A 142,478-nucleotide genomic window follows, 5' to 3' on the forward strand; every position below is an offset into this window, starting at 1 on the left:
GACCTTTGTAAGTCTAAAGTTAGTTTCAGGGCGGGGGTGGGGGGGGAACTGGTACCTGAATAAAAAAGAAAAAACAGTGGGTCGATGTAGGGCGGGCAGAGGTCTTGCAGGACCCTGCTCTGAACATCTGAGCAGCCGGACACCTAGAGCCCGATGGCGTGACAACCCAGACACTGTGAGCTTCTCACGGTTCTCAACGTTCTCCCGCCCACCTCCAATCAGAATATTCCAGAGTTCTAAAGATAGTAACTGCCCAACATACCTACTGTAAAAATTTGAGACTGCTGAAGCTCCGGTACCGCTGCTAGAAGGCAGGGATGCCCAGACTTCAGGCTACAAGTGGGTCCCAGGGTCACGTCTATCAGGAAGTTAAAAGTGACGGTTGTTAAAGATGCCGATTCCCGCACTCCGTGCCTGGGGTTTGCATTGGCTAGGGCTGGCTTAGGGCCTGGGAATCTGCTTTTTGAATGCCCCATCCCATGATTCTGTCAGGGGATGATTCTGAGACCCCTCAGAAATCTCTGCCTTAGGAGTCCCAAGCTGTCCTCCTGCTCAGCCCGGCAGCAGGGACCAGACTGGCAGGAAGGTGGGGAGCAGAGGATGAGGTACTTCCTGTGGGTGTATGCATCAGCCCACTGTGTCAGCTCCTGCCCTGTTGCTCCTGTGGCTTGGGGAGGCAGGACAATGAGGTCTCTGGGGACTCAATGGGGTCTTTTGATACCCCCTTACCCCTGAGCCCTGCCTGTCTGCCATCCAGGGAGCCAGGACATGCGAGGGGGCCGGAGTGCGTGGGGAAGCAGTCTGGCTGGGTAGCCCAGTGCCGCTGTCCCTTGGGGTGAAGGAGGGATGTGCCGTGGGGTGGGAAGGAATGGGGTGAGCACAGACTGTGAGCTGCGAGGGACCGGGCGTGCAGCAACAGGCTGTGGTAGAGACACAAAGCGCCCATTCACTGTCTCCAGGGGCAGTGGCGACTCACAGGGGAATCCCTTAGCAGCTTGTGGGTGCAGGGAAGCCAGTTCCCAGGAAACAGTTTCATGCCTATGTGGCATGACATCTTGGAGTGGGGTTAACATCATCGAACCTCTCCCTCCAGGACTTACAGGGCAGCTACAGCCCAGAACCCCTCCAAATAACAGTGCCAGGCCTTGCTGTCAGCATCCTGCCTGCACTTAGTCACTGAGCCCTCGCAACAAACCTGCATGGCGGGTACTATTAGAGATGAATGGGGAAACTGAGGCTCAGAGAAGCCAGTACTCAAACGAATGATGTCAGGCTCTGAAATTCATACCTCGACCAACATCTGATGCTGCCGCCACATGCTTGACCTCAACAAGGAATGAGTGAATGCTCATGGATCAAGGCCCCAAATCCAGCCCTGGACTGGAATCTGCTCCCTGGACACCCCATGCAGGCTGCCCTCTGCTCCTTCTTGCACAATCCCCTTCCACCATGCTCCCCATACCTTAGGCAGTCCATTCTTCTGTACTTAGCTCCGCCAGTAAAGATTCTCTTTCTTGCAGGGATCTAGAAATTGCCCCTCAGTGATATCACTTATGGGTTCTGGCTCCTCCCAGGGAGGAGTGTGCAGTCTACCTCTTCTTCCTTTCTGAACATACTCTAGGATGCCCCAGCATCATAATATGTTCCTGCCGGGGGTGAAACTGCGTAGTACAGAACAGAGTTGAACAATCACCTCCTTTGTGCTAGGTATAGATCTTGGTTAACCTGACTTGAACTAAGTACTTCCTTTTTTAGAGGATTTAAATTTTTCTAGGTTTAATTTAATAAGTTATAATTAATTTTTAGAGGAAGTTAATGATTATAATCATTATTAATTACAATTAATTCTCAAGTAATTGAGAAGAACCTAAAAGTACTTTCACTTGACACGACTTTAACTTCCAAGCCTTGAGACTTTTACTTATTCTACTTTTCAGCCCCATCATGCTCCAAGAAACCAGGAGGGTGACCAGGAGGATATCTTTTTGTGCATGAATCTAATGCTTTTACCGAAGGGATAACCTATACCTTCCCTGGGGATAACTTACCTGCTTGCCACAAATTATGAACACCTTGTAACAGTCACATTGTAAAACCAAGGCTGAGAGACGTGGAGGGACCTGCCCAAGGTCAGCTGGCAGAGAGGAGCAGAGCTAGCGATAAGGCTTACTCCCATTTTTAATTGCTTACAATGTGCCAGGCATTGGCAGGTTGTCTCTTACAATAACCTTCTGAGCTAGGTGCTGTCTTTCCCCCTTTATACAGGTGAAGAAACCGAGGCACCAGATGAACACCTCGGTGCCTCAGTGGACCACCTGTGTGCGGCTAAGTTGGGATTTGAACCCAGGCAGGAAGGTTTGAGTCTGCTCGCTTTACCTGGAAGCTGTTCTGCTTCCTATGGCCCAGAAGCACACGTTTTAACTTCAACAATGAGGCTGCATCAGGCAGGTCCTCCCTCAGAGACTTTCTTTCTTTGTGGTAATTTGGGGACAATAGAATCGTCCCCATGGGGGTGTGGGGCTATGTCCACATAACGTTTGGCTGACCTCCCAGCACAGAGCTGGCACTCAGAGGATAAGAGTTTATAATGAAAGAAAAAAGAAAAAAAAAAGGGAAATTTTAAAAAAAACAACCCTTCTGGATACCCAAATGGAATCAAACTACCTCCCATATCTCCGCAGTTCATTCATCCATTTCTTCAACAAATATTTTTCAAGCCAAAAGCTTGATAATCTTTTAAAGCACCTGCTAGTCTTCCCCAGCCTATAAATCCCCGTGACCTGCATCCCGTGGCCACTCACCTCCTCTCCTTCACTCACCTGAAGTCACAGCCCTCAGCCACAATGTCTACCTGCTGTTCCTGAGCTTTGCCCAGCATTTCCCTACCCCAGGGCCTTTGCACTGACTGTTTCCTCTGCAGGGAAGCTCACTGCCTTGTCTCCAAAGACCTTAAGCTGTTCAGAGGGACCTTTTCTGGACACCTTATCTAATATTTACATCTCCCTTCCCTGCTTCATGTTTCTCTCTAATCTTCATCTTGTTCTCACGCCATTACTCGTGGTTGTGGTTATGGTTATGTGACTGTCAGCTCCATCAGGACAAGAATTTTTGTCTCATTCCTTCTGTACTCTAACCTTGGTACCTACTGAGTAAGCACCTTGCACAGAGAACATTTTCAACAAGCATTTATGAGATGTACACTGGCTCTGTGCTTGGCATAGATATGTTGGAAGCTGTCTCTGTCCTCAAGGACCTGACCTTCTTGTGGGTGATAGCAGATGCTGGCCCTGGTGCCACCATCCGGAAAGTGATGAAGTCTCTGGCTGAAGCCAGCCCAGGGCCCCAGAAGAACCTTGATGCGCCCAGGGCCCCTGTTTGGCAGAGGAAGGGCATTGGAGTCAGGGGAGGGGCAGAATTTAGAAATTTGACATTAATACCTCAGGACCTAATTCATAAAAACATCTAATTACAGGGTGCCAGTGTTTAATTGTAATTTCGGTAATGACCTGCAACTGCATACAAATTATAGGGTAATCAACTCAAACGTGCTTACAGCTGCCGTAAATGCTATTTAATCTAACGTGGAGCTCCCCAGGCAGTGTCTTTGGGGCTCAGACAAGGGCAGGGTGCAGGGACGTCCTCCCTGTGGCTTGTAATGCCAAGATGAGGTGAAAGCATGAAGTGAGGCCACAACACCTGCTGCGAATTTTAGCCCCCCTCCCCAACCCATGACGTGTGGCGTCTTCAGAAGCCGTCATTTAAAGTAGGGACTTAGGTCAAACCCAGACTGAATCTGGATGGGTTTGGGGGTAGAAAAGGACGGTCAGCCTCCTGGTTGGCTTGGGGCAGGATGGGAGAGCCCAGTGAAAGGGGCACAACTGATTTAGTTACCTCTGCACCTATAGGGGCTGGGCCAAATGACAGGCCAGAAATCGATAGCCCCTATTCTATTAGGCCTGCACAGTGCTGAGAAAATGATTCTGAGAGCCTTAGACAAGGCGTGTGCTCTCTTGTAACCACATGCCCCACCACTCCCTATTGTCTCCCCATAGCCCACTTCCTCGCACCTTTACCATCTGGGCCCTGTTGTCAGTGAGTTGCCCACAGCTTCCCAGAAGCAGTGCCTGTGGCAAGAGGAACATGGACACTGGAACCAGCATCCAGTGGTTGAAGTCTATACTCTCTCTCCTGTCAGCTGAGTGGCCTTGGGCAAGGAAAGACATCTCTCTGAGCCTTTCCATGTTCCAGAGAGCGGTTACATGCATATATAAAATGGCCGGCTATCAGGGTTCAGCCACACAATCTCCAGCTGTAAGAGGCAGCATAGCACAGTGGTGAAGCTGGGTTCTGGTGCCAACTGCCCTGGTGCCTGGGCTGGAGCTACTTTACCCCTTTTCTCTACCTATAAAAAGGGCATAATCATAAAGAAAGCTTTTGGAATGAGTGCATGTATACGAAGCGCTTAGAATAATTCCCGCCACACAGTAAGCACTCAAGAACGGTTTCCTGTGCTGGGGGACTGCTGATGGGATGGAAGACAGGATGGCCTGGGTCCCCTCATCTACACACATGCACACATACACACGCACTCATGCACACACATAGATAGAAAGCGTGCCACACTCTACTCTCCCTTTCCTTGAAAACTCTCTTTTGCTGACCTGTCTGGAGAAGTCTTGTTTTTTTCTGAAATACATATACTGTCACTGTTACTGCATCCCATCGGCAGCACCACCATGCACTCAGTTGTTCTATTTCCAGGTGGACAGTTGCACTAGACCCCACAACCTCACTGTCTACACCTCATCAATGACCATGTTGTATTATTTCTGTGGCATTTCTGTGGCATTCTGTTGTATTATTTCTGTGTTGTATTATTTCTGGAGAACTCTTACTCGTCCTTCAAAACCCAGAAGTTTCTTCCCTTCCTCTGCTCAGTCTTTGCTGCTCTCAGTCTTTGCTGCCCTCTCTGAGACCATATCTGTTGAAAGTTGGCTGCTCCTGTGGCATCCAGTTCAGGAGACCATCAACTTGCATTTGTCTCCAAGTGAGAGTGTTTGGGGAAGTTTTGGTGATTGGCATCATAACCACTATGCATTGCACACAGAAGAACTTGCTAAACATTGGTTGAATTGATCTTATTGAATTTGTAAGCAAGGAAGGCCCTTAGAGGACTTTTACGCCAGGGTAGATGCTTTTTAATTAACTTTTGGAAAAAAGGGAATATATGTTCACAAGGAAAAAAGATGTAACAATAAAGATGTGTGTTGGATAAAGTACATTTTTCTTCTCAAATACTGGAATTTTCTGACATTCTACCAATGTCAAGTTCCTTGTACTTCATTGCAGACGTTTTTCACGCACCTACCTGCAGTATATAACTCCCTACAAATGGACCCCTGTAAACACACTTGCTTAATCTTCCCCCTCCCCCCTGCAGTGTTACAGACCTCCCCCATTCGTTTTAGCGGGTTAGGATGCCTCAGGATTATTTTAGCTGCCCCCCAATTTATAGATATCTGATTTGGTTCTAATTTTTGCTACTCAAGCCAGGAGCATGATCATCTATGAACACACTCCTTGGCTTAGGTGTCCCCTCAGGTGCTGACCAGGCCTGGCCTTCACTGCTGGGCCTTTGGTTGCTCTCAGTCCCCGGGCAGTCTACATCTTTCAGCTGCTGAGCACTGATACTCTAAACTGCTTTAGCAATAGCCTTAGCCCTGTGACTTCTTCGCATGGTTTGGGATCTGCAAGTTTCCTTCAAGGGATACGCCCTTCAGGGAGGGAAGAGGACAGACAGGTGTATCTCTGTGACCCCCTGTCCCTTCCCTGCCCACCCAACTAGGGCAGCTCTGCTTTGTCGTCTTTTATATTGTTTCTTTATTATAAAAAAAACAGCTACAGAAAGTCCAAGGCATTTGCTTAGCCAGGAAAATCTCCCCCATCACAGTTTACATCCAGGGAAACTGAAATCCAGGGAGGGGTGACATGTGCCCTCTGGTCACGTGAACCCCTCAGCTGGGTGTGTGAAGCCCTGTCCAGGCCGGGGCAGCCTGGGGCAGACAGAGGCCGACACCTGCTTTGCTGGGGTGGCCCCCATCAGGGGCCTTCAGCCCTGTCCCTTGGCCTAATCCCGTTTTCTGCCCAGCTGAACAGCAGAGAAGGCTTATTTCTCATCCCATTTTCATGCAAAGGAGGCTGCCAGGCCTGGCTTGTTCTGAGTGCGGTGACAGTGGCCGTGAATGGGGACCCCAGTAACGGGGACAAAAATGTGACAGGGCCCTCCATCATGGCATTGTCTGACAATCGAGACATTATGGTTGCTCCTGGAACCCTCTCCGGGAAGGGGTGGGAGCCTCCGCCTGCTATGCTAAGCAGACAGAGGCCGGGCCCGCCTTGCACCACCCGGCCTTGGCCTGGTCAGTGACTCCATTGTGTGAGGCGCTTGGACCTGAGAGATTCAAAGGGTGCCCCAGCTGCCCCCCTTCCTCCCACCCCTGACCACTGGGGCCTGGGGCTGGGGTGCGGGTGGAGGAGCTCCCAGACTCTGAGCTCAGGGAGGATGCTGGTTCCACTGCCCTGCTGCGTGACCTCAGCATAGGGGCTTACCTCTATGGGTGTCAGCAGGTGCTAACAGCAGTGACAACACTAACAACTGCTGCACAACTGTGGACTTTCTGAGTGCTTCTATGCACCCACTGTGCTCATGCAGTCTCGTGCTTTCCATGACCTGGGGCAGAGCTCCCACCACCCCAGCTTGCAGACGTGGCTATGGATGCAGGGGCGCCACATGGTGCGGGGGTGGGCCACCAGGCTGCAGGGGTGAGAGCAGTGGTGTCAGGGAACAGAGTAAGCCACAGGAGGGACCCCCAAGCTCCTGGTACTCACATTAAAAAATGTGAAAAGGAACGGGTGGAAGAAATTGTAATCATATTATTTTATAACATACAATATTATCATTTCAACAAGTCTATTGAAAATACCATTATTATGACATTTGACATTGCTTTTTCCTTATGAAGCCTTTACAATCTGATCAGTACTTGGTGGTCACAGCATCTCTCGATTCTGACCCAACACATCTCAAGGGCCTGGAGGCCACAGGTGGCTGGTGGCTGTCATGCTGACAGCACAGCTGTAAAGGGGCTGCGGAGGCACTCATTTGCTCTGTGACCCCAGGCAGGCTGCTCTGCCTCAGCTTCCCCTTTGTTCATGAAGTGGAAGAAAGTGAGCCTCAGAGGCTCTGGTTGATGACTATGCTGGTGCAGGCAGGACCTCCCAGGGGACCCCAGATCAGTCTCCAGCCTGCCCACTCAGGGGCCTTTCTCCCAGACTCTGGCTGGGGTGCCCTTCACCCCTCAGGCATGAGCAGAGCCCAGGCAGCTTCTGCATACACCCGTCTTGGAGAGCTGGGGGGACAGGGTTAACTAGATAGTTATGTCTTAAGCCAGGGAGGGGTCCCGAAGATGGTTTCCCTTCACTAAACCTCCCCATGCAGAATCCATTTTGCAGAGGTAGAAATGAAGGCCCGCCCACCTGAAGACACAGGGAGGCCGAGCTGGACCTTTTACACCTGCCTTTTACAGACATTTAGCCAGGAGAGCCCCCGCCTCCGTGCACAGCCCCTCCAGCAGGAGGGGGGAGACGGCTGGGATGGGCCTGGGGTCTCACAGCCCAAGCCCAGAGCCAGTCCCGTCTCCATCTGCTGAGCAATAAGCAAGCACGCGCCCTTTCCACCCTGTTTCCTCAGGGGCAAGTCCAAGGTCTCCGTGTCCAGGACTGGGAGGTTGGGGTTGAAGGGCATTCCCAGGCCAGGGCTGGAAGGCGAGGGAGTGGGTGTGGACAGGGCCCTTCCTCTCCCCAACACTGCCCGCCCAGACCCCATTGATCCGTGGAGGCTCCCGTCCCCAGAACCACCGGCTCGCCCGCTCTGCCAACCCCGCTCCTTTCCATTTGCAACTGGACACCTTCCAGGGCCGGAGTTGGGACAGGCGATAATGGACCACAGGGTGAGTTATGGAGCCGTGGAAGACGAACACAGCGGTGATGGGGGCTGGGGTAGGGGCGGGCAAAGGACACACTGCCTGCTGGGCTCCGAGGCTGAGGTGTGGTGTGCCCGTGTCCTCTCCCCTCTGGCTCCTCCCCGCACCCCATCTCGCCTTGACTGAGCCTCCCTCCAGCCCACCCAGCTTGGCCTGGCAGTTCCATTTTCCAGAGTTGGAGACTGAGGCCTGGAGGAGGGTCCAAGATCACACAATAAGAGAACTCTGAAGTCTAAGGCCCTTCTCCTGGTTCAGAGGCACCTGGCCTGAGCCACGAGGTGGCCTGCACTCCACCTGCTGCTGTGCTATGGGGTCCAGCCCTCAGGCCCCCAAGTCTGCTCTCTCCCTGTCTTGGATTGGGCCTTTCGTGCCAGTCCACGACCTATCACTTCCACCTTAGTGCATAGGACTCAGCTGAGTCACAGCTCAGTGATGAGTTTCCTCATCTGTGAGATGAGTGTGGTGGTGTTTGCTCCCGGGCACAAGCAGCAGCAATGACATGAGAATGGCTGTTAGGGCTGTGGCCCTTCAGATATACTCACATGGCCTGCTCCTGCGGCACCCTGTATCCTGGAGCCCAGATGCAGGCTGGGGTCTTAACCAGTCCCGGGCTGATCCGGAGAAGGATGGGCCTGAGAGCCCACATCCCGGAGTGTCTGGGGCACAGACCCTGGGGATGCTGCTGAGCACAGAGCTGCCTGAGCACTGCTGGTGCCTGAAAGAGGAGGGGCCACCACAGCGGGTCTGGAGAAGCATCCAGAGGCCCAGGGAGGCCCCACCGAGGTGTCTAGACATGTGTGCACAGCACAGTTCCAAGCCAGGCCTCCACGGCTCACTTAGTTCCTCTCGTCACCAGGTGTGAAGGGAACTTCAGAGGGGACCTGACCCCCGGACAGGCAGTGCCCACCAGGAGCACACAGTGGTGGGCAGCCAGGGTGTGTGAGCACATCCACTGGCCTAAGGCCTGTGCTCGGTGAGACCGTTGGGACCACACTCATTCTCAGAGCATCTCCTGAGCGCCCCGCCCAGTGTTGAGGTGGGCCAAGCAAAGCGCCCAGTCCCTGCTCCCCCGCCCCACCCCGAGAGCTCCCTGCCCAGAGGGTACCTCATCAATAGGCAGGGACAAAGGTATAAATACCAGTAGCAAATGGTGGCAGTGGCTTAAAATCACTGAACTGGGAAGGGACACAGGCCGGGGGACCAACTTGGATTTGGACACCCCCTTGAGAGGAGACTCCAGTGGAGACTGGGCAGTAGAGTGGGAGAGGGGACAGCAAGTGCCAGGGTTCTGGAGTGGAAAGAAGGGGGCAGGGTCCCCAAAACCGAAAGGACCTATATAGTGGGTGTGCAAGGGGAAGGGGCAGGGACAGGAGTTGACTCTGGAGACTCATCAAGGTCAAGGTGAGGGTGGAGGATCAGACTTTTCCTATTCCTTATTCCTATTCCTATTCCCTATTCCTTCCCAGTAGGGTGGGAGCAGCAGGCTCTTTCAAGTGGGTTTACAAAGTGGAGAATATTTGTAGGGGCAGAAGAGAAGCCAGGAGGCTACCTAGGAGGATCCTGCAGCCACATGGATGAGAATGTACTGTGGGGGGTCCAGAGTGGTGGGGGAGAAGTTGGGTAGATACAGATGAACTCAAGATCTGTTTAAGAGGGAGAAATGGCAGACTCAAGGGTCAGATGAGGGAGGTGAAGGAAAGGACGAATGAGGGATGACGCTGAAGTTTGCATTTCTGGGATTATAACCCAGAGTTCCAAACTGGCCTTGTCAAGTGATCTATGAGATCTTCAAATGGCCAAGACATACAGGCAGTAGAATTTCTGATCTCACTGGAGTAGATGGCTTACAGCAATGAATGGAGTCACTAGGAGACAGATATGGAGCGAGCAGAGAAGTGGGTCCATGATTGGGCTAACTTAAACTCAGGTCCTATTTATTAAGGTCTATACCTAGAATGAAGGAGGGGACATTTCTGCTTTATGGTGGTCAGACTATTCCTGAGCCAACCCTTGCCTAGGGTTGGTTGAGAGGAGTCAAGCAGGATTGAGAGGAGTCTGAGACCCCATTGAGTAAGGAGGCCAGAGAGGTAGTGAGCTCTGTCTGGAGTTCTGCAAGTTGCTCAGAGGGGAGGAGGAAGTAAGGCTGTGGGCCAGAGGGCAGAGCTAGGCTCCAGTGGCTTGAGTAGAAAGAAGCAGTCTCCAACTTGGTGAGAAGGAACACTTACTCCCAGGCTCGGCAGGAGTGGAGCAGGCTGACCAGTAAGGAAGGTGCTCCCAGCCAGGGAGCCATGTGAGAGGCAGCTGGATAGCCTCACATGGAGGGTGAAGCAGAAAGTCCAAAGTGTTGAGTGGGGGGTCGACTCCAGGATCCACAGGCCCCTCCTATTCAGAGATGTGGCCTCCGACTGGGAACAATGTTCCCAGGAAGCAGCAAGAACCACCACTGATTACAAATTGCTCTGTGATTTTTCTCCCGTTACCATGGTGACAGCAGGCCGAGCATCTTAAGCAGCAGCAGGATGCAGCCAGATCTTTTAAAGCCATAGACAATTTCCCTTTAGAAAACTCCTTCCTCCACTTCTTCCTCCTCCCTGTTCCTTTGCCCTCCCTGCCTCCTTGACACCATCCCCTCTTGCCCACCCAACGCTTGGCATTACGAATGATACCTGATCCCTACTCACCTGGATATTATAGTTTCTCCTGGTCACACATGCCAAGACTTCTTGCTTGTACCTTCTCTTCTCTTAGTTTCCCCATCTGTAAAGTGGGAAGGACAAGGGCCTGGGCATCCTCACCCATGTCCAAATCCAACATGCCCCTGGGCAGGCCATGCCAGTACACCCTCCTGCGGGAAGTCACTGATTTCCCCAGGCTGCAGCATGCCAGGGGTGCCCAGGTCCTTCTGGTTCACTTCTTCATCCACTCGTGTTTGCATTCCTGCATGAACCTGCGCTGGCCAACGTGGTGGGTCCAGCCACAAGTGTCCACTGAGCCCTGAAATAGTGCTTGCGATCTGTTAGGTCAAACAACATATCATTAGTGTTCATCGCACTGGTTTCTTTTTCCTTTTTAGGAAACTCTAGATGACTTACGTGGCTTTATTATATTTCCACGGGGAAGGGCAGGAGCCAGCAGTTGTGACATGGAGTAACAATGGCAATAGCGGCTGCTGAGGACCAAGCGGAGACGCCTGAAAAATCCCAGTGTTCCTATTGACAGGTGAGGAAAAGGTAGCTGGAAAGGGAGTGACTTGCCCAAGGGCACACGAGATCGATTCCCAGTGTCTCCCAGAGACTCCAGAGAAGAAATTAGCTATTTAAGGCAGAGACCCAAGGGGGAGTCAGAGCTGGGTGTGGTTGGTAGCAATGGCCAGTTCCCATGCAGGGACAATGGAACTTCTGAGACTGGGGCCTCAGGTGGGGAACAGCTTTCCTCTGCTGCCAGCCCCTGGGTGACTCACTATTCTTTGCTGAACCTCTTTGCTCCCCTGCCCATACCCACCACTGTTCATTTCCTGCCAGCCCTTGCACACCACTTTGCAGTGCTGTTTTAGTTTCTGTAAAATGGGAGTGACCACCACCTTATAGGGTGTTTGAACAGGTCACATGAGAGAACTCACCTAGCAGCATGGCCAGCTCATTGTCAAAGCTCAGCAAATAACTGTTGCTTAACCAGGCCTTGCAGGGGTATGAGAGGGGCAGGTAAGGCAGGGTTGTGGTTAATAGTGTGGAGCCAGGTGGTCAGGGTTCAAATCCTAGCACTGCCCTATTGCAACTATGTGACTTTGGACATATTGCTCAGCCTCTCTGTGCCTTACCCCTAACATGGGGGTGGTAGTTTTTAATACTACCTTGCACATATGCCACAAGGACTAAGCACATTTGCAGTTTAACATCTAGGCCCGTGCCATGACCCTGCCACAAAACCCCACATGGGCTGCTTAGGAATAAAATGTCAGTGCTGCTGCAGCAGGCACCTGCCAGCATTTACACCATGGAAATTGGCAAACACTGCAATGGGTGTCTCCTCCATTCCTCATAAGCAGTTTAACTTTCTCACTTTCTCCTTGACTCCCTTGCCTATGTTGACAGCTGGATGGACATGGTCAAGTGGTCCTGGAGAGTGAGTGTGTGTTTTCTCCTGTATAAGCAAGTGATGTCCCATGGGGGGCTTTGCGGTCACCCTGGGAAGGTTGGGGAGAGCCCAAGAGTACCAGGTCTTCTTTGCCCTGGCACTACCACCCCTCTGGCCTCAGGCTCCTCACCCTTTCACTCGGGCTGAGCCACTCCATCCTGCCTTCATGACCACGCAGGGCCTTCTGCTTGGCCAGCAATTCCCTGGGCCCTTCCCAGGGCCGCACGCCCCCCTCACCATTCGCCATGTAACCGGAGCTGCAGCCAGGAGAGCTGGTCCGGGCCGCCAGATCGCACAGGTATCAGCTGACCGCCTGTGTCCCGTTTTCCTTCACACGAGGCGCAGTTAACAATGGCCGACAGTCCTCACAGGGGGCCCGGGCCCCCCCAGGGAGAGGCCCCTGCAAGCTATCGGGCCACACGATCTCACCCCTTAAAAGGTCTGCCCTCCCTGCTGACATATTGCACAAACGGGGCCTTCACTCGCTGCCAGCGACCGTCTGCCGCCCTGGGAGCGCGGGCCGGAACCCCGGCCCCCGTGCCAGCCCGGCCCGCGCGGCTCCCTCTTTCCCTCCATGTGAACCTGCCTCTCGATACACCTGACCATTCTTCTCCCCGCGGCTGGATTACACGCCGTGAAAGCCCTTTGTTCCTTGGCCCTGGAAGAAACTGGGCCTGGCATAGTGAGGGGCTGCCCAGCCTCTGCCAACACAGCCACCTGCCTGTACCAGGTGGTGGACGTCACAGGTATCGGCACCAGGCTGGCATAGGTTGGAATCCCAGCCATTCCCTTTTCTAAGAATAATCTGGGACAAGTGGCTCCATTTCTTTTTGCCTCGTTCTACTTTAGCTGAAAATGGGGCCATAACGACACCATCTAATAGGGCTGGTAAGGGACAGGGGAGGAAACAGACAAGCACGTTCTTCAGAAAATCTACCATCACAGTCTCTGGAAAGGCGATAGGCGGTTTACAGAGAGTGTAGTGCCCAGACCAGGCCCTTTGAACTGCAAATTTGCACAACCCTGCCTCTGTGTCTTTACCTGTAAGATGGAGGTAAGAATGGTGGGTATTAGGAAGATTAAATGAAATACTCTGTATTCAGCTCTGAGGACAGTGTCTGGTCCCTGCAAGCATTCAGTAAACAGTAATCATGATTATCAATGTACTTGTAATTCCCAGCCCAGCACCGCCTCCTGGGATGCCCCCACCCCATCCTGGGATGCCCCTGCCCCCACCCCCATAAGCCTGACAGTCGGATCGGTGGCTGCAGCTGAGCACGGAGCCTGGAAGGCTACAGGGCAATGCCCTGCTGAGGGGATGGGCGGGATGGGGCCACGGCTGCCTAGCCAGGCCTGGCTCTTGGAATCTCTGCTTTCTCTGCCCCCGCGCCCTACAAGCTGTCCAAACACGGGCCAGGCGCCCGAGGAGGACTCCCAAGGAACGGCCCTGGGAAAGGTTGGCGCCTGCAGTGTGCGGCTGGAGGAAGTGGCCCTTGTTTGCTTTCCCGCAGCCCTGGGAGCTTCCTTCCCTCTGCGTGTTTGCTTTGCTTTCCAGCAGCTGCCTGCTGTGGAGGGCTGGCCGCCCGGTAGACCCAGGCCCTGGAGCCCCGGACACTTCCAGACCCAAAGAAGCAGCTTGGAACAACAACCCAGGCCCTGGCCTCAGCTCCCACAGTCAACTCTGAACCCCTAGTCATTGAAACTCATTGAAGAGCAACCAGATTCAGCTTTCACTGCACACCTACCGCATGCAGGCTTCCTTCTCAGCGGTCCATGTCCTAAACCCTCTGGGGACGCCAGGAGCCAATACCATCCCTGCCCCATTTACCTGCCAGGAAACCAAGGCCTAGAGCTGGCAGGCAGTGCCCCCAAGTTCTCAACATTCAAATGACTTGGATTTGATCCCAGTAGTCTTGCTCCAAAGTCATCTTCCCTGTGTGGTCCCCAGGAGTTTTAACACAGAATCGGAGGCTTAGAATCACGAGATCAGAGCATTTTAAAACAGAGTCGGTGAATCCAGGAACCTGCTGACAGAAATTCTCAGCAGTGTTACAGGATCCTTTAATGAAGATCCTTATTCCCAGGTTCACTGTATCTCATGGCCAGGAGACCCCAAGTGTTCTGCGGTCCCCCTTCTGCTCAGTCCCTCCTAGCAGTATTTCCTTGCCTGTTCCCAGCATGGGGCTCTCATGCCTCCCCCAGACTGCCTTCCTTCTAGAACTCCCCTTCCCCCCACCCCCCTCAGCTGCTCTCTCCCCCTTCCCAACTCGCCTGCATAAATTAGCACTCTTGCCTCTGAACATCTGGCGACAAACAGTGGCACTGATTCTACAAGGCTGTGCGTCTCTTGTGTGGATTTCACGGGATTGTCCTTAGGGAGGGGGGGGGGTTCATCCTCAAGCTGGGGGTTCAGATTGAGGCTGTTCTAATTCCCTCAGAAAGGAGAGAGCTCCTCAGGTCGCAGCTACAAGGAACCTCATGCAGCTCTCAGGTTTGTACAAAATAAGTTCATACAAAAATAAAATCTGCTAACAGGAACACATGAAGAGTCATCCAGGGCAACCCAAAGCTTGCTGAAAGAACCCCCTCTGCAGCATCCAGTGAGTGGTTGAGTAAAACCCTCTGAGTTCTTCCAGCCAATGAAATCTCACGACACCCAGGGTCCTCCATGGGACCATTGACCCCATGACCTAGGGAATCTAGTGCAATGTCAGAGCCACCACGTTTGATCCAGAAACCCCACTTCTAGGAGAGCCCACAGTGGTGCAGAAAGAGAAATGTCCAAGGTTCTTTGTCATGATGTCGACTGTGATGGTGAAAGAAAAGCAAAATCCTCATCCATGTCCGTCAATAAGAGGCTGCTGGAGGAATCTGGGCACCTTTGTGTCGGGAAATGCCTTCTGGCTGCTACATAGAGAGAGGCAGGTCTGGGAGAATGTATGTTTGCTTGTCTTTGCCTGACAAAGTCCAGCGTGAGCAGCTTCCTCTGTGGAGTAAGGTTTTGGAAGAGAAACTTAACTGAGAGCTGCATGTATAATCCTTTGCTAACAAAAATATAAGCAAGATGGTGCCCTTTCTTACCAGGCTCTTGAGGCAGTAATGGACTGAGCACAAGAGGAGTCTAGAGACTCCATCCCCTCCAGGGGTTCCCTCGCTAGACTCTGGGCCAGGCACTGCCTCCTGTGATGGAGAAGGCCCCCAGCCCATCCTCTGGGGCTAGTGAGTGGTTCAGGTGCTCACGGAGCAAACCCAGGCATTTTGGTGGTTTAATGCCTTCAAGGCGGGTTTCTGGCATTTCACAAGTGGCAAAGAGCCCATGGCAGGCCGTCCCCACAGGGCAGGCGAGTCCTGATGCCGCCTTCTTGAGGCCCCTCTGTCAAGGTGGCTGTGGGGGGAGGCAGGTGAGGCGGCATATCCATCCCTTCTCCTGGCTCACCAGAGAGAAGCAGCCTGGGCTCCGGCTGCTCTGCTCTGGGCAGGGACCTCGAGCTCTGGCCCCTTCGCCTCCTCTGCTGCCATCTCTTCTGCAGCAGCTGCAAGACTCAGGAAAGAATCAGCAGACTTGCCCCAAGAGCCAGGTGCTCCACCATTAAAACTGCCCTGGGAGTACTTTAGGTGGTGCTCCCCACCCCAGGGCTGCCCCATGCTTGCCTCGAACCTGGTATTCCTGCTGTCTAGATGCCACTGAAAGAAAGCACACAGGCCTCATGAGCAGCGCTGGGAAGTGCTGGGAAGAAAAACAAGGCCAGGTCCAGGGTCGGGGGGTGGGCAGCAGGCATGCTGGTGGGATAGCAGGGAGGTGCCCAGAGGCCCCTCTAGAAGCTGACTTCTGACTCATGAGGCACCTGCCTGTGGGGAGGGAGCTGTGTGGACGGCCCCAGGCTTGGGACACTCATGGTGGGTCAACATCAGTCAGGAAGTCTGAGCAACTTGGGCCATTGAGGGCTTTGGAGAGGGTGAGGCCAACAGGAGCCGGATTGTGTGGTCACTGAGCTGCACTCAAGTCCAGAGGCAATGAGAAGCCGGTGGGTGATGGATGCAGCAGGAAAGTAAGTCAGACTGAGGATGCACGTGATCTGTCCCTGGCAGGGGAGGCCAAGCGCAGAGGATGCAGGAAGCTGGGAGGACCTGTGGCCGGTGCAGGCTTCCCGAGGACCCGGAGGAGCAGGGAGGCTGGCCGGGTAGGAGGCTCAGAAAAGCTTTCTCAGGTAGCAGCCTCAAGGGAAACTGGGTAGATGTAAACAAACCATTTATAGAAGAGGAGACAAAAAGGCCTGGAAGCACATGAAGAGATGGGCAAACTCATTAGTAACCTGAGGAGCACCAGCTTTCACTACACCTTGGTGGGACTGGCGAGACCTGGAGGCTGGCTCCTGCCCAGGGCTAGCGTGGGGATGGGCACAGAGGACCCGGGCGTGCCATGTGCATTGCAGAAGCAGTCCCTCAACCCATCGCACTGCTGAGCACACAGAGGCTCTGTGGAGTGAGAGGTCCTAAGGTCAGTGTGTCTCGCCCAAAGTCAGTCATCCTAGGTGGTGCCTCCCAGGTCCGTACCACAGGGGCAGTTTTGCAGACCTGGTGGCCCAGAAGCACCTGGTCCTGCAGAACGTACTCTAATGTTCCTGTGGCCAGGAACCCGCGCTAAGTCCTGGCTTGGCTACTCTGCAACCACTTTGCTCAGTGCCCCCAGGCTTCCCACCTGTAATGTGGGCACAGTGAGACACACATCGGGAGGCATTAATGAGATTTCTGTTATCAAACTCCTGGAGCAACAAGTATTTCTTTCCCTGTTCCCCTGCTCCCCACTTCCCAATACCATCACCACTCCAAAGTTAAGTAAGGAAGGCTTCTTGGAGGAGGTGTGCCTTATCATGGAAAGTGAGTTAGCAGAAGTTAAATCCAAACAAACTGGGCTCTCATCCCAGCCACGAGGGCTTCACTAAGTGCTCATCCTGCTTGGGGCTTCTGATTCCCCGATGGTTAAACAAGGGGCCAGACCAGCTGGTGCAGGTAAACAGAAATTGTGTGACCTCAGCAATACTACCTGGTTGGGGCCAGGAGCTCTGGTGCTTTTTTTTTTTTTTCTGGGACCCTCGCCGGTGGTAGGAGATTGAACTGGTGCTGCAGAGGCTGTGGGCAGCCTCGCAACCCAGCGCTCAACCGCTACGCCACCAGGGGAGGCCCTCTGGGTGCTTTTTATAGCAGCCCATGTGTGGGGCAGGGAGAGCCAAGGAGCAGGAATTCATCTACACACTGACATACAGGATGTGTTGGGTACACAGGGCCCACCTAGACCCCACCCTTCTCTGACCAGCAGACTCTCTCTCAACTACCCATCTTAGCAAAGATACTTAGGGGCCTAGCATCCCCTGCTCTCAGCCTGGGCCCCAATATAACAGACAGGCCAGACATTGAGGCACAAGTCTTCCTGGTGCAGCCAGCTGGCAGCCAGGATGAAGGGGGGGGGGGGGCTCCTGAATCAGGAACCAGAACTATCTCCTGTGGGGCTCACTTGTGCAGAGTCCAGGAGCTGGACTCTTTGAGGCCTTCCCCTCTCCCCACCTCAGCTGTCTGGGCAAGTGTTTCATAGCAGGGTCTGGTTCTTGGTTGGGGCCATAAAATGGGCCATCGAGGGGTGGGGAAGCAAACCACACTGGTAAGCCACTGCCATTTTATTCTTGCAGGCCCAGCCTCTCCAGAGCAAAGGGGATGAACCCTCAAGGTAACCCACTGCCACAGCCTCCGATTTGCCAGTACCAACAGTCAGGAGAGGCTACATTATGCTGCAGTAACTAAAGGCCCAAATCCCAGTGACTTAATACAACAAAGGTTGATCTGTCACTCCAGGGTCACGTCCGCCACGGTCAGCTGTGTCTTTGCTCTCTCACGAGTCAGGCAGATGCACAGCTGCTGTCAGAAATGTTGCCACTCACTGCAGGTGCAGGTAGAAGGGAGAGGGGCTCTTAGTGTCAGCCGGGAGGTGAGATACGTCACTTCCCTTCCACTTCAACTGGCCAATGCAAGTGACTTGGCTAACCCTAAAGGGAAGAGAAGCTGGACCCTGCGATGCCCCTGGGGGCTGGAGAGACTGAACATGGCAAGCAGTATCAGCGACAGCCACGCCACCCGCCCCTCTTCATTGCTATCATTGTTGCTGTTATTATTTTGACTATGCATCTGCTATTAAGGTGGCTGTTATTTATTTTAAATATGGAACTCAGAGGAACCAAAGGGTGGGCCCAAGACCACAGAGCAGTCGTAGAACAAGAGTTGCTCACTCAGTCAAGTGTTTCTTGAAGAGTTGTGCACCAGGCAGTGTCTTGGGCTCTGAGGAAATTACCTGAAGCAAAGGAGTCAAAAAGCTCTGTACTTGAAGACACTTTTTTTTTTCCTGGTGGTGGTGGGAACACAGACACTAAACCATCAACACCAAATAACTGGATGATACTGAAAGTAAAAGGTGAAACGATGGGTGTGTGTGTGTGTGTGCGCGCGCGCACTCGCACGCGTGCACAGCTCCAAATATAACTATTATGTTCTTTCCACCAAAAATAAAACCAAACCCTTACACTTCAGGCAGACCTGGATTCACACCTGCCTTCGCCCCCATGCAGGAGATGACTTAACCTTATCTAAATTACATCTCTTCCCCCAATAGGCAGCTCATTGCTTTTATTTAAACAATGGGTTATTGAGGCCTCCCCTGGTGGCACAGGAGGCACAGGAGGCTGAGCGCAGAGCCGTGGAGCTGTCCTCAGGCAGCCTCTGCAATGCGGGTTCGATCCCGGCCAGCCAGCAAGAATGCCACATGGTGCGACAGACCTCTCCTGACTCGCCTGCTGCTCCCCTCAGCAGTGTATTGCAGTCAGTCTGCCTGTTCTGTTCCCCACTCTGTCTCTGGTGAATCCTCTCATTCTCCTGCGCATCTGGCCTGTACCCCGGTTCTTGTATGCATGAATAAATAAATCTTTAAAAAAATAAACAGTGGGTTATTTTGAAAGTTCTCTAAATACTACAAAAAATCATTTTTTCCATTACCCCATGGAGTCGCCACTTCTGGTGCCCTCTGAGTCCGTCCAAATTCTGGTGCCCTTTGCCTTCTGAAGAACACCTATTAGCATTGCTTGTAATGTTTGTTAGCTGATGATGAATTCTTTCAGCTTTTATGTGCCTAAAAAGTAACATGTTTTTCACCTTCTGGTTTAAGATTTTTCTCTTTATCGCTGCTTTTGAGCAATTTGACCATGTTGTACCTGGAATTGTGATTTTGTGTTTCTTGTGCTTGAGGCTTGTTGAGTTCTTTGACTCTGTGGGCTTAGAGTTTTCATTACATTTGGAAAGTTCTCAACCATTATTTCATCAAATATTTTTCTGCCCCTCTCCCTGCTTTTCCTTTCCAATTACCTGTATGTTATGCAGCTCAAAGTTGCCCCACAGTTCATTACATTTTTTTCCTCTGTGTTCCTCTATGTGATTCATATTGGAAAATTTCTGTAACTGAGTCTCCACGTTACTAATCTTTTCTTATGTAGCGTCTAATCTGCTGTTACATTTCTGCAGTGTATCTCTTCATCTCAGATCTTTCTGTTTTCATCACTAGAATGTCTTTGGTATTTTCAACATCTCGACTTAACTTTCTGAACACATGGCACATAGCATCTAGTCACAGTAATTACTTTCATGTCCTCCTCTGTTAATTCTGTGTCTGTGTCAGTGGCGCGTTTGTGTCAGTTTTGGGTTGGTTGGTTTTCCTCTTCACTGTGGGTGGCGTTTTCCTGCCTCTTTGTCTGCCTGGTGATCACCCTAATCCCACCCCCTGCCATCCCCAGAGGCAGCCTGACTTCCTCTGCCTCTGGACACACCCCTTCCCCTGTCTCCCGGATGCACAGAGGACTGTTCTCTGCAGCCTCACTCTTATTCTCTCTGGCCTCTAGCTGGGCACAGCTGGGGAGCTGCCACTTGGCAACAGGAACTTGAGCTTCCACAGCTCCTAGGGCTCCCCTACCACAGCGACAACTGTTTTACAGATGAGGAAACTGAGGCTCTGCTCGCAGGGCAGGTCATTTAGCATTTAACTAGGGGCCAGGACACTGTATCCTGAAACACAGGGGCCACGCGCCACTGGAACATTTGCCCAAAGCAGCCTTCAGCCCACCCGTGACCCCCACCTGCAGGCCAGCGCACCTGGATGGTGGCAGAGAATGGCTTATGGCAGACACTCTAACATGGCTCCTGTCCCTGGAAGGCAGCCAGAGCCACACATCCATGAGGGATGTGATGGTGCTGAGTCAGTGAGCATGCAGTGGACTTTTTTCACTTAATATATAATTGCTTCCTTGAATAAGATCCTTTCTCCGACAGCCTGGCCCCCTTCTCTGCCGTTACATTTTTTTTTTTTTCCTTTGACCTCTGAAAGGATGATCGATTAATGTGGTTAAGCACCAACTACAGGCAGAGAAGGCACAGGGTGACAGGAGCGCTGGCTAAGTGCACTCAGAACTCAGGTTGCAGTGACCTCCTGGGGGTCTCCTTCCACCAACACCTGACACACACACACTGGGGTCCTGTCAATGAGCAGGTGACAAGTGCCACTGGTGATAGTGAAAGTCTCATTCTGGCCTCCCATGGGAGGTAGGTTGCTTGTCTGGGCCCCAGGGCGCGAGTACATTTTGAGAGTGTGACCCCAGACCTCTTGGGGTAGTCTGTGTGTCTCTCAGGGCCTCTATGGGAGTCTGTTTGGGGCTCTGGAACTTGTGCATTTGTATTTGCCTGTGTCTGGTCTTTCTCTTGACTATGAGAGGCCCTTGGAGGCCCCTGCTCAGGGCCCACGTGTGACTGAGGGTCTGTGTGTGCACAGCAGCATCTGGAGGGACACTGTCTAGGGCAGAGGCAGCTCATCATCTTGGGGGCTGAGCCAGGGCTGGTGGCTGCAGAGCTCTCCCATTGTTTCCAGCACATTCTTCAGAAGCCAGGAATGTTGTTGTGGCAACCAGCAGCCACCTTGTCAATGGACCAGATGTGACCATATCAAAATGCGCTTGATCTGTGTCCACATCCCCATCCAGACCCTGAGCAGGCAGCAGCCCACTAGACAGGCCTGCACCCCCTCTTTTTTAATAAAAACATGCACGAGCACCAAGAACACACTAAGTAATTAGAGGATAGACCTACTTAATTTTCTGTGTTTGTTTCCTTTAAAAAATCATTTTTTGAACTAGGTGTAAGGATGGGAGGAGGGGAAGGGAATAAGACGATGTTTTTTAACTAATATAAAGAGTTGAAACCTAGTTCTCTGTGGAGCTGAGGAGTTTTAAAGGTCGAATCAAATCCCTAATACATAACCTCAAAATAGCATGCCCTCCTCTCGCCCCCCACCCTCTTGGCTCAAGATGCCCACCTGAACTACCTGTCCCCCCACCCTGGGTCCAGCGGGGGCCTGGCCATCTGGAAATGGGCTCCAGATTTGCATTCATTCTTATTTCACGAGTGTTTATGAACCCCAACTGTGTGCTGGGCCCTGGGGAGCCAGCGGCAACCAAGACCAAATCCTGCTCTCATGAAATTTCATAAACACCCAAGCCTCACATGTCCACAGCCGTAGAGCTTGTCAGGCGCTTTGCTCTGCAGTTTATGTGTCAACACATTTAACCCCTGTGGTGTTTCTATTATTGCCCCCCTTTTACAAATGAGGAAATGCAGTCGCAGAGAGTTTAAGTTACATGTCCTAAACCACATAACCAGTAAATAGCAGAGGCAGATTTGAATACAGGGCATCTGGTTAATCAAGTCCAAGATCTTAACCACTGTGCTATGCGGCTGCTAATAAGTGAGAAATATCATTTCAGATAGTAGTAAGTACCACACGTGAACTAAAATAGTAGGTAAGGGAGACTGGAAGGGACAGATAGGGGACACCTGGGGTGTTGGCATTTGAGTCAAGTCTTATTAACCAGAAAGAACAGATGGAAAAATCAGAGGGAATAGCTTGTGCAAAGGCCCATTGGTCCAGAACCTGGCATGTTGGAAGAACAGAAGCAAGACCCTGGGGGCTGTGCTGTGACCAATGAGTTCCCAAATCTCAATGGCTTCCCCATGGACATGCATTTCTCCCATGGCAAACTGATCAGCAGGTGGCTCTCCTCCACGTGGTCTCTCAGGAGCCCAGGGCCCTTCCTTCTATGGCTCTGTTGTCCACAACCCATGGCTCCAGGCCACTGGAAGGAGGAGCATGGAAAGTGTTGGTAGGCATGGAAGAGGAACAGATCATCCCTACTGCGTGGTCCAGAGCCCAATCACATGGCCTCTGGCAAGGAAGGCATGATGTGGTCTAGCAGTTCATCTGGAAGAAAAGGACCTGGGTGTGGCAAGATTGTGGCCAGAGTCAATCACTTAAGTAGCTGGAGGGTGTGCAGACCAAAGGTGGTCAGGTCTGGGTACATGTTGAGAAGGACTCTCAGCAGGCTCTGCTGGTGGTACTTGGTACTAGGTACTTGGGGGAGGAGGAAACCTGGGATTGACTCTACCACATCTGTCATGGGGTGGATAGAGGTGACAATATGAGGTTCTGGGGTTCCTCAAACAGAGTGGCTGTGTCCCTGACACATGGTCTAGCTCTAGACTCTCTCCCGCTTGGATGGCAGGATGGCGGGTGAATGTGGTCAGGTCCTGGCCGTGTGCACATCGCCGTGTGACTGAAGCTCCCTCACTGGCAGAGTCTCCATTCTGACGCCCTGAGTATGGGCTGGACCGGTCACTTGCTTCAGCCTGTAGAACACAGCAGAACTGACAGCACCAATGTGAGCCTGGGCCTCAAAATCTTTGCAGCCTCTGCTCCTACTTCTGGAATCCTCCTTTGGTGTGGCTGCTGGCTGGAGGATGAGCTCACATGGGGAGAGCCCAGTTGTCCGAGCAGGAGCTGTCCCAGGCCAGCCTACAGTGCACTGACCCCAAAACATGGGAGGCAGTTCTTCCAAGACCAGTGGGACTACCTCCTGGCCCAATAACTGACTGAGCTGGTGCAAGGGCTTCCCGAGGCACTCATGTCAGATTCTGCTCTTCCCTCTGCTGAACTTGCTTTTTGGCCTGTGCCAAGCCCAGGCCCTTTCTGGACCTCCATTTCTCCGTCTCTTAGTGAAGAGATATGGTCTGTGTCAGGGCTGCACACTAGGGGCACCAAGGCCAAGTTCAGCTACAGTTAAATTTTGCATCATTCTCATGGTGGGTGTCGGTGTCACGAGAGTGAGAAACTTTACTTAAAAGCCCAGTCGTTCAGACCTTCTTGAAAAGGGCAGAGGACCTGGCCTCTGGGAGGGCCCACTGCCACCGGGTGACGCTGGGCCTACAAGGAGGGGCTCACCTCCTGCGCTCGTGTTACCTCCTGGCCCTGGTGGCTGAGTTTTCAATTTGATCGTCCTGGACCTTTTCTCATTTTTGGGGTCAACTTCTTAAGAACTTTTTAATGCCAGTTTTGTGAAAAGCCACTTTTGGAAACAAGCCAAAGGCTTATCTCTGCCTGCCACAGCCATTTATTACCATGAGCCATGTTTGAAGACTCTTGTCATGGAAAGAATAGTGATGGTAGCAATGGCAGGAACAACAGTATTTAGTCCTCGCCCATTGTTCTGAAGCTCAGAGTTCCCCATGAATATTACCAGGAGGACCCTCACAATAGCCCTGTTAGTGGGTATGATAACCTTACTTTTGCAGATGGAGAAACTGAGGCTCAGCACAGCTAAGCAGGGCACCTCAGAGGGCGGGCAGGTCCAAGGTTGGGAGGCAACAGTGAGTTCAGGATGGGGCACAGGTGGGCAGCCTACCTGCCCATCTCCTCATGGTGTCCTCACACTGGGCCCCATCTAGTAAGGCGGGACACCTAAGGGACAGTAAGGGAGGCTGTGGGGTGACTTTTCTCATTTCATGTCTATGTGATTAACATGAAACGGTCATCTGGGGAGACTGGTCAGACCTCCCCAATTCCCAGGTGACATAAGGCTTATGCAGAGGGACTGCAGGCTTGGGAGTTTCTCTGTTCACGGTGGGCACTGTAGGTTTCCAGGGCATTCTTCTGTGCAGTGGGGGAGGCTTTAAGAAACTCCTCTATGTTTTCTCCTCACCTACCCATCGGCCATCCACACACCCTCCAACCAAACACCCATCTACCCGTCCATTCGTCTACCCACCCATCCACCCACCTTCCATCCACCCACTTTCCATCCATCCATCCATCCATCCATCCATCCATCCATCCATCCATCCATTCATCCACCTACCAATACATACAGACATAACCCACCCACACAGAAACCCAAGTAAAGAAAAAGAAAAGATCTAAGAGAAGAAATCAACCAACTGTCCAACCATTTTATTTGTTGATGCTATGATCCAGGTCCATTGCCAATACTGAGGAGTCTGATACAGCAGTAAGGGTCTGGGGCTGAGTTTCACCAGTGCCTGTGGCACAGAGTTCAGAGGTGCCACCTCTTGGTTGTGCAACACAATCACCAAAGGTCCCTGCAGTTTGCCTCCTACTACAAGCCCTTGCTCACAGCAGAAACTTAGGCACCAGCAGATAGACACACAGCCACACCACTCCAATCTCTCCAGCACGTGGGGCAAGACAACCAGACACCACATTATACACAAGAGCACATGGAAACACGCGTGAGCACCCCAGAGGTCTTAAAGGTGCAAAATTACATGACAACCCAGGGAACCCTAAAGTCTCTGTCTTCCTCTCACACACTCACACACACTCGAACACATGCATGCATACATACATGAATGCAAACAGACACAAATTAGCATACCACAGTCCCCCAGAGGAGCGCTTTCCAGGTAGAGAGGCAGTGGACGGAGCTGGGCCCAGAGCACAGCGGCCTGCCCACCTCTCTCTGCCGGTCTGCCTGGGGCCATGACATCTAGGAAGCCCCACTGGGCCCTGCTACTCATGGGGCCCGAGCCCCACTGCTTTCCTGCCCCACCCCTGAGGCCTAGGCCTCACCTCCTGGGACATGTGGCAGCGGCAGGGTTTCGCTGGTGAGGAGCGGGCCTCCCTGAGCTAGCCTGTGCCAGGTGGAGATGACTGCTGCTGGTCGCAGAACGCAGGGGTATGGCCCGCCCATGGCACAGTTCGGCATGCGGTCACCCCTCAGTGACTCAAAAGACCTGAGCTCAATAGGCCTAGGCTGGGACCTGATTTCTTCCCCAATTAATGCCGATGACATCACAGGCCGCATCCAGAGGCTGCTTTTGCCTGCTTGGCAAACAGAACTTGAGAACCAAGCAGTGTGAGCATCCCCGCGAGGCCTGACTCCGTGGCCAGGTCTCACCTCACAGAGACTCCCAGAATTAAAAAGCATGGCCATGGAATGATATAGGCAGACTCGATATAAATAAAATATTCATATAAAAATAGTCTCTTACAAAATATTCTCTCTTATCCAGTGGCTCACTTTCCAAAAGATGGAAACTGCTGGGAGTTTTATTATTATCTTTCCTCTCTCTACTCCAAACTGGATTTTTCTACAGGTGACGTTTGAGGTGGGGAGGGTCAAAGGATGGGAAATGTATTCTGGAAAACATCTTCAAATCTGGACCAGCTTCAATTTCTGGATAAGTAGCAGCAAACAGCAAAAAAATATAAATGTATGTGTGTGCATATATATATATATCTATATATGTATAGAGGACGTCTGTTCTTGTACTTAAACAGCTAGTGCTGCAAGGGGGTGCCTGCGAAATCAACTAGTAGAAATAGCTGCATCAAGAATAATTATGTACAGTTCTACTTGGCTCCTTGTCCTAGCGACAAAATCATCCTGCAAGGAAAGCAAGTGGTCCACTTTGATTGCAGAAAACGGATCCCGACGAGGTGAAAGGATTCTTTTTAATTAAATAAATTAATATTATTTTTTATCAGAATAAATTGTTAAATATTGCTATGATGAGGCCCAAGGGTCCAGAGTTCCTGCTGAGAATGGCTCTGCTCCCCAGGAGGAGAGAGCCAGCTGGGCAGTGCCTGGGAGTGGAGCAGCATCGGGTGTGGGAGAGAAGAGGGAGGGCTCTGGCGCGCTCTTTCCCACAGGTGCCTGCAGGAAACCCAGCAGAGGAGCCCACAGCAGAAAAGACAGGCTCAGCGTTCCTTCCTGTGGTCCCCGTGCAGATCTGTGAGGAGACCTGCCCAGGACACGGCAGCCGGATGCCGTTGGGGCCTTGCCGCCGTCGAGCTTGCAGCAGGCAGCACGGGCTCACTTGCAGGTGTACACCTCGGTGCGCTCACTGCAGGTGTTGCACTTGACGTAGCAGCACCAGTGGAACTTGCAGTTGCACTGCCACACACGGGCATACTGGTGAGTGTTGTAGCCGCGGCCACAGCACATGAGGTCACAGCCGCTGGCCTGGGGGGCTGTTTTGTTGCAGGCACGGCCCTGCGTGCCCACGCTGCCCGTCACCGGGTCCTCCTCGCAGTAGTTGGGTGACTTCTCGATGTACACCAGTTCCGTGTCCATGGGCTTGCGGTAGGACAGCGGCTTCTTGATCTTCAGGAAGGTGGGCCGCTTGTTGCGGCTGGCGCGCACAGGCTCCACGTGAACAGCCTCGTTGTACTTGTCCTTGAGCACATAGCCGAGCTCCCGAAACTGGGGCAGCGTGGTCCAGCAGGTCTTGGTGGTGCATGAGCCCGACACGCCATGGCACTTGCACTCCAGCTTCATGTTCTCCTCCAGGATCTGCAGGGGTGGGCGGGGAAGAGCACACACATGTCACTGCATGCGGAGGCCAAGTGCTGTCCCCAGCCTGGCCTGCCCCCTGCCCCACCTAGCCCAGCTTGCTTTTGTTTTTCTTTTCTTTCTTTCTTTTTTTTTTTTTTTTTTTTGCAGGAAACACAGTCCTGGAGTGAAATCCCTCTCACCTCCAGCCTGCAGGCTGTGTCTTCCACTTGGAAACTGCTTGCCCTCCCATGTGGTTCTTCAATTGGCACTTAGATTAGTTCACACCACATATAGGTTCTCTTTGGCCTGAGTAAGTTTAAAATCATTTTTGAACCAACATTAAAAACCAGGAGACTTTAAAAGGCAGACTTCTGGGGATTTATTTATTTAGAAACAGAAAGACCATCCAGGTAACTCTAGAATGATATTCAAATCATTTACTAACTGGTACAGCTGGGTGTTGACCTACTGGTATATAGCCACAGATGCCAGCATAGCAGACCTGCTGTGTTGAGGCTCCCCACAATTCTACCAGCATTATCACATGGAAAAAATACCTGGAACTATACCAGCAACCAATCAATTTGCCACAGTCCTCACCATTCCCTATTGCCTCCCTGAATTCAAGGTATGACTTCTCAGAGGTCTCCTGCTTTTATAACACCTGCCAGGGCTTGTGGGGCAGCTGAGTCCAAGAAACCTGGCTCTGATTTAACCTTCCCGGGAAGTTAGCCTGGATACCTAGGCTAGATGGTGTAACCCTTCTTTTGAGCTTCCCTTACCACTTGAGTTTCCATTATCAGAGCATGAGAGGCAGCATTTAATGATAAAAAGCACAGACTCTGGACCCTGGATTTAAATCCCAGATCTATCATGAACATGTGGCATGCCTGGAGACACTTTTTTAGCCCTCTGTGCTGCAGAGTATAGTGAAGATAGAAAGCAAAGAGCTTCCTACTTTTTGAGGACCACCCAGGGGTACTTCTGGTATGCTGGTAATGTTCTATTTCTTGCTATGGGTGCTTACCAATTATTTTTTTAAATCAACATAGCTAGTCTGTGTGCTTGTTTTGCACATTAGCTATATCTCACAATTTATAAAAATATGGATACCATGGCCAATAAGCACATGAAAAGATGCTGAACATCATTATGTGTCAGGCAAATTCAAGTTCAAAATCACAATGAGACAGCCCTTCACACCATCTTGGATGGCTAATAGAAGAGAAACAGAGATTAATAAGAGTTGGCGAGGATATGGAGAAACAGGGACCATGTCCACCTGGTGGGAATGTAAAATGGTGGGGCCCAGTGGAAAGCAGTCTGGCAGTTCCTCAAAATGTGAAAAACAAATGATTCAGCACCACAGCCTGAATGTGTGTATGTATCCCCTGCTCCCCAATTCACTTGTTGAAATCCTAACCCTCAAATGTGATAGTGTTAGCAGGTAGGGCCTTCAGGGGGGTTGAAAATCATGAGGGTAGAGCCCTCATGAATGGGATTTGGGCTTCATAAAGAGACTCCAGAGAGATCCCTTTGAAGACCAGTGAGAAGGCACAGGCTATGAGCCAGGAAGCTGGTCTTCACCAGAACATGTCCAAGCTGGCATCCTGATCTTGGACTTCAGTCTCCAGAACTGTGAGAAATGTCTGTTGTGTATAAGTCACACAAAATACCCTGCTTTACTTTATTCCAGCAGGCTTTATATGCCCCGAAGAAATAAAACATCATGTATATAAAGATTAATAAGTCAGTGTTCATAGCAGCAAGCTTTACAACAACCCTGAAGTGGAGATCACCCAAATGTCCATCAATGGATGAACAAAGTGTGGTCCCTCCACACAAGGGAATACCACTCGGGCAGGACAAGTGCTGACACCTGCTACAGCCTGAACAGACCCCAAGAGCAATGCTGAGTGAAAGAAGCCAGTCACAGAGTCCATGTATTGTACGATGGCATTTAAATGCAATGTCCACAAAAGGCAAATCTACGGAGACAGGTAGATCAGGGGCTGGGAGGAGACAGGGAAAGGGGAAGAGACCACTAAAGGGTGTAGTCTTCTTTGCGAAGCACTACAAATGTTCTAAAATTGATTGCAGTGATGGCTGCACATATCTGCAAATACATTTAAGAGGTTTGAACTGTACATTTTAAGTGAGTGCATTTTATGGTATGTGACATATACCTTAGTAAATCTGGCTTTAAAAAAAAAAAAGTGCTTGGAAGGTTTTGGTGGACACAATGGGAAGTATTTGCGAGACCAAATGTTTCCGTGGGGACTGTGGGAGCTGGGTGCTGAAAGCCAGGCTGCTGGGCTGGGCTGGGTCCAGTATGTGTCCTCCTACACATTAACTTCCTCTTCCCCTGTGGCCACTGATGGCCTGAGGCCCTATGGGTATTTATTGGGCCCTGATCAGGTGACACCCAGCCCATTAGCCCTGCTAATGATGCATTTTGAGAAACTTGGGAGCACATTATGCTTTAACTCAGCTGGGTGTAATCACAGCCCCCCCGGCCAGGACAGGGTCTCAGTTTCCCCACTTGGAACTCAAGGACTTAAACTAAATGATGTCCAAGGTGACTTCTGACTCCGTCTGTGATGTTTGGTCTTGGATGGATACTCATATTGTAACAGGGCGTTCCCCAGGAAAAGGGGAGGTTCCAGATTCCCTGCCCCACCCAAGGGAGGGTGGAGCTGAGCAGGGAGGAAAAGTTGAAGAAGACACTAGGGAAGGAAGGAAGCAGGATGGAGAGCAAGAAGAAGGCCTGGAGGAGGCACATGGAACAGAGAAACACGTGGCGAAACTGCGCTTGCTTCTTGGTCCTGGACTAGGTGAAATAGACGTGGGTGAGAGACCCGTGGGGAGGTTAACAATGGCAGCTTTTATATTAATTTTGATTTTACTCTTTTCCTCCCAGACTCATCTGGCTATTTCATCTGACCCTTTTCTATGGGTCCCTACCGAAAGGTGCTTTAGAGTTGGCGGCAGGCTTTGGGCCAATCCTCTTTGGGTGGACTTTTACCCACGAGGGGATGGGTAACTTTGGGTGCTTGATTTGGAAACTATATTCTTTGTCTTTTGTGTATTGCACACTAATAGTATTAAATAAAGTTCCTTTCCATTAAAGGTCTTACATTGTTTTTCTTGATGTGGCAGATGGCAGAACCTATTTTGAGCAGGTAGGCTTGGGGGTTCAGGGGTGCCCCTCTCCCTGTCCTATAACAATATTGCCTTTTCACATATACAGGTGCCTGGTGGCATCCTCAGAGAGATGGGCATTTTCATTCCATTTCAGAGGTGAGAAAACTGAGGCTCAGAGAAAGGAAAGGGCTTAGACAAGATCACAGAGCATGCTGGGTCTCCTCCACATGTCTCTCCTGACCACCCCACACACTCCCTCTCCTGCTGCACACCCGATGCTGGCCAGACCACAACAGGGTCTGGCACACACCAACCATGGGCTAGCTTCTGCCCCCCGCAGAAGGCACTGGGGAGCTCCAGGGGCAGAGGGAAGTCCTGGTAGTTATTCCTCCTGCTTGTTCCTGCCGGGTACCGTGGGTGGCTGTGTCTCCTATCAGAGATCACAGTTTCTGCTCCATGTCCTGTGAGTACACTCCCTGAGCCCAGCCCAGCCCCTGGCCCTCAGCCCTGAGGAGCAACAGTCCCACTGTGGCCAGCCCCAGAGGGCTGCACCAGCCCTTGGGTTCCTGCAACTTTGTACTTGTTATTAACAACCTCTTTTTTCTCAATTGCAATAGAACTTATACACCACACAATTCGCCCCAGTTGAAGTGTACAATTCAGTGGTTTTTAGTAAACAGTAAGTCCTCTCTCAACTTCATCAACAGCCTCTTAGAAACTGCAACTTTCAGTAAATTCATGTAATGAAACCCAATTTCACCGTAAGGTAATTGATATAAATAAAAGCTAAGCTCCAACGTCTTATTTCTGGTCACAAAAGCATCGCCAACCTTCTAAATCAAGCCCAGCACACTTCTAATATTAAACAACCATACGGTCTCTCTTTCATTCTTTTTCCAACCTGCTTATTCCATTTGGTATCTCAGGGAACCCGAGCCCAGCAGCTTGGGACCCAAGGCAGCACCAACTGAGAGGGGACGCCCTCCCATCGTGAGGCACAGCACCCCACATCTGCATTCACGTCGCCCGGGGCAACTGGGACACACCGATGAGCCCCACTGTGCTCATCTTTGGGGTGTGGAAGGAAGTAGATGCCCTGAGAAATGAATACAGGTGCGGGGAGGACATGCAGGCTCTACACAGACAGTGACCTGGCTGGGCTCTCTTCAGCCCTATGGTGAAGCCATGTTACTCGAGAACTTGCTGTATTCAGCATTGTGGAACCATCACAACCACCTAATTTTAGAACATATTTGCCACCCTGAAAAGAAGCCTCATACTCGTTAGCAGTCTCTCCCCCTCTCCCCTTCCTCTCAGCTCCAGGCATCCACTAATCCACTTTCTGTCTTAGATAGTTGCTTCTTCTAGGCACAACCATAACATACGTGGCCTTTGTGTATTATTTCCTTCACTCATCATGTTTTCCAGTTCCTCCATATCAAAGCATGTGTTAGTTTCCTTCATTTTCATGGCTGAATAATATTCCATTATAAGGATATGCCAATGCTATTGACCCACTTGTTGGACTTCAGTCTCTTTTTGAAACTCTTCTGATTTCCCAGTGCCGGCCTGTGTTCTTCCCTCTGAGTTCGCTTCTGGGCTCAATCCTTATCTGGAAAGCCAATCTTTATTTTCATTATAGTCTCACTCAGGAATTCATCTACTCAGGGAGGCTCTCGAATGTGCATGATGACCAAGAGGCTCATGGGGGTATTATTAGAAATAGCAGAAGATCCAAAGAATCCAAAGACCCACCAGTGAGAGCTGTTTATATACATGATGGGGCATCTATAAACCAGGGTGTTCTGCACCTGTTAGAGAGAAGAGGCAGCTCTGCACTTATTAATGAGGGCTGGTCTGAAAGATACATGTTAAGAGAACAAAGACAGATGCAGAAAAATATACAGAGCATGAGCTTCTTAGTGTGAGAAAGAGAAGACTTGTGCTTGCGTGTTCCTTGGAGCACCCAATAACACATGAGATATTGGTGAGGGTGGCTGCCTCCTGGGAGGGCACCTATACCAGGGCTCTGAGAGTTGGGAGCCTGATGTTTTCATGTGATTGTATTTTGTTTCTTTTGATATACTACCATAGCAGAAAGAAAAGTCACCTCTTCCACAAAGCCTTCCCTGATTGCCAGGGCAGTCAGTGACCCTCTCATGACTTCTATGGTTGTTGAATACTTGTCACTTTGGCCCTGGAATAACTGTTTACCTGTCAGCAGCTGCCATCAGGGCAGCTTCGTTGTAGGGACATATAGATACACCACCCAGACCCCCCCTTTAGGAGAGGTCTAGCTTTGCAGCTATAAGTGGTGGCGTGCTGGTAAACCACATCCAAAGAAAGAAACAAAACAAAACAAAAGCCCTGTTTTGTAGTATTTGCCAATTTCTGTGGGCAAGTGTTCCCACCATGGCAGAGTTGATGCCACCAGTAGTTAAGCAATCCACTCGCAATTCCCTGGATATTTAATGACAGGTCTTGCGAGTTGATAGGAGTCATCATCGCCAGCACCCCAGCAGACTGAGTGGGATGGACACACAGCCTCCAGCTGTCGGGTGCCTCACAGTCTGTCCCAGCACCGAAAGCCACAGCTTTCCTGGTGGTGTGTGTGACTGGGGACAGAAAGGGGCAGGGGCTGGTCTGCGGCCGCTCTGCCGGACATCCCAGCAGGCATCACTGGGCCAGCCGCACAGCCAACTTCTGCCCAGTCTTTCTCCTCCCTTCTCCCCGCAGTCATCCCTAATAGACAGCCTGGACCAGAACCTCCATCTCACCCTGTGGCTCTGGGGACCCTCACTTGTGACCCTCCTCGGGGCTGAGACTCCTGAGGGCCCGGCCTGGAAAAGGTGCTGATCAGTTGTAAAGGGACAGAAAGACCTAATGTGTGTCTGCTCAGATGCACATTCATTCCTTGCTTGATCATTTTGCACTGAGCACCTACTGTGTGCCAGGTGGCATCGCCTCCCAGAGGCCCTGGGAGGACCATGACACAAGCAGGGTCTGTCCCTGCCCTCTCTAGGCACATAGACCCAAGCCAGAAGCAGGCGTAGATTAATAACCTCCCCCAAATCTAATGATAAACTGGTGAGTGCTGTGAAGGGAGCAGGACAGAGAACTAAGAAAATTTAACCTGTGAGGAGCAGCTCAGGAAAACCCCCTCCCTCCAAGAAGGCCAGGCCACACCAGGAGCCAGACAGCAGGAAGATCAATTAGAACCAGCCAGACTTAGAGGGATGGGGTAAAGGGCATCTTAGTCTGGGGAACAGTACATGCTAAGGCTCAGAGGTGGGAGGGGCGGTGCCTGCCCCCGAGAGAAACCGGGAGGAGGCAGGTGTGGTGGGGCAGAGGGAGAGGACTGTGGGCAGCAGGACCAGCCACTCTGGGCAGGGAAGCATCTGGATCATCAACAAGCCAAGGGTGCTACTGAGGGCCACACACAGGAGAGTGATGAGGTCCGAAAGGCACCATTAAAGATCGCTCCGACGAGAGAGAGGAAAGTAGGTTAGAGAAGGCCAGAGCAGCAGGATGGGACCTGGAGGGAGGGTGTTCCCCTTGTCCAGGCTAGACATGATGGTGTCCCTGACAAAGATGGTGGTGCCAGAGGGAGAGAAGCAGCAAAATTGGCAATGCTCAGTGGTGAACAATCCATGGGAGGATTGTTGGCACCAGGGTTGACTTGTGGGGCTTGAGAGGAGCAGAGGTCCATGCACTGAAACAGGGAACCAGAAGGACCAGGCTTGGGGAGTGTGCACTGAGGACAGTGAGGATATTTCAGGCACAGTGAGCAGCCAGGAGGCCTCTCCTGGAACAGAGGAGTCTTTTGGTGCCACTGAAATCTGGCCCCAGTCAGCTCTGTTGTCCACAGCGGATGATGTGCATAGAGTCCCAGTCATGATGCTGTCACTTTTACAGACTAAAACAAGGTTGAAATCAATCAGAAGTGGAGTAAATTCCTATAAATTTTGGTGAAAAAAAATAGATTGTAGAAGCAAAAGATGGGAGAGAAAAAGAAAGAATGAAAAATTTAGATGACCCCAAGTTCAATATGAACTAAGAGACTGCTGAAAAGCCAGCCACCTCAGGCCACATTAACTGAGATCTAGTGCCCACAATCAGGGAGGAGATTACTGTACTATGTGATTTTCAGAACTGGGCTACATTCCAGAAGATGGACAGAAACCGACAGATCAAGAGTAGAGGGGGCTGGAGACCCCACTGAAGGAGTTGGAGCTGCATATGCCAGAGAAGGCAATTTCTGAAGTCCTGGTCACTGCCCCACACCGTCTGCAGGCCTGTCTCAGGTCAGGGTGAGTGGCAAGAACTGTCTGTCCGAGGGCAAAATTGGCACCCCAATGGAGGGGAGTCACAGGACAGCAGAACCCCACTCAATAGAGACCAGCCTTCCCCACCAAGCTAACCAGACCAGAGGGGGCTGCCAGGAAGTTGATGAGCTATCTGTCCTGGGAGTGTGTGGGAGCAGCAGCCAGGTTTGCAAGGGGGATTCCTGTACCAGGCGGGCGGGGCTGCTCTCGATCTGTTCTCTGTTCCCCAAGCTGGCCCCAAACCTGTCTGGAGTAGCAGGAAGGATTTTCCGCACCGCTGGAGGGAGAAAAATCAATCTTTTTCTGACAGGTCCCCCAGGAAGTGCCAACAAAGTACCAGGTGCTGCCCAGAGTCCAGAATTACCCCAGGCAGGTAATTCTGGGGTTCTCAGGCCTGGGAGGGGCCTCAGGAGAAACTTGGCTCCAGAAAATTCCTTGATTCATAACACCAAATAGATACTATCGACGTTGGCCTCCTGGCCTCCCAGACTCTTGGGTGTGTCCAGAGGATCCAGGGGTGAACTTCCTGGAGGAGGAAGGGGTTCCAAGAGGAGGGAGATCAGACAGTGACCTTTGACTCCTACATAGCCCACGCCACGCGGCAACCCTGTGACCCAGAGCCAATCACCCTCCCCGGTACGTCTCATTTTTAAAAACAAAAGCTCTTTCCCAGTGCTGAGTTCCACTGCTCCTATTACCTCCCCACCACCCTGCAGCCCCTGGGGAGAAGCTGATGCCCTGACACAGCCCAGGAAGGCTTCCCACCTTGTAGGGCTCCCCTGCTGTGCCCTCTCCAGGGTGCAGCTCCCCACCCACCCCAGCAAGACCCCTCCAGCCTGGATCTCTGCTCAGCACCCTTGTCTTTGTGACTGTGGTAAGCAAGTTCTGGCGGCCTCTGGAGCTCCGGAAACGTAGACTCTGTGGCGAGGTTCCCCGGCCACCCAACCCAAAGCAGCCCCGCCGCTCACTGCTTCCAGCACACGGCCATTGCTAAGGAAGGGCGAGTGACTAAGAACGGCCCTGTAGTCTGAGAGAGTCCTGGGATGCAGAGTGAACAGAAGGCAACATTTGTTGGTTATTTCCTGTCAGTGAGTGAAGAAGGGAAAGCAAGGCCCAGAGACATGGACAGGTATCTCAAAACCATGTGGGTCTGAGAAAGGACCTAAGAAAACAGAGCGGAGACGCAGAGAGGGTGAGGCCTGTGTGCTGTTGGCCCCTGGGAATAGCATCTGTGCCCTGGATCAAGCTGGACCTTGGACCAGGCCCACCTAATTCCAGGAACTAAAATTCCCTTTGTTTTCAAGCCAGTTTGAGTTGGGTTTATGCCCCTCACAGCTTAAAAAGGCCTAACTGGTGCACAGCCGCTGCCATCGGTGCTGTGGAGTCGTCTTTGGTAAGGTCCCAGCCAGTCCTCAGTTCACGAGTTTCAAGTCACAGACCACAGGAAGCAGATTTTGGGGCCCACGGACCAGGACTTGGGCTCCCCAAGCCATGAATGCTGGAAGGAGCATGGTACAGGCAGGGCAGGGGCAGGGCTGTGGGGTGGAGGTGCTGCCTCAGTCCTGCTATGGGTCTGAGAAGGTCTCTTTCCTTCTCTGGCTCTGCTTCCCCACCTGTGCAACAAAGAGGCTGTGGAGGGATTTTTAAGAGGGAGGACAGGGACAAGAAGGACCACGTTGGCTGAAGTTGGCCACATTCTCCCAGCTGTCCCTGGGGTTGGAATCGATTTCTGGGCAGTGCAGTAGCCACAGAGGCCATTGTGAGTACTGAGAGAACCTCTCTGAAGCCCTGGCCAGCCCTTCATCCTCCCTCCTCCAGGCCGAAGCCTGTTCTGTTGTAGACGCCCTGCCCCCAGCTCCTGAAGCTTGGCTGTGCTGGCACTGCTGGCACGGGAGCCCAGGGCATCTCTGAGGAGCCCCAAGAGGCCACCCCTCCCCACACACACTGCCTGCCCCTGGCCTGAAGCATCCTCGCCCCTTAGTGCTGCCACTCCTGCGCTCTCTCAGTAACCCTCTCCCTAGCAGGTGACCTGGTTCTGGAAACTTCTCCAATAAGAATCTGAGTCAACAGGATCACCTGGGAAAACGGCACCAGGCAAACAGGTGGCAGATATGGTGGGTACCAAGGCCCTCTCTGGAGGGTTTCCACAGAAGGTTCTGGTTGGGTCAGATTCAAGGGGACTGAAGGCTAGAGAATGGTCACCACGTCCTGCCGGTTCCCTCTCCCAGGCCCCTGGCCGCCCAAGTTTCCCCTCTCTAAGCAGCACCTGACCAAAACCACCTGCACCACTGGGTTGGACTCTTGACCTGGGTGTGATTATGGGCCTTCTCCAGCCTAGGAAGCCCACCTGCGACACTACACCTGGGGGATTCCAGCCCCCAGCCTCCCGTCAGACCCGACCCGCAGAGGGTGCCCCAGAAAATGGAGGAGAAGAGAGTGAACTCAGGTCATTTGTCCACTGAGTCCCTCTCTACCTGCGATCGTGCCACCCACCAGTACCTGGCTAGGCGTCAGGTAAGTCCATCACCTCCTTGAGCCTTGGTTTTGTCTCCTCGTTCCATGGAACACACCCTGTGGCTTCAGGCCAGGACTCAGTGGCCAAAGGCAGGCTACAGATCGAGGGAGACGCTCAGGAAACGCAGCCACCGTCTGAGTGGCCATTAAATTATTTAGGGCGCCGATGAGCATTTTGTGTTGGTCTCAGACAAGAGTGGGGCGATTTCTCAGAAGAGAGCTCAACACTGGCTCAGGTCCTGGTAGCTCCATGGCTCAAGTGTTGATCCATCCCCTGTGCACACCCGTCTCTCCCTCCAGATGTGAGCCACACCGGGGCAGGACCCCGGGCCACTCCAACACATGCACTGCCAGCCGCTGGCCTGCAAGCTGCACTGAGCAGTCACTGATACCTCCAGCAGGCCTCTAAGCAGGTAAGGTTATCACCTGCTATACAGATGAGGATGCTAGGGCCCGAGGGAGCACAGCTAGGAAGGACTGGAACGCGCTCTGGACCCTGAGCGAGTCTGAGCCTAGGGCGGGGGCAAATGCAGTGGGACTGAGGAAGGGGGTGGGCGGGCAGCCCTGCACCCTCAGGCCATGGGCCATGGGCTGGTGCCCACTGGGCCCTCCTCCAGGACCAGGCCCTCTCTGCCAGCTGCCCAGAGTGGGCCCCGGCGCCTCCCTAGGAACGGCCCTCCCTCCCAGGATGGAGCTACCTCACCTCAGAACAGCCGACCCACCCCAAAGGCTGCCTGGAGCCAGGTACAAAGGTCCACGCCGACCTCCACTGGGTCGGTTCCGAAGGGCCGTTCCAGTCCCGGGCTCAGGGGCCGGCTGAAGCACCCACATCACAGCCCAACTTCTCCCGGTGCCCAGAGCTGCCTCCCTGGCTTCCTCACAGCTTAGCTCCCCAAAATCCTTCCCAGGAAATGCTCTGTGTAAGAATGATGTCCGTATCGGGGTTCCTTTCCAGACCCTGACCTCAGACAATGAGGAGTTCAGTGGCCGCATGGACCCCACACCCCCAGGGGTGAATGCTGCCCTGAGTGAGCTGCAGGCTGTGCTCCTAGCTCTGCTGCCACCACCTCCCTGCTGCTCCTCCCCCTGTTGCTCCTCCCCCTGCTGCTGCTGCTGCTGCTGCTGCTGCTCCTCCCCTCCCCACCTCTTACTACTCTCCTTGTTCCTCCTCTCCCACTACTGCTCTCCCTCCTCCGCCCCTTCCTCTTGCTACTCCTTTTCCTCCTCTTCCCCCTGCTCCTCTTTCCCTTTCTGCTCCCCTCTCTCTCTTCCTCCCCTGCTCTTCCTCTCCCTGCATCTCCTCCTCCCGCCCTCCCCTCTGCCCGCATGTCGATCCATCATGAGCAGAAAGCTGCATTTCATTCAGCTGCAGCTGTATTCCTCTGGGCGACTCAGATGAAAGAAGGGGAAAAAACAGCTTTTTTTTGGTAAACATTTAGAGTATTTTCTTCTTTGGTCACATTCTTTAAGTCATATTGGACGCACTGACTTCAAGCAAATATTCCTGTCTGACTCGGGTGGGGATGGCAGGGGGGAAGCTGCCTTCCATAGAACGGGGCCACTGGAATGCAAGCAGGTCGGCCCTGTGCACTGAGGGCAGCGAACAGTCCCAGCCCCAATCGGAGAGAAGTTCTGCTCTAGCCTAGGACCTTCTGAGTTCAGTGTCTGCCAGTTTACAGTAACTCAAATACCATCTCTGGCTCCTGGTGTCCTTGGGGTGGGAGCCCAGATTCTGCGGCCTGGCTCTCAAGGCCTGGCAGGAAGCTGTGACCCCTGGACACACCCCCCTCTCACCCCGACTTGTCTCTTTCTAGGGTCCTGTTTCCCCCCAGTATACCAGTAACCGCCTGCACACACACGGCCTCCTCATAGGCGTGGTTCTGCAGCCCCACACTTGTCTACACTGCCTCATCGCCACTCAGCACGCAGGCTCGTGCTCATACCACGTACTCCCTCTTGACCCACAGGCTCATAAACAGCCATATCCGCATGCCCTCAGGGCCCCAAAACACATACGTGTGTCCCACACATGCCACGGACCCTGGCCTGACACACAGCCATGCCCATACCTCTCCTGTGCTGACACATATGCATGTACCCACACCTGTCCCATGCAGTCACGTGCACCACCTCAAAGGTACCGGGCAAGAGCAGGGCCCAGAAGGTGGAGTCGGGAGGCGGTAAGGGCCCCAGCGAGTACTAGTGGGGCCCCGGCCTGGCCTTGGCTTTGCTCACCTGCAAACTGGGGCTAGCACCACCCTTCCATTGAAAGCAGAAACCCAGTTCAGAAGTGGGACAGTTGAGCCCCAAGAGGGGCAGTGGCCACTTGTAGTGTCTCCTGCACAGGCTCGGCTGCCTCCCCCAGGAGCCTACTCACCAGCAGGGAGCTGGGCTGACTCAGGGGCAGGGGCTGCTCCAGCCAGAGGAATTGGGACAGTGGCCTGGAGTGAGGTAGGCCACCCCAGCTATGGCATGAGGGGCAAGGCAGGTCGTGGGAGGGAATGGATCAAAAAACCCGTATGTTCCTCCTGACTTCTGGAGCATCAGTGAATTGGCCTTGGGATTCATTCATCCATCCTTTCACTCACTCACTCACCTTCCATCACATGTTAATTTAATCCCACTCCAGTTAGGCCCTGAGGTTGGTGGCCAAGTGGAGGGAGAGAAGCAAGGCCCCTGCTCCCTCGAAGCTTATACTTGGGGTGGCGGGGGGGGCGGGGGGGGAGGGACCGAGCACCCACTGTTTCAAGGACACGAGGTCGGCCTGACTCCACAGGGGGGCTCTGAAGGAAAGTGCAGACCCGCCTCTTCTGTGGTCACAGCCCCAGGGGTTCCCCTCCCACAACCCGACTGGAAAATGTTTTTAAGACAATGGAGAGATCTGAGTCAGAGGTGGTATTACATGGTATTGAGGAATTGTTCATTTTGCTCTGAGTAATAATAGTACCATTGTTATGTTCTTTTAAAAATCCTTGATTAGAGATCACACAGAAGAAAAACACAATGTCTGGAGTTTGCCCGAAATCGTACCAGTTTGGGGGAGCTAGGGCAGGGACTAGAGCAATGTTGGTGACTATTGGCCTTATACTGGGGTTGTTGAAGACAAGGGGGAATGATGGGGTTCTCTCTCCTGCCCCCTGGCTGCCCCTGCTCCCTCTTGGGCCACATCTCCTGTGCTTTTGTTCACTGCAGTCACAACATGTTCCTTGTTGTTCCCCTGGTACTACAGACACACTTCCACCTCAGGGCCTTTGCACTTGCTGTCCTCTGATGGGATGCTCTTCCCCACTCTGTACATGGCTTCCCACCTCATTTCCTTGGGGCCTTTGCTCACATCTCACCTTGCCAAGGATGCTTCCCTGACCCCTAGGGGTTCCTTTTGCTCCCTCTGTGGGTATCAGCATCTGACATAGCACACAGTTTCTGTCTCCCAGTAGAATGTAAAAGGCCCAAGGGCAGAGACATAGTCTCTCTACTTCCTACTCTGTCCCCCGCACAGGTGCTTGGAACATAGTTTGTGCTCAGTAAAAACTTGCTGGATGTGTGCCGAAGAGCAGTAACAGAGGAAGCCAAGTGAGGTGAGGTAGCCTCTTGAACAGAGAATGGGCCAGAACTGAGGAGGCACTGGCTAAATAAAAAGACAAGAAAGCGCAAGTTGGGCTGAGAGGGCAGAGTAGACAGAGGACAGCCAGAGGCCCAGGCTCTGATGGGAGAAGGGGCAGATGGCATTTGAGAAGGCCCCCCAGGCAGCCACCTGGAGGACAGACCAGAGGCCTGAGCAGGTGCAGGGAGTGAATGGGGGACTGTTTCCCAGGGAAAGACCTCATGAACCCCATTTGATGGGATGAATCAACCACAAACTGTCCAACTGACAAGGCCAGCCAGTGTCCACAGCATCTGCTGACCTGAATGGCCCTGGCCAGCCCTGTGAGGATCAGAGTAAAGGCCCACAGACCAGTGCCCAAGTGCCTTCTCTCTTGACGCAGAGACCTGGGGTCTTTCAGGGTCAGCCTGGAAGATGATGGACTTCAAAGACCACAAACACGGGGCTAGAGAGAGACCACAGCACTGTGTCCACACAGAACCTGCACACAGACACTCACAAGAACCAAAAGGTGCAGTAACCCAAATGTCCGCCAAGTAAGGAAGGGGTCACCAAAATGTGGCATAGTTGTGCAGTGGAATATTACTCAGCCATAAAAAGGAATGAGGTGCTGATGCCTGCTACACATGTCTAGAGCTTGAAAACATTAAACTGAGTGGAAGAAAGCCATATACAAAAGATGCCAAGTTGTGTGATTCCACTTAAATGAAATGTTTGGAAGAGGCAAATCCATAGAGACAGAGCAGATCAATGGTTGCCTGGGGCTGGGAGAAGGGGAATGGAGAGGGACTGCTAATTGGTACAGGATTTCTCTGCAGGGTGATGAAAATGTTCTAAAATGGCACGTGGTAAAGGTGGCATGACTCTGAATAAACTGGAAACCATAGAAGTGTACACTTCGATGGGTAGATTATACAGCATGTGAATGATTTCAGTAAAGTTATATAAACACCATCAGACCAGAGACCCCTATCGGGCTTACATCCTTGGGAGCTTGGGCCACCAGTACTTCCTACTCCTGCAATGGCAGGGGTCTTCCGGGCGTCCTGGGGGTCCGCACAATTCAGGGCTGAATGAGGGACTCACTGAATTAGACACTCAATGTCAGGATCTGGGGCTATCAGGCTCAGTCTGGAAATCAGGGATTTTAGAATTGGCTGATGCCTGGGCCTTATCCCAGTGGATCTGACTGGATTGGTGTAGGGCATGGTTGAATATCTGATACATTTTTTTTTAAATCCTAAGGTGGTCCAATTAGGGGTAGGGATAGAAAGTCCTACTAACATCCTCCATCCACTCAGTTCTTCCAGAAACACCCAGGGACCTCTCCCTGTCAGAGCCTGTGCTGGGTGATGGTGAGGTGAGGATGATCAGACAAGGTTCTTGTTCTCAAGAAATACCCTGTGTAGAAGGGAGACCACTGGGCCAGTAAGTCTTCATAGACATGACTGGGCCAGAACGAGACCTTTACTGCCATGGGGCAAGAGAGGGGTTCTCGCTTCTAGCTACCTGGAAGAGGTGACCCATAGTCAAGAAGGGTGAGAAGGGATCGTGACTGGATGAGCAGGGGGAAGGGCAGTGCAGGTAGGGTAGCCAGGGTGCCTGCACAGAGCCTTCAGGGGGCTGGAGAAACCAAGGGGTGGGGGCAGGTGCACAAGAGACATTGGCTGTGGCTACAGTGAAGGCCCAAGGCTGGGAAGGAAACCAGCGTGGGACTCTGGGACACCTAGATGCACCTGCCATGGGATAGTCAACACCGGCCCCTCCTAGCTGAGCCTGGCACCCAGTGGGGCACGGCTGAGGAGGCGAGGCCAAGGGACAGCCTCTGAAGAGAACCACCACCTCGCCCTGACACTTGGAGCCCAAGCACCCCATACCGTAGTCCTGGCTGATCCCCTCTGTGAATATTCACACTGGGCCCCTGAACCATATCAAGCCCATTCCTGCCTCTGAGCCTCTCGGGCTGCTGTTCCCTCTGCCTGTGACACCTCTCCTCAGTCTCCACAGTCCTCAGCTTCAGCTCAGCGTCTCACAGCACCCCTCACTGGAGACTTGTCACAGTGCCCCATCGCCCACCTCACATCACCCTGTCCTATGACCCTGGGGCACTGGGGGTACTTGCTTGGCTCTCCCCACCCCACCCTCACATCAACTTTGGAAACGCACTGCCCTTTGGCTTTTGAAAAAGGCATCTAGAAGAGGCCTGCTTCTCAGGGGACACTCAGCAAGCACTTACCAAATGAACAAGTGAGTAAATCAATAAGTAAGTGGGTGAGTGACTGAACAAATGAACAAATGAATGAATGAATGACTCTGGCTCAGGAGTCTGATGGTCATTTCCTTCATGGTGGGGTCTTATAGAAGAGCCTTGACTGAGTTCACTAAAGGTCAAGATTGACGTTCCCAGGGAGGGGTGTTGGATACAGGAGCAAGTGGTGATGCTCTGGAGGGTGGAGGACAAGGAGCCAGGTCCCCTGGCCTAAAGCACTCTGTGCCCCTGCCCCCCCTCAATAAACCGTCTCACCTACCCAGGTGCTGCCGGGTGACTTGTACCCATGAAGCCCTTTGAGTTCCCCACTTTTCATCAGTGTCTGGGTGCAGGAGCTGGTGTCCAGGAGGGGAGACCAGTCGGCTCAAGGTTCCATGCTGCCCCCAAACCACCAGCTCGGAGGACACGTACACCTCCCTTCAGATATCACTTTTCCTGCCCCTGGTGGAGTCAGGCTTTTTCCAGCCAGTGACTGGGAAAAACAGCCTGGGTTATCTCTATCCCAGGGCAGTTTCCAGTGAGGTGGGTGGGGCCTCCCCTCCACCCCCCTGCCCCCCACCCTAGTCCCCAGGAGGAGGAGGAAGGGTCGCGGTTGAGGAATAACCCATTTCTTACTGTTCTGAAGCCCCAGGGAGTCACCACAGGTGGTGAGGACAGCGCTCTGAGCATCCACCAAGCTCTGCGTGATTTCTGACGCCCACCCTCCAGCCATCACCGGGGTTCTGTCAGCACCCCAGGCTCCTCCAGCCCTGCGCATCTGAGGAGCGCAGTGGGCCTCGAGGGGCCATGTACAAAGAGGAGCTGGCGCCTCTTACAGCAGAAGGATTTCAAAGTTCTGCCTCTAAGGCCCAGCTCTGCCACCTCCTGGCTGGGTGACTAGGAACATTACCTGACCTCTCTGAGCTGGTCCTTCAGCAAGAAAACTGGGAGCAAAGAACAACCCCTGGGGGCTAGGAAGCTATCTCAGGGTTGCTAAGGAACTGAAGCAGAGCCCATGAGGTGCCCACCTTTGAGGTTTCAAGGGAACCCAGTGGAAGACTCCAAAGTATTGCAGAGCTAGTCCCTGCAGAGATACCAACCAACTTGGTCACCCAGAAAGGGAACAAAGCTGGCTCTTTCCTGCTCTCTTGGGAGACAAGTTCCAGCTCACAGCCTTCGAGGTCAGCATGGACTTCCCAGCGGGAGTGAGTCAGCAGAAGTATCCAAGTCAGCCTGAGACCCGCGCTGTCCAAAGCATGAGCCATCAGTCACAGGAGCGCTCAAACTGTGGCCAGTCTGCACTGAGGGGGTAAGGCAATGGCAGCTTTCAAAGATGTATTATCGGGAAAATAAGGAATAAAATACCTCAGTGTTTTCATACTGAAATGACAAAGATTTGGACAGATTAGGTCAAAGTAAATTTAAGGTCACCTCTCTGGATGGATGTGGCTACTATCAACAGGAACATTACAATTACATTCGTGGCTCACATGGATTTCATTGGACAGCACAGGTCAACATCCTTCTATGCAAAATGTGGCCCCAGGACCAGAGCCTGGCACCCCCTGAAGCTCGTGGGAAATGCAGATTCTCAGGCCTCACCCCAGACCTGCGGGTTGGAAGCCGCACTTACACATCCTTCCCACGTGATTCATGAGCCCCCGCACAGGCCTGGACCCAAGATCTGCAGGCTTCTGGCTTCAGAAGGGAGAGGGGAGAGCGGCCACAGGCCCAGCCAGGATAGCAGGAGACACTACGCAGGGATCCTTTGCCCGAGCCCACACCCTCTCCACAGTGCCATTTGCCTCCAGCTCTCCTTCTCCTTTCAAGAGAAGACTGCCATTCAGCCAGGGACCAAGTTCTCTTGCAAGTGAGCAATCACCATGTAAAAATCACTGTTTAAAGGCTGAGTAGTAATCCCAGAAAACAACTGAAAAGCAAAGCTATGTGTTACCCAAAGAAAACAACAAAACCAATTCCACCAACTCCCCCTAAATTCCTCCTTCTTTTCCTCTTTGAAAATGGCCCAAGGGGCCTCCCCTGGTGGCGAAGCGGTTGAGCGCTGTGCTGCGAAGCTGCCCGCAGCCTCTGCAGTGCTGGTTCGATCCCCGGCCACCAGCCAGAGTCCCACATTGCGCGACAGACCTCTCCTGCCGTGCCCGCTGCTCCCCTCAGCAGTGTATTTCGTCACTCTGCCTGTTCTGTTCCCAGCTCTGGCTCTGGTGAATTCTCTCACCCTCCTGCGCTTCTGACCATATCCAGTGCTTGTATAAATAAATAAATAAATAAATAAATAAATAGATAGATAGATAGATAGATAGATAAATAAATAAATAGATAAATAGATAAATCTTTAAAAAAAAAAAAAAAGAAAATGGCCCATGGCCATTCAATGGCAGTAAATATAGAAATGGTGAGCAAGTGAATCACTCTGAGGTGCCATATGTTGCCCAGGGCTGGTTTTACGGTGAGCTGTAAACCCCTGAGGGCGGGATCTATGAGTAAAATGCTGACAGCCTCCCAACTGCGAACAGGTCAGGAGGGAACAGGGCTGGGAACCCCTGGAAGGGGAGCAGAGGAGATGGTGCTTTTCAAGACACAAGTCAACCCAGGTTCAAAGTCTGCATTGGCTTTCTAAGAAACAAACCCACACTCTCCTCTTCCAGGGCCTGGAAGGTGAACTGCCCATCCCTACCCCGTACTGGCCCTTCTCTCCCAAACACACGAATTTATGACCTCTCCCCTCTTGCTCACTCAGAAAGAGACACTCTGACCTCTTGGCCTCAGACTCTTGTACTTGCTGTTCCCCTTCTCAAATGCTACTCCCCAGACAGTTCATTTCCTCCCTTCCTGTTTAGAACTTAACCTTCTCAGAGAGTCCTCTGCTTACCACCTAATGTAAAATGCCCCTCTCCAGTCATTTCCGCCCTCCCATCCTGCTTTATTTTCCCTACAGCATCTATTATACTCTGAGAGTAGGTTCCATATATATTCAACTTTTTAGTTTACCCTCTGTTTTCTTTCTGGAATGCCAGCTCCATCAAGGCAAGGACCATCTAATCCCAGAGCCTACTGCACTACCAGACACATAAATAGGTATTTAATAAACATTTGAATGAATGACTACATGAATTTCTATCCCTTTCCTTCAACTGGTCTGTTGATCTCATTGGGAAAATGTCCAACCCATCCATTCAACCAAACATCCTTCCAAATAACTATCCATCATCCATCCCTACATCCATCCACATACTAACTCTTCCAAATAGATCTATGTATCCTTCCAAATATCCATCCATCCATCCACTCATCTTCTAACATCTGCCTATCTAACCATAAATCCATCCGTCCACCCATCCAAACCAACCCCCAGAGTTTGACCTCCTATTCTAGGGTCCTGTAGTGTGCTACACTCTCCTTTGCCAAATCTCAGATGATTTCTACCTGGGCAACCTCAGCATACCCCTTGACCACTTGTGCCTCAGTTCTCCTCATCTGCAAAATAGGAATAACAACGATAGGCCCTCCCTATGAGGTGATTTACGGGAGCCCTTGGAATGGGGCTGGCCTATGGTGTGTCAAGCCTTAAAAGGGGCACACGAAGCAGCTGAGTGCTGGTGTTGCACCGACCACCCCCTGCTGAACCAGGGCTCGGCCCCTCCCCACAATGTTCTGGGGGTGCTGAGATCAGGTGGGGACTGCCCAGGAGCCTGAGGTCTGCTCACGTACTGCCTGGGCCTCCCTGCCCATCTGTGAAGTGGGGTGAACAAGGCCGCCCAAGGGTGCTAGGCAAATAAAATGGCAGAACCCATAGAGCCAAGGCACCAGGAAGCATGCCAGTCCTTGCTACTGCACAGCAACTCCTTACCGCAGCCCCTTCATCAGGCCAGGAGTCCTTTGTGAGACCTAGTAGCACCTGGGATTTTCCTCAAAGGACAAGTAAATACCTGGGATTAGGCCAAGTGCCTGCTGCCCCTCCACCTGACCAGGCCAGGATTCCTGCCTCCTTGGAGGACCATCTTGGCCCCCACCCCTCGCTGCTCCTCACCACCCCCACTTGGCTCCCCTCCCCTCATCCTGGCAGATTTGATAACACCCAGGAGTCCCAGTCCCCTTCCGGAGGACAAAGACGGCAATTGTCCCCGGTGGGCGCCTTTTGACTTGGTCTCACCGTGGTGTAACTGAGCCCCTCGGCTTCACCTCACCTGGGAGGCCTCTTGGGGCCTCACCATGCTTCTCCCTCCCACTGCAGCAGGTTTCAGATGAGCCCCTGGCTGGAGGGCCAGCAGACACACCGGGGATTCCTTCCAAGAGAAGTCACATGGCCACTACCCGAAACCCTCCTTGGGCAGATGGGGGCCAGGGAGGTGAAAGGATTGGTTTCCCCGCCCTGCTGCAGAGACCATCCTGGTCCCCACTTTTTGAACCCCACCCCTCCCCCCGGGCCAGGGAGCACCTTCCAGCAGACCTTCTGCCCCATGCAGTGAAAACTGGAGCCATGAGCCATGCATGACCACCTACACCTCAATGTGGACGAGAAGCTGAAGTCTTAACCTCATTTGGGGGCAGCTCATTTAAATCTGAATAGCCACATGTGGCCACCAGGTCGGGCACTGTAGCATAAGCACTTTAGGTCCATTTAACACTTGCGATACGCGGGAGCTGTGAGTGGCCACGTCTGACACCCACAGAAACAGAAGCCCGGTGACACAACTCGGCCACACAGCTGGGAAGCTGCACGGGGATGGTCGCCGGAGCCCAGCTCTCGCACCAGGACAGACTGGCCTCAGTCCCACCTCAGCCTGCACACCTGTGTGAACCAGTCACGGACCCCTACAGCCTGCCACTCCTCGCCTGGCCCCTCTGGATGCCAGCCCAGCATTCACGTCAGCCACATCCCTGAGAGCATCTACTGCTTGCTGGGCTCCAGGCTGGGCTCCGGAGGGGCAAAGGTGGTTCCCAAGGCCACGGGAAAGGCAACTCCACATGGCAGAGCTCTGCACTGGGCTGAATAAGTGCAGGAACTGTTGGGGCAGCCGTGCCTCAGGTGGCCTGGCATCTCACTGTCCGGATGTGCCCAGCCCAGGCCCCTGACCTGCTGGGGATGGGCAACATGCAGGATCCTCCTTGCCACAGACACGCTCCAACTGGTCTGGAAGTGCATCTCCCAGGCAGAGGAGGGAGGCCCAAGGACTGTCCCAGGGCCAGAGTGACCAGAGTGGGAGGGGACACAAAGCACCTGAATCCTCTATAACCCCTGAACCACCAGATTCTGAGGCCCTTTCAGGGCTGATTGCTGATGCTTCGAGTTCCCCAAAACAGGGGATCTGAGAATCTTAGTATAACATCTTAGAATTACGGGATGTGAGAACTGGGGATGAGGATAAACACACTTGAGTCCAAGACCCCTGGGGCAGTGATAAAGTTCAGTGGTTAAGAACTGAGTCTGGACCCCAATGCTTAGATTCAGATACCAGGGCAGCACCTGTCAGCTGTGTGGCCTTGGGCAAATTTCTTAACCTCTCTGTTTCTCTTTCTGCCCATTTTAAAGTGGATAAACAAGGGAGAATGCTAACCTCATAGGACTATTATGGGGATTAATTCCCACATGAAAGTATATGTATTTCAAGTGCTAATGTTAGAATCATGTCTACCTTCTCCCCAAATGAGGACTTGCACTCCAATTAATCCCACTTTCTGACAGGAAGTTTTTTCTCACAGGAGCGGAAACATGTCTGTATTCATGGGTCCCTCCCAGTCTTGCCTGCTCTCCTCTGCCCCTGCACCCCAAGCCTTTAGTGACTGGGAGACAGCGACTGCTCCCTGAGGCCACCTACCCGTGGTGAGCCCTGAGCTCCTCCCAGGGCAGGTGTCCAGCACCTCCTCCAGGCCTGCCCCCAGCTACCTAGGTCCACCCTGGGTTGGGGTGGGGAGTGGCCTCAGCAGCCCAGAGCACAGGGTAATGAGGACCAGGCTCCATGGAGCTGGGAGCCACAGGCATTTCCCTTCTCCCCAGGAAGGGCTGCTCTTCCCTGCTCCTGTTCCCCACCCCTAGGGCCTCCCTATCTCGTCCCCTCCCTTCCCTGACACCATCCACTGCTATCACCACGGCATCACTGACCAGACCTGGCTAGGCCCTGCCCTTGCTGTGTCATCCGATAAAACTGGAAAAACCTCGGGCCTCATGGGCGTCCTCCCCCAGGGCCTGGGCAGGTTCCCCTCTGACGCCTCTTCAACAGCTTTCACTCCGGACCTGTTCTGGCTTCTTCCTGTGGGCCCTCACGCCCCGACCCAGTCATCCCAATGGGTGGTCCCAGGTGGCCCTCCCATCGCCACCGCATACCGTCCAGCTCCCTCCGCTCACCAGCCACAGGGAGCAGAGGGAGGTCAGGGTGGGAGGTGTTACGGGGACCTGGGCTCACGCACACAACCTGCTCCTTCACTCTCTCGGTGTGTGCAGCCACAACATACCCCGTGTCTGGTGTTAGTATCCCAACTACTAAATGGGCCCAAGGAAGGGGCATCTCTGGTTCTATAATGATTGCACATGCTCCCCAGCCTTGCTCAGAGGACTCTCCTCCAGTGGCCAGTAGGGGCTGGTGAGGTCTGTCAGATTGAGTACATACCCAGACCAAAAAATGAACCTCGACCTAAAACACACCTAAAAGCAATAAAGACTAAGTAAGTCAGGCCATTTCACATGGTGGTCCCCAGGGAGGCCTGAGGACATAGTGCTAAGCAAAAGAAGCTGGTCACAAAAGGATTCCACTCACAGGAGGTCCCTACAGAAGTGAAATTCATAGAGACAGAAAGTAGGATGGACACCAAGTCAGGGGTTAAGGGGCACGGGGTGTCGGTATGAAGGGCACAGGGCTATAGTGTGGAAAGACGAAATGTTCTCGAACAGGTGGTGGTGACTGTTGTAAAGTAAGATGAAGGGCCTTGGTACCACCAACTGTGAGCTAACAAGTGGTTAGCATAGAAAGCGTTACACTGCGTACATTTTACAATTAAAAATCGTAAAATTTTAAAAAAGAGAACTTTGTTGATTTTAAATTAACTATACGGAAGTTAGTGTAAAAGATAAAACTACAAAACTTTTGGGAAAAAAACATAGGGGAAAATCTTGAGGACCTAAGGATGAGCAAAGATTTTTAGATGATCTGAAGGCACTGTTGCTAGCAAGGCAAACTGACCGCTGGATCTTACAACATTGAAGACTTGTGCTCTCATGATGGCCCATGTTGGAGGATTCAGGGTGCTGTTGTGGTGTGAGAACTATGGTGACCACACCTGAGAAATCTTATATTGTAAAAAAACAAACTAGGATGTAAAATAATGATACATCATTAATTAAAATTTTTTTTTACAAATTAAGTTTTAGAAAGAGAGAGAAAAAGTACACCTTAGAAAACAAATAAACAAAAAACAAAACTCTTACTCACTAAAAGACGCTGTGAAAAGATAAGCTGTTGATTAGGAAAAATGTATTTGCAAACCACGTACCTGACAAAACAGGAGCATTTAGATTGTATCAAGACATTGCAAAACTCAGCAGCAAAATATAATCTAATTAGAAACGGGCAAATGACATTCACAGACACTCCACGGGAGAGGACCTAGAGCTGGCAACATAGTGCACGGGCAGACGGCCCTCATCATCGGTCGCTAGGGAAATGCCAGGCAGACCCACAGTAAGACATACACAGCTCCCTGCATGACAAAACTAAAGCTGTGGCAACACCAGATGCTGGAGAGGACGTGGAGAAACTGTTTACTCGTCCATTACTGCTAGGGGTGTAAGAGGCACAGCCACTCTGGAAAAGTTAGGCATTTCATACCAAGCTAAACATACAACCCCTGTCCTATCCAACAATGCCCTCGTGGGCTTTTATCCCAGAGAAATGGAGCCTGATGTTCACATCTAATCCTCTACATACACATGCATGACAGAAAGTCCAAAGCTGGACACCAGACATCCTTCAGTAGGCAACTGAATAAACCAACAGCCAGGCACTGTCGTTAAGAGGATGCGGTGGCGAACTTACCACAACATCCACAACATCCACCACAACATCCCTGTGTTTATGGTGCTGACACTGTAATGGGAGAGAGAAGCAATGAAGACATAAGGACCCATGAAAGTGAAGTGATTTCATACGGTGGCAAGAGTTATGTAGAAAATAAAGCAGGGAGAGCCGAGGTGGCTGCAGGGCAGCAGAGTCAGCAAGGGCCTCCCTGAGAGGGGGACATCTGAGCAAAGACCTCAAAGAATAGGAGGAACAAGTTATGCAAAGATTTGAGGGACTAGCATTCCAGACAGAGAAAGGTATGTACAAAGGCCCTGAGGCAGGAAGAAGTTTGGCAGATTCCAGAAGTGTGCGGCTGACTGGAGACAAGGTTGATGTCCAATGGCCCTAAGAACCCTGTGTCCACTCCGTCCCTATATGTCCGGCATGGAAGACCTTTCTGAGAACGAAAGGCCCCACTGTGGAAGAAACAAAGACCTGGAGGAACAACATTCACCCAGTACCATTCCTGACTGAAGGCCCTTAAATTCCTGCTGAAGGCCCTTCCACCTGGGAGGTGAAAACCCACATCTGCACCTTGATCTGGGCAGGAATCAAGGCCACAGCAGCCTGAGAAGGCCTCCTCACAGCTTGGTTCCAGCCAGGCAGGGCTTGGTTCCTCAGGCCCTCGACATGCCACCACTGACCACTCTATCTGGTCAAATATGCAAGTGGCCCTCGGGACTGTGGAGAGGAGCATAGCTGAGCAAGCCTTATCTGGGCCCTGCCCATTGCCAGGGGCTGGGCCCCTGGTATCCCCTGACTTGCAGATCTGCCTGTGGCCAGGGCAGAGTGGGAATCCAGCTTCCAAGAGCACCCAGACCAGACGGGGCAGGGCAGGAAGGGACAAGACCGGCACCCTCCGTGAGCAAGGGGCTGGGCAGGGACTGGGAGGTGACTTCTCGCTCAGGTGGAATTCCATCCCCCTGAGCTCACCTCCCTTGGAGCAAGCGGCACATTCCAGTGGGGGCCAGCCCCATCCCAGCTGGGCCCCCATCCCCAGGGCTGCCTCTCTTGGGCTCAGTCACCACGCTCCCAGGAGGAGGTAGCAGAGCTCCGCATGCACTTCGCTCTCAGCTCCAGCGAGGCCTCCCAAGCCTGCCGGCCAGATGCAATGTCATCGCTGAGGCTGGGAGAGGCTGTCCCCAGCCCCCTGGCCAGGACTCCTGAGCTAGCACACGGCAGGGCAGACCGACTCAAAGCGCACTCCTGCTCCTCTGGTCCTCGTGGGGAAAGCTCCCGAAAGGGCCACCCTCACCACTCTGTGGCCCTGCTTCTGCTACCCTAGCCCCCATCCTAGTGTCAACGTCCCCAGAGTGGTGCCGGGCTCCCTGGTTTTCTCACTTGGCTCCTCCTGCCAAATGCCAGGGCTTCTGTTACCACCTCCCCCCAGTGGCCACCAGAAAGTGGCTCCAGCCAAGACCTCTCCAGAATTAAGATCCAGGCACCCAGTGGCCCCTGGGCATCTCTACCTGCTGCCCACAGGATCTCCCATCATCATAGAACAAAACACCAATCATCTCTCCTAAGACAGGTCTCCTCCCACCCCAGTTCCTGGCCCAGTCAGGGGTGGCACCCACCCTCTGTCCCAAATGCTACCCGAGGCAGGCCCAACCTATTCTCCTCCCTAAACAGCTGTGCCCCCTCCATGGCTACCCCAAAGCCACTGCTGGATGGGCACCAGCTGCCACCCTGCCTTCTTCATTCTATGAAGCAAGCCAGAGGCCTGCCCACTGTGTGCACCACCATCAGAAATGGTGGCAGAGGGGATGGTTCCACTCCCTGCCCTGTGCATGTCCCCAGCCTCATCACCCATGACCCCCTCTCTCCAGACGCACGGAGTTGCACCCACCATGATTTTTTAGGACTGCAGGTTTTGTACATGCTGGACTCTCCTCCTTCCCAACTGCCTCACGCACCTGGAGGACTCCTGCTGAATCTTCAGAGCTCTGCTAAGCCATCGCCTCTTCTTCACCTAGAGACTTTCAGACTTCTGGAGGGAGCCAGTCCCTGCTCTGAGTTCCTTTCTGCACCTTCTGTGTTTACTTCTCCTGTTCAGTGCTGTCGAAAAGTCGTGCATCCCTGGACCATAATGATTGCTCCCCTTAGTGGCCTCTCCCTCGCCTGAGTGCCATGGAGGCATGGATGGTGGTTAGTTCACCTCCCACCACTCAGAAGCCTGGGGAGGTTTCTTGACACCACAGAGATCCTGCCGTCCAAAGATTTCAGCCGGATGCTTCTGGGCCCGCCTCCCTCCCATTTGTACCCCCTCACTGAGGCTACTATTCCATAGTCTCAACTTGAACAGCCTGTGATTTCCATTCCAAAATATTATGACCCTCAACTTCCAATAGAGACTAGGATTCTACAATCATCTCCCAAAGAAATCTGCTTGCATCCCCACTTCTCTCTTCTCAGCTGACCCTTCTGATTGGAGCCTGCAGATGGCATCCCTGATGAGACAGGGAGGGGGAGGGGAAAGCCCCCCATCTGCAGCACTGCCCCCACCTCCCAGCCCCTAGTCCCACATCTGCAGGTGAGTGCCTGGCTCCACCTGGGCTGGGCCCAGACCGGAGACTTTCAGGCTCCCCCATGTGCCAGGTGAGTTGGTGGGCTCCCTGATAGCCCCAGGAGCAGCCCAGAGGATAGGCCCTGGGTGTCCCCTCATGGGGTCTGCCGCCACCTCTGCCCCTTGTGCACACACCCCCTACCTGACTTCCCTGCCCCCTCCTTTACTCTCCAGCCAGCTGCCAACAAGCCCCAGAGCCCGCGGTCAGGTTGAGTCTTGTCTCCTCACAGCAGGAGCGAGGGAGCCAGTGATAAACACATCTGTGATCCTTTCCAAGAGCTCAGCCAAGAGTGGCTGCGGGCTGGGCCCTTTCCTCGTGCCTGTCGGTTCCCTACCTCCACCGTGCGTGGGGCCCACGGCTGCCTGTGGGGGAGGTTCTGGGGTGGGCTGCATGCCTTCGAATCGATGGTGTACAGCAGGATCATAGAGGTCCCCCCATCTGCCTCACCTGGCCCTGACCCTGACCTGGGACCTGGAGAGCCAAACAAGTAGAACGTCATCGTCCCATTTGACAGACAGGGAAACTGAAGCCCTGATAAGGGTGAACTCACTACTGACGCACACTGATGTACACTGATCCTACTCACCCCAGGGCATGTACTGGGCCTTGAGGAACCCTTCGGAAGGGCGTGAGGGTCTGGCCAGCCCAAGGCTAGGTTGCGAGGCCACCTTCCTTCTGTTCTCTGGCTGAGCAGAAGGCCTCTCTGGGCCTCGGTTTCCACCTCCAGTCACAAAGGGAACTGGTGGTTGGTCAGGCTTTTCCTGGGTACAGTGGGGAATCCCAAATTCCACCTCTTGGCTTGGAAAACAGAGTGCCTGGTTAAAGCACTTTCCAGAAAGCCACCTTCAAGGGGCCTCCCTGGCCAGAGTGGCACCGGGCAAGTGGGGAGCTTCCCACCACTGGGTTCCCTGAGCTGGGAGAGCCACTCCTGGCCGAGTCCTCGGGTCAGGCCCAGCCTGCACTCTGCCCAGACCCCATGCCCCCCACCCACAGCCTCACTCTGTCTTCCGCCCTGTCCTTCTCCAGAAGCAGCAGTGGCTCCTCGTAACCATAAGGGACTCGGCCGTTCACTCCTTGGATACACAGAGCACCTCTGCGTGCCAGACTCTGGGGTAGCTGTGAATGATGCACATGACCTCTGCCCTCATCAGGCTTATGGCAGAGGAGGGAAGAAAGCCCTGGAACAAAGCAATACCCAAGAAAAGGTGAGGAAGGAATCAAAGGGGAGCTTCGCTGAGGAGAGGACATCTGAGCCGACACCTGAACGGGAAGGAGGAGGCAGCCATAGGAAGATCAGGAGAAACGGGCTCTTGGTCCCTGCCCTGGCAGCTGACCTTGCAGGCATCTCAGCTGCTGTCACCCGTTGGGGACCCACAGACCACTCAGTCTGAACTGGCCTCAATTCCCAGCTCTGGGCCTTTGGCCCCCCACCTCCTCACACCATCCGGGGCTGCCTTTCACCTCTTCTCTGCCCAGTGAGACCTCCCTCCATGGAGCCTCCTGGGGCAGGTCTGAGGGCCTCTGACAGCACCAGAGTCTGCTTCACCCGAGAGTGCCGTAACTCATCAACCCTGCCCCACTGGAAGATACCACCCCTCATACCCCAGACTAGACACTTATCTTTCATTCTTACAGTGCCCCCAACCAGGTAGCTGAGACCAGCTTCAGAAGGAAACTGAGGCTGGGAGGTTCACTTCCATCTGCCCTCAGGGAGTGAGAGCTGCAAGGGCAGGAGGGAGCCTATAACCTATGACCTCTACCCTAAGAAGGGGTCTGACCACAGAGACAGAAGGAGCGACAGCTGAGAACCCAGGAGGGCGCTGGCCCCAGGCACATGCTCCCAGCCACAGGACTGGACAGGCAGGGCCTTGCCACTCACCCCAGGACATCCTCCTGGGGCAGGCCAGGTGAGCAGCCCTGCCTGTGTGACTCACTGGCAGCCTGGAAGGCTCTGACACAGGATGTGGAGGAGGCTGGAGAGCAGGCAGGAGGGTGGGGGAGCCCAAGAAGGCTGGAGGAAGGGCCAGTTGATCCCTCCCATTTGCCTGCACACAGGAGACCTTGCTCCCCTCCAGGGTGTGCAGCTACCCCCAACACCACTCACCAGATAGCCTCCCCTCCACATGACACGTGTTTGCATGACCGGCAGCCACACCCGCCTGTGTGGAGGGCTAGCTGCGTGCCAGGCCCTGGGGTGAGTTCGCTCCTGCCCCATCTCCTTCCCTCCTGACCTCAGCGCTGAGGACAGGCTGCCAACTCTGCTTCCTTCCTGGGACGGAATGAGTGACAGAGCCTGGATCTGAACCCAGGCAGCCCGCGGCAGCTGTGCCGCAGGGGCATGTGGGGTGCAGAGACGCCAACTCAGGGAATCGGGTGCTGGGCTGGCATCTGGCTCTGCCTCCCTCTGGCCGCTCTGTGCTTCCATGTCCTCCTCACCTGTCATGTGAGCGGTGCAGCACCATAAGGAAGCAGTGAGCTGACACGGTCAGGGCCAGAGGCTGGCCTGCCGCCACATACTTGAGCAGCACGGGACTACCTAGTCTGTCACCCACACGGACAACTCTCCGTCTGCCCTCAGCCGGGAGACACACGTGTAAGCCTCTGTCTGTGGCCACCTTTTTCATTTTTTTTTGAGTTACTGGTGACTTGTGGTGACTTAAAAACAATGCGGTGGCACATCGAAAGCTGAGTGTAAAACCAGAGGCTCTGACACCCACCCCCACCCTCTGCAGACATTCCCTAGAAGCCACAGGGGAGGGAGCTGGGGCTGGCAACCCAGGGTTCAGTGCAGCCCTGTGTGGATTCCCAGTTCTCATCTTTCACGTTCCTGCCCAAACCCCAAGGGTGCCGTGCTGTGGCCCCCAGAGGTGCATGCATGTGTCCTGTCATCACAGGGCTCTGACCTCCACCCAGTGTCAGAGCCCCCTGACGTGTCTTCTGACATCTCCGAGCCTGGGTCCCCGGGTGGGCTGGGAGTACTTCATCCCTCACAGAGCCCATTCCCAGCCTCAGGTTGCGGCCTGCATCAAGCAGCACTGACTTGGGTGGCCGGAGGTGCCTGGTCAAGCCGCCTCTGCTTAAATACTTCCTGGGATGGGCAGCTCACTCTTGCTTTTATAACTCAGTCTGCTTCTCTATGGGACGGCCGGTCCACATGCTGACAGGCCCTGCTTCTCCAGATCATCCCCCAACCCATGGGCCCTCACTCTGTTCTCTGGACCTACAGAGCCATCTGCTCCCTAAAACAGCCAAATCCTATGGGGTGGGGTAGCCAGACCCTCTCTATCCCAGCCACCTCCATCAGAAACATCCTGTGGAACAGCCCTGACTTTCTAAACTGAGCCCAGAATTCAGGAGCAGCTAAGGAGGCAGTATAAGAGGGAACAATCATCTCCTTTATTTTGAGCTCCAGATCTTAGTTAAGGTGACTAGGGACATGTTGGCTGCCCTGGCAGCTGTTCCACTGGGTCTACCCCACTGAATCCACCTCAGCCTCTCCCCACACTATAGTTTTCACAGCTGATTTTATGGGCTCAAGGAGAAGAGTTCGCATCTATCCCTCTTCTCATTTTGTTTTTCATTTAACAGTTTGGTTTTTCAACCTCATAAATCCTGACCAGCAGCAATGTGACCAGAGTTCGGCAGGAAGAGGTGATAGGCAGAGCCCTATGGCCTGCCCCTGGATGCCAGCACCCATTGCCACAGTGAGCCAGGGGCAGTACCTCCGCCGCAGCGCCCGGCTCCCCTCCCTGGCTGCCTACCTTTCGGCCCGCCTCGTTATTGTGTAAGTTCATGAGAGTGCGGGCATTCTGCTTGATCTCCCGGGCATCCACAAAGACCTTGGCGAAGCCGATGCCGTAGCGGATGTCGGCAGAGCAGCCACCCCACTTCCAGCCCTCGTCCCGGTGGTACTGGCCTTGCTTCTCCTTGTCGCAGCCGCAGTCGCTCAGGTTGCCCTGGGTGCAGGCAGCTGTGATGGCGTGGGCCACACCCGCAGCAATGATGGCGTACGTGAAGGCAGCCTCCCGGCTCCCTGCAAGGAGAAGAGCAGAGAGATGGGGGTCAGGCCCAGGGTGCCTTGCCTAAGAAGGATGCTGAGCTCACGGCATCCATCCCTCACCACCAAGTCCCATCTTAGGGGTGACAGCGATGCCTGAGCACCTCTGTGACATGCACACCATTCAATCCCCAGTCACCGACTGCCCTGGGGGAGTCAACTGGGCAGTGGAAAGTCAGATGAGGGGACTCCTCTGTTACAACCGACTCCTGGCCACATCCAACATGGGCCCAGTCTGCATGCGCACAGGGCTCACAGCAGCTGGCAACAGATGGCATTTCTTGAACACCTACCATGGGCACAGTCCCCGGAGCCAGGGCCTGGGTCCTGATGCCAGTGACTTTCAGTTGACCACCCTCCCTGTGTCTTGGCCTCCTCACCCGTAGAATAGGTGCACAGCAAGAGTACCTTTCTCATGGTGATCACAGAAGACCGTGAGTCTGTCCTGTGAAGCTCTTTGCAGCGCTGAACCAGGCTTGTGGCAGCTGCCTGACACAGAACTCTTGTCCTCTGGCCCTGATTGTTACTGGTGGGTGTCAGCTGCTATTTTAGGGGTTCATCTCCATCTCCTCTCTGTAGCCCCCTCACTACACTCTGAGCATTGTCAGAGAAGCTGGGACCTGGGATATGTGTGTCCTCCGCCTGACAGGGGAGGCAGGGGCTGGGGAAAGGAGGGTGACAGTCCATGCCAGGGTACAGGAGCAGGCACAGCAATAGGAAGGTTTAATGGGGTGATGCAGGAGGCGCTGAGACGCGGCTTTCCCACAGGTCTTCCCAGATGTTTGGAAATGGTCTTGCAGGGAGACTGGGAACTACCCAGAAGGATTTGCCAGGGCCCTGCAGGATGGTTCTGGGGTTTTTAGTGGGAGCAGGAGGGTACTGAGTAGCTAGGGTACAGGAGTGCTGCTACAGTCGCTAAGCTTCTCTGGGCCTCAAACTGGATTTGAGAGCAGAGTCAACTGTACAGGATGAAAATGAACCATGCGCTCTGTAGGGGGCCCTGTGGTGCCAGCCACATGAGCTCAAAACAGGGTTGCTCTTATAGCCAGAGTGGGTGGGGTTCAAGGCAGCACCCTGGAGGAAGAGGTCCCCGAGTCCAGGCCAGGTAAGGAGTAGGAGTCTCCATTTATTTTCATTTGCAGATGTAGATATTAAGGCCAGTAGAAAGGTCTGACTTGCCCAGGCTACCCAAGCGGTGGGTAGCAGAGCTGAGCTGCAGACATGACCTCTGCAGGGGTATCCCCTGCGACCCCAGAACTGTGCCCAGGGAGGACTCCAAGGTGCATGGGGCAGTACTTGCAAGCTCCAGCAACTGAAAGGAGACTGTGTCCCCTTGATTAGACCAAGAATGGGATATGCAAATGCTGGAAGGGTCCAGGCATCTGGCCTGTCATCTGAGACTTGCCTTTCTGGAAGGCTCCTCCACAGGAGGAGGGCAGGATGGGGAGGGCTGAGAAGCCAATGCCCATTCAGTGGTCATTCTTTGTGCAATGGCTCTACCACACAGTCGATGATGGAATCCAGTCCTTGGGTCTCTCTGCGCCCCTGCACAGTGCAAGGTGATGCAGGTGGTCGGGGCCAGACAAGCAACAAAGCACAACAGCAGAACAATGGCTTCTGTTTTGAGCCATAACTCCAAGCTACCCACCGAGGTGGGGGAAAGCAGCTGCACCCCAGACACATTGAACCCCCTTGAGTTCAAGGTGGACCCGCAGGCCAGAGTGAAGGCTCATACGGGCCATGGCCTTCCCCTCCCTGCCAAACTAGCTTTTACCTCTGCCCCCTACCGCCCTGTTATTGAGAGACCATTATTCTTGCCTTCAGAGGTCCCCAGGACCCAGGTACTCATTGTTAAAGCCACTGACAACTGAGGAGACTGCCCTAGGCTTGCAGCCACCATGTAAGAGGCCTCTTTAAGCCTCTGCCTCTTCTTCTGTGTGGTGGGCATTATGGGACATGCAGCGTGGCCACTGAGTGGACAGGGCGCAGACAAGGCCCCCCCCCCGCACATAGTGAGCATCCAGTGAGCGTCGGCCCCAGCTGCTTTGTAATTATTGCTAGTACTGCTGAGTCCCGTTCCCCTCTTCCCACCCCATGATGCCCTGCAGGACCAGACAGCCTCACCCCAAAGCAAGTAGGTGAGGCTAATCCAGCATCTATCTGCCCAGCCAGATTTGGGGCTCACAAAGAGACAGGACCCACAGCTGTCTTGCTCCCTCTGTTTACAATCCCCCTCTACCATTACACCTGAGGGATGAGTGAATGAACTGAACTGAGTTCCAGTTCCCACCCTGCTAGAAGCTGTATGCTCTTAGGCAAGTCACTTAACCTCTCTGAGCCTCCATTTCCTTATCTGTTAACACCACCTCTGCAGATGGAAGTAATATCACTCGGCATGTAGACAGTGCTTCAGTAAAAGGCAGTGGGCGCTGGGATGACCTACAGGCAGTACTGGGATGTGCAGGGAAAAACTCGCCACTTTAGTTTTCTGCACAGCTCTCCTGACATTTAAGACTCGTTTATTGTCTGTTCCTAACACCACACCTACCACCTCCACTGGCTCTCTAGAATATAATTTCCTAGAAAGCAGTTTGTCATGTCCCCTGTTGTGTCCCCAGGGCCTGACACGCAGTAGGTGCACCATAAATAGCTTTCAAATAAATAACTGAATGGATGAAAGAAAGCTCCAAACAGTGGCCGACAGCCACGTGCCCTTGAGGGAGTGCTGGTTACTTGCCAGGCTCCACGCTAGGTGCTCTGAAAAAGGCTGCTCAGGTCTTCCTTAGGACAATAAGCCTGTAGGCAGGCTCCAACCAGGCAGGTGCAGGGCCTGAGCGCCCCAGCTCAGGCAGCAAGGCTGGCACAGGGTGTCAGCACAGAATGGGCCAGAGGCATGGGGTTTAGTGCTCTGCTTCTGGGGGTGGGGGTGGGGTGGGGGGGAAAGGTGGGAAGAAAGCCTTATCTGTTGAGCACCTACTAGGCACCAGACCCACGCCTGGTGCTCTGCATGGCATTTCACAATAGCCCTGGTGGACAGACACCATTCCTCACAAGTTTAAGGATGAGGAAACCGAGGCTCTGAGGGGTAAAGTGATTCACTGAGGCCACCCACCCAGATACCAGTCGGAGCTGGAATAGTGGGTCCAAGCTGGCCGTGTCCTTGCCCAGCCCCACCCAACCTCCCTGCCTGGGTCCTCGCTGCATCTAAAGGTCATGGCTGAGAGAGGCTCCTTTGGCTTAAGGCAGCAACCATATCAGAATGTCTTTATTTCTCTTGAGATGCCATTCAATGATTATCAAGTAAAACTTAACAATAAGCCCTGTGAAAGACCCATGGGAGTCAGATGAGCCGTCTTGCGAGGCTGAGGACATGGTCTGATGGCAGGAAGAAGGCAGAGAAGGAGGCTGGAAACTTAAAATCTCTCTCAGGAAACAAGCATGTTAGAGTCCACCCCCCCCCCCACTCTGAGGAAAGTTTCCTTGTAAAATAGCAGCAGCAGGGGGAAACTGAGGCTCAAAGAGATGACTTGTTCAGGCACAGTCAGGATGCAAAGTCCACCTTTCCAGAAGATCCCCCTGGGCCCTGACCATGCTCAGTGCTTCCAGCAAGACCCGTCTCTCCGCCTGAGAGAGCCCCTCCAGCTGTGTGATTTCCTGAATGCCATCCCATTTGCCTTCAAGGTCTCTGCAAGGGGGGCCCTGAGAGGTCTGTTATGAGATGGCACGCTCCATGGCACACAGCTCTTAACAAGCAGAGCGTGCACCGCGCCCGGCTATTCTCCGCGCCCAGTGGAGATCAGTTCACTCACTCCTGGCACCGTGCCTGCAATGGAGGTGGTCATTAGCTTCATTTCACAGATGTGGAAATTGAGGCCCAGAGAGGTGATGTAACCTGCCACAGATTCAAACAAATCCAGTCAGCCCGGCTCCAGAGCCTGAGCCACTGTCTTGCCTCGAGATCATGGTCCTCGCTCCAGTCCTGCAGACCCCTAGTCCAGGCACACGCCTAGATCTCCCACGTGGGGCTGGAGGACAGTGGGCACTGGGCCTGGCCATCACTGACTATGTGCCCTCCAGGAACAGACCCGACTGCTCTCTGCCCTGATCATTCACCTCTCTCTTCAGGCCACAAGCAAAGGCAAAACCTCCATCCACCTCTGGCCTCCTCTTGGCTCTCTTGACCAAGGCTTGCACCCTGTTCCTTGACTTAATGATATTTCTTGATCATCTACTATGTGCCAGGCACTGAACTAGGAGGTAGCACATTCAGACATAGCCTTGCCTTCCTGGGAGGAGGAAAGCAGGTAGTAAAATCATGTCACTGAGGGGTCCTCCGGGAAGAGTAGGCTCATGGAAGCTGAGCTACCTGCCCAAGGTCACCAGTGACTCAGCAAGATCAGGGGGATTAGAAGCCCTGGTCTCCTGTTCCCAGAGAAGACTCCCTGCCCTCATTCCTCCACCTTGTCCTTAACTCTAAATCCACCCACATCTCCAGGTAAATTTTCCATCCAGAAGCCCAGGCGGTTTCAGCTCAGAACTCAGATTCCAGGGAGTTCACTTATCCAGCTTCTCCTTATCCAGATGAGTGACCTTGAACCAGAACTCCCAGAGTCTCAGCTTCCCCATCTGTGAAATGGGACCCACCTAGAGGACACTGCCAAGTTACCATGGAGATAAAGCCAACCTCAGTGTAAGGCTCCTGGGCCCCCTAGAAGAGGTGCTCTAAAAAATGGTGTTATCACTGAGATGAAAATGGGGAGCCAGCTGACGCCCTCCCAGCATTCCTACTCTATAATGATCCGGGAGGGTAGAGAGGAAATAAACTGATGTCCAAGCCTGCCCAAAAGATTCCATTCCACCGCCCTGTGCGGCCCACTGAATGGCTTGCACCGGGATATTATCTGGGTGTATTTACGGTATCTTACTGGAAACCACAAAGTGCATTGTTGTTTTTTTTTTTCTTTTGCTATTTAAAGCCAACGGGTCAGAGAGTGAGCAATCTGTCGTGACACTAGCTGAAATATATGATGATTTGGAAAATATACTGATGGAAAAGGGTTGCTTTTGCCAGCCCTGTGACACAGTGGCTCACTGCCCTTCCGGGTTGCTAATGCCACATCTGGCTGCCCCCATCCAGAGGCATGAGGGAGACTTTGGATGTAAAACAGGGAGAATAGAATTGGGGGTGCACGGAGCAAGTGTCTGGGCTGAGTCTGGCTAAGGTAGCAGGCTCACAGGAAGGAAGAGGAGAGGTGTGTACAGATCCCCCTAATCCCTGCCCATTTCTCTTGCCTCAATTCCACTCAAGGGTCTCTCTTCCTGGCAGACAGGCCGGGACGCTGTGCTGACGTCCTAGCCACTGTCTCCATCTACCCCTCCCACCTACGCACCTTGCACAGGCTGCTCCCTCAGCCTGCAGACACCCCTTCTCTCCCACCTGTCCGGTGAGAGGAAGGACCCTGGTGGCTGATAAACCTGGTTTCACACCCTGGCTCCACCTCCCAGGGGCAGCACCTTGGGTGAATTAACTGACCTCTCCAGGTCTCAGTTTCCCCGTGTCTAAAACAGGAATAATAAAATACCTGCCCCTCGGGTTGTTAGGAAGATTAAATAAACCAAAGCACATGATAGGCTGGGTCCATGCCTGGTGAGGGTTCAATAAGCAGCAGTTCTTAGTTGAGGCTTTGTTTTCAAGACACAGCTGCAAAGTTCCCCCTCAGACTGGCCTTCCTGGAAGCCCCCATCTCGGCTTGTGGCCCGGCCCCCCGGCCATTCTCATTTTGTGCCGAATTGAACTATCCGCCTCTTCCCACTTGGTCACAGGGACCTGGATTATTTATCAGAAAGTCCCAACACTGAATGAATGAATACGTGTGTAAAAGGGTGTGTGTGTCTAGCTGTCTACCATATGAAAGCTGGAAAGAGAACATTATAACAAAAGGCTCATCTCAAAGAATAGTGTCAGGAGAGCTAAAACCCAGGATGAACTGAGGCTTGCAAAAAAAAATGCAAACGAGACAAAAAGCCCTGTGTTAGCTGCGTTCTAAGCAAGAATGGGGAAAGAATAGATCTTTTGCTCAGGCAAGATGGCGTATTATAAAGAAATGGCAGAGAGAAAGCGGAGCTGGCCCGCCCCTTGCTTCTGTCTCTCCCTGGAAAGGTCTTCAGATCAGGGCCTCCGCGCAGTCACGAGCTCACCAGGCTTGGGCGCCACTCCCACCACCCTGCATGGTGACAGGCCAGAGCCAGTCCTGTGAGGTGCCCAAATCCCAGCTGGAGACCCAGGCCCAGCCCCTCATCCGGGAAGAGGGCAGCTGCTAAAGTGATCAAGAGAAGTGGAGACCTGGGAGGCGAGTGGGAGCCCAGGAACGCAGCAAAGAACCCGGCCTGTAGACAGAGGAGGGTGGACCCAGGGCCTGGCTCCCAGGTCATCTGTGCCCATCCCTGGAAAAATTCCGATCAGGGAGTATCAAACAGGAGGTCGTGAGTATTTGGAAAAGAATGTAGCCCTCCCCTGGAGCACATGGAGGGAAATCACCATTCTCTGTTGGCGATAATGCTGGAGACAGAGCAAATTTCTGTATGTACGAAGAATTTGGTTCTCTTCCCACATCCTGCCTGTCCCCTGACTCAGGGGAGAGAAGATCCCCCGACATCTCCCCTCCAGGCCACACAAAGTCTGGCACATGAAACCTCAGGGGCTTGGTTGGCTCCCAGCATCTCTCTCCAGTCTCCCACCCCACACCCTTGAGCCAGATAGCTCTAGCTCCCAGCTGGACCACACCTGCAAGCCTTCCCAGCTGCTCCGCTCCCTGTCACATCCTCCTCGCCTGGGTTGTGGGCCAGCCCATTGCAGGTGACCCCTGGGGGGCAGGTCCCTGCAGTCTGCCTGCTCATCTGCCCAGTGCCTGCTCCTCGTCCTCCAGATCCCCAGAGCACATTTCACTCCCAAATTCACATCTCTCCAACAGACAGGGAGCCCTGAGCCCATAGCTGATCTATCTGAATCTCACCAGGGCTTACCACATGGAAGATTCTAGCAAACATCTATAGGATGGATAAATGAATAAAAGGGGGAATGGAGAGGTGGAGTGTGTGATCCCATGAGCATTTAACTTACATGAATTCAACCAAAGGCAGCCAGGGAAAACTAATTAAAATATTGTATTTGTGGGAACAGAAACTGGAATAGCCACAACGGAGGGTGGAGGGTCCTCAAAATTGAAAGCAGAGCTAGCAAGTGATCCAGTGATTCTACTTCTGGGTATTTACCTGAAGGAAAAGACCCTCATTATCTTGAAAAGATACTTGCACCCATGTTCACTGCAGCGTTACTCACAAAGGCCAAGACAGGGAGATGGCCTGAGTGTCCACGGCAGATGACTGGATCAAGAAATGAGGTCTGCACAGCCTGTTTCGCCTAAGCCCAGGTCACATAAGTGAAGGTGGATGAGGGCCCTATGTCCTGGGGCCTCGGGGTGCGGCAGCAGCTACCAGCCCAGGTCCGCGTAAATGATTATACATTCTATGATGCAATCACTCGCAACGCATTTCTTAGAATGTATCCCTCTGGTAAGCGATGCATGACTGCAGATATGTAATGGAATGTTAATCAGCCAGAAAAAAGAAGGAAACTTCGCCACTGTGACACAGCCTCCTGGAGGGGCATCCGAGCGGAGGCTGCATGCAGCGGGGGCGGGGAGAGGGCAGGCACCACCAGCACACAGCAGCTCCAGAAGGAGTTGGGGCAGGGAGAAGACTGTCCCCATACCCGCCAAGTCCTTCTGGCTGAGAGACACTGATAACAACCCCAGCCACGACGCAAGGAAGATTGGCATGAGCCAGGAGCGGGTGTGAGCGCCTCATGGGGAGAGAGGAATCCCACCCTACTGTTCTCAGCCCCGTTTGGTCAAAGGCCAGAGCTGGCCCATGGGGAAGCCAGGAAAAAAAGTGAGCAGGTAGCTTCAGGCCCACACCAGTACATGGCACAGCACATGTAAGCAAACAGGAGCCGTGAAGTGGCAGCAAAGACAAACCAGCTCCTGGGGAGGCTGATGAGCTGGAGGTCTGAGCCATCCCACACATGGACGTGTGAGAAGCGGGCAGACTGGGTGTATTTCATATGTAGAGGCAAAACAGTGAGCAGAGATTAGAACAGTACCAACAGCTTCTCCCTGTTCCCCAGATGTCCCCAATCTATGTGCACCAAGAATAAATTCTAGAGTGTGAACCCCCATTCCTAGAGCTCGTCTTCAGATATGATGGGTAATTGGGCCCCCCAGGAGGAGTGAGGAGATGTCCCCTGAGAACCCCACCCCATCAGGTACTAGGGTCTTGCCCCCTGGCTAGGTGGGCTGTGTGGCACTCCCATAATACAAGTCCGAAAGGTAATGTGCTTATGCAGGGTCATCAGCAAGGCAGTGCTGGACAGCCCACAGCACCTCTACAAGACGAGGATCACAAGTACACAACATCCTTGGGGATCTCCGATCTGGCAGCTCACCCAAACAGACAGAGCTCTCCAGCAACAGGGAGCCACTGCCCATCTCAGCCCTGCCACAAAACAGCCACATGATCAGCCCCCACCTGGCTCTGAGTCTGAGATGGAGGTGGACATGCCTCCTTTTGCAGGTGGATAAGACCAAATGGGCTCAAGTAGGAGGAAGAGCTGTCTGAATCCCTGACCCCAAAGACCCTCAATGAAGAGATGATAGCCAGGAGCATGAAGCTCCAAAGGAACCCACTCTCCCAGGGATGCTGCCTGACCCAACCCAGCCCCCTGTGCCGTCACATGATACAGCCACAACAGTCAAGTGAAGAACACATGGTCCAACAGAGAAAGGGGCAACGTGAATAACTTGGAGGAATAAACATGTGCACTTGGTAAATATATAGTAAGAGATTTCAACCATTTCACTTCTCATGGAAACACAATTCAAGATGACAGTGAGGGGCCTCCCCGGTGGCGGAGCGGTTGAGCGCTGGGTTGCGAAGCTGCGCGCGGCCTCTGCGGCGCCGGTTCGATCCCCGGCTGCTCCCCGGCCACCGGAGGAGGGTCCCACATGGCGCGCAGACCTCTCCTGCCGCCCGCTGCTCCCCTCAGCAGTGTACTTCAGTCCTTCTGCCTGCTCTGCTCCCCGCTCTGGCTCTGGTGAATTCTCTCACCCTCCCGCGCTTCTGACTGTACCCAGTGCATGTATAAACAAACAAAAAAAAAAAAAAACCAGCAAACAAATAAATAAAGCATGCCTCTATTTAAAAAAAAAAAAAAAAAAAAAAAGATGACAGTGAGATAGTACTTTATACCCATTTGCTAGGCAAAAACAGATAATCCCAAGTGTTGGCAAAGTTGTGGTTCAACACTGCTGGATGACAGAGTGGCCCTTGGCATAGCCACTGTGGAAATCAGGTTGATATCATACCCTACAACCGGAAGTGAGTCCCTCTGTATAGACCCAAGAGAAATGCATGCACAAGGAGGACATGGTGGTACTTTGAGTGACAGCAAATGCTTAGTGACAATGCGATGGCCCACAACCAAAAGCACGGGTCCTAGGTTGTGACCAGAAATATATCAACAACAACAATAAGTGAGTTTCATTACTAGTGAATGAAAAAGGTAAGTTCTAAAGAATTGCATAGAGTATGATGCCTTTTCTTTACAAAAATTAAATATAACTCAAGCCCAGTAATTTACTTCTATAATTTATATATAGTAATATGCTAAACTAGACACAGACAAGCAAGGAATGGGAAACACAAGACTGAGAAAGTTCCACTTGGAAAGGACAAATAGCGGGTGCAGGAGGGTGGATGTCAATTACCCATCCTCCTTCTAGTTGTATTTCAGAGGGGATTCACTGTATTATTTAAGAAAAGGAAAATCTGGGGGTATGGCAAATGCCTTCTTGTGTCCCAAAGACAATATGGGGCCTGGGTAGCAGTTGATAAAGCTGCTGTGGCGTCACATACCACACCCAAATGAAACCATAGGGTGGGCCCTGATCCAATCTGACTGGTATTCTTATAGGAAGTGATTAGGACATGGACACACCCCGGGGAAAGGCCCCATGTGGGCACAATAAGAAGAGGGACATCCCACAAGCCTTGGAGAGAGGTCTCAATAGAAACTAAAGCTGCTGACACCTGGATCTTGGACTTCCAGCTTCTAGAATTGCTGTTTGAGTCACCTGGCCTGAGGTTCTTTGTACAGCAGCCCGACAGACTGACAGACTTGAGAGCTGTCTCTCTCCCCTGAAAGATGGCCTGGGTGGGGCTCCCAGGCCTGGCCAACGAAAGTACTGCTGTCCTTGGGCACTGTGATTAGTTAGGGATGGACACAGGACTAAAAGTCAAGCCCATTAGCTGGTCCAATCAAGACAAACCTTAGGGCTTTTGCAGGTGCTACCAGAGAAAGGCTAAGGTCCTTTCTAGAGGATTTTAACATGGAGTTTGTGGTGATGGAGCTTCAATGGCCTTCTAGCTGGCCCAAGAGGCAGCTGTGGGGTGGATGAAGCCAGGGCTACCTCTGTTCATGCCATACTAAAAACTAGCATCATGCCTGACTACACATTCCATTATATAGACCTACAGAAGTCCCCCTTCTCACCTGAGGTTGCTTAAATTGGGTTTCAATTTCTGGCTTCTAACAGAGCCTGGCATCATATGTTGTCATGGCCTTCTCCTCAGACCTAAGCAATGAGATCTGGAACACTCAGGAGAGGAGAGAGAGTCACAAAGCACAGGGAGAGCTGATGACCAGAGTGGAAGTTAAGGAGGGGGTGGAGCACTTCAGATCTCAGCATGGCACAGAATCCATCAGGGGTAGCTGCCCACCTGGACTTCCCTTCCTCTTTCTTCCTCAGTCACAAATCCTGAGCTGGTGTTGTGGCTACTCTAAATGAAAGACTGTATTTCCCAGCTTCCCTTGCAGCTATGTATAGTCACATGACTAAGTTTCTGGCCAATGAGACATCAGCAGAAGTGTGAGGTGGACCTTCTGAGAAAGGCAGGTGATGTGCCCTGCTGTCCAGAGTATGGATGAGATGGTCAAGCTCCCTAAATCAGACTATACTCCTGATCCCTCACCCCAAAAGGCAGCCCTTGTTGGTGGGTCATTCCCAGAAAAAGGCCTTCCTGTGGGGGTTAGAGCACTGATGAAGAACCCAGAAAGTCTAAATTTGAGCCTTGTTTCTTGGTGTCCTTGAGCAGGTTACATGTTTACACCTGAGGAAACTGAGGCTTGAGGGGAAGGTGACTTCTCAGAATGTCAAGGCTGTCATCCTGACCTCCTCTTCCTCTGCTCCCACAGCCACCACAACCAAAGCTTGGGCAGACCAGGCTAAGTCCTTCCTACATGGCCTTCTGGTTGTCAGTTTCCCTTTGCCCCAGAAGTTCATTTCCAAAGAAGATCTCACAGTGATCCCTTAGGTCTCAGGCACTGTCACCCCCTGCCTGGAAGACAGGACCAGACTCCTGACTCCCACCCTTGCCTCTCCACAGTTTATTCTCTTCCCAGCAGCTACAGTCACGCTGCTAAACCCGAAGTCAAGTCCTGTCACTCCTTCACTCTCCATTCACAGGGAGGAAAAGCCTAACCTATGACTTGGCCTGACAGATGTTGCACTGTCCAGCCACAGGTGCTGCAGGGAAGCTCATAAGATGGGGATCTCAGGCATTTAAACTGCAGCCCAGTGTGGAAGCTGCCGCCCAGTGAGGCTGGCGGTCCCCATCTCTCTCAGGGCCTCAGTTCTCCACCTGAAAAGTGAGCCGAGGTTGGGCAGAAGAAGAAAAAGGGGAAGACAAAATTCTCACCACAAAGCTATGGGGAAGGCCAAAGAGTGTGTCAGTAGACGGCTTAGGAGGAGGCCACAGGGCCTGCCTTGACCCCCTGAACCTGGGAACCTGCTGTCCCAGTGTGAGTAGTAGGGAACATGGCAAGGAGGGCAGAATGTGGTGAGGTAACAAGACCCGCTGCAGGACTGAGATGGTGCTGTTTGTCCTGCCAAGATGGCTGCGGAAGAAAACACTCAGGGGTGAAGGGGAAGGGGAGCCCCAACCCGCATGGAGCTGGCCCTCCCCCTGGGTGGGGTGGGATGCAGTGCCCAGGTGAGAGGGGACTTTAGCTTTAGAGGGGTTACATAGGGAGGCTCCAGGAGACCTGGATGCTGAACATAGAGAACAGGGGCTCAGGGGTCCAGAGCTGAGGAAAGGAGCTGAGGCAGAAGGAATGAGAGGGCTGAGCTTCCAGAGTAGCTCCCAGCGCTTGGGACACAGGATGAGGCCAGTGGGGCAGGGCCAGGCAGGCAGAAGGCAGCCCTTGAGATCTCATTCTGCTGCAAGGGGAAAGCTCCCTGGGATGGTAAGCAGGGTAGTGATGTGCGATTTCAGTTACAAAGGATAGTCCTATAGGATGACCAGGTCGGAGAGGTGTTGGGGAGGAAGTGAGGACACGAACAAGTGGGTGGATTTGGGGTGTATATTTTCAATACCCATTGGATTTGCTCATGTTGGGGCTGAGTGAGATGAAGAACTCAGGCACCCTTTAAGCAGCTGAGCAGGCTGGGTCAACCACTCCAGACCCGAGGTTGATGTGACTTCCAGGGAAGTTCACAGCTCATGAGCTTGCAGGTTCCACACCTCTGTCCTCTCCACCACGACCCAGTCCAGATGCACATAAGCAAGAAGACATACACACGCAGCCTTCCCCACACCAATAAGGCTTCCCAATGTCAACACTGCTCTCCCTACCCTAGGTTTTTCTCATGATTTCTTGGGCCTAAACCCTGAGCACGCGTCTGTGTGTGTATATCTGCGTGTGTGTGCATGTCAGCATAATACATCATTCCCAAGAAATAGGGGTTTCAAAGTCAGAAGCCCATACAGCACAGGGAGTCATATAAAGGAGTGGGGTAGTACTAGGGAGCAGTGGGGACTGAGGCCGTGAGTGGGCTACACGGGCTCCAGTTAAAAGAAGCCACATTCTCAGCATCACACCTTTACAACAGGTGAGCACATATGTAACCCATTGGCAAATTGGCCAATTTTTCAAGAAGAAGCCAGAAATTTGTATTTTTAGGTGAAACAGACCATTTTAAAATTGGGGCTTCAACTTAAAAATGACATCAATGCTGTATCAGCCAGTGTTTGGTGACTGGTTTTCAACTTTGCCATAAATAGATGGGGTGATGTGGCTTCAAACTCCTCAGTGAAGACCTGATTTCAAGTCTGTGTACTGCAGGAGCCTACACTGAGGGCCATTCACAGAACAGGTGAGGGGTCCCAGGTGGTTCTGAGAGTAAGGCCTCCGGGTAGGGCAGGCAAATGGCATGGGGTGTCAGGGTGAGCACATACCCACTTTGAGCTCCTTCCCGAAGACTGTACGCTCCCCCAGCGCTGAGCAGTTCCAGCGGCCATTGCGGAACTGAAACTGACACTCGTCGAGGCCCATTTGTGAGCCTTCTCCTATGACGATGATGGCGTCGGGCCGGCTCTGGCAGATCGCCCGTTGTCTGGGAGCCAGGCCTGGGATCTTGTTACAGATGATGCTCGCGCCCAGAGCCACCACCGAGGAGAAGCCGCTGGAGCAGGGGACACAGAGAGAGGGAGCATTAGGCTAGCAAGGTGGGGGGCAAGACCGAGAGGCTCTCCTTGGGTGACCACCCTTGACCACTAGCCCCATTACTACTCGCAGGAGGGGCTCTCCCAACCTTTCTGATACTGCACTCCCAACCCATGTATCTCACTTATAATCCACCACACTTGTGTGATGTGTATCTTTAATACTACTGAGGCTTGATTTCCTTTGAGAGGTAAAAAAAATGCTGTATGTCAGAAGCATGAAGGGAAATGAATGGAGACAGCTCCCTTGTATTTATGATAGGGGTCAAGTGAGATGAAGTTTAAAATTATGCAGAATGACACCTGATACAGTGTCAGAGTCATCTCTACATCTCTGCAAAGGTGAATAGGGCTGGTGGGCACACCTGTGTTCATTAAAAAAAAAACTCTTCACACATGTTATATTTATTTTCTTGGATGTATACATACATTTTTTTACCAAAAGGGTGCAGGAAGGAAACTTTGAAAAGCAATTATAAATAGACATTCTAGTATTTTCTTCCTGCATGCCAATGGAGTTTGTGTATTCCTTTTGGGCCAGAGTCCTAGCTTCCTGAGTTAGTCACTGCACACATGCACACTGCACACCTGTATGTGCCAGGTGCCATGCTGGGAGAGAGGCAGGCCCTGTCTTCCAGAAGCCTGGAGGGAGACATGCATATGTCACAAATGAAGTGTGAAACTGGCCGTTGCAGACACCAGTGCCCACTGTGAAGAAGGTGAGCCAGGATGCTGTGATGGCAATCAGGGGTGGGCTTGAGTGGGAAGGGAGAGGGCTCACATCTTCAAGAAGGGTCTTCTTGAGGAGGTGACAGTGGAACAAGGACCTGAATGGCCAGAGAAGCTGTGGGAAGAGCTGGGGAAGAATATTTTGGGTAGAGGGAACAGAAAAATGCAAACTCCTGGGAGGGGAACAAGCTTGGTTCCAATCACCATTCATTGTTCTTCAGAAAGAACCCACAGAAGCCAATGGAGCCAGGTCGCTTGGGGGAAGGGGAGAGGATCTAGCTCAGGTCTAGAATTTTCTCAGGTGCATCAAAGGGTGGTAAAAAGGATATGGATAGACCTATCCTTCCCATCACTATGGGGGGCAGGGCAGCAGCAGGGAGAGCAGGCAATTCAGAGGGGGCAGCAGCTTTGGGGGCAGTGGTGGAGGTGGCTGCAAAGGGAGTGAACCAGACTTGCCACCCTGATGAGCAGGGTGGAGTTGAGGGAGGTACAAGGGAAAGAGAGGCGTCAGTGTGACTCCTGGGTATCTGGCCTGAGGGTGGGGTCATTTCCTAATATCAAGATAACCCCCAACAGGCTCCAGTGGTAATCCTGACAGCACAGGTAACCCTCCCTTTATAACCAAGGTGACCCATCTTCCTTTTGTGAAATCCTTTAAATACCTTTAAATACATCAAGAGTATTTTTAGAGGAGACTTCACCCCTGATACCTCACTTTGCTTAGAATAAGAGCCCCCACTTCTTGAGGGTCATGGCTAGTCACAGGTGCTGCCCCAAATATTAGCCCTAAACAGGGCAGAAAGCGCCCTATCTCAAATCATTTCACATATCATGAAAAGATATGTGAACCCCAAGGCTCACAGCGCTTGAGACCCAGAGGCCAGCAGGAGCTGGTCCCAGCAGAACACCCGCTCACCCATCTCAGCCTCTGAGAGACTCACACAGAGCTCGGGTGTTGGCCACAACCAGGAAAAGAAGGAGTGTGGTCCAAAAAGATAAAGCCAGGGTAGAGGCATCCTGGGCACACGTCAGGAAGGCCCCGAACACCCAGCAGACCACCAAGAAATCCCTTCACTTCCTGGCCATGTGACCTCGGCTACTTTCAGTCCCATCTCTGTCCTCCCTAAGGTAAGAATATTGGTAACTGGTCCTCACGTTATAGGGCTCCTGGGAGAAATAAATGTGTTAAAATATGGAGGGTGATTGGAAGGTGTCAGACACATAGTAAGTCCTCAATAATTGTGCTGTTGTTGTAGTTATTATTATCAGATCTGATTGTTAGATGAGGCCAATGTTTGAGTCACTTGAATTACCCAAGTAAAATAAGACTGTGGCAGCCAGTGAGTAGGAACCAATCACATCTGGGGAATTACAAAACCTTTTTGGCTCTTGACCCTTTGGGCCCATTTTACAGATGGCGATCTCAAGGCCCAGGGATCACAGGGCCTGCCCCCCAACCACCCAGCTGCTCCTTCTCGCGACCTGGACTGATCCCCGCCCCTAAGGGTGACCGCGGGGGGAAGGCCGGCGCCCTCGGGGCTCCCTCCCCCTGGGGCAGCTGGGCCCCGGGGCCAATGAAGTCCGGGTGGCGCCGGCAGCCGGTCTGGCAGGCGGGCGGGCAGGGCAGCTAAGGGGAGGTTATTTTCTGTTGTTTTCCCTTTCTCTCTTCCCTCCCCGGTCCCTCCGCCCCGTTTCTAATTAAAAAGGAGATAAAGCCTCACGCGGCCAGCGCCAATCAGCCCGACCAGCTTCCTGGATGCTGGATGCGCGCGGGGCGGCGGGGCGCGGGCCAAGATGAAGATTAAAGCAGGGGGGAAGCAAATCTACCCAGACGCGGGCGAATCAATAACACTTAAAATACACCGGCAGGCAGGCAGCGCGCGAGCCCCGCGGCGGCACCTCCCGCCTGCGGTGGCTTCTTTGCCCGCGGCGGGGGCAAGCGGTTGCCTGGTCCCCACAGGGCGCACCTGCTCGCCGCCCCGGCCGGGCAACCTGCGAGACGCTAGTGGAGAGAGGCGGGTGGGGAAAGGGAGGCGTGGTGGTGGCAAAACACAAAGGACCTGCCACGCACACCCCCGGCCGCGCAGCCTGGCAGAGAGCTGCCCCCGCAAGAGGAGCGGGGGCAGGTTCCCTGCTGGGGTGGGCGGCAGGTTGTGCAAAACCTGACAAGGTGGCCCTGTATTGCCAGACCCCCTATCAATCCCCGCACCGCCACCCCCTCCGCCCCCGGCTCGGGCTCCCAGGCATTATCTCCCAAGTACAAAGGGTGACGGCCCTGCAAGGGCAGATTCAAGACGGTCCCGGCCACCCACTCCCACCTTCCAGCCAGAGCTCTGCCCCAGGCCCCACCTCCACAGAAACGCCGGGGTGAAGCGGGGAGGGCACTCGGCGAGCTGCCGAGCCCGGTGATGGCCTCAGGTGGCCAGTTTTCGGGGTCGGGGGTCCTGCCTCTCTCAGCCGCTGGCTCTGCGCTGGTCCCTCTGGGTGTCTCGGGCCGTGTCTCGCCCTACCTTTGTGTGTGGGGTGGGGGTGGGTTGCCGCTGTCCCCTTGGCCTAGAAAGGGCTCGGGGAGTCTGAGGGTCCTCGGAAATTAGGTTGGTGCCTTGGTTCTGGGCAGCAGTTTGTGTTTTTGCGAGCGAACGTCCCTCTCGCTGGGTACCTGTTCCCCGCGGCACAGCCCGGCCCCGCCTGCCTCCTGAACCGCCCCGTCTCCAGGAGCGGCGGCGTCCGCGCCTTGGTAGAGTTCCCCTCCGCTGGGCTCCCTGGGAGCCGCCGTGGTCCTGGCTCACAGCTCGGCTCCGCGTTCCTGCCCGACCTGCCGTTTCTATGCCCAAAGGGTCCTTGGGAGAGGCTGACCCTCGGCAGCAGCCACCCTCCTCCGAGTACCCCAAGCTGGAGCGTCCCTGCTGGCTGTCTCTGTTCTGGGGGCTTCCAGACTCAGACGTGCTCAGGATGGCCGGTCCTCCTGCCTGGGTCTCCCGAGCTGTGCGCGCCCCTGGGGCGCCCGCCTGCGGGGAGCCTTTGTGCGCCCGCCGCTCCCGCAGCGCACCCACCCAGTCTCTGCGAGGAGCCAAGGAAGTTGGTGGCCGGCGGCCCCTCGCGGGCGGCTCAACCCCTCCCCGCGCCCGCCAAGTTCGCCGGGACACGCGTGCAGGGGTGCGAGCGGCCCTTACCCGATCCGGAGGTAGACCATGCCCAGGCTGAGAAAGAGGTGGCCCAGGCAACGCCGCGCTTTCGGGTTCATAGTCCCCGCTGGCCGCCGGGGCCGCGGGCCGGGCTCTGCTGCTCCCGCGGGCCGGCCCCGGCGGGGCAATCAACATAGCCCGCCCGGGAGGCACGGGCCGAGGAGTCCGGGGGGCTGTCTGTCCGGGTGCCCGTCCGCGCGCTGGGCGCCGGAGCCTCGCCGGGAGCGCGGGAGCCTCCGAGCGGAGGAGGGAGGGAGGAGCGAGCGCGGCGCGGGGCGACGCCGGGCTGCGCGCGAGCGGCCGGAGCAAGTGTGCGAGGCGCGGGGAGTGCGGGGCGCCGCCGCCCGCCCCCGCCCCTCCCTCCCTCCCTGCTCCCGGCCCTCCCCGCCCCTCCCCCGCCCGCCTCCCGGAGCGCCCGCCCCGCGCCCCGCGCCCACGGGACGGGCCGCCCGCTCCCAGCGCTCGCTCGCTCCTTGCCCCACGCGCTCCCGCGGCGCCCTCTCCCGGCTCAGGGGTGCGGAGCCGGGTGGGGGGCTCGGGGAGTCCCCTCGACCCCCACCCGTCCCTGACTCGCAAGTGGCAGGGCGAGGAGACGGCCAGGGACACGCTGAGGTTGGAGGCATCAGAGCTCGGCCCAGAGCCTTCGCGACCCAACCTGTTTCCCCGTCTCTCCCACCTGGCCAAACGCCCGGAGCCGAAAGAGGGTGGGTTGCACCCCGGTTTCCCCTTCCCCGGACTCACCAGTCCTGCTCCCGGAAAGGGCGCCCTCTTCCGCGCGGCTGCTGGCGGGACCCGGAGAACTGACTCAGCACATTCTCCCATCCCCGTGTAGTCGAGGGGGAGCGACAGGTGGGCGCCCAGGTCGGCCGGCTTCTCTGGAATCCCGCTCCTAGCGGACAGTCGGGCTGAAGCCTGACGCCCGGCACCGAGACGAGAAGTGGGGTGTCGGAGCCGCCCGAGGGCGCGGGCCCCGGAGGGCCGCGCGGCGCGCGCTCGAGGCGACACCTGGCGGGCCCTGCGGGAGGTGCGGCTGGGCCTCGCTGGGGACCGCATCCCGGCTGCCCAAGGGTGCGGATCCCTCACCGTCGGGTGAGCTAGGTCGGTGCTAGTGGACTCAAGTTTCAGCTGAAGAAACTGCGGCGCTGGGATGGGAAAGTGTCTTGCCGGTGTCACCAGCTGGTGAGTGGCAGAGCCGGATTGGAGACGTGGCGTGCCTGACTTTAGCCGCCACCACTCTCCTGCTCCTCACTCTCCCGCTCCCCCTTGCTGCTTCCCTCTCTCCATCCCCACTTTCCCGTATCGGGCCTGCCCTAGCCTTCAGAATTATTTTTCTAAATCACACACACGGTCCTGAAACACCTTGTTCATGCATTCATCAGCATCCCACAAGCTCTGTGCCAGGCACCATGGTGGGCATGGCAGATACAGGAAGGACCAAGAAGGACCCGGATCCTACTGTGGAGCTAGGGAGGGAGACAGACCAGATCTGTGCAAATACATGATTACAGACCTCCTCACAGGGACAACTGGGGATATTAAAAGAATGATGAGAGAGACAATGTTGCCTGCCGGGTGGTTTATTTTTTGTCTGAGGGGGTAGCATCCGGCAGAGTCCTGAGGCACGTGAGATGCTAGGGCCCAGAATTTTAGGAAGCGGAACAGCTGTGCCAAAGCTTGGAGGTGGACATGAGCCCCAACAGGGGATGTGGACTCTGCGCTCAAGAAGGAAAGCAGTGAGGTGGAGGGGAGAGCCCACAGAGCTGTGTGGGCACATGGAGGGCATGGATTTCAGAGGAGGGCACTGAAGGATATGAAGAATGGTATTCATCTGATTTGTTCATGCAAAAGCCCCTTTTGCATGCCTAGGGAGAACCCACTGGGGGGGCATGATTGGGGCTGGGCAAAGTAGAGCCAGGCCAAACAGAGAAGACTGGGTGGGTTTGAAACATGGCCCCAAAAATCATGCCTCCCATGAGAAGTGAGCTCTCTGGACCATCGCTGCCTGAACGGAGGTGGTCCTGCAAAGTTTCAGCCAATACGGTGTGACAGAAGAGATGCTGCAAAACCGGCAAGGCTGGTCTTCGGAGGCAGTGCAGCTTCTGCCTTGTTGACTAGAAGGCGTCTGCTGAGTAACCAAGGAAGTAGTCTGGAGGCTGCCATGTTGTGAGGAAGCCCCTACCATACATTTAGGACACGCACAGGTTTTCCATTCCAGGGCCCCAAGGCTGTGGCCCCAATGAGGTCAGCATTGATGCTAGATATGTGGGCAAAGGAGACTCCAGCCAGCAAGTCTTCCCAGCCTGTGGATGGTGGCTTATGTATTCATCCCCAATATATCATGCCCCATCCAAATTCCTGAGCCCCCCAACCTGTCCATGTAATGAAATGGCTGGCTTGGGCCACAACATTTTGGGGTCAATCATTGCACAGCTAGCCAGGGTAGGAGTAGGGTACAGGGCAGAACACCGGGGGTATACACAGTGCTGACAGGACTTGGAGGGACCCAGTGGACAGAGGAAGTGGGATAGAGAGAGGGAATCACCAGTGACTCCTATGCTGGCCAGAGTCCTTGCATGGATGGAGGTGTCAGTGAGTGACAGGGTAGAGCAGGCAAGGGCTTGGAGGGAAAAGTCACAAAGTCTGTCTTGGCCATGTTCCTCCCCTCCCCCTCTCCTCCTCCTAGCTCCCACCTGCAGGTGCACTCTATCAGCCCAGCCTGAACATTCTACCTCCAAAGCACTACTCAGAAGTGTCCTTTCCTTTAGGGAGCACTTACTGTGTCATTAAGAACTCCAGCGTGTTAACTCATTTACTCCTCTAACGACACTAGGCGGTAGACGCTGCTGTTACCATCCTCATCACCCGTGATCATCTTAGTCTGGGGAGAGCTCCATGGTCCCCAAGCTGTCCTGGCACAGCCCTTCCCACCCAAAGTCAGCCACCACCTTCAGTCCCACATTAGGATACAAGCTTCTTGCAGACAGGAACAAGGATCATCTCTGTACCCCAGCACTCAGCATGGGGCTTGCATCAACTGAAAAGTGTGACTTAATACAAGATTATAGACTTAATAGCTGCATGATCCAGGACAGTTGTTTTTATTTTAAAACTTGCTGGCTAATAATTTCCAGGTCATTTAATTTCTCACTCGACTAGCAGCTTCCCCAGTGGGGAAAGGTGTCTGCTGCATTCCAAGATCTAGAACCAGGTATGAATAACTGTGTCACGACTCAGTGGGACATATTGAGGAGAGTTCTTTGCCAGCACCATGCTAATGTAAGGGCTTTCTCCCCATCTGGTGCTCTCTAGGTCAAGGGAAGAGAAGGGAATCTCTCATCAGTGGATGCAGTTCCACTTTTAGCAACACCAAGTCCTCCCCTGGCAGGGGCTAGGTGGGCCAGGGGCTTTGGTGCCCCCTGCTGGAAACAGCCGGAGAGGCTGCTTGGCTCCCAGGGAGAGCAGCAATACTTAGGATTAAGCAGGGAGCTCTGCTGCTCACCAGACACTGAAAGAAATGAGGGCTCTAGAAGGAAGGGCTCAAGTTCTGGCTCCACCATGTCTTATCTCTGTGGTTTTGGGAAAGTCTCTGAACCTCTCCTTGCCTCAGTTCCCTAGTCGCAAATTAAGGATGGCCACAGTTTCTGCCTCTCAAGCTGTGAGGTTTGAGATGCTACATGTAACATCAACTGGAACATAGTGCATTTGTAACATTAAATTAATAGGGGGGTCACAGTCACCAGTGGGTGCTGCTGGTGTCCAGGTTTAAACCATCTCTGTTGACGGGTGTAGGGTAAGTGAAAAAGTATCAGGCTTTTCTGCCCTCCCACCATTAGGATTGATGATGGATCCTTGCAATCCTGAATGCATGCCTGATGGTGGGCACCGGGAATAAGGTGTGGGCCTATGTAAATGAGATTCACCTGGGCTAAGACTGTGCTTATAAGGGCGGCACCATGGGGACGCCAGAAGAACCACGAGAGAAGCAGAGACCACCAGAGAACATCAGAGAGCCCAGACAGAGTGAAGACTTGCTGGGGGCTGGGAGTCCTGCCAGCCTCCCGGCCCCCCGCACTCCCGCCTGCTGTGTACCCAGTAAGCCCCAATAAAAGCCTGAAAAGCCACTGAGGGCTCCAGGACTTCTCCTTACCCCGTCTGCTGGGATCATAGAAAACCTGCCCTGTGTCATCCTGCCACTACAACGGGTCTCCACGATTGGGATAATAAGTCTTCCCATCTATGCTGATACAAGGATTCTTTGGTTTTCTTCAGTTATGCTTCTCAAGAAACTTCAACACAAACTAGGAAAAAAGCTTGTATTGCTAAAGTATTTGGAGCTACTGGGAGGGGCAGGGAGGAGGAGAGAGTCCCAGGAGCCAGCTCCCTCTACCCCCCACTTCAGCCCCGTGGATTTGCATATAGGGAAAGCTCTTGAAAATTGTGGGCTTTTTCAGCATGAAGGAGAGCTGGGGACAAGGTTCATGGGGCAGAAATGCTTGTGTGGAAGCCAAGAGCGTGAGATTCTCCTCAGCTCTGTCCCTGCTCTGTGTCTTTGAGAGAGTCACTAAAACGTCACCTCCTCAGAGAGGTCTTTCCCCGCCACTTGTTCTCCAGCCTGTGCTTCACAGCACTAGCGCCACCGACCCCAGCCTGTATTTCTGGCCCCTTGTTCCTTTCCTGGCCGTGCCCACCTCCGCCGCCCCAACACCAGTGGGAACTCTGTGAGGTCAGGGGTCAGCACCTTAACACCCAGCCCTGGGCTGGACACAGTGTTTTTGAATAATGAATGAAGGGAAGATAGACCCACATGGGGACCCACACTCAGGAGGAGGCTAAATGGACTTTACCATGAATGTTGAGTAGCCTTGTTGGGTGACTGTTTTGGAGGGTATGCGAGTGCCAGCTTGCTGGGCAACACATGGCAACCAGGGCAAAGCTGTGTGCTCATTCTGTCTCGGCTACAGAGGAAGTGACATAAGGAGCCGTGACAGACAGGCTTGGCAGGAAGTGTCCTGGGCATGGCTGGAGAGCATGTCTCTGCAGAGGAGGCATGTGCTGAGAACTCAATCTTGGAAACCCCCTTAGGATTGGCCAGGTTATAGGCCCCAACCCTGGGTCATTTACCTCTGTGCTGGCCCCTGTCCTGCAAGTCAGTCTGCCTTCTCACCTGGCGCCAGCACTTCCAGAGGAGGGTCTGCAGCACTCGGGTGACACCCTCAGGACCCGGGGTATCTGGTGTGTGTAGGAGCAGAAGGCAGCTTGCAGATGCTGTTTGGGGCTACAGCAGAAGCTAAAGACTTCACCCTGTGGAGGGGAAGCTAATCAGGGACACAGCCTCACGTGGGTGTTCACAGGCGAGGGGAGCAGTTATGCTGAGGGTGTCCAGCAGTCAGCCCCAGGCAGCACTGCAGTCTCCACAGGGGGCCTCTCACTGTGAATTGAGCTGGTGGAGCCTGCAGCTTCCCCCAAGGAAATGCGTCCTCTTGCTGGGGGTGGGGTGCTGGTCTCCAGGTCCTCTCCCAGGATGGGAGCAAGTGGGACGAGACCGGCCCATATGGCACATCCCACAGCTGGGAGCAGGAGCAACACAGAGGTGCTCCATGTGACAAGTGCCAAGCCATGTGCACACGCCCAATTTACTGAGCACCTACTGTGTGCCGGTGCCCAGATGGGCCCTTTTTCTTTCTTTGTTCCTTGGGAACAGTCTTCACCCAGACGTTTGATTAGAGGCCCCTTCTTTCCTTCAGGGAGCCACTGACACTCATTCTGGCCCTTTGTGGACCCACCAGACACCTCCACTTGGCTTCATTCATCTAACCAACAGTTACTGCTACCCCTCCAACTCCACACGACTTGTTTATTTGTTGTTTCCCCACCGCCAGGTTAGTGCTGCGTCTCCTGAATGACGCTGGCACATGGTCAGCCCTCAGTCGATGGTTGCTGGATAAATGAATAACTGGACACATCTCATCTACTCCTAATAACTTCCTTTTCCAGAAGAGAAAACTGAGATGTTGAGAGGTTCCGTTGCTTGCCCAGCATCTGGCCAAGTGTCTGGCACATAGTGAGTGCTTAGTAAAAGTTAACTTCCCTTTCTGTCTTCCCCACACCCACCTGGTTCCATCCCCACCCCCAGAATGGGGACCTCCACACGGCAGCCCTCTTCCTGCTCTTCATGAGGTAGGTGATTCTGTGCAAGCTGGTAGGGGCAGGATGGGCAGGGCCCAAGCCCCCTGACTGGGAGGAGTGACAGGGGCATAAGGGCTGGGAGGCGCCAGCTCAGCCCCCTGCTGCCCAAGTCCCCCTGACTGCCTGGTTGAGCAGCAAACCCAAAGAGCCTGTCTGTAAATCTGGACAGAGATGATGGAGGACAAAGTCACAGAGACCTTCAGTTTCATAAACAGGAGTTGAGAATCAAAGCAGCTTTTTGAGGCACTAGGACTCACGCTGGGGGCGCTGCCAATAAACACCCTCAATAGCACTTGTGGGCGTGGGCAGCACCTCCCACCTCCAGTCCTGGCTCAGCTACTCATGTGATGTTAGGAAGGTGACTGACCTCCCCCCAACCCAGAAGCAATGTCCTCATCTGTAATAAAATGGGGTGATATAACAACTCCATCAGGTTGGTTATGTGCAACCACACCCGTAAGAAGCCTGGTTGCTTCTCTGCCATGATTCCTGGTGCTGGCCCAGTGTGGCTTCATGGGCAAAGATTCCCCTGGGCCACCAATACTCGGGGCTGTCAGGTTGACAGCTTACTGAGAATTACTCTGTAATTGACTTTCCTGCTTGCATCTGCTGAAGCCACTTTTTTGTGATGTGTAGCTAATGAGAAGAAAGAGGAGGCTGACGAAATGAGACAACGGCTGACACATCTGTGCTGTGCGGAAGGTGAGGTGTTGGAGGAGAGGAGGGTGTGGTTTGTTCATCTCATGACACAGGTAATACATGGTGTCAAATTTAAAGGGTGCTGGGCGGTCACAGGCCCTCGACGAGGAGCCATTTTAGCTCCTGCCTTGGGAGTCAAGCTGCAGTCACACTTTGCCTTGATGATCACTGGCCAGCTGACTGTGGGGTTCTGGTCACCTTGAGAGAGGGTGCTTATCACAGTCCCACCCCCAAGGTCTTCCTCAGGATAATCTGTCCCGGGTGATTCATCTCATGGGCCGGGCCCTTCCTTTCAGGCCTGAAATATCTCCCTCCCTTCACCATTCCTGGGTCAGGCCTATGACCCCCACCATGTGACTTCCTCCAGGGACCAGTTCTGGGTCCCTGCCCACTGCCAGCCCTCCAGTCCATGGCTAGTGACCCATTCTGCGCCTGACATATCAGGCGGGGCTCGGTTGGGGAGGAAGAAGCCTGCAGTTTGTTGTGCTGGGGAAAAAGTACATCCCCTGTCCGGCCCTCACCCGGCCCAGCCACACCTCTGCCCCCAGCAGGCAGGGCTTCCGCTGCACATCCTGGCCTGGCCCGTTTATCGCCAGGCTGCCACATGGCGCCCTGCCCTTGAGGCTCACACATTCCCAAGGGAGGCTTCTGGGCTGGCTGAGGCAGCAGCACTGGGTGGTGTAGCCCCGACTTTATTGAAGTCACCTTTTTCTGGAGCCAGGGACAGCTCTTTAGAGATGGCAGAGATGTTCCGAGCTCCGTGGTGGATTTGCCATGTGACTGGGCAAAGAAACCTACCTCTCTGGATCTTAGTTTCCACAATTTAAATAGAGAGATAAACACCTCAGTGCCCACTTGCCGTAAGGATTAAGAAAAGGTGATGCGGTATAATGATACCTGAGTTCCACCGTCAATGAATTAAGTCAGAATCTCTGAGGGGCAGGTCCCAGGCAGGGAGAGGCGGAGTGTGGTTTTCTCAGATTCTCCTGGTGTGGTGATGCAGTGCTTGTATTTTCCAGTGGACTGGAGGTTACCTCTATTGTTGGGGTTTACCGGGCCCAGTTCCTCAGGGGCGGGTCCTGGGGGTTGTGCTTGGCAGGCCTGGCTTTTCTGGAATTGTGTGGTGGGTGCTGCAGCCTGGAGCCCAGAGAGGTGAGGCCGGAGTTTGTACATGATAGGGGCAGCAGGTTTCTGGGGGCCAAGAACTGAAAGTGACACAGATGTCGGGGAGGGCCTTGGCGCTGGTCAGATAGCCTCCCAGTGTTCATCAGTCAGGAGAAGATGGGGTGGGGGGTTTGCATCTTGATAGCCATTATGATGTAGCCTCTTCTATAGTCAGATGCCACCCCTTTTATTTCTAAATAAAAACTTGTGTGTACAGAGGCACTGTCCTAGGCAGTGTGGATATGACATGAATACGCCGCTGCCAATATGGGCAGGAGGTGGCTGCTACTGTGGCCTCACCCAGGAATTCGGCAGTCAGCATAGTCTTGCACACACTAACTCCACAAGTGTCCGGCCCTGCCCATTGCCCACTCCTATATGCCTAAGCCAAATTGTGCTCTGACCTCATCACTTGTGCACCGGCAGCCCTTCAGAGCCAGGAGAGCAGGGCTCCTCCAGAGCCGGCCCTGCCTGCTTCCCCAGCTGCCTCTTGCTCCCCTCCCCACATCTGCTAGAGCACTTGGCTGTTTACCCGTCCCAGTGTATTTCATCGTCATCCTTCTGCTCCCTATTTTCCTAATTTAGAAGTAATGCTCTCAAGGTGGACAGAAGATGGCGCCAGATGTGTACTCAGGGCTTTCTCTGGAGGCCAGTTTCAGCTGCCTGTAAACTGGTTTGACCATTGGACCTTTTCAAAAGCTCCTTACAGCTTGCTTTGTAGGCAGCCTACGTATGTTTAGTGCCACTCTCGGTGAATTTTATGTATTTAACTAATTTTCCAGATAGACATACCTAGGAATGGGAGCACTATGAAACTTATAGTGCCATTACCCTGCCCTGGGAGAGCAAGCCACGTAAATGAACTCGTATTTGAAACTGGTTCAAGGTCTGAATTCACTCAGTGAAATAAATTTATGTAAAAATATTGTAATAAATTTATATTAACCAATACCAAATCAAAGAGAAAAATTGTAAGTCCTAAATATTCAATATAAATTTATATTTCTTTTGCAAATTAAATCAGAGGTAGTTGATTAAAAAAATCACATGCATGTAGGGGGAACAGGAATATAGTAGGCATGTTCATAGTCTCTGTTCTCTAATATCTTACTTTTCATTTAAACAACAAAATGGAGGGACAGATTTTTATGAGGGTCATGTCCCACATATTCCTAGCTCTGCCCCTGCCTAGAGAGAGAGGAGCAATGGCTACCAAAGTAGAACACCATTTTCACAATCTCTGTACATAAGATTCTGAAGAAATTTTAATCCTGTCTCTGAGTCCCCCAAGATAACATCATCTTACATATTTTTCATTATCATGCCAGAAAAGGGAAAAAAAAATTGCCTCAGAGTGAGTAAAGTTATCAGTCCCTCACAGGAACACATTCTCAAAATTACTTTCTCTCCATTCGTGGGCTTGTGGATCCAGGGCAGTTAAATATAACTACAATTAAAATAAGATTCCTGATGATTCTGTTTGAGGTTTTAATTAGAAGACTGGTGTCCACCCCAGCCTGAAAGATGCTTCCCCACAGGATTTCAGGCATGCAAATGGCCCTCGAGCAAGCAAGGAGCTATCTCCAGAGTTACAGGGCTCAAGTGTAAAATTCATACTAGAGAATTGGTAGTGGTCCACTCAGAACAGTCTCCCTATGCAACGCAGATATTTCCTTAAGTTCAAGACTTATAAATATGAAGTGCATAGCATTGTAAAATGGCCCTGAAGCATATTTTCATAGATTTACCTTCTGTGAAACAAAAGCAAAAGGCTAAATTATTTTCACAAGTATATAGCATATTGTTGTGTAAGTCCATGGGGAATCTGAAAAGCTTATGATTCGTGAGCCTGGGGTAGCATTCAAGAATTCGGTACCAAAGGTGGGTACTTGTGAGAAGAGCTATAGCAGGGCCATAGATGGGCTACAGCCTCAGAGGATACTGCCCACTAGAGAACTTGTCACTGTCTGTGGGTCCAACACTAGCCCCATTTCAAATGCTCAGCAGCTACATGTACGAGTGGCTACTGAGTGGGACACAGAACATTTTCCTCATCACAGAAAGTTCTGTTGGACAGCTCTGAAAAGTTCATCTTAGCCGTGCTATTATATATCATAAAAGACTGCATACAATACTATACATATGGGAATCCAACTATTTTAAGTCAGACATTAAACAGAGTGGTTATAATGTATTTGATCTTAATATCAAAATAAGAGAACTTGTCTAGAGTGACCTCTGACCCCTCCCTGCAGATGTGGCAAGGGAACTGGTGGAAAAGTTTTGTTCTGAGATTGCTTTTTCCAGGAGAAAATAAAGTGAAGAGACAAGTGGCTCTGCCCTCCCCAGTCAGATCTTGTCACCTTTCTACAGACACTAAAATTATGGGTCTGCAGAGAGATGCGCTAACAACATCCTTGCCTTTAAACTGTGCAAGTTCTTATCACATGCGTAGGTCACCCCACAGGTCTTTCTGGTAAGTGCCTGTTTACCACACACTTGGAGCCAGTGGTGGGTGGGGCCCTAGGCAGGCACTGGAAAGAGTCTGGTAATGAATTTTTTTCTAACTTGAGGTCCAGTCTAGCCAGCCTCACAGTTCAGCAGTTCTGTAATCCAATGAAATTTTTTTTATTATATTTATCCTTGAATTTAATGACATAAAAATTAGATGATTTTTTTCCATATGAAATACTCAGTTAATTTTAAGTTGTCATTCCTTTCTCTGAATAAAATGACTTTCATTTACTTACTACATGTTATTATGCTATATAGGGTACATGGTATTATGCTATATAGTTATTTTGGACTAAAACATTACTGATTCATATTCTTGGTTGCCAAGGAAGAGGTAAGTTTTAACTCTAGATTTTCATTAAACTTAGGTTTGCTTCTGCAGTGTTCATAATACAATTTATAATATTATATAAGTATCTCTGTAGTTTGGGTAATAGAAGATATTTACATAGAAATAATTTAAAATTCTTCAGAAGGATATGAGTTTCTGTGTTCCAAACTGGCTTATAAAGAGTTCTACCTCACATTCCTACAAAATATTTTCTCATCAAAACATACCTTGTCCTTTTTTTAATTTCAAATATTTAAATTAATGTTGTCAGTGCTTAAACGTGTGGCCTAGCAGTCAGCGTATTTTAAATTAGAGGCCATGACTGTGGGACTGAGTTTGCTTTAACAAAAGAAGAAAATGATGACAACGGTGATTTCCCCATCTTGTTTCCCTAAGACCCAAGAATACAATATCACAGATCTGGCAAGAATAAGGCTATTTGTGTCCATTTATACTTTCTCCTTATATTAATTTTAAAAATATCACTTCCCCTTTACTGGGCAATGTATATGCCCACACCCACTTAATTAAGGCGAAATTTTAGGACTAGATGAACCCTACTGGCACTAACCTCTGCACTTGAATTTGGCATCTTTGGTTTAACCAAAGGTATCTCATGGCGCTCATCCTAGTCACATGCATGTGCATCACCCTCAGGGAACCTATTTGGTCCCCTTGACTGTGCCAGTTGCATTTCTCTATCATTATCAAGGATTGAACACTGATTTCATGAGCAACGTGTCAAGGACTTTGGACTCTCGAGACCTCTGGCTTCCTTCTGAAATGTATACTGATAAAATTAGAGAATTGTAATAAATCTTTAGAATCATTTATTTTATCATTCTTAACTCCTCACATGGAGATTCTGGGGGGAAATATGACCTCTTTCACAATGCTGTAACAATCAAAAATGTTAAGGTATAAAAAAAAAAGTTAAGGTATAGATTACATTAAAAAGATGGAGCAAAATGCTTGACTTTAGGTCGTGTGGCTCTTCAGTGTGATCCTTTTTAACATGTATCACAGAACTCTGGGTAAATATTAAAGATTAAGAGAGACTTGATGGCATGGGATCCTACCCCTGAGCAGCTAGAAGTGTCTTTCAAGGCACAAGTGAATTCCCTTCCAGCTTTAGGTGAAAACCCCACATCATTCACATGGTGGAGGCATTGTCTCTAATCTACATGGTCTAGAAAAATGAGAACATAAAAGGTGGCATTTCTTTCTTCTGATAATTGAGGAGGCCCTGTGAGCTATCTCGGCTTCCCTGGAGTGGGTGGTGAATGTAGGAAACATTTGGTGCTGTCTCTTGTGAAAACTGGACAATGAAAGGGCCTAATGTCCAAGGGTCACTGTGTGTCAGAGGAGATCACTGTTATGGCCATTGTTCCTCGTCCCAGCGATGAAGTCCTCAATATTCTATATTTATTCTCCCAGGCCAAAGTGAGTGGGGATAAATAAATATTCAATAATTAACGCTTCCCTGGTGCTTCACATAGGTCAGGTGTTTTCAAAATTCTTTTCATATATCTTTTGCTTATAAAGATAAATGGCAATTTTAAAATGAATTATCCAAACCAAAAATGTGTTTTTTAAACTGTGCTAAAAGTAGCCTCTTGGGGCTGTTATCTCCTAACTTGGGCAACTCCAGCTTCTTGGCTCCTAAATTGTAGGGTTTTTTAAAAGTCCTAGCTGCAGGTGCCACTGTTTTCCCTAACACCTCAGGACCACAACTCCTCACAGCTCACTGTGTTTGAAAGCCTGGCTGTGCTGCTACTTCATTCTCTGGTGTACTCTGTAGCCTCCTGGTACTCAGCTCCTTGAATTCGGGCTGTAACTCACTTCTAACAGATGACAGGGGAAGGCCATAGAGCGTCATTTGAGATTAGTTCACTAAAAGCCTCTGCCTCCCATCTTGCACTATTGCTTGCCGTGATGGAAGCCACCTGCTGCACTATGAGAAGCCCACAGGGCAAGAACTAAGGGAGAGGCCCTCAATCCAACAAACCCACAAAGAACTGAATCCTGACCCAAACCAGCTGAATGATTCTGGAAGGCCTGTCAAGCCTTGACTAGAATCCTGGCTGACCCCTCGATCACAGCCTGTGAGACACTATGAGTGTAGGGTAAAGAAAATATCAGGCTTTTCTGCCCTCCCGCCATCAGGATAGATGATGGATCCTTGTCCTGAATGCATGCCTGATGGCGGGCACCTGGAATAGGGTGTGGGCATAGGTAGAAGGGATTCAGCTAAGCTGAGACTGTGCTTTTAAGGGCGGCATCAAGGGGGGACGCCAGCAGCAGCAGCAGCACCAGCAGCAGCAGTAGAAGCCGAAGCAGAAGCCGAGAGAGAAGCCGAGAAGCAGCAGAACGAACTCTAGAGAGCCCAGATAGAGTAAAGACTTGCTGGGGGCTGGGAGGCCTGCCAGCCTCCCAGGCCCCCAGCCTGTCATATGCCTGGTGAACCCCAAATAAAAAACCTGCAAAACTACTGAGGACTCTGACTCCTCCTTTACCCGGTCTGCATGGGATCAGAAAACCTGCACTGTGCCCGTTCCTGCCCTTACAATGAGTCAAAGGACCCAGGTAAGCTATGCCCAGATTCATGAGCAATAGAAGTTATAAGGTAGTGTTTGTTGTTTCATGGTGTTAAGTTTTAAGCAATTTTTAATGTATCCATGGATGACTAACATATTGTGGACAAATGAGGCATTACTTCGTCTCAGTCTAAAAATGGTCTAACTGTTACCTCAGGCAAGTTACAAGAAAGGGCTTCGGCTCCCTTTCTTCAAATGGCGAGACTTCCCATCTCACAGATTAACAGTCATGTCTGTAGGAAGGCATCTGCTCACAAAGAATTGGCAGGCTTTGAACTCCACACAGAAAAAAAATTTTTTTTTTGGGGGGGAAAAAGATTTATTGTTGTCTTACTATATAAAAGATGCCCCATGTGACAAAAAGGTGAGGTAGACACTGATGAGGTTTGTCAGTGTGGGGTCCTTGGGTTCACTCTGGGAAAGGTTTCACCAGAGCTCCCTCAACACAGAAAATTTTAAGACTCAAATCTGGTTAACCAGTATCTTCATAGAGAAATTTCAATTAAAATTTTCATAACTTTTATGTCCTTATATCAAAAGTATTTTTAACTAGTAAAAACAACACATTCAAAATGAGGTAAAAATCATGGTCTCCTGTTTATTGAATACTTAATTCAAGCCTCGCCTCACCTGGCTGCTACTCTGGTCACAAGTAAGTCCCCACCTCTCAAGAACACTGCATCTGAACACGTGAGACAGAGCCAGTGTGAACGCAGGGCTTAGAAATAACAAGAACAGCAAAAAAAAAAAAAAAACAACCCAGCCTTTCTCTTCACTGAGAATGGGATTGTGGATCAGTGCAAATATGCACTGTCAAGATGGATTTTGGAAAATAAGAGCTGATCATCTGGCCTCTTCTATCAGGAACAGCCACTCGCCAGCATTTCTAAGGAAGATATTTTGTTTCTGTTTTATTTCCCAAAGGGGTATAAAATCCACTACAAGTGAAAAGATGAATCAGAAGAAATCAGCTCACTTACAAGAGATGCTCCCAGATAATGATTTTTGCTCGCTGAGATTATTTAGCACATCATTTTAAATAACAAAATTTAGGGCAATCTGACAAAAAAATTCTAAAGTGGCCAGCTACATTTGCTGATCATTTTATATGAGACATACATACATAAAACCCCATTTTTTTTTTTCAGTGTATTGTCAAGGGACCAAGGGCCCTGATGATCAAAATAAGTTATTTTGCACATTACAGTACACAGAACAACAGGAAAAGACATGTTCTTGGAGAGTGATGGAAAGGCATTTTGCAAAAGGTTCGTATCACTCTGAAGTGGAAGGACTGGAGTCTCATGGCTTTCATTAGCTCGACCCCTTCTCTTCTTTGGTTGCAGGGGCTTCACTGTGAGTTGTTTCCTCTAAATGTTCTGCTGGCTTCTTCTCCTCATCTTCCTCATCCTCCTGGGGATAGAGATCCGGGTATTTCTGCATGCATTCCTGCATGGCCCGGAACTGATCTACACAGTCTGAGCCCTTGACATCCTCCGTGCTATAGTGGAAGCAGGAAAAGGCCGACTTGAACTGTTCCCCACAGGGACCGCTGGCCATTCCCCCAAGACATGGACAATTCCAGTTAATGTCTCCATTTGGTAGTATCAACCCTGGAACAGCAAGATGGGCAAGGAAAATGTGAGAGATGTTCTCAAAGGCTCCAGGAAAGCAAAACCGTCTCCATTTTGTGGGTCCAGAGTTTCACAGGCCATTCAGAAGGTACAAAAAAGTATGAACTGCTGCCTGGCAGGCACTGGACTGTGGGTCTAACTCTTGAGGTGGGTGGGCTGAATGTCTGCATTCCTGGAGAGAAGACACCATCGACCTCTTTCTCTATGTGCAACACTGAGCAATGGTCTATACCACCTTCTGGTGTTGTGGCTGTGCTCCAAGAACTGAACACTGAAAACTACTTCGTTCTGAGAAGAGGGTATCACCTGGACGGTTAGTGAGAAGCTTTTTGAAAGTGAGAACACTTAAGAATCTGAGGTATCACTCTTCTCCTTCCAGTCTCTGCACCTCTCCCATACAAATGATCAGCACTCCCCACCCCCATGCATCCTGACCCTTAAGTCCCTCTAGCTCTGTGGCTGCCTCAGCAGCTCAGGACAGCGCAAGGACCAGGAAGATGTCCAAGACCTGTTATACAGCAAAAAGGCTAGCGGCATACCAAAGCACAGTTCCATTTTTATAAAATGAAAGAGCTAAAGAAAGAGTAAATGTAGGGCCTCCCTGGTGGCTCAGGGGCTAAAGACACAGCACTATCAAGCTATCACCAGCCACTGTAGCACAAGTTCGATCCCCAGCTGGCGAGGGAGCTGATCCACATGCCACAACAGACCTCTCCTGTCTTGACCACTGTTTCCCTCGGGAGTGTTTTTCAGTTAATCCACCTGTGCTGCTCCCCACTCTGTCTCTGGTGAATCCTCTTACCCCCATACCTCTGGCCTACACCCCAGTTCTTGTATGCATAAATAAATTTAAAAAAAAGAGAGAGACAGTAAATGTATTAACCAAACCATTCAATTATACATTTATGTTGTAAGGCGGTGGTTATTACAGATGGATTTTCATTTGCAGTATTATACAGACCCTATACTTTTTTTTTTAAGATTTATTTATTTATTTATTTATTTATTTATTTATTTATTTATTTATTTATACAAGCACTGGGTACAGTCAGAAGCGCGGGAGGGTGAGAGAATTCACCAGAGCCAGAGCGGGGAGCAGAGCAGGCAGAAGGACCGAAGTACACGGCTGAGGGGAGCAGCGGGCGGCAGGAGAGGTCTGCGCGCCATGTGGGACCCTCCTCCGGCGGCCGGGGAGCAGCTGGGGATCAAACCAGGGCTGCAGAGGCCGCGGGCAGCTTCGCAACCCAGGGCTCAACCGCTGCGCCACAGGGGAGGCCCTAGACCCTATACTTTTTGAACCTTACACCTTTTCATATCTTAAAACCTGTTTGCATCTAAATAGCATTTCCTGGTTTTCTAAACACTTTCAAGATGATGGAATCATTTTCAGCTTTGTGATAAGCACAGATGCAGCATGTTTCCAAACCTGCAATCAAACGCCCGGCATTCTAGCTTCCTTGACCATTCCCACCTTCTCCCAACCCTCAGCTTTCCTACCAGTCCAGGAGAGCTTAAAGGCGCTCCTATCTTTTTGATTCTATGAACACTGATTCTGCCATCCTGGCAATCTTAGTTAATCCACACAGGTCTCAGCCACAGAGCTGGGTGCTGGCAGGCAGGCAGCTGGCAAACGTTGGCAGCCTACTTGCAGTGTAGAGTTCAGATCCTGGGTCCCCTCTCTTGAGTGACCTGTCCATGCAAGGGGCTTGGTGGACCACCACAATGAGAGAATAATGACTTCACCGCCTCACAGAACCAGGTCTCCGGCTCCTTATGTGCCTGCCTGCCAGCAGTCTTTAGATGTGGCAGAAATCCATCTAGTAATGTGGCTGAGTGGGAGGTTCCTTGTCACCTTAATCTACCAATAACTTCTGGGATCCAATGACACCTTCCCCCCAAAATGTAACTGCTGCTAAGCATCCAACTAGCTTAGGTCAGTGCCAAAACCCAGAAGGGAAGAGGCAGAGAACTCCAGTGAGGACTCTTATGGCCAGAAAAGTGCATGAGAATGAGGGTGGGAAAGCTCAGCACAGTCCCTGGCACCTGAACAAGTTCACCGTCCTGAGATGGTTCACGGCTGAGACGAGCATCTAAAAACCCAGTCCTGACAAGTGCGAACAAGGACTTTCCCTATATCACTCACCATGCTCCTCATACGGATCATTGGGGTCGTCGGCCACCAGCTCTGCGTTGCTCGGTGTTTCGTGGTCTTCTTTGGTCACAAATATAATTCGATCCTTCCCTAGTGTTTAGAGAACAGAGGAAGAAATGTTTCATTCAAGAGCAGTGAATCACCCCTAAATCCAAAGTAGCCTCACAAACCACATTTGGAGACTGCCCTGTGAAATCTCAATGTGAGGGGGCCCTCAAACTGCCTTCTCTGGTCTTTGTTATGGAATCTGCAAGCCAACTGTCTGCTCAGTGCTCGCAGCCGGAACAACTCTACCATGGTTGTGGACAAAGTGTCAGGCAGCCACCTGCCCCCCATATGTATCTCCAGGTGAGAGGTGAAAAACACCCTAATCCAACCGATGCAGACAAGGAGCAGTCCTTGCTCAGAACTCCATGGTGTCTGACTGTCCTCACGATTTCCCAGCAGCCCGTGAACTCTGCATCCATTTGCCATGTCTCCCCTCTCCCCATGCCTCGCACGGCTCTGCAAGCAGCCAGCATCCGGCCAACACTGGTGGAATGAAGAAAATGCCAGACTTGACTCCACAAGGAGCTCATGGAGGTATCACTCATGGAGGGGGTCGGGGGAAGGGATAGGATGGCTGGGGTTGGGGGGAAGAAGCATAAAGTAACAGAAGACTCGGTTGAAGCCCTTTATGGGTTTATCCACAGGGTTCACGCTGCACAGAAATACTGGGCACTTGGCCAAGGTGAGAAGGGCACACACATGAGCGCCCAGCCTGCAGTCTGCAGCCCGCTGTAGCCCACTCAGCCGATGCAGTCATGCAAGTCTATTCAAGATGCCCTCTGGGGAGAAAGTCCGTCACCTGCCTCTGGAAAGCTGAGGACCCAGCTGGTCTAACAGTGCTCTGGCCAAGACTCCTCGAGATCCCTTGGCCCCTCATGACATGGGAGAAAAGGGTGCAGCTCCCCTCAGCCCACTAGCCTGGGAGGCGCTTCCCAAGCCCCAGGAAAGACTGCACGGAGGAGGAAGTGCTCCACGAAGTGCTGATGTGATTAACTTCTACTCTTTTTTAGAACTACCACCCAACCTAGACCTAGCAGGCTGGGTGGGAGAGTCGGGACTGTGGTGCTGCAAGGAGCAGCAGCAGGAAGCCAGCCCTTCATGTGCACAGCATCTTGGTCTTGGCAGGCAGAGGGCCCCAAGGCTCCTGGGAAGCAGACTGGTGGGTGCCAAATGCATGTTTTATCAGAAGTTTCTCCTTATGGGAGGTTGGGTGAGCACAGAAAAAACAAATCAGTTTTGGCTGAACCAGGATGGGTGCACTCCAGGATTCATTTCAGCTAGCCTTACCGTGACCCTATAAAGTTGTATCACCCTCAACCCTTTATACAACAAACTAAGGCCCAAAGTGGTCACTCACAATCAACCAGTTGCAATGGCGAGGCAGGCACTTCACTATCAACTCCACCCAGAGCTCTTTCCCCTACACTGTAGCAGTTAGCACCCCACCTTCCTAAAACCTATGGCCATCAGCTAACCACACAGCAGGAATCTGTCTGATATTCCCATAAGGAGTGGGGTGGGGGAGCACTTGGACGAATCTGACCAGTTTTCAAAACACATGAAATTAATCTGCAGAACTGCTGAATGCTAAGCAGGATTAGTTGTGCAAATTTCTCAGCACAGCTCTGACAGTTTTGTTACCAAGATCTCAGCTCAGTCCAGTCTAAATGGTAAGCCCAGTCTCAGGCACCCAAGGCAAAGGGTCCAAACTGGCCATACCTTACCAACAAAAGGTGAATCAGCCTTTTTGCCACATCTGTACCACTCATGGGCTTCACAGGTAACTGTGATGTACAGCCACGATCAGGAATCTCAGGCCTGGTGCAATCCCATTGAGAATGTTCCAGGCCCCTTCCACAGGGCAGAGTCCTCTCATATACCTTCCAGGACAAACCCTGTAGTGAACAGTTACACCACTGATCACAGGACACACAGGACATAATTATATCTTTACTCACTTGCATCCTTTTCAAAGCTTCTCCAACTGTCTGCTCATTTTATCCTCACCAATACCATGAGGGGATATTACTTTATCTTTTTACAGAGACAGAGGAAGTGGAGACCCAGAGGGAAGAAACTACACACAGTAAAGTGAAGGCAGAGCAAGAACATGAACTCTGGCCTGAAAGATCCCAAGGATGCCACCTTATATGCCGCCCACTGGGTGCCTGTCCCACCAGGTCTTATTTACTCCCAACAGATACAGCTGTGAAAAAAAGAAACAGTCATAAGAATGCCAACTTAAGGGGTAACCTGCTAGATTAGTAATCTTCATGAAGTTTCTCTAGAGAAATAAATAGTAAGACACTTAGGATTTCATTTTCAAGATAATCTAAAAATGCTGATATTGATATAAGAATAGTAGAGATATTGATAACCACTTACACTCTTAGAGTTCCAATCAAAAGATTTTAATGATCACATATGTTGGCAAAAAGGGATGCAGGTGGACTCAACACAGAAATGACACCTTTCTAGCCAGGGAGGGCCATGTGACTTGCAGTGACCATGCATGCAGCAGTGACCGGCATGCAGCAAGCGAAGGGCTCTAATCATTCTGAGACTGGCTCTGAATGGCTGAGGCCATCAGATAGTGGAAACAGTTAAATGAGGCTGGCACTAAAGCATATTCTTTGTACAAGGGCAAGTAAGTTTCAGTCAAACATCATCTGCCAGCACTGTTGATGAGTGGTGCGGTTAGATTCACCCATTCATCTGTCTGGTTTTACAGTTAGTTAAGACAACAGGCTAATGTTTAGACCTAAGTGCAGGTTTCTTAGACATTTACATAGTAAAAGAAAATTTTAAGCACCAACATGAGAATTTCTGTCCTTTATAATTCATATATGACCCAAATTTGTGAAGCAGTGATTCCCTAATGTGGGAATGACTAGAGGCAAGGAACAAGATCCAGGCACTTTGAAGCTGAAAGATGGTCACAATTATTTTTGCTTGGATAATTATGGAACCAAAGTGCTAGTGAGAGAACCAAACCTCAACTGAGGACCCCAGTGGGGCGCCACTGTGCTCCAGTGAGACCTTTGACCCAGGAAAAGACAGGGATCCAGGCTTTGGTGGCAGAGCAACAATTGCCTCTCCTTCCCAGAGAACCTATGACTCCTATAAATCCTCAAGGACAAGGAGGGGCCTTATTTATCTGCACAACCATATATCAAAAAGACTAAAAAATAATTTGCTAAGTGAAGAAATCAATTAGAGGCTCAGAAAAAGGAAATAAAAAACAAGAGGCCTGCAGTCTAACAAAATGGTAAGGTTAGAGGACTTCTGTTCACAGCACAAGTATTAATCCATAGAAATAGTCCTCATTAGAGACAGCAGTGAGTACTATGGCTTTATGGCCCAAGGAAGGAGTTCTAGAAGCAGGGTGGGATGCTGTGGAAATGCTCAGCATTTTGGATTAAGTTGTTCTAACTTTTGAAATGTTAGAACTCAATTCTAACATTTACTAGGCATCTGCATTGTGCCTGGCCCCCGTAGGCCCTCTCCTTCTCTGGGCAATAAATTCCCTGAATTAAAGTGAGGGAACTGGAATAGTCACCAAATAATTTCTGGGTGAGTTCCAACTTTGTAGCCTTTTATTCCTAGGTGTCCACTAGCCCCATTACCTGGCACAGAAAAAGTGCTTCATGAATATCTGCCGAATGAATGGCCACCCAATTTCCCCCTCTACAAGTCTGGAAACTGGAGGGGTCAGGTGGTAGCTCAGGGACAACAAGTCAGTTAGTGGCAGCATATGGGGACCAATCTCAGCCAGGACATTTCTGACCTAGTGGGAAGAGGTAACAACAACCGAAGCAGCAAGGTGGGTGAACCCATCTTTGTTGAGGGGGATGCAGGAGGGGTGTTTCCAGCAAAAGGCTCCCAGGAATCTAAGCGACACCTCATTGAATATTTCACTGCAGTTCTGGATCCAGACTGCCAGGGTTCAAACCTCAGCTCCAAGGCTTATCTGCAGTGGTAAGCCAATTCACCAATGTCTTAAAAAGTTTAACTCTTCAGTAAAATGCGGGCAATAACAGAATCTATATTTATAAAGGTCGCTGAGAGATCAGTGAGAAAACCCAACAGAGCTCCCTGAACAGTGTCTGATACTTACTAACGGCTCAAAAACTGCTGCCTTTGGTGGTCCTTCCACCACGCCAGCATTGCGCCCAACCAGTGTGGCAACTTTTCGGGACTCTTAAAAGGTGCATGCAAATAAAAACACGTGGAGTGTGGGAAGAGCGGTAGTAATAATAAATTCCCAATTACGAGCTAAAAGAAATGTGCGTAGCACTTCCTTACACCCCTCGGGCCTACATTAGGACTTCTCCCACGTGCTAGTCCCTCTAAGCTCCAGGTTCGAGCCTCACAGTGACCTTGGGCCAGCCTCGTTCTTCCCGTAGTCTGGGTTTTCTCATTTGCAAAATGGGGAAAGCGACCCCGCCGCTCAGCCCGCCTCGAGGGTCCCCAGGAGGATACTACGGGCCCAGTCCACTGCGGGGTCGTGGGGCCTGGGGGGCTCTGGGGCCTGCGGGAGCTGTATAGGCGGGTGTCCCCTGCTGGCCTTCGTAGGCCGGTCTCTATGGCAGCCCGCCCTCCCTACCTTCCTGCCGGCAGTAAGACATGGCTGCAGCCCGGCACGCAGACCTAGAAGCAGAAGCCGCAGTAGCAACAGCGGCGGCGGGTTCACGTTGTGACCTCTCCTTAGGTAGGGCGGGCGGCTCTGAGGCCCGCGCGGACCCGCCCCCTCCAAGTCTGCCCGCCGCGCGCCTGCCTCCGCGCCCTCCGAGCCGCAGACCAGACCCGCAATCCGAACTACATTTCCCAGCAAGCCGCGCGCCTCTTGCCCACTCTCCAGGCTGTATGAACTACATTTCCCAGGATGGCTTGCAATGCGCAGACGCATCATTGAGGTACCGGCATGTTGCAACGCTGCGGAGAAAGCGCCGGACCCCGGACTTCATTTCCCAGGAGTCCTTGCGGCTCACAGGCGCAGAAAAACTGGGGCGGTGACTCTTCTGCACCTCCTTCCTAGTTCTGGACCGCGCGCGGATTTTCGCCGCTCTCGGGCAGGAAGAAGGTCGCTGAACTTCGCATTCCTGCCGTAAACTCATCTCCCAGCTGAGCAGAGCGAAGCGGAGCGGCGAGCCGGGTCCCACCATGGCCGCGAATGTGAGTGTCTCCCGATCTGTCGGGCCACACCCAGACTCCCCCATCTCCCGGGGCCTCCTCGCGCCCGAGGGGGAGCCTACGTCCCGTCTGCCGGTCTGACCGTCGTCCGTGCAGCCTGCTCCTTCCGGAGCCCTCTGCTTGCCTGTGCCCGTGGCTTCCGGCCGCTAGAGCGGCTGTTCATCTCCCTCAGCCTGTCCACCTCATCCCCGGGTCGCGCCTCTGCGGGGAGAAACTAAGGTGTTGCTCCGGCCTGGTCTCTTCACCGGTGTGCGGCGCCTTCCACCTCCCTCCTTTCATTCCCAGTACCGCCCGGGCCCTTGGGGTTCTCAAATTTGAGAGAACCCAGGGAAAAGACCAGTCGGCGAGGAAAGGGTGGGACGCTGACCCCAGGGGGAGCTGTCCAGCAACCACGGGCACAGCTGTCCCGTGGAGGGGCGACGTGTGTAAACGCAGGCCATGATGCTGCAAAGGGTCGGGCTGGTTTGGCAGCCAAAGAGCTAGGATGATGGTGAGAGGGGGCGTTTCCCTCCCGCGGACCCTCCTCTTAGCGTGGATTTGGTTAGAGACCCTGGCTGAAGGCGGTTTCCTTCTCAGGGCTGCTGACCTCTCCTCCCCTGGTCGGCCTGGAAACTTTCTATTTAAGCCCAACAAACGGAGCAGCACCTCCCATCAGGGTGCTGGGTGTGGGTGAAGCTGGTGACTCACCACCCCCTCCTCTGTGAAAGTGCCTCAGGAGCCAGCCTGGGCGCCCAGCCAGTCCCAGTGTCCTAGCTACCCTCCCCTGGCCTGTCACACCCTCCTTCCAGGCCCCTCCTTGTCCCTGCATCCTCTCTGCCACCCACACTGCCTGAGAAGCTAGGGTTTGTGTCACCCACAGCCCTAGAACTCTGCCCCTGGTTAGAATTGTCCAAGAAACTTTGAAGACTTGAATGCTACACCTCAAAAAGCCTCAGAGGTGAGCCATGAGACCCAGCTCTGCCAGGGGAGAGAGCGGTCCAGAGACCAGCCTGCCCCCAGCATGTGGACTTCAGCCCACCCCATACCACCACCGCCATGGTTTAAAAATGGGGAACTTCCCCAGCAGGGCAAGGCACTTGCCGAACTGCCTGTGTCCTGCAAAAGGTGCTGAAGATGGAAGACTTTGAAATCAGGCAGACCTGGAGACAAATCCAGATTTTTTTTTGTCTCAGTGACTATGTCTCAGGGTTTATATTTCCTCATGGAATTGATTGCTCTGAAGTTTGAGCTTCTGCTTTATACAATGCCTGGTACATTAAAAAAAAATTCTATCTTCACAATCTAGGACTGGTGGTCCTGGTAGTCAGAGGCCATCTTGGGTATGTTGGGACCTAATCTTCACTAAGGAATGTAGATGAATTTGGATATCCTCTGCTGCCAAGCTTTTGTTGATTCATCCAGTCTTTGGGTGCACATTTGTAGGAGTCACCAGGTAGTTGAGGAGGAGAGATCTGAAGATGGTAGGGTGGAGCAGGGAGGCAACAGAAATCTTAATCAGTATCTTAATCAGTATAACAATTGTCCTGTGAAGGAGGTACTATTTCTGTCTTCATTTTATAAGCGAGAAAACAGGATCAGAGAGGCAGAACAACTTACTCAGGGTTACACAGCAAATAAATGACAGAGCTGGGATTCTAACTCAGTTTGTCCATTTCCTGGGCCTAAGTGTCCACCTGTGTTCCCACCCTCATTGCCCATTGCTTCTGAGCCCTGAGCTCAGAGTGCTGGGATTGTGCAAGGAGCCAGTGTCCAGATAGAGAGCCCAAAGATAGCCTTGAGGGCAAGGAAGACAGGCACAGGAAGATGTCCTTCCATCTAGGGGAGGCCAGTGAGACATGATACACTTGGCTCACATTCTGACCAAGTTCCCAGCAAACATGGAGGATCACAGAGGAGATCTTGCCTAAATTCCCATAGGTGGTACGTGGTGGAGCCTAGACTCAAACCTAGTCCTTCTGGCTGTAGATTCTTGTCCTTGACAACAAGACTGTCCATCAGAGTGGACTCACTCTAAACCATGCTTCTGTTATGAGCTGCACAAAGCCTAATCCGCTGTCTCTGGAGTTTGAGGCCTACCATGAACGCATGTGGAAGTGCCTAGCTGCCCTTGTTCCCACACCACTGGTCTCTACATCCCAGCCAGAGCAGATGGGCAACTGTTCCTCTAGAGCCACTTCCTACTTTCTCACTGTTGCTCAGACAGTTCCCCCCGCCCAGGATGCCCTTACCCCAGGGTCTATCTCTGAGCTCCTACTCAAATGTCCCCTCCTCCAGGGAGACTGCCTTGATTCCCAACTGGAAAGGGTCAGTCCTTTAACATTGGATCCACCCTTGTTACTAGATATTCAACATGGTGTGGCATTGTTTGTGGCTGTGTCTTGATAACTCTAATGCCTTTCAACCCCTTCTGTAAGTAACCTCACAGGGCCCAGCATGGCCCTCAGAAAGCCTCAGAATTAAGTTAAACTTAATTCAAAATATATCTTTAATAACCTCTTGTAAAATAGTCCAGAAATTTCTTTAAAAACACATATCCTGCCTCTAGTCCAACAATTCAATTGTAGTCTATACCTGATACCCATGGGAAATGAAAGCTCATGTCTACAAAAGGCCTCTCACATGAATTTTATTGGAAGCATTGTTCATAATAACTTAGAAGTAGAAACAACCAAGATACCCATCCAACGGTGAATGAATCAACAAATGTAGTGTACTCTAAATAGAGCCCTAATCAACCATAAAAAGGACCTGATTACTGATACATTCCACTGTGTCCATTAACCTCAGAAGCATGATGCTACCAAAGGCTCTGGATAGAAGAGAGTTCATGCTATCAATATATGACTGATCGTTCCATTGTTATCATGTAATTTGATATCTGTGCATGTTTCAAAATTCAGCTTACTTAAAAAAACTAAATTGTTGGGGCTTCCCTGGTGGCACAGGGGTTAAAGACATAGTGCTCTCAAGCTATCATCAGCTACTGCAACATAAGTTTGATCCCGGCCAGGGAGCTAACCTACATGGCACAACCTCCTCTCTTGCCCACTGCTCCCCTCAGCACTGTATTTCAGTAGATCTGCTTGTTCTGTTCCCCTTGTTCTGTCTCTGGTAAATCCTCTCACCCCCCACACCCCAGTTCTTATATGCATAAATAAATACATCTTTTAAAAACAAACAAAAAATGAATTGTTGCTCTAATTTTCTAAAATGTCTTTTTCTCAGTATTCCAATACAAGTAACAAGAGAGAACATATGAAAATTACAACGGACCCCCAGCCAGGCTTCCTGGAGCGGCTGAGTGAGACCTCCGGTGGGATGTTTGTGGGACTCATGACCTTCCTGCTCTCCTTCTACTTAATCTTCAGCAATGAGGTATGATGCTGGGATCCCTCTGTACAGAGCATAGGCCCCCCCCCACAGAGTCTGGGAACACAGGCAGCAGAGACTGGATTTGGTCATAATGGCTTAGGTTTTAAAGAATTCTTTCTGTGATGACCCACCTTGCCACTGGCATAAGTGGCTCACATGCCGCTTATATGGCCAGCTTTGGGCATGGTTGGATCCAGGTGTTCATGCTGGGCCACCAGCAGTCTCCATTTCTTCATCTAGTGGCTGTTTTTCTCTGTTGTGAATTTTTTTTTCTTTGCTTTGTAGAGGCACATATGGCCCAGCAACTCCAGGGCCACTTGCAACCAGCTTAGCAAACCCAGAGAAAAGGGGGTAACCATCTCTTTCCCAATAAGTTAAGCAAACATGGCAGGGAGAGCTTGGCTTGGGTACAGTCCTCTCTGAACCAGTGCCTCTGGTCATTGGACACATGTTCTAATGGCAAGACTTGGGTCACATGATTTGGACAGCAGATCAACTGTGCAAACCTCATGAACTGAGAGTAAGGGAGCAGAGGAGAAGCCAAAGAAAAATGGGGGTGGGGCACAGGGAGGCAGAAGCACCAGCTGTCCCCACCACGGGAGCAGTGCTGAGTCGATGGCGCTTTGAGAAGAGGCTGCTGGGAAAGCAGGAATCCAAAATTGCAGACGCCACCCGACCACTTGTTAGACCCCAGTTTTTAGCTGTATGAGGGGTAGGCCAGTCGCAGTCCTGAGACCGCAGCCGGCCCCGTGCGCCAAATGAGCATGGTAGTACAGCCTACACCTGAGCCACTGCAAGCTCACCCCTCCTTGGTCACAGGGTCGTGCGTTGAAGACGGCAACCTCCCTGGCCGAGGGGCTCTCGCTTGTGGTATCCCCCGACAGCATCCACAGCGTGGCCCCAGAGAATGAGGGGAGGCTGGTGCACATCATTGGGGCTCTGCGGACGTCCAAGGTAAGTTTGACAGTGGTTGCTGACCAGTCAGAAACATGGGGCACACCACTGGGTATTGTATGGTTGAGGATGTTAAACATGGTTAGTGGACACATTTGGTGTGAACGCCAACTCCACCAATCAGTGGATGTGTAGACCCATCACTCCTGAGTCTCAGCAGCTTCACCTGTAAAATAGGCAGAATAATTGTAACAAACTCGGGGGCCAGTGTTGAACACTTGGAGGTATTAAGTAGCTGACCTGACGAGTGCCTGGCACACAGTGTGAGCTTTACAAATAGGTGCTGAAAGAATTGTGATTAGCATGTGTGTCTGGTGCAAGGCTACACAAGTTCTCTGGTTATCAGGCCTCTCCTGTTTGAACGCTGAATCCTCTGTTGTTGCTCACATCTCAGTGCAACCGGAGCCTCTTCTGTGAGGTCACACCTCGTGGTCACAGGTGCTGGGTGCTGGGAATTTGGGGCAGGTGGCATCCTGAGGTTCTCTAGCACATAGCAGTGGCACACTCTCCACTCCTGTCCTGTTCTCTATACCTGTTCATTTCTAAGCCAGCCTTCCCCAAGCCAGGGATTCTGGACTAATAGGAGTCTTGTTCTTTATGTATCTTGTTTGTTTGCTCGATTCTTTTTACAGCTTTTATCTGATCCAAACTATGGTGTCCACCTCCCAGCTGTGAAGCTGAAGCGGCACGTGGAGATGTACCAGTGGGTAGAAACTGAGGAGTCCAGGTGAGGTGCCGGGAGGTCAAAAAAGCAGTTGGGGATAAAGATAAAGGAGATATAGATGTTAGGATAAAATGGAGATGGCTTTTATTTTGACACTTCTGAATTTTTTTTTTTTTAAGATTTATTTATTTATTTATTTATTTATTTATTTATACAAGCACTGGTACAGTCAGAAGCACGGGAGGGTGAGAGAATTCACCAGAGTCAGAGTGGAGAGCAGAGCAGGCAGACTGATGAAGTACACTGCTGAGGGGAGCAGCAGGCGGCAGGAGAGGTCTGCGCACCATGTGGGACCCTCACCTGGTGGCCGGGGATCGAACCGGCGCTGCAGAGGCTGCGGGCAGCTTTGCAACCCAGCACTCAACCACTGTGCTATGGGGAGGCCCTGAGACTTCTGAAATTTAAAATGTAAAATCTTCCTATGAGAAAATTGTCAAAATATCCCAAAGTAATTAGCCAATCATCTTCTGTTTGGAGGTGGTAGAAATCCAGCTCAGAACAGCTTCCCTTCTCTGGGAAGTTCTAGGGACACCCATACTTGAGGCAGGAATCTGACTGCGAGCAATGCCCTCCCATGTGGGTTCCATCTCCTTGCCTGTGAGGGCAGGCGGGCTCCCAGCATGTGTCCTGTCCACTCTAACAGGAGCTACAGGGCCAGACTGGGGTCAGCTGGAGCTGGAGTGGGGTCAGCCCCACCTGAGCCACATAGGATGGGGAGACAAAGGCAGCTCAGCCTGGAGAAGGGCAGGTATAAGGTACCTTCCCTGGGGCTGCCCTGGAGAAGGGGGTGCAGCCAGATCTCTGAGCCCAAAGGTGGGGCTGTGACCCCTGGTACAAGCCAGGTAGAAGCAGATTCAGCTCAAGGTGAGATAGTGCTTTTTTCCAGTCAGGGCTTCAAGGACAGCTGGCTGCCCCAGAGTAAGTGCCCTGTGTCTGGGTGTGGACAAGGGCTGCTCCACTTGGGGAGTCTGACCTGGTGACTCCAAGTTGCTTTCAACTAGAGATGCTTAGAGATGGGAATGGCCTAGGTGTGAGGGGCTGACCGGACTGCCTGTACTGTCCCTGCAGGGAGTACACGGAGGACGGGCAGGTGAAGACGGAGCGGAAGTACTCCTACAGTGAGTAGCCCTACCCTGCCCTGCCCCCGCCCCCGCCACTCCCAGGCCTGCAGCTGATGCCTGTGCTCACGTGGTCTGTGGGCTCAGCTCTTCTCCCATGCATCCAGCCAGGCTCCAGAAGCTGCTCCTTCAGCACCTGAGGGGTCATGGATTTGGATAAGAGGACTCAGGCCTCAGACCTGTGGCCACTCTTACTATGGTTTCAGCGCTATTCCTTCTCCCCACGACAGACACTGAATGGAAGTCAGAAATCGTCAATAGCAGAAACTTTGATCGCGAGATTGGCCACAAAAACCCCAGGTGAGAGCTGGGCCCTGGGCGTGTGTGCAGCCTTGCCTGGCATTGCCAGCCTTGGCTTTTTCAACTGAGTCATGGGGTTGAATTGACGAAAATGTGGAATGTGGTTCTGAGGCCAGCTCCTGTGCTGGACACAAGGAACACATAGGCAAGACCAACTCTGCCCCCAAAAACTCCCCTCAGACAAGTCAGGAATATAAGGCCTGGGCTGGGTGCCTGCAGACATTTGCCTGAGGGCAGTTTGAGGGAAGTGTGTCATGAACAGCGCTGAGGCTGGGAGGATAATCAGGAAAGGCCTTCCTAAGGTCTTCTGAAGTTTTGGCGGAGGGAGGTGAGCACAGGGATGGGGTGTTGAATGGCATGCCCTGGAGTGTAGCTGTAGGGTGGGCTGCTTGTAGTGATGGGCAGGGCTGTGCCAGGAGGGGCTGGAATGTGCACCGTGGATTTTGGATGTCCCTGGGACTAGGGGAGGTCAGGGAGGGCGTGAAGTCCATAGTAGGTTCATCTGACAGCTGCTGGTGGGCCGGGGCAGGCTGGGAGGGGTCTGGGCAGGAGGGTGTGTAGCTCTGGGGAAAAGGATACAGAACGAGGAGCCCAGGTCCAGGGAGACTAGTGTCCAGGGGGTGGAGCAAGTGGAGTAAGGACAAGGTGTCTCAGTGCTAGACTGGCTAGACTTGTAGCAGCCACCTGAGTGGGCTCCTTGCCCAGCACTACCAGACTGCACCCCACTGGTGCCCACCTCACAGATGGCTCCCCTTGCCCACCCCACCCCCCACAGTGCCATGGCAGTGGAGTCCTTCACGGCAACAGCCCCCTTTGTCCAAATTGGCCGCTTTTTCCTCTCAGCAGGTAAGTCTCGGGTCCCTGCAGGTAAGCTAGTAGGGCTCTTCCGGAACTCAAGCCTCAGAGGGCTAAAGGGGCCCCCACTGCCCTGGATAGTCAGCACAGTTCCCAGAGCATCATGCTTTGGACCAGCACATCCCCAGACGACAGGGACTCATGTAGAACACCCCACATGGGTGAGGTTCCTCTGAGACCTGGCTTGTTCCAGAGGACTTCCAAGTACTGCCTGTTCTGACCAGACAGCCCACAGCTCTTCCTCAGAAACCAATAATCTTGGAGACTGCTCCTAGGCATCCAGCTCTGAGCTCTTCCCCATGTCCAGTGCTGGGCCAGGGAGCAGATGGTTCATCACACCCCAGTGACCCCAAAAGATGCTTTCAAGGGATAGGGTATCACCATTAGCCACACCAGCTCCTAGGCCTCTGTCCCTGGGCCTGACCCAGGCAGATGGGAGAGATGACACTTAGGGTCTCAGTAGAAAGGTGAAGGAGGAAGCCCAGTGATCCAGGGCTGGGCCTGTCTGCCTAGCCACTGTGCTGCTCAGCTAGTCCTGCTGTGCCAGCCAGTCCTGGCCACAAGTACAGTCTGTGCTGCAGTGGAGCCGGCTTGGACGCAGAACCAATCTGAGGCAGAATGGGCACAGGGCTAAGGCCACGCTTAGAGCTGTGGTCACTCGGGGGGAGGAGACGGAAGGCTTCCTGGCAACATGGAGGGGATAGGTTTGGAGAAGGGCGCTCTGAGTACAAAGACCCTGAAGAGGTAAGCTAGGAGGAGGCAGCCCTGCTGGGAGACATGTATGGAGCGTGGTGAAGACTCTCAGGGTGAGGGGTTGCAGATGGAGGGGTATTCAGTGGGCACACCGTTGTTTCTAACCACAAGATTCTCTCAGGCCTCATTGACAAAGTTGACAATTTCAAGCCGCTGAGCCTTTCCAAGCTGGAGGACCCACATGTCGACATCATTCGTCGAGGAGACTATTTCTATCACAGTGAAAACCCCAAGTATCCAGAGGTACAAAGGGGACCCTTTGAGCACCCCACTCCCTTCTTCCTTCCTGACAACACACAGGAGTCCATTTTCTACTTAAAACTTTGATTCATTTCAGTTGAATTCACAGCTGTACTTAGCAAATGCAGTTGGAGGGGCGAGGCGCTCTATGTGACAGGACCACCTGGGCAGAGGATTCCATGTGCTGTGAGGCCAGACTTACTGCTCCCTGCCTCACTCATTCTTCTTCTTTTCCTACCCCTAGGTCGGAGACCTGCGAGTCTCCTTTTCCTATGCAGGGCTGAGCGGCGATCACCCTGATCTGGGCCCAGCTCATGTGGTAATTTGGCTTACCCCGGGTAGACACTGTCAGGGCTCCCTAAACCCCCTGGACTCAATACCCTGGACAGTGTTGTGAGTGCTCTGGCCCTCCCTCTAAGAAGTGCATGCCGGTGCTCACACTCCCATAGTCAGGCCAACATATTTCAGGGACCCCTGTCCGACAGCCATCCTGTGGACCTCTGTGTCTAGAAGGATCTCCTAACGATGCCTAATGAGAGTTCTTCCAATCACATGCATCCTTTGTCCCAGCCCCCATTTTTTGCTCTATAAATACTTGGTCTTCATTCCTCAGCCTGTCATGTGCAGTCCCACCTCGGCCTCTGCTGCCACCCAGGAGCCTCCCTAGAACTGTGAATGCAGCAGCTCAGCCAAAGATCTGGGGTGGCAGGTCTCCCACTCACTCCCTGGCTGGAGGATACTGGGACCGCCTGGGCTGATCACCTTCCTCAGCTCTAATACAGAATTCTTTGACCAGGTCACCGTGATTGCCCGACAGCGGGGTGACCAGCTGGGCCCATATTCCACCAAGTCTGGGGACACCTTGCTTCTCCTGCATCATGGGGACTTCTCAGCAGAGGTGAGCTGCTGCTGCCCCTTGTGCATGCTTTCCACTGCCATCTCATGGTTATTTAACGAGCTCTTGCTAGTAGTGATCATGGCCCATAGAATGAGGCAAGAAAAAGAAATGGGCACAATCTCCCCATGTGTGCTGATGGTGCTGGGCATTGAGGGCAGAACAGTGAGCAGAACAGGCTCTTCCCCTTCATCTTGGGAAGAGAGATCCATCCAAAAACAAGTAAGTCAGGGCCTCTATACTGAGTGTTTTAAAGGGGAGGTAGAAGCTCTGAGATGAATGTACCCCATCACAGAAAGTCTTTTGGACAGTGGTTGCAGGCCTCTCTGACTTAAATTTGCTGTGTCTCAAATGAAGAGAGAGAAGGTTCAGGTTCAGGTTCAGGTAGTTCAGGCAAGAGTGGCCATCAGACGGGCTCACTGAGTCATGGACACCTGGAGCAATGGTGTGGCCACTGCCCAGAGAAGAGGGGCAGGGGGTGAACCTGCTTGAGGGTGGAAGCGCCTTTGGAGGGGTGCTGCTGCATTAGGAACATTGGTGGGGGGCCAGTGAAGGAATCCGAACTATGAGTCCCAGGGGCAGGTGAGCGAGGGCGAGTGCCCTGCAGATGGCCTTCCCCATCTGTGAGATGGGAGGGCCATTGTACACCTGAGCCCCAAGGACAAGAGTGCGGATCTGGTCAGTTGCATGCCTTGAAGTTAGCCTCCCTGCTCTGGGAAGGGGAGGTTGCTCTTTAACAGAAAATTGCCATTTTTACTACATTGTTGATGAGCACTATGTGTCACTGGTGGGACGTTCTGTACTGGCCAGAATGGGACTTTGTACCCAGAAGGGCTAGAAAGGAAAAGGCACGTGGGTGCCAGAGAGTAGCTGTGACCCTTTCACTTGTTATTAGGCCCTCAGCTGTCACTCCTCTCACTTGAACCCCCAGCCCCAGGAGGTACGGTGGTCCGGGAGCCGCGCCCCTCCCTTATCTGACTGGGATGAGGGTGTGGTCAACCTAAGCCCAGGAGCCTGGTTCCCAACCTGGGGGTGGGGCTGCCACCTCCCAGCCTGCTGGGCGGGCACTGTGAGTCACCCTCTCCTCCAGCACCTCTCAGCCCCGTAGGGACTTTCTAAAATTAGGAGGCCTTCTCCAGGCCTCACGCACTCTCCCTCCCTGAGCTCTAGCACCACCCCAGACTGCTAGCCTCCTGCAGGTCTCAGAGCTGCTCTCAGAGAGAGGTGTTATGGCTTGGGGCTCAGATAACCCCCCAGGAGAGAAGGTTCTGACAGAGCACTGGTGCCTACAGCTTACTTAACCACTGGGGTGAGACCTGGCACACATTACTTACCCTTCCAGAGCCTCAGTTCTCCTGCTGTGCCCTAGAGATGAATGTGCCCGTGTCGTCATATCATTTTGAGGATGAAATGGGAACTCGTGAAGCACTGAGGATAGAAGCTGCTCCACAGCAGCAACACATGTTAGCTGCTGTCACTGATAGGTGGAAAGGGAGCCTGCGTGAGATTAGGGCCAGGGCGGCTCTGAAATGTCACTTGGGCCAAGACTGAAAGAATGAGTAGGAGTGGGCCAGGCAGGGCTGGGCAAACATGCTTTAGGCAGAGCGCCCACATGTGCAAGGCCCTGGGGCAGGACTGGCAGCCCAAGGCGGGGTGCTGGGGTCAGGGCCTTGCAGGTTGCTGTGCAGAGAAGGCGGTGTGGGCGGGTAGGTGGTGGAAGCAGGGAGGTCCATGGGAGGAGGTAACAGCAGGGTCCCTATGAAAGACGGTTTCAGCATGGGTGAGGGGTAACTGTGAAGAGGAAGAGTTGGGGAAACGTGGACAGACCCCCAAAGTGTTACCAGAACTTGCTGACCACGTGGGTGGGAGGGGGTGAGGGGCGGACAAGCCAGATGTGACACCCAGGTTTCTGCTGCATGTGGGTGAGGGTATAGCATTTGCTGACGTGGAGGCTGGGGGTCGGTGTCAGACCTGCCAACACATTGAGTGGAGAGTCACATAGGTGATGGAGCCCCAGGTGAGACCCAGAAAGGTGTCAGAGCTGTAGCTTTAACTGGGGGCACTGGCATGTGGATGGGTTTCCCTGGAGAGTGTAGACTGAAGAAGCGAAAGGATTTTAGCGCTAAGCGGATGGATGGACAAACAGGCAGAAAGCAGGAGGTGAAGAACAGCAACAAGACTGGGAGGGAGCAGCCTGAGAAGCTGTTCTGGAGGGAGCTTCCCGGGGCTGTGAAAAGAGCGTCCAAGATGAAGGGGTACAGACAGGAAGCATCCCTCCATGGCCAGCATGCTTATCTGGCTCAAGACTGTGAAGGAGTCTTGAGTGGGAGGAGGGCAGTGGCCCCAGGGTTCTCAAAGGAGGAGGGCTCTGGGCCTCCCCGGCAGCGCAGTGGTTGAGCGCTGGGTTGTGAAGCTGCCCGCAGCTGGTTCGATTCCTGGCTGCTCCCCAGCCACCGGAGGAGGGTCTCACATGGCGCGCAGACCTCTCCTGCCGCCCGCTGCTCCCCTCAGCAGTGTACTTCAGTCCTTCTGCCTGCTATGCCCCCCGCTCTGGTTTGGTGAATTCTCTCACCCTCCTGCACTTCTAACTGTACCCAGTGCTTGTATAAATAAAAAAATAAATCTTAAAAAAAAAAGGAGGAGGGCTCTGATGTGAAGAGGGCCCGTCCCTGCCACTAAGCTCTGTGGCTGGTTCTGTGCTGTGCCCAGTGGCAGGGGCAGCCAGACATGGTGGCCAATGTGCCTTTCCTCCTACTGGTCTGTTCAGCATGTCCAGTGGTTCCTTGGTTGGCACAGCCCCTGATCACCTGCCCTGCAAGTGGGTCAGCAGGCAACTCCCTGAGACATGACTCCCTTTCCTGCAGGAGGTGTTTCGTAGAGAACAGAAGAGCAACTCCTTGAAGACTTGGGGCCTGCGCGCTGCTGGCTGGATGGCCATGTTTATGGGTCTCAATCTCATGACACGGATCGTCTATACCCTGGGTAGGTGTGAGGGGATCTCACCCACCCTCCTGCAACCCCACTACCTCCACTGCTTCTCACGTAGTGGGCCGTCAGCCTCCCAGCCTGTGGGGTGTTGCCTGGGGCAGAGACCAGCCTTAGCCCCTCTCTGCTGCTCTGGCTTTGGGAGCAGTGGGCTGAGGAAGGCAGGCAGAAGAGACAGATGCTTCCAGGAGATAGGGGCAGGGCTGATCCCCAGGAGGCAGGTCTAGTATCTGGGACCTGAGGTGCTGACTCCCTCCATCCATGTGTCCTCAGCTTGCTCTTCCAACAGAAGAGCTTGGGGAGTGGCAGGCGGGCTTCTTGGCAAGGCAGCCCTGCATCTGCAGTCTGTGAGGTCAGCTCTGCACAGCTGGGCAGGCCCTGCCTCTAAGCTTCTATTACCTCACTCCTGTTGAGCAGATTTTTGTAAAATGTTTGCAGATAGGAAGTACGTAGGACCTGTTATGGGTCCTTCCCCTCCCTGAGACCTGGGCTAGATTTGGGGCAGCCAGCCTCTCACGCACAGGGGAGGTTACCAGGCTGCTCTCGCCATGTGAGGTTGGCATCGCCAGGGGTGACCCAGCCAGGCCCAGGGCTGAGCCCAGGGTGATGAGGAAGTGCTGGGCCTAACTGGACCTGGGAGCATGGCTTTCCTCCTGAGCCTTTGCCCCAGCACGTCCTTGTGCAAGCAGATGGTTCTGTCCAGCCCTCATTACGCCCCAATAGCAATTCTCCCCACTGCCCTTTACAGCCAAGCAGTGGTTTGGCAGCTGTACATGCCAGGCTGTCAGAGCTGGGGACCACCACCTTCATTTTACAGATGGGGAAGCTGAGGCACAGGAAGGGAAGGACCTTACCTCCAGGGCCTCCTAGAAAGCATCCAAATGGTGCTTCTTGGGAACCATTCAGGAGAGACCAGAATTTAAGCAGAACCCCCGTGTTCCCTCTGCACAGGCTCAGCTTCCCCTGGTGGAGATGAGGTTGTGGCTGTCTCACCGGGCCCTTCTTTGAGTCTCTGACCATCTGGTCCTCTGATGCTCTTTCCTGGAATGTGGGTGCTCCACACTCAGGACAGAACCTAGCGGGGAGGGATCCAGAGTGCAGGTAGAACCTTCAGGAAACGGCAGTGCAGGAGCATTCATTCATCCCTCCGTGCCTTCTGCAAAAACTGTCTGGGGGCCTGCTGTGCACAAGACATTGCTCTAGGCCCTGGGCCCCCCCTAGGACAAACAAGGCCCCTGTCCTTTCAGGCTCAGCAATGGCTATGAGCTTGGCTCAGACAGTCTTGGAGGCTTTCTAGCTGTTGGACTTAAGGCGAGTTGAACTCCCTGGGCCTCCGTGACCTTGTGGTCAAAGAAGGTTGAGAATAGTGCCATCTTAGAGGTGGATGTGAGAGCTGGATGAGGTGGTAGCCAACACCATGAACTCTTGCTTATTTTGAGGGCCCAAGAGGCACAGGGGCCACATGGAACTAGAGCAAGAGGTGCCACAAGGTGGCCTTTGGGGGGCTTTACAGAAAGGACAGGGCACCAGAGTTTGCTCTGCAGGCCCAGTGGCAGTGGGATCTGGGGCCCCCTGGCAATTGAGTGATGATCCCCCGTGGATAGCAGTACAAAATGCCAATCTGGGAAGGCTGGATAGAAAGGCTGGGCAGGCCAAGAACAGAGTAATTCCAGGTGGGTTCAATTGGATTCTAGATTTTATCCTATTGGGCCAGTCTCTGGGCCCTGCTGATAACGGCACTGCTCCTTGGTGAGTGTGCGTGAACAGGCCAAGTTTAGAAAGCACTTCCCTGCCTTCTCACAGTGCTGGATGCCCAACCACACAGCTTCCTGCTCTTCTGGATCTTCCAGCTCTCCCTAGGGAGGGGGTCTGCTTTCCACTATTACCCTTTCTCCCCTTACCCACCTGCAGCCAGGGTCCAGCCTTGTCTGGAGGCAGGAGCCATTGCTGACCTCGTGAAACAGAGCATGGTGGCCTCACTGCCTTTCTCTCCCCCGCAGTGGACTGGTTCCCCATCTTCCGAGACCTGGTCAACATTGGCCTGAAAGCCTTTGCCTTCTGTGTGGCCACCTCGCTGACCTTGCTGACTGTGGCTGCTGGCTGGCTCTTCTACCGGCCCCTGTGGGCCCTCTTCATTGGCTCCCTGGCCGTGGTGCCCATCATTATCGCTCGGACCCGGGTGCCTGCCAAAAAACTGGAGTGAGCCAAGCCCTGGCAGCCACCGAAACCCACATGGATCCTAGGACCTCAGGATCCAGGTCACCCCACCCCCTTCAAGCGCCACACCCGGAGTACGAACCCGGATCAGTTTTGGATTCTGCACCCACTCTGCTCTTCAGAAGGCCTGGCCGACAGTGCGCATGTGTGTTTCGTGTTTGGTGTCCTGCAGTTACGTCTTCCCCACTCCTTTCTTGCCAGTGAGCAGCTTTGGAGCAGAGGGCAGCTCTTGCCTAGCAGCATAACGAGCTCTCCGCTTGTTTCTTTCCTTCTCCTGGGAACTCACCGAGTGGCCGGTTCATGTTTCACCAAGCCAGTGTCTGCAGACAAGGCGTCGACATACTGCACCTGCTGTCCCATCACTCCCTGTCCCTCATTCTTGGAGGCAGCAACTGCACCCGCCATGATGCTGCAGAGCCACGCTTAGCAATTGTTAGTCCCAGCATCACTGAGATTGACTGATCAGCACAATCCCCACCATGCCAAGTTTGTGGCTACAACTTGAGTTGGCGCTTAAAACAGGAAAACCACTGAAGGTGGCATGAAGAGGAAAACGGACATTTACTGGGCTGTCCCGGTATTCTGTAGTTTGGCAGGACCTGTCAAGTGAGTGGCTCTGCAAAGCCCTGGTTCATTTTCTCTCTGTTACTTCGCCTTTTCCTTCTACTCTCCCCCTGGAGGAAGTTGTTGGGGAAAAGATTTTAAAAACAAAAAACCTGAGTGATTACCATTTCAGACTGTTACAGAAAAGCACCCTTTTTCTAGTCAGTTGAAGTCAATTCAGAGCTCAAAAAGGTGTTAAATGGGGGTGTAATATACACGGTTGGAAAAAAGTTACCTCTGTTAGTGTTCCGGGTCACTGGGAAGCTTTCACATGCTTTTGAAACAAGTAGCAAAGGAGTTATCTTCACTCGAGGAGGCAATGGGGAATGGCTACAGGGCGAGAAAAGCCCTGCCTTTCATCCTCTGGCTTCAGAAACTCTTTACTTGAAGATGACTAAGTTTTTAAGTTAACCAATTAAGGACAAAGTTGGAAGCTTCCTTATGCCAAGTGGGCCCCTTCCTGGTGACCCCCTGCTAACCAAATGGAGCATCAGCAGCTGAGGCTGCTGGAGAGGGCCCCACCTGGCGCCTCCGTCCTGGGGCTCTCGGCCTCGGCATCAGCCTCAAGTGGCTGCTTCAGGGCCTGGTTTCATCTGTTACTCGTCCACAGCTTTACTCTTCCTAAATAAATGTGTGCTTGCTTACTTCATATTAATTCCTTAGTTTCCCAAGTGCTCTCACACCTTGTGAAAGAGAAAGTATGTGATAACCTGTTGTCTTAAAGATCCTCACAGCCTTTATTTTGTTTTCCTGGGTATGGTTTGCTTTAGCAAGTAAGTATTTGGTAGTTAAACAAAGGGTCAGAACTTTCAAAACTAATAATCTAGTAGTAATGTCTTGTCCTGGGGTATCTATGCTATCAACTGGGATCCCCCATATTAAAAAACAGCCCCAGAAATGACTTATCTGGGCTTAAGGGCTGAAATAGTATTCACTACTGTTCATTAGGAGCAGTTTCATCAACTCTTTAAATCCTCCAAGGATGCCTTTGGAAAAGAGTATAGCTAGCTGGTGGCTAAACTCAAGATGCTTGGAATTTGGTCTGTGTCTTTTTTTCTTGTACTTATTTTAAATTACTGTCAATTTCAAAAGTGTTCCTAAGAGCAAATTATGTTAAAAAAACATTTGGTGTCTTTGGAAAATAATCATGAAATTTGTATTCTTTGTATTTTTGATAAAAATTTGAAATAAATTTAAAAATATCTTGGTATAGGACCTTGCTGTTATTCCCATACAAGCACCTTTTTTTTTCCTGGTAGTTTCTAAAATTTCTATTATATTGAATTTACTGAGAACTATGAGTTGTTTTTTGTTTGTTTGTTTGTTTTTTGTGGGACCCTCGCCGGTGGCCAGGGATCGAACTGGCGCTGCAGAGGCTGCAGGCAGCCTCACAACCCAGCGCTCAACTGCTGCGCCACCAGGGGAGGCCCAGAACTGTGAGATTTTTAAAAACTGAGTTGCTTATTTAAAGTGAATATTCCTAGCCTTTAGATGGATTACATACCAAAACCTGTTTGTTCTGGACTTATTTAAAGTGAATGAGTCATACTTCATCCACCTTCACCATGTGCCAGGAAGGGTGGGGTAGGGGAAACCCTAGGCTTTGGGTTAGCAGACCAGAGCCCCAACCCCAAGCCTGCCACTGATTGGCTGTGTGACCTTGGACAAGTCAGTGATCACTGAGTCTCAGTTTCCTCATCTGTAAAATGGGGCACAATGCCTTCCTGCCTCACGGGGGTGCTGTGAGGACTAAATGATAAAGACCATGAAATGCCTGAACAGTAATATTTTTTATTCTCTTTGCCTCCAAGGTGGTGAGCTGCTAATTGTACACTCTGCAGCTAGCAATTTGCATAGTTTTTGTTACAAATACAAGGTTTGAAGCAGTGAGTCATAACATCCCCCAACCTGCTCTTTTATTTCTGAAACCCAGTGCTTCATTTCATTTCCAAAATACCTCCTAGAAACTGAATCTGCCAGAACACCAAGTTCCTTCTGCAGAGACAGGGTGATGGTCTTGACTCATTCCCAAAAAACAAGTGGTTGACCCGCAGGAGAGTACGGGCCAGGGCAGGAAGTGCCCAGCCACAATTCCCACGACACCGTTTATTTCTCAACAAGGCCTTCTGGCCACTCTTGCTATGTGAGTCACAGCCCAAGTGTTTTGTTTCCCTTGGCTAAAACTGGCTCACGTTTTTAATGTCTCCTGTCAAATTAAGTAATATCTCCTCACTTAAACACAGAAGGAAATTCCGTGTGTGCTGAGTTCCCAGCCTACATAAGAACAATCAGAAGTTATCACAGACTTGACATGCACAAATCACTGTCATCCAAGGATATCCCAAATCTGAATGAAAATGCAGAGCCAAGGCTTTTTGGACAATTGCTTTAATTTTTCTCAACTGTTATAAAAGTTATTTCTGTTGACTATCTACAGTGCATAGAGCTTTATAAATTAATCCAGTAACAAAATCTAATTGAACACTGATCCTCTGTTACATTTCTTTTTCAATTCCTATTTTCCCTTTTCTGATTTTAGCTTGTTCTAATCTTCTGAAATGTTCAAAAAGTAGATCCCACCCCACAATACCATGATCTGAGTGAACCTTACTTCCCACTCGTGCTCTCCCACTCTACAAAGAGGCAGCAGTAGGTAGCACAGAAAACCTGATTGAGGGAAAAGTGTGTGGCCTACAGAGAGGCTCCCAAGTTGGCCAGAGAGATGAGCACAAATGCCCAACAGAAGAATAATCTACCTGAAGAATGGACAGATGTGTCCCTAAATGCCCCAAGATTCCCCAGTGGTGTCTATGAAAGAACCGACTCCTGTTCCCAAAGATGTGAGGTAAGGGGCTGGATAACACGAGAGTCTCTGGGGAATGTTCTGTAGCTGAAAGCATAAGGTAGTCAGGAGCTTAGTAAACCCTACCCCGGCTGTATCCCACAAGGACTGGAGCCAGAGCAGGCCTGCGCCATTTCCATGTGGCCCTTCTGTCCCCTAGTCCTTGTCTGCAGTGCAGGCCGCTTCTGTGCCTTCCTGAGGGAGATGCCATACCCCAGGATAGGCATGAGGCCTGCACCATGGTAACCACTCACATTACAGCTTCTCAAATGGGAACAGGTGAGAAGCTGCCTCCTTCTTTCCCCTTTTAGTCTTCTTAGGGCACTTTGGCTTCTGTTCTTCTTCAGCCTCTCGGTTTTGGGGCCAGGAGGCAGCCAGGATTCTGGCAGCTTCCGCTTGAGAGCTAGTTCCCTCCTCTTCGTCAGACGAGAGTCCACCTCCTGCATCTGTGTGGGGAGCAGCGGCCTCACTCTGGAGAGGAGAGGTCAGAGGGGAGACTTGGGTCAGTGATCAGACTCCAGGTAGTGCCGCTGGCAGTAAAGCTACCAGCAAAGGCCTCTCAGAGCTGTGTCTGGAAGGATGAGGCTCTGCCTGGAACCGGCAAGAGCCACCTGGTCTGAGCCTGCCTCAGAATGGTGCTCTTCCCAGCAGACACCAGAGAATTTGCCAAGCACTCAGTGTGGGACACAAAGCGGTCCAGGCAGGAAATGCCCTGGAGAAGCATGCAGTCAAGTCTAGGGCCAAAGTGGGTCTCTGCATTTCTTCATTCTGAGCAAGAGAGCATATGTCCAACGCCCAAGTGCAGAATACCAGCCCTCAGTACCAGGTGCTCTGAGGATGGTGAGGGTTTGGCGCAGGGGGCAAAAGCACAGGTGGGAGTCGGTCAGCACATAACACTGTGAAGGGGCCACTAAGGGAGTTTAAGGGAGGAGAACAAAAACAGTTTCAGACAAATAGGCAGTGTGGGGGGCTGGGGAAGGGGGCCACAGAGGCATGGTCACAGCTTCTCCCACAACACGCTTCCGCTGTCCCCGACCCAGCACTGAACACACTACAGAACTGTGTAGAGGCCTCTCTGCCTCCAGATGGGACCCCCAGGGGGTGTCAGGTCAGAGTGGCACGTGAGTGGACAGCCTGGCCTGCCCTCGGAGGAGTCATGAGAGGTAGATGAGATGAGCATTCAGCCCAAGGAGGGCCATAGCCACCTCATCAGAAGGCTGAGCATGAGTCAAACAGGACACTGGTTCCAGGCCTTCCCATATGGGTCTGACACCAGATGGGACCTGCTGAGGGGCTCACCCTGCAGACAGGAGCTGACAAGGGCATGCTGAGGCAGGGCTGGGTCAGAAGAGCCATCTGAGGCTGACTCAGGCACACCTTCCCAAGAACAGGCCATGGGCCTTGGACACTGGCAATTGCGACATCCATGTAACAGTGGCCAATGGCTTGGTCAGAGGTGTCAGCCCAGCAGGGCTCAGCTGTACAAAGGGCCCCCACTGACCTTGGCCCCATAGCGCAGTTTCAACCTCTCCCTGATGAGCAGGCTTCTGACCAGTAGCTTCCAGTTCCCCAAAGCCCGTGTCTCCCTTTTCTGCAGCAAAAAGAAATGGAGAAGACTGAAGTTTTAAGAAGCGCTGGTTTCGGAGAAATGTCCAGATGGGACCCATGAACTCAGAGTACACGAAATATCTTTGGTTCAGAGACAGCGTCTCAACCCAACAGGTCTCCTTTACTTGACACTGACTCTGGAGTAAGTTGGCCAGAACTGGACACATGCCTTCCCTCAACAGAGGCTGGTATCGGCACGGGGCAGCAATTCCTGACGTGGCAATGACATTGGGTTCTGATGGAGGCAGGACCCTGCTTTGTCCAGTGCTGGCTCCCTAGCATACCTTCTATAGGATCAGAGGCTGGAAGGCACTTAGACGCACATGGACCCTTTCCTCTTACACTCGGCAGGCGAGGCCTGAGGAGGAAGGTGGCCCCACTGTGTGTGCCTGCTCCCCCCACTCTACCTTCTGCTGTCCCAGCTCAGGCCTTGTGGAGGGTCACCCGGCAGGGCTGCTTACCTCCTTCTCCTTCTTCTCAATAAGCGCCTGCTCATTTTCCCAGGCAGCCAGGAGCACATCTTTGAATTCCTCACAGACTATGTATCCGTCAGTTCTGTGGGGACAAAACAGAGGGTTTGCCTGGAGCCTGCTACCTGCTCTGCCTCAACGCCTCACCCTCAGAGGTCAGCGGGCCTCTGTGAACACTCAGGCCCTGAAGGATCCTGGGTCTACAATCCCTGCCACAGCTGCCAGCAGACGACACCCAGGCATAGGCAGGCCTGCGGACACTGGACTGCACCTTCTTCCCCAAGAGCCCTCCTGCCCTGCTGTGCAGCTGGACTAAGGCTGCCTGTGGCCACCCCCAGGAATGGTGTTCTAACCCAGCACTGTCAGAAGGCTCGTTTTCATTGGTTTTGCTGCCTCTAGATGAGAGCCAGAGTAAACGTACAAACAAGTGTATAAAGGTGTTAACAGTAAAAGAGAAATCGAGCCAAAACCTTGGAAACAGGGCCCCGAGGCTTTATCCCCCACCCCCCGCCATTAACTTCCCACCCTGTCCCTGCAACCTCCCCAGAGTGGTGCTCACTCACACTGGGTGGGAATAGCCTCCATGGAAATCAAAGCCAGTGATGGCCTGGACGCAGTCGATGTCCAGCTTGCGCGCCACACGGTGCAGGTTGGGCAGCCTTAGTTGGACGCAGCCAACAGGCATCATGCTGGGTAGGAAGAGGTACACATTCCCAAACTCATTCCGAGGGACCTGCAGAGGAGACACACCAGGTCTGGCAACTGCAGCAGACAGAGGCTGCCTGACCTCACCAAAAGGATCCTTACCTTGCCGTCCACAGCCACGGGCGGCTGGTACTCCTCCGTCTGCCACTGGCCGAACAGGCCCAGGTCATTCTGGTCCCGCAGCTCGGGCTCAGCGAGTCGGGCCTTCCGCACCCGATTGGAATAGCCTTTCACCATCTGGGCCAGAGGAAGCAGGTGCTCTTCACAGGCCAGCATTTCCTGTGTTCTAGGCCCCCACACCCACTACCTCGTTCAGCCCCACTACCCAGTGGCTGACTTTTCATCCCCTTTCATGGTGACTGGTGCTAATACACCTGGTGTCTCTAGTGCCACCGGCACCACTTACAGTTACCAAGTGCCCACCCCAGGCAGTACAGGCTCCACTGATGGCCAGCTGGAGGCAAAGTGCTTGGGCTGACCCTGTCCCACCATCTACGCTTCCATCACCAAAAGGGAAACTGGGCCTCAGAGGTGAGGTAACTTAAGATCCGCGGTTAGGGAGGGACACGGAGCTGTTCCTAAAGATCCCACGACTGACATATGGTCTGGAGAGGCAGGGCCCAGGCACCAGGGAGGGAATCATCAAGAGATGATGAAGCAGAGATGAAGGTGGACAATGGAGCTCAAAAATGGACGGACTTGAGATGTGGGATTATTCTAGAATGATGTTAACATGACAGCCACTGGTCATGTGGCCAAAGCACACCTGAAATGTGGCTAATTTGAACTGAGATGTATCGAAAGTCAAATACACACTAGAATGTGAAGCCAAACACACAAGAATATGAAGCCTTCATTGAAACAAAGAAAAAAAGTAAGATGTCTCATTATTATTCTAAAACATTAAATATTGAAATGACATGTAATTAGATGTATTTCAGTATACTTCATTTGCTATGTTGAAATTCCACCTGCTTCTTTAAGATTTTCATTGGATATTAAGAAATTTAAATGTGTGGCTGGCATTACATTTCTATCAGACAGCACTATTCTAGAAAGAACAGATAAGGAGCATAAGAGAGAGTGGGGGTCCCTGGGAGACCTCAAGTCCAAGCTGCAGGGGTGCTCACTCCTAGTGACACTCGACAGGCCTCTGGTGTCAACCCCGGCCCAGCTCCCCGGTGGCACAACCCCAGAAGGCTCCTCTCAGGGATGGACAGAGAAGCCAGTGTCTCCGTGACCGTCCCCCACTGCACAGGGTCCATGTTTCTCACAGTTGCCAACCGCCTCGGCAGCACCATGTGAGAGAGCAGTCACCTGTGGGAGGCAGGGTCTGGGGTTCTGCCCAGCCGCTGCCGTGTCACTCACTGGAAGGCCTTTGACAAATCACTTTGCCTTACTGAACTCCTGTTTTCTGGTCTTTAATGCCAACTCGAAGGTTGCTGAGACTTGTGGAAATCACGTGGGAGGGTGGTGATGACTGGTGGACCTATCAGCAAAGCCCAGCTCAAAAGTGCTCACTAACATGGTTCTGTCTACAGAGTTTTGGAGCACAAACAGGAATCTGAGGGCTGCTTTTACAAATTCTCATTAAAATCAGAGCTAGCTCAAATACATTTCTCCTCAAATCCCTCTCAGGACAGGGGCGCCATTCTGGAATCCAATACTGGCATGTGACTGGCAGACCTTGGCCCCTACTCCTCTGCCTTCAGCTGATGCCCCGCTACGCTCAGAGGACCGGCCCCCCAGCCCTAGGTACCTTGTAAGGCACTTCTCCCAGCCTCACCACTCTTGCCTGCTTCAGCCACGTGTCCCGGGAATGCAGGGTATGCACACAATCTCTGCAGACAGAGGACAAGCTCAGTTCATAGCCGCCTGATGGAGTGTCGGCTGCACAGGAACTGCAGGCCAGAAGAGCCCCCCAACCATGCAGGAGAAGTGGGCAGCTGTGACTCCCTTCCAGGCTCCACCTCACGCCCTGGAGCAGCCCCACTTCTGAGCAAAGCAAAGCAAAGCCCCACTTCTGAGCAAAGCCTAACTGTGTTAGGCAAGAGCTAACTGGGACTGCCTATCTTTGGGGGAAGGAAGCCAGTGGGCTACCTCACGCACCTGGAGTAGACAGCTTCTCCACGGCAGTACCCGAGGATGGCAGCAGTCTCAGGGTAGATGGCCTCGTACTTCAGGAGATGCCTCTTCAGGGCATACAGGGGGTGGTTCTTGTATGTGCCGATGGAAGTGGGCAAAGGCTGGCCTAGGTGCTTTGCCTGAAACTGCAGAAGCCAAAGAGACTACAGTCAGCATAGCGTTCAGAAGACGTGAGGTCTGGGGAGGGCAATCCTCACCCCAACTGGCTCTGAAGACAGATGGCAGAGCAGTGGTGCAGGAGCACAGGCAGCTGACACGCTGCTCTGGCTAGGGCCACACAGGAAGATTTCAGAAATCGAAAGCTATGAAGAATCAAGGAATTCTGTGGCTCGTGGCACCTCCACCCGACCTCTGCCCAGCCCTGAGACACTTGAGCCAGCCCCTCCCAGAACAGAGCCCACTGTACTGGAGGGACCAGGAAGCCCCTAGTGTCCCTCAGGAGCCCTGTCCCAAAGGGATGACACTGCTCTGAGTGTGGGTTTACCAGGCTCTGCTCTCGCGGGCCGCCACAACAGACTCTTCCCACCCTGCACCTTTCCTTAGTGCACCGTAACTGAAGCACGTCCTCTTGGCACCACTTCAGGGACAGTGACCCCTCGGTGGATGAGTCACTCCTATTCAGCACGGTCTCCTAAGTTTTCCTTTAGCATCTCTTCAAAACCCTGGACAGGCAGGTGAGGATCGGCCATGCCATGCAGCCCAGTGCAGGAGGCCCTGCCGCACAGTCCCCTTCTGAGGTAAGTACTTTCACCAGTGTGTGCACAAGGCCACCTGCACAGCTACCATGTAACCTGTATTTTCTAGGTAAAATGAACAGGGAGCACAGGATGGGGAAGATGCACCCAGCTCTCAGAAACACTTAACCTGTACTGAGGGGCTTCAGCAACTCTGGGCATACTCCGTATAAAATGCCAGTGCCCCCAACACAATGCTGGGCACAGGCAGCTCAGGCCTCCTCCTGGTCAGTGGTTGGTACAGGGCCAGGTGCCCAGCTGTGCTTGGTTTTACTCAGAAGTCTGCTTCCCCGTGGGCCTGCCTGCACACTGACCGGAGACAGCTCCTCATTCCAAGCCCCTTCTGCCCCTTCAGGAGTGTTCTGGTCCAGCAGGCACGTCTGTGGGCTCATGTGAGCATGCTGCTGGGAGCTGGGGCAGGGGGCTATGGCCATCATACAGAGGAGGAGACTTTCTTCTTTCACCAGCTACTGTGACTTGTATACATTGGTTTAAGACTCCAAATTTATAACTGTGCTATAACTCAAAGAAGTCAGGCTTCAAAGTCAGATAGACCTGGGTTCAGATACCAAGTCAGCTACTCTCTCAGCTCCTACCCCAGCTTCACAGTGTTGTTGCAATCATTAAGCACCACCCTGAAAATACCCACCACAGGCAGGGCACACATAAGGTGCTGAAAAGTGGGAGCAAATTCAATAACCCGACTGAGATTGGGTCCGAGTCTGTGACGGCCAAGGCCTTACCTCCAGGTCTTCTTTCTTTGCCCTGTCCACCAGCGGGCTCTGGTACGCTCTCAAGGTTTCAGACCACCACGCAGAATCAACCCGACACTTGCGGGTCGCCGTCATCCAAGCTGGGTCGTACCTCTGGGTGACATCCCGGACCCAGCCATCACTGTCAATGCCCACCACGTAGGTCATGGGCTTGGTGGCGTATTTATAACAGGTCAGAGGCTGGCCCACCACCCCATGCACACAGTCCACACACATCCATTTTTCCTCCTGCTCACAGAACACCTCGAGCCACTGGTCTACACCAGCTGCTTGCCCACCTCCTGCCTCCTCACCTTCACTGGAAATTTTCTTGCCTCTCTTACTCTGACTACTCGAAGAGCTTGCAGAAGCTGCTGGAAAGCCTGGGTGCTGAGGGTGGCTTCCACGTGGGGTCCTGGAATCACTCTGAGACTGGGCCTTTCTCCTCGGAAGGGCCCGGGCCCTCTGCCTCACAGTACCAGGCTCAGAATCCTCGTCAGATGGATGATGGGCGCCCCCGCTGGAAAGCTCGAAGTCAGAGTCGTTGCCAGCCTCGTCACTCCCACTTGCCTCCTTGTAAGACACCTTGGGGGCCACCCGCCGCTCCCGGACAGGCAGGCGTCTGGGGTTTTCTTCAGACTCCCCCACCTCGCCCTCCTCCTCCTCCTCCTCACTGGATGAGGGCTGTCTCCGTTTCTTCCCAGCTGCCCGGCTCCTCTTCCCTTTGGCACTTGGGCCCTGAGAGGAAGGCCCCTCTCGTCTGGTTCCTCTGCTGGTCTTTGGTTTGGTCTGGTTTTCTGGAAGTGGGTTAGAAGTTTCTGAGGAACTTCCAGCACCCTCTGTGGATTTCTCCTTAGATGGTTTCTTTCCCTTAATCAGAACAGGAAAGTTTGTTTTTACTTGTTTGCTAAGGATAGGCCAATGCTCCAGGAATTTAACAGGGCTAAGTCACTGGGCAGAGAGCCAGGTACAGACGTCCCCAGCTCAGACACTGATGGGTTGGCTACCCTTCTTACCCTTTAAGAAAGTGTTCGCTAAGATCTACAGCCCACAAAAGGAGGCCACAATATAATTCTTTTCACCCTAAAGTGTAGTGTAGGAAAAGGGTGCAGAAACAATAAACCTGGTTCCAATTCCCATTCTGCCTCATATCTGTCATGTGATTCAGGCAAACCAAGTAACCCCTAAGTTGCCATTTCCTCAACAATAACAATACCCATCTCGGACATGATGCAATCTGCAGACAAGTGCGTAGGGACTTAATAAAATTATAGTTTTAAAAATACATAGATTATTGAATTCTGGACCCTCAGGTCTCCAACTGAGTGAGCTGCTCAAGGAGCAGAGTCTGGCCTCCTTAGATGATCTCAGAATCAGTCTGTCACCTGCCATCGCCCTAAGGGCTGGTGAGGAAGCAGAATAGAAACCAAAGCAATGAGGAGGCAAGAGCTAGAGCATGCTACCAGGTTCCCACCTGTGCCCCGCCCTCCCCACAGGTGTATGCAGGCAGGCCCACCACACGCCACCCTCACAGACAGTCCAGCAACCGATGTGTCTAAGGCTGCTGTCTCATTCCCACCTGGCCACCACCCCTTCCTCTGGAACACGGAGGACCTCACCTTTGCCGCTGCCAACTTCAGGGGAATTGGCTGTAGAGATAATACCAGTCGGGTCAGGAGCTGCAGGGCCCGGAGAATCAGTAAAAATATCTACAGTGAGAAAGAACATATTTACCCTAAGAAAAGAACTAAGGATTTAACTAATTCAATGTTGTTGGTGGTGGTGCTTTCTTCTAACAAGGAAAGTCAGAAACACCAAAGCGTCTAACAGGAAACTGCAACCTGGACACGGTGAAAACGCTGCTACACAGATTCATCTTTCTACCTCCATGTCAGGGGAAAAGAGAAGTTTTTTCAAAGTGTGATGTTCACTTTTATAAGAAAAAACTGTACGTAAATATAAATATACACATCTATTTGAAAAAGGATCTGTATACTGGGTAGTGCGTGTTTACAGATAGGCTTTTCCCCCTAACTTACATAACTTCTAATTGTTGTGTGCTCAACATTGTGATTAAAATAATAAAATGAAAAATCACTTTGGGAAGGAAAAGTAGAAAACATCATATTATCATCAGATTACTGAAGTCCATCCCTGTATTCCATTTTCCCCTGAGTCTTTCCAATGGAGGCTGGAGTTCTAAAAACTCCATTGACTTGTAAGGAAGGGAGCCTCCTCAAGGAATTTACCCCCAAAATAGCAACAATGAGAATGCATTCACACAAGATATTTCTACACAGATCTGAGAGCCCCGATGCCTCCTCTGACTACTGTCATGCCTATAAGAAAGCCGGCGGTGAAGACCAGAAGCTGGAAGGCAGATTTTCTGTGAAAAGCCATGTTAACTTCAGAAAAATAATTATTTTTATCTTGTTTCTTTTGGAGTTAAAAACAGAGGGAATGGAAGACATCAAAGAAACCCAAAATGGGGGACACTGCAAAATTCCTAGGTACTCTCCTAAAGATCGAGGTCAGAAAGGGTAACTTGTAACTTGGAAAGACCTGAGAGCTGATACAGACTGGAAGAGACTAAGGAGACAGGTCAACCAAACACTATAATCTGGGCTGGATCCTGGAACAGAGCAGGGCACTGTGGGAAATCCAAATAATGTCTCCAGCTCAGTTCAGAGCACAAGAATGAACTGGCACAAGCTGTAAGTATTGATTTCACAGTTTCCTGGTACCCGGGTGGGCACAGGTGCCCAGGTCTGGATTCTGTGTGACTGGGCAGTCAACAAGTGGCTGAGGGATTTCTCTAAACCTAGATTCCTTCATCTACAACAATCCCTAGAACATGGCCTCATCTTCCTCACAGAACCAGAAAGAGGGTCACTTGAGATCACACGTGTGAAAGTGCTCTGGCACAGCCCAGTGCTGCCCGAATATCCCCAGTCACCACCTTTCCCGGTCACCGCCTTTCACGACCACCTGTTAATGTATAGTGAAGAGGAAAAAAAGAGGGCCTCCCCTGGTGGCGTAGCGGTTGAGCGCTGGGTTGCGAGGCTGCCCGCAGCCTCTGTAGTGCCAGTTGGATCCCCAGCCATTGGCGAGGGTCCCACCCAAAAAAAAAAAAGAGGAAAAAAAGATAAAAGTCACAAACTGCATGCCTTCTAAGCTAACAAATTAGATCACCGCATGACACAGAAAAATCCTCCAAACATATAAATAGACAAAAGTGACTCATGAAAAAGTAGAAAATCTAAATAGACCTAAAACGAGACTGCATCAAAAATCAAAAACCTCCCAACAAAGTCCAGAACTAAATGGTTTCACTGGTGAATTCCACCAAACATTTAAATAAGAATTAGCACTAATCCTTCTCAAGCTCTTCCAAAAAACAGAAGGCAGAGGGAACACTTTTCAACTCATTGTTTGAGGCCAGCATTACCAATACAAAAGCCAGACAGACTCACAAGGGAACTACAGACCAACGCCTCTTAGGAACATAGATGAAAAAACCCTCAACAAAATACTAGCAAACCAACAGCATAGCAACAGGGTCTATACCATGACCCAGTCGGTTATCAACTAGAATAAAAAGAAAAATTACGATTGTTTCAATTGGCACAGAAAAAATATCTGATGAAATTCAACATACTTCCATGACAAAAATCACTCAAAAAATGAGAAAAAGAAGGGAACTTCTCCAGGGCCTCCCCTGGTGGCTCAGCAGTTGAGCGCTGGGTTGCGAAGCTGCCTGAAGCCTCTGCAGCGCCAGTTCGATCCCCGCCCCAGGCGAGGGTCCCACATGGCGCGCAGACCTCTCCTGCGTGCCCACTGCTCCCCTCAGCAGTGTACTTTGATCTTCTGCCTGTTCTGCTCCCCGCTCTGGCTCTGGAGAATTCTCTCACCCTCCCGTGCTTCTGACTGTACCCAGTGCTTGTAGAAATAAATAAATAAATCTTTTAAAAAAAAAAAAAGGAAGGGAATTTCTCCAGTCCTTAAGACAGTCATCAAGCCTTTCCCAGCTACGGTGCCTATTTTTTCCCCCTTTTTAATAAGGACTGAATAAGGAAACATATGTGAAATGCCTAAATGGTGTCTGGCCTATGACTGCCATCATCATTAGCTAATAGTGTGATAATTAAATAGTGCTGCCAGGAAGGAGGAGTCACTCACATGGACCAATTCTTCATCATTTTGCGCAGAGTAGATAGCAAACCTCCTTTCCAAGGTAGTCTGCAGGTGATCTTGCTCACTGGTGGAAAGCTCTGCATTAACCGTAAACGTTCCAATGAACCTAGACAGAGACAGGCACTTCCTGGGTCAGAGGTCAAGGCTCAAAGGGGAACTCTGTCCTTTTACAGACAAGAAAATCAGAAGGGGACATCTCAGGAGGAAGTTGTAAGTGAGCCTCACCTATCTCTGCTCAAGTCTGCCTGCTCTCTCTAGCTAATGCCTACTCAGCACTGAAGACCAACTCGACTTCACTCCCTGGGGAGTCTTCCCAGACCCTCTAGCTGAGATTAGTCCTGAGTCCCCAGCACACTATCCCAGAGCACTCGTCACACCACTCTAACTCCTTGGGGATGTCTGTCCCCTGACCACCGGGAGCTCTTCTAGGGAGGGGATCAGGCCTGGCCTGCTCTGTCTCGGACCCTGCCCCTGCCTCTGCCTGGTACACGGGGCCAGGTCTTTTCTGTGGAGGAGCCTGCACACCCCCACAAGACACACCAGTCCTCCTGTGAGGAGCTGCAGGACAGGCCCAGGCCCTACCATTTCACCAGGTCCGACAGGTAGCAGATATCCACATCCTGAGGAGGCACTTTGGTAAAGCGAGTAGGGATGATGGAGAGGCCGATGGCCAGCAGATCTGGCTGCATGCAGACGCTATTTCGGTAGAAGCCATTAGCTAATAGGCACAGAAGGTGAACCTGGGGAGACAGAAATGGGGAGGCATAGACAGAGGTCCAGACTTTTGCAGCCAAACTACAAGTTATTCTGTGGGCAGGAAGTAAGTATTGTCATTTCTAAATTTAAGAAAGGAAAAATACTAATGCCATTTCCTAAGGCTTTCATACCCTTTTCTTTGCCGATATTCAACCCTCAAGAAATAATGAAATCTCAAAGCTTCAAAATACAAACTTTTTATTAAGAGGGCTTGCCCTGCAGAGCAGAAGAGAAAATCTAAGCACTAGTGACTGTAGAGCTCTGATCCCTCCACTTCTGTGTGTGAAGCCCACCTCTCCACAGCAGGCCCTCAAAGCCCTCCAGCCCCACTCTTCAGCCTACAGAAATGACAGTGAAACCATCTTCCCCGCTCTCACATAGCTTTGCACCCCTTCCCCTTCCAAACCTCCCTTCCTTCCTCCCCACTTCCACACTCCCCATTTCGGTCAGTGGCTCCACCCTTCTCCCCTCCTACAAGTTTCAAATCCTGGCGTCCTGTTCATTTTTCACTTTCTTTCACCTCTATTTCCAATCAAGAGAGGAAAGGAGCACAGCGATCTCCCACCTGGTCTCACCACCGCCCTGCGGCTGCTGCACACAGTATCTCTTCCGTCCACCCCCTCGCTACCCTCGCTGGCTGCCAGCTGTCCATCAGCGGAAAATCAGAGTGTGCCCTTCATCTTGCCCACATCCACCACAGATGCACGCACGCTGGCACCCCACCCTGCCCCTCCACAATTCGACCAGAGTAGTCTGCTGGCCTCCTGTCCTCTCCCGTCCGCTCCATGTTGCCCTTTATCCTGAAGAGCCTTCCTCAGCAGCTCTGACCCACACACATCTCCTTCATTTTCTCAATCCTGAATAGCTGTCTTAAGATCTTTCTGGTTCCATCTGTGAGATCAGAAACCCTGTAGTAGAAGGAGATAAGCTTTATACAAGTCTCTATGGTCACAATGTGAGCAACCTGCTAGGTTTATAACACCTGTTCAGTAACCACCAGCTGAAGTCAAAAGCCAGGAGGTTCGCTGAGACCAGAATGGCCTCAGCCTCTAGTCCTGCTACATGATGTGGTGGAAAACCACCCATGCTCAGGTAACCTGACAGCGATTTAGATCTTGGCTCATCCACTTACTGGCTGAGTGAGACCTAAAATGTTACTTAACCTCTCTGAGCATGAGCTCCTCATTGATACACTGTCCTAAGGACTAAGATAAAGGACAAACATGTTACCAAACTGGAAGAAGGGATGGGTGGAGGCTGCCTATCAGTCAGCCCCTTGCATCTTACAGGCACCATGCTACCTGCTTCATACAGCATTTGCTTCATCCTCATGACCACCTTCCCAGGCAGACACTGTGTTCACACACCACCCCCACTTCAAAGATGAGGAAACCGGGCCTCCCCGGTGGCACAGCGGTTGAGCGCTGGGTTGCGAAGCTGCCCGTAGCCTCTGCAGCGCCAGTTCGATCCCCGGCTGCTCCCCGGCCACCAGAGGAGGGTCCCACATGGCGCGCAGACCTCTCCTGCCGCCTGCTGCTCCCCTCAGCAGTGTACTTCGGTCCTTCTGCCTGCTCTGCTCCCCACTCTGGCTCTGGTGAATTCTCTCACCCTCCCGTGCTTCTGACTGTACCCAGTGCTTGTATAAATAAATAAATAAATAAATATTTAAAAAAAAACAAAGATGAGGAAACCAGGGCTCAGAGAGAGTAAGAAATGTGCCAAGGTCACATGGCGATTGAGTCAGAAATTAGACCTGGATGTGACGAAGGACTTGCATCTTCCTCCACACCGCCTGTGCAGACGCAAAGCAAGCCGCCCTGCCCTGCCTTTCCCATCCTTACCTTGTGTGTGTTCTCATGGACTTCTTTATTGTAACGTTTCATCATCCTCCGAAGATATGTCTCAAACTCCATTTTTATCTTTTCACTACAATGCAGATTGAAAAAACCAAGAATGAGGGCCTCCCTGGTGGCGCAGCGGTTGAGCGCTGTGTTGTGAAGCTGCCCGGGGCCTCCACGGCGCCGGTTGGATCCCCGGCTGCTCCCCGGCCACCGGAGGAGGGTCCCACATGGCGCGCAGACCTCTCCTGCCGCCTGCTGCTCCCCTCAGCAGTGTACCTCGGTCCTTCTGCCTGCTCTGCTCCCCGCTCTGGCTCTGGTGAATTCTCTCCCCCTCCCGCGCTTCTGACTGTACCCAGTGCTTGTATAAATAAATAAATAAAATCTTAAAAAAAAAAAGAAAAAACCAAGAATGAAGGGGGACATTGAAACCAGATGCAATTCATTTCCTTGGTACATTCCTGCTACTCAGAATGTCAGTGAATCCCGCTCCTTGTTTTCCTACATAAGCCTGTGCTCTGCAAGCAAATCTACATGCCAGTCATTTCCTGCTCCTTCTCACCTGCAAACCTTTGCTCAGGACATTCTCCAGCCAGACTGCCCACCTTCCAACTGCACCAAATCACACCTCAAACACACCTCAAAGCTCCCCTCCTGCAGTGAGTCTTTCCTGACTGCCCAACTGATCTCTCTTTGGCCACCCCTACCTTTATGTTAAATTAATGCACCTCATTTGTATGATGCTGTTCTGGTATAAATCCCCTTCCTGTCTGTGTTCTGTGATCTTCAGGAACACTGGACACTTCTTGCATGACTCCTACTACCCCCTCCTCATGCCTAATAATATGCCCTTCACAGAGTAGAATTAACTAAGCAACCTATGTCAGGAATTGTGCCCCACCTTCCCAAGAGGTTGCAGAAGGATTGGGGACACTGGGATGGAATGGGGTCTCCCTAGCATGGATGCCTCTAGTCCTGCTGCATGATGTGGTGGAAAAACTATGAGTGCTCAGGTAACCTGACGGGGATTTAGATCTTGGCTCATCCACTCACTGGCCGAGTGAGACCTAAATGTTACTTAACCTCTCTGAGCCTGAGCTCCTCATTGATACACTGTCCTAAGGACTAAAATAATGGGCAAGCTGGAGAGTCCTGGGCATGTAGCCGGTGCTCAGTACACAGTAGTTCCCTCTCCTCACCCCCGCCCAAAGGTATGTCTTCCAAGTCTGAGCAGTGAGCAGGGATCTCTCGCCAAAGGCTCCTGAACAACCGCATGCTCAGCCCTGGACTCCTGTGCGTTTCTCACATGTTTTCATCAAGTAGCAGCTGTTGCTGACTGTGTGTGACAGGACTCTAAGAACAATTGCCTAAACTTACCTTCTTTCTCTTGCCTTTGCCTGCTCCGGGGTTTCGATCTCGATCTCCACGGGCTTCACAGGCAGAGCAGATTTAGAGAAGGTTGCATTTTCTCCCACATCTCCTGGTACAGGCTCACTAAGCTCTAGCAAGAATAATTTTTTAAATCAATAATAGTTACAGTAATAATAGTTGCTATTATTATTATTACAGCTATTGTACTGAACAAAATCAAGGTGGTGCTGAGGAGACAGTGAGGTGTGGCTGCCTGGGAGACAACTCACAGAGACCGCCACCCCTCCATTCCTTGAGCACCTAAAGCCCTCAGGCACTGTGCTGAGTATCTTTCATTTATTTCTCTTATTTAACCCTTCACCCAGTGAAGGAGGCAACAAAGGCAAAGACAGTGAATTGAATTGGCTATGACACCCTGCTAGCCAGTTGCTGAGACTCATGGGTACATTTTAATAGAAACTTATTCTCTTAATAAAAAAGAAAAGCCAAAATAGAACAATTTCCCATTCTCTGTATTAACTGTAATGCTTAGTGCCATTTGCTCTGTATGGAGTCATGATTCAAGTGTCTTTCAGTCTCAAATATAAACCTGGCCACTGACAAAAATGCACCTTTTTCATCTCTTTATCTGCTGCATGGCTTGTAAACACGAGTTAAAATGAACAGAGTTTGCTGAACTGGATCTAACTATCAATGTCACTAGCCTAGGTCCCTTTGAAGCAGCCCAGGCCTAGAAGCAAAGACATCCCAGTGGCAAGAACACACCTGCTGCCACGCTCTTGGTTCCTATATGTCAGCCCCTACTCAAATGAAGCAGATTCCTGGAGAATAAAGGTGTATTCCAGACCTGGAGCAAAGAATGTACAGGGTGAGACTGGAAACACCTTGTTCTCAGCTACAAATGAGGCCACAGTAGGGTAACTAGTAAAAAGGACTCTGTCAGCCAGGTCTGGGACAATCTAAGGATCAAAAATACAACTGATAACATATTTGAACAAAAAAACACCCAAAGTCCACAGTGATAATTAAATAAATGACTAAATGAAACACATTTCGCAAATAGGAGCTTTTTTTTTTTTAAAGATTTATTTTTATTTATTTATACAAGCACTGGGTACAGTCAGAAGCGCGGGAGGGTGAGAGAATTCACCAGAGCCAGAGCGGGGAGCAGAGCAGGCAGAAGGACCGAAGCATACTGCTGAGGGGAGCAGCGGGCGGCAGGAGAGGTCTGCGTGCCATGTGGGACCCTCCTCCAGTGGCCGGGGAGCAGCCGGGGATCGAACCGGCACTGCAGAGGCTGCAGGCAGCTTCTCAACCCAGCGCTCAACTGCTGCGCCACCGCCACCGGGGAGGCCCTGGGAGAATTCTTAACAGATAAAAGTCAGCCAATAAATGCAGATAAAACAACAGAATCAGAATATTACCACTTTGCAATGCTCACATAATCATCTTTGATTCAGTCAGGTCAGCAGGGCATGCTAGAATCATTAAGGGAAAAAAGATCCCTCACAGAGAATCAGAGTGCCATGCCAGGGTCGATATAAAAAGGGAAAAGGCATCTTAACCTTGGCACGCTCTGGCTGGTCCAGCTTACATGTGGGAACTGCAGCGTCACCGGGAGGACACCCAGCCCGATGTGAAGCACAGAGCGCCACTAGGAAGCACTCCTGTCAAAGACGTTTTTCAACCTAAATTCAATTTTAACTCTTTGGACTTAATTCACAGTTTACAAGAAATACAGGGATACTGAAGCAAGTCTACCACCACCATGTGTCAGACAAGACCAGAACATGAGACGGTCTACAGAACAAGAGGCAAGGCTCTTCAAATAAAGGCAGAACAATGAAGAAAAAAAAAAAAAGTGGTGGGTGGGGAGGGCTGGTCTAGGTTCAAAGAGAATAAAGAAAATAAACTGACACAAGGCTTAGTCCATGATTAGATCCTGGATTGGAAACAAACAAACAACTATAAAGAATGTTTTTATGATGATTAGGGATTTTTCACTTTCTTAAGCATGAAAATGATATTTTACCATGTAAGAGAATATCTCACTCTTAGAAAATACAGAAGTTCTCAGAAGTGAAGAGTTAGGAGATATGCTTTCAAATGGTCCCACAGAGCATATCTATGGAAAGAAAGACCCAACATGGCACAAGGAGAACAGCGAACTAATGCAGCGGGACAGAGCCCCTCATGCCAAGGCACTCTGCTTCACTGCACTTTCCAGGTGAGTTTCTTACAAACAGGAAGTTGGTGGCAATGCTGCGTTCAGCGACCCTACCCACCATTTTCCAGCAGTGTGTGCTCACTTCGTGTCCCTGTCTCACATTCCAGTGGCTCTGGCCATTTCCGAGCTTTTCCATCACTGCTGTTTCTGTTGTGAGGCCCTGCAATCAGCGATCCTTGATGTTACTGTTGTGATTGCCTCCAGCCCCAGGACCTGTGCCCACTTACGTGGTAAATGCATGCGTTCTGACTGCTCTACAGACTGGCTGTTACCTGTCTCCCTCCCTCTCCTTGGTCTCCCTATTCCTTGGGACACAAAAACTCTGAAATTCAGTCAATCATTGGTTCTACAGGGGCTCTAAGTGCTCGAGTGACAGGAAGAGTCGCATTGCTCTCACTTTAAATCAATGCTAGGGAGGATGAAGCATGGCAAGGTAGGCACATTGGAAGCTAAGTTAGACCTACACCTAGCTTCAAAGCTTCAAAGAACAGGCTGACTCTCTTATCCTCATAGCTAATGCAACTGGCAACTTTACGTGAAAGCCAATGCGCAGTTACCATTCTAAAAATCCTAGGGCCCTTAAGAATGATGCCAATTCTACTCTGCCTGTGCTCTATAAATGGAACAACAAAGCCTGGGTGACAACATATGGCTTACTAAATATTTCAAGCCCCCCACAAAAGGCTGAAAATATTATTGCTCCATGAAATGCACCTGGTCACCCAAGAGCTCAGATGGAGAGAGAGGAGGAGGTAAACATTGTTTTCATGCCTGGGAACACAACATCCTGTCTGCAGCCCACGGGCGAAGGAGCCTTTTCAACTTTCAAGTCTTAATATTTCTAAAGGCTATCACTTCCACAGATTGTGATTCCCCTGATAGATCTGGACAACGTCAAATGCAAATCATCTGGAAGGGTTCACCATTCTGGATGCCACTGAGAACATTCATGATTCACAGGAAGAGGTCAAAATAGCAACAATAGCAGGAATTTGGAAGAAGTTGACACCAAGCCCCAGAGATGACTTTAAGGGGTTCAAGACTTCAGTGGAGGAATTAACTGCCTATTTACTCGAAATAGCAAAAGACCTAGAATTAGAATTAGAGCCTGAAAATGTGACTGAATCTCATGATAAAACTTTAACAGGTGAGGAGGAGTTGCTTCTTACAGATGAACAAATAAAGTGGTTTCTAGGGATGGAATCTACTCCTGGTGAAGATCCTGGAAACACTGCTAAAATAACAGCAAAGGATTTAGAAAATTGTATCAACTTAGTTAATAAAGCAGCAGCAGGATTTAAGGTGACTAACTACAATTTTGAAAGATCTACAAAGTATTTTAGGGTTAGGTAACCCTAACCCTCAAACAGTACATGACTGACACACCACAGAGAAATCTTACAAAGGAAGTTCGCTACAGTGAACTCCCTTGCTGCCTTCTGAGAGATGCCACAGCCCCTGGACCTTTAGCGGGCTGAGCAGTCAGCAGCCACCGACGAGGGCACAGCCCTCCACCAGCAAAAGAAGATTATGGCTCAGTGAAGGCTCAGATAATGGTCAGCATTTCTTAGCAGCAGTTTTCAAATAAAGTACATAAGTTGTCTTTTAAGACACAAGTTAATGCATTACAGTACAGTGTAAGCACAACTTTTTTATGTACTATGAAACCCAAAACTGCAATGGGCGGGAACATAAAACCCACAGTGTACCTGAGATAAATGCCTGCTGATGTACTGTATTTTCAATTATTTCATAGGTTTGCTCATTTTCAAAATAAACACCTGGTAAAAAGTCCTGCAAGGCAGAAAGAACCAGGAATGGTAACATTAGCTGCTATTTATCATGAGAATGACACTCCAGGCCCAGCGCGTTTGCAAACACTTACTCTGGAGCCCGGCAGCACTGTCATAGTAACCACTGGATGCTCACTGAATGTTTCCAGTGAAAAAACTCAGCTCAGATGGCACTCTTGCTCATATAGCTATGTAAGTGGCAAAGATGGCACTGACTACTTTCAAAGCTCAGCTCTTCCTACTAGAAGATACCCCTGCCCTATTTCCTTCTGCTCCTCTCAACCGCCCAAGGAAAAGAAAATGCAATCTGATTTGGTGACCAGGTCGTGAATGTTACAAAGCAGTTTTCCTTGTATCTAAAGCAACTCTCTGCTGCAAACCTCTTTGGTCTTAGTAGTTTAAAAAAACAAACAGGAGGGCCTCTCCGGTGGCGCAGCGGTTGAGCTCCGGGTTGCAAAGCTGCCCACAGTCTCTGCAGCACCGGTTCGGGAGACCTCTCCTGCCGCCCGCTGCTCCCCTCAGCAGTGTGCTTCGGTCCTTCTGCCTGCTCTGCTCCCCGCTCTGGCTCTGGTGAATTCTCTCACCCTCCCGCGCTTCTGACTGTACCCAGTGCTTGTATATAAAAATAAATAAATCTTTTTTTAAAAAAAAAAGAGGTCGTGGATGCGTGGACAGAGAAATTCAGTGAAGGTGCTCAAAAAAAAAAAAAAAAAAAAACAGGAATAAAATAGATCAAAGGACTCTACACAGACTCTCAACAGAAAAATAGGCTCAAACAGTTCCGAACATAAAAAAAGATGTTCTACCTTCTACCTCTTCCCAATCATCTTCACTGTCCTCATCGTCGTCATCATCTCCTTTGTGGCTGCCCTTGTCCACGGGAGCCTCTCTCTTGGGATGGTGTGCCTGCCTGTGGGCACCTGCTGTGTCCCTGTGTAAAGACCACAGGAGAGAAGATGAAGGGGGCTCAGATATTCTAGTGTTACATTTAGGTTAAAAGGAATGTTAAGGACTACCATTTATTAAAAATCTGTTGCAATCATTTAAAGGAGAGTTAAAAGTGAGCTCTGGCCTCATTTCTTCCACCAGCGTATCAAATGCTCTGACCACCCATCTAATTCTAGAGGTGCTGTTGAAACAGAAAGAAACTACTGACCTATAACCTGGAGCTTCATGAAGGAAGCCAGAGCTGTGCCCAGAGATGGTAAGGAGAGTTAGGAGAAACCACAACGACAAAGTGAACTCCAGAAGTAAAAGCTGTACCATCTGTGTGCATATGTGAGCAGTTGGATCCCCAAGACAAGAGGAGGGATTCAATTTGCTGACTCTCCATGAGTCAACACAGAATTCTCCCCACTTTTAAGAAGTAGAATGTAAGGAAACTGAAGTCAACAGAATAAGTCAACAGGATAAGGAGGGACACAACAGGACACAGGAGTATGTAAATAACAACAGAAATACAGACCGCTAGTTAGTTAAACAGTTACACAGATAAGTAACTAGCTAAACACTGGCTCAAGAGTCAATGTATTTCTGCAAGTAAATATACAAAGTATGAATTACTTTTAACTTTTATAAGGTTTTTTTTTTAATATTCCCTATACAATTGTGACCCCCTTATTATGACCCCAATCCCTCCCCTCCTTGCCCCCCACCCCCCATAGAGTGTCTCTGGTTCATAGTTGTTTGTTGATTTTGATTTTTACTTTCTTATAGTTATTCTTTTTCCTAGTCCCCTTTTATAAGGTTTGACACTTGGTATCAAGTAAGGATGTTACCTAAGATTTTACAGCACAGACCTTTAGTTAAAATAACTCATGCTCAGTCTTCAGCTCTAATAACACAGATCCTCTCTTTTTGGCCTACCACATTCCTCAACACCATGGAAACAATTCCCCTTGGAATAAACCTAGTGGAGGGCCTCCCCAGTGGCGCAGCGGTTGAGCGCTGGGTTGCAAAGCTGCCCGCGGCCTCTGTGGTGCTGGTTCGATCCCCGGCTGCTCCCCGGCCACCGGAGGAGGGTCCCACTTGGCGCGCAGACCTCTCCTGCCGCCCGCTGCTCCCCTCAGCGGTGTACTTCGGTCCTTCTGCCTGCTCTGCTCCCTGCTCTGGCTCTGGTGAATTCTCTCACCCTCCCGCACTTCTGACTGTGCCCAGTGCTTGTATAGACAAACAAACAAACAAACAAATAAATAAAACATGCCTCTATTAAAAATAAATAAATAAATAAAAATAAATAAATAAACCTAGTGGAAATGTCCGTATGCAATGGGTTTGATCACAGTCAACTCTCAACGGAGGGCAAGGGGCCAGGGCCTTCTTTGGTAGCACCCTAGTCTGTGTGGCTATCTCTGGAGGCAACTTAACTGGTGGGAGAGGTATCTGGGAAGTGGCAAGCTCAGAGGCATTTTTAGGAGAAGTCTGAGAAGAAGTGGAACTAGGCCAATAATCTGTAAGCTTTCCTGCTCCTCTGCCCTGCTGCCCTCTCCTGGAGGCTTCTATATAGGACTGGAGGCTGCGGAGAGGCCAACTCTAAGAATAAGAAACAAAGGAGAAACTACTGCCTGCTGCCTGTTCTTCCTCTACCTCCCCTCCCCCAATTTTCCTAGGAGGCAGAGAATCAAGTGTTCACTAAGCTTGCATTCATTGTTCACATACAATAGGGCTGCTCATCCACTGCAGAAATACTTATTCAGCTTCTGCCAAATAGAAGGGCCTGCCCTTGATCCCACAGGGCATATAAAAAAAAGAATCAGGGTGGCTCCAACCCTCTGAGAGCTTGCAGGATAGCAAGCAGGGGTTATAAGGCATCAAAACAAACAGACAAGTTTTGACTAAAATTTGAGAAGTTAAAATATGAGCAAGAAATCTTAGGAGCAAAGAGGGAAGAATCAATGAAGACTGCAGAGCAGATGGCTTCTGTTCTACATCTTCAAGGTGGAAAAAAGCAGGAAGAATATCAGCACAACTGAAAGGTAGCAAAGCATGAACCTGTATTCAGTGAGCAATGAGAAGCCCAGCTGGACAGGAGTAGCAGGTATCAGAGCAGGACAGCAGGAGGTAAAGCTGAAATGGCAGGTAAATATTTTGTATCATTAGTATCTTTGTGGAGTAGAGTCAGAAGACAGAGGTCTTATGCTGGTTTTTACCACTATCTAGCTGCACATCTATAAGTAAACCACTTTCTGCAAGCTGATACTGTCCTCATGTGAAGTTTGGGAGGTAAATTATAATCCTTAAGAGTCTTCACAAGTGGGGGCCTCCCCGGTGGCACAACGGTTGAGCGCTGAGTTGCGGAGCTGCCCGTGGCCTCTGCAGCTCCGGTTCGATCCCCGGCTGCTCCACTGGAGGAGGGTCTCACATGGCACGCAGGCCTCTCCTGCTGCCCGCTGCTCCCCTCAGCAGTGTACTTCGATCCTTCTGCCTGCTCTCCTCCCCGCTCTGGTGCTGGTGAATTCTCTCACCCTCCCGTGCTTCTGACTGTACCCAGTGCTTGTAGAAATAAATAAATAAATAAATTTAAAAAAAAAAAAGATTCTTCACAAGTGGTCTGAGATCTATCCAGGAGACTAATGATCCCACCTTTAAGAGACAAGCAAATAGAGCAGGTTTAATTTTCTACACTTCTCCAAGGTCGAGACCTGGTCAAATGCTTTTTAGTCATCTCACCTGAAATCCTCCCCATGACTGAGGGCTTCGTCCTTTATCACCTTGGGATTTTCAGACTTTACGTCCTTTATCACCTTGGGCACCTTGGCCACTTTCTTTTTTGCTGGATTATCTGCTGGGCCTCCAGGATCATTGCAGCCTCTCTTCCTCTTTCTTCCTGAGACTTTTGAGAGAATGGTCTTCTTTGAGGGTTTCTCATCTTCAAAAACATCTAGATGACCACATGGAACATGAGGTAAGAGACATGAGGAAAAGTGGAGAGAGGCGTTGTGGTTTAATGGGCAGTGTCATGAAGTCTTCTAGAAACTCCTTTCAAACCAAGTCTCCATCACTAGCTCACTACCCCCTATTAGGCCAACAATCAGCTTTCAGCCTCTTCCTACCTCCAGGTTTATACAATAAAAACCAACTTCCTTTATAAGCATTTCATTCTACTCCTAAGACTACAGAGAGGTCACATGACTCAAACTTTAACTTCCAAATCTTAAGTTTCAGCTAATATCCAGCAAGGAAAATACATCAATCCATTCACTAACACCTTGGTCTTTATAGCCTGCCAACACTATTTCAGGGACAATCCACTCCTATTAAGTGAAATGTTTCAACTTCATAAATATATCATGAGTTTTACCACAACTTTACATCTACAATCCATGTGTCTATCATCTTTCAAAACCAAACTTCTCAAAAGACAAACTTAATGAAACCTTTACAGTCTGACTTAATGGTGCTCATACACCAACAATCTCAGCAAACTCAGGGTTGGAATTCAAAAATCTCTTTATTTGCTTAAGATAACTGTGGTTGATTTTTGTTAAAGGGAAATATAAAGTATGCATAAGCTGGTTTTAGTTAAATTGGGGTACCAAAAAGTATGGTCTTTCAACAGTAGTATCAATAAGTAAATTTAAATAACATGGCAAGGGAGTATACTTTTCTATTTTACAAATCCATTATTTAGTGGTGGTTACTTCTGGATGGCAGAACTTTTTTTTTTAATTTTTTTTCTGTGTCTTTTTGGCCCCAGAGACTCTAGATGCTATTTTCCAAGACTCTCCCAGATCTAGAGCTAAGATGGAGAGCGCAACATGGCTACTTTCACAGAGCAAGTGGTCTAATGAGAGTTAATGAGAACACCTGCTTAAACCTTCCAGGGCATCCCCTAGCATGTGGGAAAAACCAAACCCCTCTGCATCTCCAAGCCGAGGGCCCTGCGCATCTCTCTCACCATCGGCCCCTTACTGAGTCCAACCAACTGGTCAACCTTGCTCTCTCCTAAGAGTCTTTACACTTCCCTCTCCCAGGACTTCCTATGAGTGGCTCCTTTAAGTAATTAGCTCAAAATGTCACCTCCTCACAGAGGCCATCCCTGACTTCTGATTCTGACTTAGCTGCTCTTCTTTACCCCGTGTCAGTTTAATACAGCAAACTGTTTAACTTTATTCATGGTTCTTATCACCTTATGAATTGATTGTTTGACTTGTTATTTATTGTCTGTTCTACTTACTACTCCCCAAAGATTAAAAGTACCATGAGAACAGGGACCTTGCCTATCTTGTTCACTACAATGCTAGTGCCTAGAACAGTGCCTGGAAATACTAGGTGCTAAATATTTCCTGAAGGCATTAATGAATTATATCAATGAAGGCATAAACATAGAGAAGAAACATAAAGAACAAGAGAAGCCCTAGCAGAAACAAGGAAACAATGTGGAAGACTGTATTCTTTGTCCCTACCTGTTGACCCTATCTGTGTCACCTTCATTTGCATGCACTGAGGCACTATTGTACTATTAAAAATCACACTGACTAGTCACCAAATTAGTGTCACCCACAGTCCAAACCACAATAAAGTTGTTCCTCCCCCCAACTACAGCAAAGATTAGATGTCTTCCCAAAAGCTGCATTGGGAACTTAGAGCTAGTTCCTCTGACTAGCAGAGTCTGAGTAAAGCTTGGGTGCATTCTAACCTACATGCAGGCTGAAGTGATGGGAGCTAGTCCAACCTAACATGGACCATGTCAGGAGCCTTACATGCTCTCAGAGAAAGCTCATAATCACCCTGAAGGTAGTACCACATTTCACAGACAGGATTCAGAAAGGCTAAATTATCTGTCCACAGTGCATACCACTACTAAGCACTGGAGCTTTATCAACCCATGCCCAGCAGAAGAGTTTTGCAAGGAGGAATGGTACCCAGTGCGAGGCATTTCCATCAGACTAAAACATTTTGAAATGCCACATATTCAGAATACCATCCTTCTTTCAGAGCCTCCTGCTGAAATATCACCCACTTTACAGGTCACAGATCACATACTCCAGAGAGCACTTCCCAATCTCTCCAGTCAAGCTTGTTTATTCTTTCAGAAACCACAAAAAGTTGTACCTTCTCCCATAACATCACACCTGCCTTGGCTGTTTTTTGTAAATGGCATGTGACCACTACTATGGTTGAAAGTGCTCCAGCAATGTCTACCTCCCATGTCAGCTAGCTGGTGGACAGCACATACTCAAAAAACGTTACTGAGTAAATGAATAAAATGGCACACACAGAATTGAGGCAAATCACCCTCCATGTGTAGAAATTTCTACTACTGCCTATTTTTCTAATGGATGATAAATTGCTAACATGCAGGAGTCACAGGAATTGCTCGTAAGCCAGTTGAATCTATCCCCTAGTTATTTCAGGAACCCCAGAAGTCCCTTCTATAGAATGAGGTATGCAATTATTTTAAGATGCACTGGGTTATTTGTATATGTAGAGGACAAGATAGGAAACAGCAATGCTTTCAGAAAGCTTAACTCTGATGAGTGTTTAAAAAGGAAGCAAATTAACAAGATCATGACAGAGGCTACGGGGGCCTATGTGGTACAGTACCAGGGAAGACCACCTTATAGAGGATGCTCAAGGAGTGTCTGAGACCAGACCTGAAGGAATAGAAGCCAGCCAGAGCGAGTCATGGGAGAACAATCTAGGCAGAGGAATGTCAAAGGCAAAGGCTTTAGGTGAGAAATAACAGGGTATATTTGAGGGAAAGAAAGGTCAGTAAGGATGGCATCTGGCATCAGAATGTTGGGCCCCAACAGGGAAGGTAGCAGCAGCCAAATCGCGTAGGAGTACCTTGTAGCCCATGGGGAGGAATCTGGATTTTATGCTCAGAGCAATGGGAGGCCACAGAGGGTTTGAAGTAAGAGCATGACATGATCTGGTTGTTTTTTGTTTTTTAAAGATCACTTGGTGGAGTACCGCTGCAGGGGGATAAAAGGCTGTAGAGAGAACAGCCGCACAACTGAAAAATAATGGTGACTTGGTCAGGGATCACGGCCTGTGGAGATTAAGAGCAGTGGAGACATTGGAAATAAAGCTCTGATGTTGAATTTGCGGTCTCACTGAATGAGGGAAAAGGTTGGGTTTGCTTGAACAGGTGGGAGAAGGGATCATTTATTGAGATGACAAAAACTCAATGGGACAGGTTTACATATAATAAGGCTATTCATTATCCACGTGGAGAATTCAGGATGGATCCAAATCTGGAACTCTGGGGCGAGACAGAGCTGAAGATATCCTGGCAGTTAGCACACTACATACAGCACTCGTGTGTCCTGATCCGACTTCGCAGGACACAAAATAATCTGCAAAGTCTTTCCCCATTCAACCCTGAACATCTGCCAGGCGGCTGGACTTTATCCTGTAGATAGATAACAGGGTGCAGAAAGAGGCTACGCATGGGAGTCCGTGGCCAGGTGAACTCCAGGGGAACCGCTCAGAGCGCATCACATCTCGTATGGAGGACAAAGGCACAGGGGCTTCGTGGAGGATCGGGGCAGCAGCACAGCAGCCTGCCTCCCTCGGCTACCGTAATGTCGTCTAGTCGCGCAGAAGGGCTCGCAGCGGCTTCCGCCTCCCCTCTCCAGGAGGTGCAGCCTCCCCGCACCCAGGCCTGCCTCTTGCCCTCCTGCAGCATCGCCCCCTACACCCCGCTCGGCCTCGCTCTCACCCGCCTCCGTTTCCTCGCGCAGGGTCAAGTTCTCCCCCTTAGCCTTCTGGCCGCGAGGCTCGCTTCCCCGCGACTTCTTGGCGGCCGCACGCCTGCGACCCATGTTGTCCCGGCGAAACTCCGTAGCGAGTGACGCACCAGGCGGCGGGAAGTTGCGGGCGCCCGGGCTCCGCCCCCAGGCGGCGCTCAGGCTGACCACGCCCCTGCTGGTAGGCTCAGCCGACGCCTCCAGGAGAAGCTCCGCCCAGTCCCCCAAATGACTTACGCAAACTGCGGGAAGCTAGAAGGGACATAACAGATTTCTGGCGAGTTCCGGCGCTTTGTGTTTCGCACTTCCGGAAACTGGGTGGGCTAGCGGGGGGTAGAGGGGATTGCGTGCTCTCGCGAGAGGCGGGAAAGGGCGCAGGGTTTGAAACATGGCGGACGACGTGGACCAGGTGAGTCTTCTGAGGAGCTCTCTTCAGAGCGGCTTTCCCGCTACCCAGCACTGGGCCTGCTCGACTTTGCGTCCCAGGGCTGCTTCCTCCACGCTCACGAGAAGGCCGCCTATCATGCTTCCTCTTCCCGGTCGTCGCGGTCTTAAACTACCCCTTGTTAACCGTCCGCCCCCCCCAATTTTGCTTCAGGCTCTGAGATCTTTTCTGTTGGAAGCCCTCCTGAAAACTGGTTTATTCCTCATTCTCGTTATTTCCTTTCTCTTGAATAGCGGTAATTATCCTTGCCTGCCTCACGGAGCTGTGGGGATTCTGATAGCATGTAAGAAAGTTATTACCGTTCGTGAGCCTAACAATTCGACAAATACAAAGTGAACATCAGCTTTGTAAGACTAGGAGTCTTTCAAGGCACCAGGGACACAAGCACGGATATTGCAGGTTCCCTGTCCACACTTGGAGC

General features: G+C 51.6%; 4 protein-coding genes across 4 annotated transcripts; 1 reads left to right on the forward strand and 3 right to left on the reverse strand.

Annotated features, from left to right (window-relative positions):
* Nucleotides 1-26,422: 26,422 nt before the first annotated feature.
* Nucleotides 26,423-75,008, reverse strand: WNT7A (Wnt family member 7A; the record flags this gene model as incomplete). Its single annotated transcript, XM_084248439.1, has 4 exons — nucleotides 26,423-26,902; nucleotides 57,120-57,391; nucleotides 70,769-70,995; nucleotides 74,938-75,008. The coding sequence occupies 4 exons, from the start codon at nucleotides 75,006-75,008 to the stop codon at nucleotides 26,423-26,425; spliced, it is 1,050 nt and encodes a 349-aa protein (XP_084104565.1).
* Nucleotides 75,009-89,754: 14,746 nt separating this feature from the next.
* CHCHD4 (coiled-coil-helix-coiled-coil-helix domain containing 4) lies at nucleotides 89,755-96,902 on the reverse strand (the record flags this gene model as incomplete). Its single annotated transcript, XM_084248023.1, has 3 exons — nucleotides 89,755-90,053; nucleotides 92,218-92,316; nucleotides 96,881-96,902. 3 exons carry the CDS (start codon nucleotides 96,900-96,902, stop codon nucleotides 89,755-89,757), a joined length of 420 nt encoding a protein of 139 aa, XP_084104149.1.
* A 535-nt stretch (nucleotides 96,903-97,437) lies between these two features.
* Nucleotides 97,438-111,866, forward strand: TMEM43 (transmembrane protein 43; the record flags this gene model as incomplete). Its single annotated transcript, XM_084247824.1, has 12 exons — nucleotides 97,438-97,542; nucleotides 100,693-100,842; nucleotides 101,659-101,793; nucleotides 102,426-102,520; nucleotides 103,586-103,635; nucleotides 103,866-103,935; nucleotides 104,711-104,781; nucleotides 105,665-105,786; nucleotides 106,028-106,102; nucleotides 106,580-106,681; nucleotides 109,543-109,660; nucleotides 111,664-111,866. The coding sequence occupies 12 exons, from the start codon at nucleotides 97,438-97,440 to the stop codon at nucleotides 111,864-111,866; spliced, it is 1,296 nt and encodes a 431-aa protein (XP_084103950.1).
* Nucleotides 111,867-115,580: 3,714 nt separating this feature from the next.
* Nucleotides 115,581-141,687, reverse strand: XPC (XPC complex subunit, DNA damage recognition and repair factor; the record flags this gene model as incomplete). Its single annotated transcript, XM_084247696.1, has 16 exons — nucleotides 115,581-115,796; nucleotides 116,827-116,916; nucleotides 117,395-117,488; nucleotides 117,967-118,136; nucleotides 118,211-118,345; nucleotides 119,868-119,949; nucleotides 120,218-120,378; nucleotides 121,731-122,609; nucleotides 123,359-123,448; nucleotides 125,919-126,039; nucleotides 126,516-126,673; nucleotides 128,531-128,615; nucleotides 129,905-130,028; nucleotides 134,725-134,849; nucleotides 137,588-137,798; nucleotides 141,585-141,687. The coding sequence occupies 16 exons, from the start codon at nucleotides 141,685-141,687 to the stop codon at nucleotides 115,581-115,583; spliced, it is 2,844 nt and encodes a 947-aa protein (XP_084103822.1).
* Between the last annotated feature and the right edge of the window lie 791 nt (nucleotides 141,688-142,478).

The sequence above is a fragment of the Talpa europaea genome (genome assembly GCF_964194135.1).
Source record: "Talpa europaea genome assembly, chromosome: 11".
NCBI lineage: Eukaryota > Metazoa > Chordata > Mammalia > Eulipotyphla > Talpidae > Talpa > Talpa europaea.